Source organism: Myodes glareolus, chromosome 8 (assembly GCF_982192425.1).
Source record: "Myodes glareolus chromosome 8, mMyoGla1.1, whole genome shotgun sequence".
Classification (NCBI taxonomy): Eukaryota; Metazoa; Chordata; class Mammalia; order Rodentia; family Cricetidae; genus Myodes; species Myodes glareolus.
This window is the reverse complement of record NC_142033.1, coordinates 24,577,254-24,721,432: the sequence shown is the minus strand read 5'-3', so window position 1 is coordinate 24,721,432 and position 144,179 is coordinate 24,577,254. Positions and strand designations below refer to the sequence as shown.

Here is a 144,179-nt window from a genome sequence, read left to right as displayed (position 1 = left end):
AAAAATTGCCTTGATTTTGGTATCTCTTCACAGCAATAAAATAGTGACTAAAACTCCACTTTTTTGTAGTACTGGCATTTGACCCTCAGACCTCAAGATTCTAGTTCTCACTTTGCCAGAGTGTTATATCCCTATACAAAGTAAAGACTTTTTAACTATATATATATATATATTGTTCATATATAAATAAAATGTTCATAATATATATTTTATATACATGCACAGACTCACTTTTACTTAGCACATTTTATTCTGTATTAATCGTGTCCATAGTATAGTTTGTCAAACAAATCTGAGGGCCTCCCTTTTTTTTTTTAATCATACTGAAGGAATGACAAATAGAATAAAGCAAACTAGAGCTCCCATAGCCTTCAGATTTGGTTAGCATTTGCATCTTGTGAACTTCACCTCTCTTATGTAATGGAATCTCTGATTTATTTGAATACTATTAGATGGAAACAAATAGCTAAGGCATTCCCAGAACATTTGTAATTCAATCCACTGGCAGACTTAAAACTTCTCTTTCATTTAGGATTGGCATTCTATAGCTGTCCTTGTCTGTTAAAGTCACAGTAAACACCACTAACAACCAGCTGTTCCTTCCAATACTAACTCCAAAATGCTTCAAGTACTTCATGACTTGGCTTAAAACCTACCCGTTAATGTGGGTTTTGAATAATATGATACAGTTCTGTAAAAGGACAATCACATTTACGAAAATCTACTTTTAATAATACCAGAGTGCAAATATTATTGTGCATTTATTTTTCTAAGTTTCAATTTGAGCAGTGACAGGATAGGAGAATCATTTCTCTCCTCATGTGAGTTGACAGCAGGAGAAATTGTGAAGCATTATCTGCCTCAGTAGTTGCATGTCCGATACACTAAGCATAGAAGTGACAGATAAAAGTGAATGGAAGATGTCTCAGAAGGTGACGTTTTAACCTGGCTTTTAATTCGGGCTTTTAAAAATCTAAGGTTCTATTCAGTTCAGTATTCCATTTTTTAATTGGGTTAATTAGAGTTTAGTGTCTAGTTTCTTGAGTTCTTTGTATATTTTGGATATCAGACCTTTGTCTGATGAGGGGTTGGTGAAGATCTTCTCCCATTCAGAAGACAGGTTTTTTGTCTTACTGACAGTGTCCTTTGCTTTACAGAAGCTTCTCAGTAGGTCCCATTTATTCATTGTTTCTCTTATTGTCTGTGCTACTGGGGTCCTACTTAGGAAGTGGCCTCCGGTGCCTATATCTTGTAGACTACTTCCCACTTTCTCTTCTATCAGGTTCAAAGTGGACAGATTAATGTTGATGTCTTTAATCCATCTGGACTTGAGTTTTGTGCATGGTGATAGATATGGATCTACTTTCATTCTTCTACAGGTTGACATCCAGTTATGCCAGCACCATTTGTTAAAGATGCTTTCCTTCTTCAATTGCATACCTTTAGCCCCCTTGTCGAAAATCAAGTGTTCATTGGTTTGTGGGTTAATATCTGGGTCTTCTATTCGATTCCATAGGTCGACTTCTCTGTTCTTATGCCAATACCAAGCTGTTTTCAATACTGTAGCTGTGTAATAGAGTTTGAAGTCAGGGATGGTAATGCCTCCAGAAGTTCCTTTATTGTATAAGATTGTTTTCACTATCCTGGGTTTTTTGTTTTGCCATATAAAGTTGATTATTGTTCTCTCAAGGTTTGTGAAGAAGTTTGATGGGATTTTGATGGGGATTGCATTGAATCTATAGATTGCTTTTGGTAGAATTGCCATTTTTACTATATTGATTCTCTCAATCCAAGAACAGGGGAGGTCTTTCCATTTTCTGGTATCCTCCTCAATTTCTTTCTTCAAAGACTTAAAGTTCTTGTCAAATAGGTCTTTTGCTTCCTTGGTTAGAGTAACCCCAAGATATTTTATGCTATTTGTGGCTATCGTGAAAGGTGATGTTTCTCTGATTTCCCTGTCTGCTTCTTTATCCTTTGTGTATAGGAGGGCCACTGATTTTTTGGAGTTGATCTTGTATCCTGCCACGTTACTAAAGGTGTTTATCAGCTGTAGGAGGTCTTTGGTAGAGTTTTTGGGGTCACTTATGTATACTATCATATCGTCAGCAAATAACGAAAGTTTAAATTCATCCTTTCCAATTTGAATCCCCTTGATCCCCTTATGTTGTCTTATTGCTATTGCTAGAACTTCAAGCACTATATTGAGGAGGTATGGAGAGAGTGGACAGCCTTGTCGTGTTCCTGATTTTAGTGGAAAGGCTTTGAGTTTCTCTCCATTCAATTTGATGTTAGCTGTCGGCTTGCTGTATATTGCTTTTATTATATTTAGGTATGATCCTTGTATCCCCAGTCTCTCCAACACCTTTATCATAAATGGGTGTTGAATTTTGTCAAATGTTTTTTCAGCATCCAATGAAATGATCATATGGTTTTTTTCTTTCAGTTTATTTATATGATGGATTACATTGATAGATTTGCGTATGTTGAACCAGCCCTGCATCTCTGGGATAAAGCCGACTTGATCATAATGGAAAATTTTTCTAATGTGTTCCTGGATTCGGTTTGCAAGGATTTTATTGTGAATTTTCGCGTCGATGTTCATGAATGAGATTGGCCTGTAATTCTCTTTCTTGGTTGTGTCTTTGTGTGGTTTTGGTATTAGGGTAACTGTAACTTCATAAAAGGAGTTTGGCAATGACTCTTCTGTTTCTATATTGTGGAATACATTAAGGAGTGAACTTCGAATGGCCAGAAGACACTTAAGGTCATGCTCAACCTCCTTAGCGATCAGGGAAATGCAAATCAAAACCACTTTGAGATACCATCTTACACATGTCAGAATAGCTAAAGTCAAAAACACCAATGATAGCTTATGCTGGAGAGGATGTGGAGTGAGGGGAACACTCATCCATTGTTGGTGGGAATGCAAACTTGTGCAGCCACTTGGAATGCAGTGTGGCGGTTTCTCAGGAAACTGGGAGTCAACCTCCCTCAGGACCCAGCAATTCCACTCTTGGGAATATACCCAAGAGATGCCCTATCATACTACAAAAGTATTTGTTCAACTATGTTCATAGCACCACTATTTGTAATAGCCAGAACATGGAAACAACCTAGGTGTCCCTCAATAGAAGAATGGTTAAAGAAGGTGTGAAACATATATACATTAGAGTTTTACTCAGCAGTAAAAAACAATGACATCTTGAATTTTGCATGCAAATGGATGGATGGAAATAGAAAACGCTTTACTGAGTGAGGTAACCCAGACCCAAAAAGAGGAATATGGTATGTACTCACTCATAAGTGGTTTCTAGCCATAGTTAAAGGTCTTTGAGTCTAGAATTTGTGATCCTAGAGAAGCTAAATAAGAAGGTGAACCTGAAGAAAATCATATAGTTATCCTCCTAGATAGTGGAACTAGGCAAGATTGCCAGGCAAACTCGGGTGCATGGGGGGTGGGGGGTGGTAGTAAGGGAAGATGGTCAGGGAGAGGGGAGAGGGGGAGGATTGGGGATGGCTTGGGGAAATGGGAGTGGGGAGGGAGGAAGGATGGTTGTGGGAGCAGGGAGGTTTATATCTCAGCTAAGGGAGCCATTTTAGGGTTTGCAAGAGACTTGAATCTGGAGGGGTTCCCAGTAAAAATTAAATAAAAAAATAAAAAAAAAATAAAAATTAAAAAAAAATAATAAAAAAAAGAAAAGAAAACTCTTTACTGATTCAGGTAAGCCAGACCCAAAAAGAGGATTATGGTATGTATTCACTCATAAGTGGATTCTAGCCATTATTAAAGGTCTTTGAGCCTATTATTCGTGATCCTAGAGAAGCTGGATAGGAGGGTGAACCTGAAGAAAATTCAGGTAGTTTTCCTCCTGTAGATTGGAAATAGATAAGAGTCCCAGGTAACCTCGGGTGCTTGGGGGTGGGGGAGGGTTGCTGGAAGGGGAGAGGGTTAGAGAGAAGGGAGCAGGGGAGGAATGGGGAATGCTCGGGGAACTGGGAGTGGGGGAGGGAGGAAGGATAGATATGGGATCAGGGAAGAATATATCTCAACTAAGGGAGTCAGTTTAGGGTTTACAGGATACTTGATTATAAATGGGATCCCAGGTCCAAGGAGAGATCCCCCAGATTGTTCTCTGGACAGAGGAGAGGGTGCCTGAACTGGCCTTGGCCCATAACCATACTGATGAATATTTTCCTTATCACCATAGATCCTTCATCTGGCGATGGATGGAGTTGGAGACGGAGACCCAAATTGGAACACTGGACTTAACTCCCTAGGTCCAAACGAGAAGCAGAAGGAAAGAAAACATAAGCAAGGAAGGCAAGATCAGAGGGAATCTTCATTCGACGAGGGATGGCGATACAGACGGAGACCCACATTGGAGCACCGGACTGAGTCCCCAAAGGTCCAAATGAGGAGCAGAAGGAGGAAGAACATGAAAAAGGAAATCAGGACTGCGAGGGGTGCGATTACCCACTGATACAAGGGGACTGATCTAATGAGAGTTCACCAAGGCCTGTTGTCTGGGATTGAGCGAGCATGTAATCCAGCCAGATTCTCTGAATGTGGCCGGATTCTGTGAATGTGGCTGGCCCGGAGTCTTCCTGAAAAGCCATTGACAATGACACTGGGACTTGTTTCCTCTGCATATACTGGATTTTTGGGATCCAGTCTGTTTGGATGCTCACCTTCCTGGACCTGGAGGGAGTGGGGAGGAGCTTGAACTACCCTCAGGGCTGGGGACCCTGACTGTTATTGGGGATGGAGAGGGAGGAGGGGAGGGAGTGGGGGGAGTGGGAGGGTGTTGGGAGGAGGGGCGAAAATGGAGACTTTTGTATTTTAATAAACTTTGAAAAAAAAATCTAAGGTTCTTTGTGATGCACTGATACACATTCAATGTCCCTTGAAAGGAAAACCAATTGAGAATCACCAATTGAGAATCTGATTCTGTTTTCTTATGAAGAATATTTACTAAAACATTGAACAGTGATCCTAAATGAACCTTAAGATAGGAGTACTGATGTGACACTTGGTTTAGAATATAACTCAAATTTTCTTACTTAACATAATAAAGAAATAACATGAAAAATTTGAGCATTAGTTAAAATTAAAACACTAGCTTCTAACGTTATTGTTTCTGTATTAAACAATATCTTATGTCTGTAAGAGCTGCATGCTTTCCCTATCCAAAGCAGAAATGCATTGAATTAGATATAAACAAAGATTGGCTTATGTTCTCATGAGCACATGGTTATGATTGTGTGATAACTAGCAATACTTTCAATCATAACTTCCCACCATGTTTCTAATAAAGACATCACAAGCCAGATAGGGTTGTAATAACCTGAAATTATCTCTAAGCATGTGCCAGTCTGCCAGCTGCCATCAGTCCTGTGCCATTGGAACCGCACAAGTGAGCATTTATTGAGTTCAAAATTGACTGCATTGTTCAGGTGGTTTTCTCAGAGCCGGTAGCTTTAAACAACAATTCAAGACTGCAGCAAGTTCAGTTATCAAGCATGTTTAAGATTTTAAAACTATTTAAACTAGAATTGAATATCAATAAAAACATTAAAAATGCAGTTTCAGGACAGTGAATAGAACCTAATTATATCATCCTTATCACTTATAAAATGCCTTCACTTTTTGACATGAAAATGATTTTTCTTGCGAGAAAACTGTGGACTATTAACGATAAAATAACAACATCAAAAAAGTAATACTACACTCATCAGAAAAAAATGAAATAAAGAACATGTAGAAAGTATTAATGAATAGCCACATTATTAACACTGAAAGGAAATTTCAACTATTACCACTTTTTGGATATTTGTATCGTAGCCACCAGTTAAATGCTTTGCGCACAAGCTACAATCAATGATGTTAAACAATGAACTAATTAGATATGACACTTTATTCTAACGGGACACATGGCCAAACTTTTAGATAGCTACTTTGGATTGCTCCTACAACAGTATTGTTAAATAAACTAAAAGAACAGTATGTTTGCTGACATAAAGCAATAAATAAATAAATAAATAAATAAATAAATAAATAAAATGCAATAAATTAGGTCAGAGCCAGAAATGTTTCTGATGGAGAATAGATACTTGAATACCAAGACAGCAGGCTGTGAAGAAACTATGGTATAGCTTTATGCACACTTAATAACCAAATGGATGAAATGTCGTAATGGTTCATGGTGCATTTGCTCACACAATTCATAATGGAAGTGCCTTCCTTATTTTTATTGACGTGTATAAACAATTATACATATTTATAAACAATGGATAGCTACAATTTATGTTAATTCTAAGAATGTCATTATAATATTGCAAGGCATCAAATTATATTTGAAATTAAGAATAAATGATTAATACAAAGAAGTCCTGAGTTAAGCTTCAAAGAAAATAGTAAAAGAAGAATAACTAAAAGTAAAAAGAATGTATAGGATACTCTTATACATATGCAACAACAAGTAACAGATTTGAAAGAAAATAAGAGTATGTGAATGGATTTTAAGGAGATAAAGATAATGAGGCAAAAATGCAATCACAGTAAATATGTATTTTTTATTTTTTTAATGAAGATAGATTGCCTTATACAATGCATCCTGACCTCAGATTTCCTTACTTCAACTTCTCCCAACTCCCCTCCTTCTTCTCCTCTCTTCACCAGATCCCCTCCCTTCTTTTATCTTTAGAAAAAGAGACAGGCCTCCAAGATACAACAACCAAGCAAGAAAAAATACAAGATACACTAAGACAAGGCAAATTCCCTCTTACAGAGACTGGACAAGGAAACCCAGGAGGAGGAAAATAAGTCACAAGTACAGACATAATGTCAGAGACATATATATATATACTGTATGCAGAGACCCTGGAGCACACCCGGGCAGGAACAGTCTCTTTGAGCCCATGTGAGTCATGCTTAGTTGATTCAGTTAGTCGTGTTCTCCTGGTGTTCTCTCTCCTCCCTGACTTTTACAATCATTCCTCCCCTCTTCTGCAGGGTCTGAGTGCCAAGAAAGAGTCTGATAGAGATCTTCAATTTATATTGCATCTCTGCATAATGTCTGGCTGTGGGTCTCTGTATCAGGTCCCATCTGCCATCAGAAGTGGAAGTTTCTCTGATCACTACTGTACATGGCACCAACCTATGATTATAGCAGATTTTTGCCTTTGTCTGTGTCTTGCTACTTGTGTTTGGTTGTACCTTAGGTTTATGAGGTATCCATCCAGTCTCAGGTTCCTGGCTTTCCAGGCAGTGTGGGATATGAGATCCTTCTCCTGGCATGGGGCTCATGTAAATTCATCCCTTCCTTCCCCCACCTGGTCTGTTCCACCCCCTCACCACCCTCTCCAAGTCTGCCACAAAATTTATTCTATTTCCCCTTCCCAGGGAGATCTATGAATCCCCCCTGGAGCCCTCTTCTTTACTTCACCACTTTGGTTCTGTGGATTGTTGCTTGGTTATCATTTACTTAGCAGCTAATATTTACTTATAAGTGAATACATACCATATTAGTCTTTCTGGGTCGGAGTAACCTTAGGATGATTTTTTTCTTACTTGCACCCAGTTGTCTGTAAATTTCATGATGTTATTTTATTAAACAACTGAACAATGCTCCATTGTGTAAGTGTACCACATGTTTAAAACACATTCCTCAGCTGAGGGATATCTATGTTGTTTCCAGTTTCTACTTATTATGAATAAAACTGTAATGAACATAATTGAACAAATTGTTCTTGTGAGGATGGAGAGTCCTTTGGGTATATGCTTAAAAGTGATAGAGTTGGGGCCTGATTGATTGTCCACTTTGATTTCCCTATAAAAGTTTACCTAACATATTCTTTTCTTTTACACTTCTTGTGTGTTTGTTTATAGCTTTTTTTCTAGAATTACAAATATACATTTCATAGTCCTATGTAAATATTCTTTTTTAGAGCAGGTCATAATCATATTGTATTCAATAAGGTTTTTAACTTCTTATATTCTAGATATTATAACCAAGGCATTTCAAAGTTAGAAATCAAGCCTTAGTTTTGTGTGTGTGTGTGTGTGTGTGTGTGTGTGTGTGTGTGTGTGTAATGGATAGCCATGATTGCAGAACACAATATGGATTTCCACTAAGGGCACCATACTTATGAGAACTCACGGTTTCATAAGTTCTTCATTTCAGTTTCTTGTATTAGGAATATAGGATCTAACAAGGGCAGCATGATATCTACTGTCACTATAACAATATATTTCATAGTGATTATTAATATTAACATTTTAAAATAGCTCATTATACAGTTTAGGCTAGCCCTTACTCATCCTTCCTAGAGGTAGGATTACATGGATGGACTATCATACATAACCAGATAAAAGGATATTTTTCTGGCAACTACTGCTTTACAACATTTAAAATAGAATGTTCTTTTAATAGAAACTTGGTTACATGATTCCTTCCATCTGTCTGAATTCCATTCATACAAGAAACGCACTATGAACAAGTACAAAAGGCATTGAGAAAATGCTGAGAGAAGCAAATGGTTTTGTGCCCTGAAGTCTATAAAAATTCATCAGGTCAGAAATGTTAGAATAAGTAGAACTGAGCACCACATTTTTTAATTTATGAATAAGGCCTTACAGTTTCAAATGCTATCAGTACTTTATGCTGTCCATCTGTCTCACATTGGGTTCAGTAACATTTTGGAATGCACATGGAAGAAATGTGATAATACTAAAAGCCAGAGAATGTTTGGAGGGCAAAATTTTTCTTTCTTAGGATCCTAGTCTCACAGGAACTGACTTCAAGAGGTCAATAGTTCCCAACGACTGAATAACTTCACAGTAGCACTTTCATCTTAAGCTGCTATCTCTTCTTAATCCTATCACAATGAGAACCACACTGGCAGAAGGAACAACCAACTCATATCTGCTGTGTTTTCAATGTGAAATGTCCTCCATAGGACCGTGTCTGAACTAGGGTTTCCTACATACTGAGCTGTTTGGAAGTGAGGAGAGGAGGCTTTGTCAGAGGAAGAATGTCACTGGACATGGGCTTTAAAGATTCATTCAGCTCATGGCCCCATCTCTGCTGCTCACCCTCTACTCCTTTTATAGTGATAAAGTGCGATCAGACACCTTCCTGACTTCAGTGGTGTCCCCACTCTCTCATTGTCACCACCTAAATTAACCTTTTGTCTTAAGAGTTGACTTTTGCCCACATTCAAACCACTGAAACAACACTCTAAAATTCAGTTTAAAACAACCCAGAAGGGAAAAAAATATTTCAAGGGAGATCTATTAAAAATGTATTTCAAAGGACATTTATGAGATAAAGAAGAATGCATTAAAAATTATGAAGTTGATATTGCAATTATTTTTTCCATTTATTTTTATTGAAACTTTATATTGATTCTTTGTGAATTTCATATTATGCACCCCACCCCCACTCATCTCCCTGTCCCTCCATATCTGCCCTCTGCCCTTGAAACCTCCCTCCCAAAGAAAACAAGCAAACAAAATATTATAAAACATTTTTAAAAATGCAAATTAAAGAGAAAAATCTAGTGGAAGCTGCGCTGTTCCACTGTGTGTCACTCCGTTTACCCTTTTACTCAAACAGCTTTACTTGCAAACATCCATTGCAATGATTTACTGGTGAGGTGCCAGGCCCCTTGCTCCTGCTACACTATCAATACTAGATCTGCACCTGGACTCCTCTCAGATATACTGTTTTTATCCTATGTCACGGAGACCCTGTAGCTTTGATTCTGCAGGACCAGTGTCTTCATGCTCTTTCTCCGCCATTCTCTAAAAGGGTAGATGTTGGGATATGCCCCTCCCAAGTGCTTCAGTCAGCAGGGGCATGGCCAGCTCTCTCACCTGGGTTGGGATATCATTGCTCCTGCACTTTCCTTGGCCACCACATAGCCCACGATGGGTGGAGCCAGCTCTCTCAAATTCACACCTTCAGAACCAGCTCACCTGCATCCATCCCCACCTCCAGAGCCAGATCTGCTGTGCTGCCCATGGGAGGTGAGAAATCCCCTCCCCCAAGGGCTGCAACCAGGGAATAAGAAGAGGCCCATTTTGCACAGCTCTCTGACGTCAATATGGCTCCAGGTGGACACCCGGATGTTCCATGGCATTTGAAGGTGACAATGATCACAGACATTGACCCGACACCTGATTTACAACGTCATGAACCCAGACATGACCCTTGACATCAGCATGGGCCAGAACCTCTCCATGGCCTGAGCCGGCTAATCAGAATATACCTGTTAGTCTGTTCCTTACCTCCCCCGTATCTATAAGTCCATCTCTTTCATAGTGCACAGATCATTCAGCTTCTCTTTCCCTATTATCCCTCCACCACATGTTTGTTCATCACAGTGACATCCATGCCTCCCACGCTGCATGGCTGCAGGTAGGTGTTGGAGGATGTGTCGCTCGTTTGTTCCTGGTCAACCGGCTCTCTTACACCCGAAATAACCACACAGAAACTGTATTAATTAAAACACTGCTTGGCCCATTAACTCTAACTTCTCATTGGCTAACTCTTACATCTTAATTTAACCCATCTCCATTAATCTGTGTATTGCCATGTGGCAGTGGCTTACCAGCATGACTGACTCTGGTGGCTCCATGGCTTCTCCCTGACTCCGCCTTCCTCCTCCCAGCATTCAGTCCAGTTTTCCCCGCCTACCTAAGTTCTGCCCTGTCAACAGGCCAAGGCAGTTTCTTTATTCATTAACCAATAAAAGCAACACATAGACAGAAAGACCTCCCACACCAGGTAGGGGCCTCTTAGGGAGCCTCTGCACTGACCACTGGCGTGAGGCACAGGCCGTCACTGTCTCAGTGCTTCTGCCAATGTCACTGCAGCTTGAGGCCCACTATAGATAGTCTTTTTATCTTTTACTTAAAAATTTTCATTTATTTTACATACTAACCATTGTTTCCCCTCCCTCCACTGTTCCCTACTCCCATTGCCTGCCTAATTCCTCTCCCACCTGCTTCTCCTAGTTCAGAAAGGGGCAGATCTCCTATGGGAGTCAACAAAGCATCGAACATCAAGTTGAGGCAGGACTGAGTTCCTCTCCCTGCCACATCTGAGTAAGGCATCCCAGCATGAGGAGTAGGTGCCAAAAAGCGATCAGTTATGCACATGGTAGATATTCTTAAACACTGAAAAAGCAGAAGCAAACCAAGTTCTCAACTTACTTAGTTCTTTCTTTTATTATTCATTCACTATAATTTTGAATTTTTCTCATGAAATTTTCTAGTTTACATTTTTAAGTGAGCATTTCATTTCTTAGAGTGCTAATCTAAGTTGTATATTAATTTAAACTTATATATGTAAATTGAGAGGTAACAGAAATTGACTTTTGTATCTTTTAACCTTATCATAATTGTTAATTAATTCTGCTAAAACTACTATCTTAATGGTATCTTCACAATTATAGGCAATCCTTGAATTAAGATTAAACCCTGAGCTACATGTCAAAACATCTATTAAAGCTCAACAATCATGTTTTTCAAATGTAAAGAAAAATATTGAATTTTTCCCTCCCTCTATTTTTGTCAAGGGTTCTCAAACAGTTACAGTGCTTTTCACATATATTTACTCGTTCCTTCTCATTTTGCCCATATTCTGAATTAAACATTTCCCCACTGTATTTAAATCATATTCAATTATAGATTAACTTAGTTTACTCTTTTCATATTCATTATCTTTCATTTTTCCAGAAATCTAAACTACAATGCCTGTAAGCCTTAAGTAAAGTGATCATACAAGAGAAAAATGAAGCCACACCTTCCAGTTTTCCAGCAATTTCATCAAAACTGCATTAACTAACTGAATTTAAGTGAGAAAACAGAAGTACTGCATCATTTTCAACAGCTGAATACTACTCCATATATAGTATTAAATACATACATACATACGACCTGCTCTGTCTGCATAATATTACTTGTATGTATGTTTTCAAGTGGTCCTTTGTCACAAATAAACTCAATTGGAAATGTATTGTTTCAGGTAACTAAATTCCAATCTCTATGTTTAAAGATGTATGTGTTTCATTCATCTGTGATGAAGCATTTATTTATGAAGAGATCTGGAGGATCCATGAGCAGAAAGAAAGTGTTATTCAGAACAAATGTGTGGTGTTGTTGGATAACAGTTATCTCTGAAATTGAAACATCTTACCCTTCAGGCAAGTTCTTTTAATAAAATAGTAAACAACTTAAAAATAGTTTTGGGGAAATTCCTGAAACTGACCAGACTCACTTGACCTTTCTCTGGCCAGAGTAAACAATAAAATCTGAGAGTTCCTCTTAGAGGCATAGAAGCTAAATTTGAAAGAGGATTTTGAGGCCAGACCTACTGCTTGGAGCAAGCAAAAGCAAGCTGAGCTGCCTGGAAGAAGTTTAGACTTAGTGAGGCACTGCAAAGGAGATGCTACTACTTCCTGAGCAGTCAGCCGTCAGTGGGATGTGTTCCAGGTTTCTTCCTGTGTTGTCATCCATGCTGGGGTGGACCTTAGTGATACAGCTGTCTTTTGAGAAATTTCTGCTCTTGTGAGTATCTGCTTACCCACATCCTTGTAAATAATCTCAATAAAACTCATGGATTTTTCAAGTAGTACTTTAGAGGTATCTGTATAATCTGCTGGCCTGGTCTATCACCTGGGTACCCTTTAAGAAACAAGCTCTGTCCACTCCCAACCTCCGCACTTCCTCAGAGGTGAGTGAATCTCCTCTCCAGTCTGCTCTCTCTCTTTCTATCTCTCTTCATCCTCTCTCCCATCCTCACTCTCTGCCCTTCTGGAGAGGCAGCTTCTGACTCCCTCTCTTTTCTCCCTCCCTTTTCTCCCTCCTTCTCCCCTTCCCACTTCTCTGTCTCCCTTTTTCTTCCATAACTCACTAATTTAACTCTATATCCAAACTCTCTCTGCATGGCATATCTGTCTATCTCCCACTGAGGCCTCTGGCCACCCATCAGGGAACCCATCAAGGTCTTGGGTGACCAGCCGCTGATACACACAAATTTAAAACGTAAGTAAACTATGAGACTAGGCAAGGAATACCCCAGTAGAAATGGCGACTTGATTACCTAATCTGCCTTTAATAAGAGGATAGGACTTGGTCACCTGACCTGCCCTTAGACAAAATGGTGGTGGTCACATGTAAAGAGAAACCATGTATTCAGAGCCACGGGGGAATTTTTAACAGATGCAAATAACAAGGGAGACAGAGGCCATATAGAGCATACATTTTAAACAGAATTGTATCCATGTGGCTACACCATTCACACATTCTTTTATACATGAAGTAGACAGGAAAATTACTCAGCACCATGAGTCGCCTTGTCTCTGACCCTCTGTGCCATCAGCTGTGGTGGGGAGCAAGGACTGGAACTGAAAACAGCTGCCTCGCGGATCCCAGTAGTCTCGCCAGTTTCTATGGGACCAGTGGTAGTGGTGGCAGAGATAGAATAGAAATAATTGGAGCAAGAAGAGGAATATGAACAGCAAGAAGAGCAATTACAGGCAGGTGGGAATGGGGCTGCCCAGCAAAAGGAAAAGAGGACAGGCTTGAAATGCCAGTGGTATACCAGCAGTCCTGTTTGCTGATAGAAATTAGAAAGCTCCCATTTCAGGTTGTTATGTAAGGGGTAGGTAGGCCATTTGTTAGTGCAAAGGCAAGTAAGGTTAGAAATCTGTAAGGAAGGGTTTTTAGGGTCTGTAAAAGACATACCGGGGGGATGTCAGATGGATAGTTTTTGAGGGTTTGTTTCCCGTGGCTAACAATGTGAGAAAGACCAAAACCCAAAGGTAACTAATCAGGATGTTTCTGAAACAATGTGAGGGTTGAGGGCTAGACCAAACCAATTTCAAGACCCTTTGGTACAGGATTTGAGGGTTGGAAAGGACCACTTCCGAGTGGTCCAAATAGAGGACAAAAAGCCCAAACAGAGGCAACAGTGGTGCAAATCTCAGTCTTTAGCTGTGGGAAATAATCAGAGATGAATGTGAGCTAAAACCGACTTATAGGAGGGGATGTTACCATCTGCAGAGATTGTGCAGGCACAAAATGTTAGAAAACAGTCCAAGTCCAGGGTCCCCTGTGTCCTTAGCCAGCCTGCCCATGGGCAGGAGGGAACATGGAAAGAGTCTGGCTGAGTCATGCACAAAACTGCCAACCAGTAACCACTGAGCTTTCATCTAAACTTAAGATCTCCAAAGACATAGAATCAGATGGAATCAACTTGCCTAGCTGCTCAGGCCAAGTTAGGCTTGTCTTCCTACAGATTTTCTAAGTCTCTATATCTTCTGGAGCCTGGAAGGCCCTGCTTCTAACAGCAGAAGACAAATATAGTCCTGATGCCCTTGCCCTCAATGACAATGGAAGACCCTGAGGAGAGGCTCTAAGTAGACAAACCGAGTAAGTTCTCTGTTGTTTTTTAATCAATAACTCCTTAAGGAAAATTTTATCCTTCTCAAGATCTCTGATGCATGCAGTTTGACAGCTGAAAAGTTTCATCAGTTTTAAAAGACAGCTTCGCCAAACAAATTTCATAGTTTTAAGATATACAAGTTATTAAAATATATACCTACAAGTTATAAAGGTGTAAGGACAAATACAAATTATCCAATTTCTTTCTCACACTGTCTTTCATAATCTTAAAGATACTTTTCATTGTGCCAAACCATCTGTCACTGTTATTCTGACATAAATATGCTGCTGTTTATACAATGTATATGTCTAAAACTTATGTTTTTGAAAGCTCAAAAGAAAATCTTGTGAGTTCCAGGGAGCCAAAATGAAGGATTCACCTTAAACAGGTCAGATACACCCCTATTAATTCCCTGATCCTAAATTTTTTTTCTTCCTAAACTTAACTTTGTCCTCTGTGCCAACACCTTGCCCAGGTCCAATAGACACCAGACAGTTCCACACCAAGAATCATGGATAGGAGTAAAGTGACCAGTTATCTCAGGATGTGACCAGTCCCCAACTTTCTCAGTAAGAAAAACTTAGATGCCCACAAACAAACAGGAAGCAATCTTAAGAAACTACTGTCCCAATTCTTTCAACCTGCTGCGTCGAACTCCCTGCCCTTTCATTATAAGAAAATGATGGAAATGTGATATGCTGGCCTGGTCTGTCACCTGCGTACCCTGTCCCTTTAAGAAACAGGCTCTGCCCCCTCCCAACTTCCCCCCTTCCACCTAGGCAAGCGAATCTCCCACTTCTTCTACAGACTGTTCTCTCTCTCTCTGTCCCTCTTCTGAAGAGGTAACTACTCACTCCCTCTCTTCCCCGCTCCCTACCCTTCTCCTGGAGAGGCAGCTTCTATCTCTCTCTTCTCCTCCCTTCTCTCTTTCCCTTCCATAACCCACTAAATAAGCTCTTTACCCAAACTCTCACTGCATGGCATATCCGTCTGTCTCCTACTGAGGCTTCAGGCCACTTGCCCAGGGACCCGCCAAGGCCTTGGGTGACCTGCTGCTGCCACGTGTGGAACTGACATCAGGTCACCTGCGTATATTTTTAAATAATAACAATCTGTACTTTGTTCTGCTACAGCTTTCTTGTCTGAGGTGAGTAGATGTGTGTGTAGCATCACTTCAGGAAAAAGTTTTGTCAGATGAGTGTGTGCATTGTAGTTGCCCATACCTGTAGTCTCTGCACTTGGAAAACTGAGACAGGAAGTTCTCCATGGAATCAAATCTAGCCTGTGCTACATATAAAATTTGTATTTTGTATTTATTATAGTTTTCCTAGTTTTATTATTGATTTAATCATGATATTTTATGGTGTTTAATAATAAATAATAATGTTTGGATCTGGGGTGTAGGAGCTGAGAAATGCAGGCCCATTTCTCACCATTGTCTGGCCATCAGAGGCAGAAAAGAGAGAACTCAGGCCAGAAGCTGAAGATCAGCCAGCCTCAGCAAATAGGGGAGGGAGTGGGTGTCGCTTGTCTCTTAAAGAGACAGAACAATCATTACACTCGGGATGGTGCTGAGCTTACTAACCCTCAAAACACAGGAGGTGGTTGCCTGAGCTCTCTCTTTTTCTGCCTTCCTCTCTCCCCACTTCTCCCCTTAGGCTGCTTCTGTCTCTCTCTTCTCTCCTTTGTCCTCTCTCTCTCTTTCTCTCTCACTCTCCCCTTCCCCCTTTCTACCCTTCTCCCTTCCTTTCCATAACCTCTAAATAAATGTCCAACTCCGCTCTGTATGGTGTGCTTATCCATCTCTCTCTTGCCCGCCCCCCACCACCACATGGTCTTGTGAACCATGCCTGACCAGGGACCAGCTACCTTGGAGACCTGCTGTGTGGCCTAGTGTGCAGTTCCTGCCTAGAACTGGCTGCTCTGGATGCCCTGACAGAACTTACGTTGTCCCAGGATCCACCGCAAGCTGCCAGGGACCCTGGACAAACCCATTTACTCCTAGGAGGTCAGATTATGCTAGTATTTCTCTGATCTTTCCTTCCTATCTAACTATGAGGTCACCTGGGGAGGAGGTGGTTTCTACCTACTTGATCAAGTGTTGAGCAAATGTATGGACTTGAGTATTCCCACTAGCTAGGCAACAGGTGGTTGATAATGGGAAGTTCCTGCTGTCCTGTTAATGAAAGCCTTTGTTATCTTCTCCCACAGTTTACACTTCATATAAAAGCTGTGGAAAATAAACACGGGTGATTTTGGGGGTCTAAATAATCCTCGAAAGTCCCTCCCGATACTGTCTAGTGGTTTGTGATCTTATTTTTTCCATGCTTCTACCCTGGCAAGAAGTGTTTTTTGTTGAGGCTGGTCTTCAACACTGGGGTCTTTCAGCAATTCAGATCACTCTGACTCATGTTTAGTTTTAATACAGAAAAATAAGAGGCTTTTCAAAAAAAATATAGCAAGTTCTTGAGGTAAGGCTTTAACTATTGTAAACCCAATTTAAAGGCCAAAAACCACTGAAAAGACTGGAAGGGAGGGACAGACCAGAACCCTGACAGAGACTGACCTCAGTTTCACTTCACTAGAATGACACAGAACTGAGCAGGCAGGTCTCATGAAAACCACAACTTAAGGGTGACCATCAGCAAGCACCCCCATAAGTCCTCCTGCTGGCTCAGTAGGCTCCAGAAGCCCTCCCCCCCTTTTTTTTGGTTTTTCGAGACAGGATTTCTCTGTAGCTTTGGAGCCTGTCCTGGAACTATCTAGCTCTTTAGACCGGGCTGGCCTCAAACAGAGATCTGCCTGCCTCTGTCTCCCGAGTGCTGGGATTAAAGGCATACCCCACCACTGCACAGCTTCCCAAAAATCCTTCTGCTAGCTCAGCAGAAGACCCGCAGACTCCTGAAGGCCAAAGACAATTTTTCATACCCTGCTGATAGAAGCAACCTAACACCTAGGACCTTCCACCAATCAATCCCATACTAACCTTTCAGCAACCAGTCAAGCCTAGATTAATCCCTTCTATCTGGAATTCCCCTAACTCTGCTTAAAAGGAGTTTGTGACTTTTGGGGTTTGCTCTTTTGCCACCCCAATGTTGGAATCAATAAAACACTCTTGTTACTGCATACATGGTTGTTGGTTGTCTCTGGGGTCTCTTTCTCAGACCCTAACAACCATAAAATTATTATTTTGGGGAGCCTAAGTTAATCCATATTCTGGCTAGGTTCTGAGAAACTTTGATTTTGTAACAGATATCAGCAGATGCTTCTTGAGTAACCTAAATGTTTAGACATTAGGCTTCAATCAATACCTGCTTAGGTAATTTGATACTAAATTCAGCATTTCTAGTACATGATTTAAAATCAAACCCTCTAGGATGATTTATAGTGACTGAGAAACCAGCTTGAACTTGTAATGCTTTGTGTAAATAGACAATAATTCCTTTTCTGGAGTTAATTTGGTTTTAGTTTAAATTGCTCTGAACGATATATTAAATACTTGGTTGCTATTCAAGGACTATATGGTGCAGGTCAGACCTAAGGAATGTGTCACAGCATTGTTGGATTCCTATTTGAAATATTGGAGCTAACACAAACTTAAGAGGTACTTGAGAGCATGGAGCTGGAGACGGATGTTATTACCAGCCTTCCACATCCTCCTTGCAAGATGAACTGAGATGGACACTTCTGCTCTGCCCTTGATCTTCTTCATAATGACATTTGATGAAGATTTTTGGCTCAACATGTGATCAAATGGCCATAGCTGTTCTTCAGGTTTTTTGACTATCCCAGAAAATTGACTCATGTAAAAACCAAAATAAGATTCTACAACAACAATAATATGAGATATCATTTTATTTGAATACCAACAATAATAATAATGATTTATTTTGAATCCTTTCTTTTAGGGAATTTTGAAAATGAAGAATTCATATCAATCATATATTTTCCTGATGAAAATTTAAAAGAAATGTTTATATGATTAGCATGACAATGACAATTGTGTGTTGATAATACAATTTAAAAATTATTGCATATTTTCCGTTTTCCACTTTCAAACATTGTTCCTGTATTATTTAAATCCATATTTGTGCCAGTGACATGCTTCAGTGTTAAAGGAATTTACCACAAAATATAAGAATGTGAGATTAGCCCTAGATCCAATATGATTAAAGAAGGAAACCCACTCCCAAATGGTCTGTCAAAAAATGCAGACACACTCACATAGTAAATAAATAAATGCAAATTATATCTTTAAGTCCAACTATACTAAATTATAGAGTAAAATCTAAGTTACATAAATTTTGCTTTTTAACAGTTATTGTTAAAAGCAACAAAATACTATTATATACTTCAGGGTAAATTTTGTACTTGTGTTTGAGTTTTCAAATAGTGATCATATTCAGTATTTTACATTAAGATATAGCAGTACTACAGAATTTTGAAGTATAAAAAGTGGTGATAATATAGTTGCTAAAGTAAATTCCTGTGCCTCTCTTGCAGAAGGCAACATTCACATGCAGAGGTAGACTATATTTTGGGGTACAACCATCAAGTATTTAAGACCGCCCGACATAATCTAGCCTCAGCTATGGGACAAGAAACTTCTCAAACAATTCTAAAAACAAAAACAAAACAAAAAAAAAACCAACAAAAAAAAGAGAAAGACAAAGACATACTACTTTTGTATAAGCTACATGGGAAAACTAAACTATTACTCTCATTTCAGTGTTTTTGTGGATATTATTGAGTAACATTATCTATTTATGCCTTTTAGTCTTATTTTTAAAGAATTTTTTAAATGTTATTTTGTTTCTAAGATACACTCTCAACTGGTATGCATACACATGGATCCATCCATAAGTAACAACAAAATATAATGTTTAGAGTGTATTTGCACCTTTTTTTTATTTTATACTTTTACTGACCTAATGTTGTATAATAAAATTATGGTAGTTAATATCTGTAGAAGTAGGTACGAATTTTGAATTAAAATATTAAGTGAGTATTTGAAGTTCAAAGATACAATCAAATTGTTAATGATTTCTTTTCATAACTTGCAGGAGATAAACTTATAAAAGCATCATACAAAGCAAGCATATAGAAAAACTAAGAATCTTTTATACATTTATTGGTTGCTTCATTTTTGAAAAAAATAGGTGTCTCATTATTCTTGCTGATGTTTCTAATTTTTTTATCTCTCATTCCTTTCCTATGTGATGTAGTCTTTGTTGTTCTATAAACATACAGCAACAGCCCTTTGATAAAGACAGTGACAAGGACAGATAGATTCACAAGGCAAAATTGTTTAACCAGACTCAGATTAAGATACATACAACAAACATACATGAGCTATAATCATAGAGCAGATATTCGGTAGTCAGACCAGAGACACAAGGTGGAAATTAGAGACCAAAAACTTGGGATTGGCCATGGTTAAACTATTTAAATAGAATTTGCTTTGACTTCTTTCCTTAATGCAACACCATTGCATAATGGTGACTAAGTTCACAAGGAACAGATTTATATTTACTCACTCTTTACAATGAGAATAATTTAATAATGCTTCTAAATATGAAGTATCAGAACAAAAGACAATGTAGCATAAACAAAATAAATGCCATTTAAGGAACCAGACTTTTGCTTAGTCTTATTGTATCATATTTTGTCTTTCTTAACTGTTTTCTCTTGGAGGCCTGTTCTGTTCTGAAGAGGAATCAGCTAGGGAGTAAATCTGGGGAAGAGGGGGGATGGGAAAAGCTAGGATGATTGGAAGGAGGGGAAACAGTGGGTAGAGTATATTGTATGAGAGAGGAATCTTTTTTTTTTTTAAGAACCAGTATTGAGTTTCATTGTGGACCTGCACTGTATAGTTTTATTCTTAAAAAAAATCTCTTCCTGTAATCACAGTATCACAAAGTGACTGTGGGCATGTAAGCCATCTCAATCAGCCAAGATTCTGGCGCTGTGAACCTGCTCAACTGTATTGCTCTTTTACAGGCATGGACAAGTATTTGGTACTATAAGCTTTCTCATGGTATCCTTCTCTTCTACTTTATAGGTGCCCATAGTGACCTAAGTGTTACCTATATAAAACTTACTTATGTAAATTATTGGGAAAATAATTCCATATGGAGAAATTATACAAACTAGAAGATTAATTCTAGAACATAATTGAAATTTCAGCATTCGTTGGAGAAACCATACAGCTTTCCAAACTGGTAGAGAGACGTGATGACAGGAAAAAACAGACATAAATCTTGTGATTATTTTGGTTCTTTTTAACATATATAAATCATAATTTATTCTGGCACCACATTTTCTTCATAATTCAGAAAGAGATGTTTCTTATTCTAAAGCAAGTAAGTCAAAGGTGCTTCTGAATTGAGTTTCTAAATCTTCCTTGTAGCATTATTTATCTCACAGCTCGCTCTCAGGCACCCCACCAAACTCTCACTTAAAACTGCAGTTTAAAACGTCCCCTGTTTGCAAGGATTGCTGTCTTTGAAAATATGTTGCACCTTTCTACACTAAAGCTGCTTGAAAGGAAGGCTAATTATATGCCTTGATACACATCTGGGCAAAGAGAGGCTTTATGCAGCCTTTGAAAAGCTTGATTTTTAATTATTATCATTAAGAACAGATGTCATAAATAACTTTAATTGAACTTATAAAGCAACATTTGCTGTAAGCACTTTGAATATCTTGAAACAACCAAAGGACTTTCCTCATTTTTTGCTTTAACAAAATATAAATAGAAGAGATTATTATTATTATTATTCAATGAGTTTTTATTTTAGGTATGAAATGTTATAATTTACACAAATCAATAGCTGACTTTGATCTGTCTTGTGACCAGTTACTTATTTGAGTTGAAATGTCTTGAAAATTTGTTGCATCCTTAAGTAAATGTCAATATACAAACAAATTCAGAAATTTTATCATTTGGCTTATGTTTTTGGACACATCATTTAAATAAAGATACAAGCCTTCACTTAAGTGAACCACTTTCTTGAAGACGCGGGGATACATGCTGATGAAAGACATATGGCAGAGAGATTGTGATAGCCAGAACTGACAGAAAACTTCAAAGAAACAGGGTCTTTGAAACTCATCAGGACTACTAATATCTGAACTCACAAAGATAGTGGCAGCACACACAAGATTATTGAATCCAAGCCAGATGGGGACACAGCACTGACAGGGAGAAGAGAGAAGAAAAAGGCATGGAGCTGTGGTATAGATATGTGGAAAAGAGTGGAGGACAGGCAGGAGTTTGGGAAGGAAAATCATGATCAGAATACATTATATAAAATTATTTATCAATGAAAAAGACAAACCAACAAAAAAACCAAATATATCACAAGTGTAGTAATTTCTGTATTAAATGATATTGGGTGAAGTTGAGAATCACTATGCTGTGACAGTGAGTGTAGGTCTGGCTGTTGATGCTTCAAGACTTTGGTTTCTTATGTTTATAGTGCTAGGTACTTTTTCTAATTATATTTGACACAAGTTGTAGTATGTTAAAACAATTAATTTTTTTGAAATTATTTTGGAATAGTCGTATTCTAAGCAGATATGCACAAAAAACTAATGGTTAGATTAGATAAAGTATACTGTTCCTTCTAAATGTAATTAATTTTAGCATTAAAAATTGTTTCTATTTTATGAAACTAATAATCTTAATTGTCAAAATTTTAGTATTTAATTCACAAAGTATCTTGTCAAAAAAATGGAAAAATGCATTTTCAACAAACTTCAAACAGTACAGGAAAACCTGCTGGTTTTCAAAAGCCATAGCAAGCATTGCTTTAAATCTTATAAACATGGAAACTCAAGCATGTTCAATTATATCTTCCACTCCTATTTAATATATGGCTGATTTTTTTTTCATTTGATTGGACCTTGATAAAATGAAGCAGTACTAGTTTTGCCTTGATAGAGGGGATCAACTGGTCCAGTCTCAAAGAATATTTGTTCTCCATGAAGACAGACTCACTCTTCTTCGAAGAAATGGAATACAAAAACAGAGCAACTAATTAATGGATAATTTATTCTGGGAAAGTGCCATGACATAAAAAAAATACACATCTCCGACTAGTCATGGCATTTTAAATTTTAGAATTTTTAATTCTTCAGCTAAAGATCATTGTTGGAAAATGCCAGAGATGGAGAGGTAATGCATTCTTGAATCCTATACCAGGGAGATGGCTCTAGAGAAGATCCCCTGTAGCAGTCAGATTCAACATACTTTTAAATTTTTGTGTGTTGGATACTATATATTTGTCCCATTATGTTCTTTGTAGCCAATGGAATAAATTCATGATGAATACAGTAAATTTAGATTTATTTTCATTACATGCATTTAATTGGTTTTTATTAGTAACTTTAAATTCTTTGTATTTATAGGACCTATGCTATTTTTTCATTATTAAATCAAGATGTATCTATCAGACCTGTTTATGCATTTTTAAAAAATAAATAAATTTGGATGGAGGAACAGAAATTGTTTATTTTCTTGTAGCCTTGGGTCTACAGTTTCTTTCGGGGAAGTGACAGTGTTTGGGTTGCTGTTTTGACTGTCATACACTAATCACCTAGTTTAAAGATGACATGTCTCAAGTAACAATTATATCTACCTATTAAAATGTTTAATCACATAGCAATATAAAACTGGAAACATTCTAACCAAAAAAAAAATTGCCACAAAATCCCTGGGAATAATGAAGGAGGTTTTTAAGGCTCAAATACAATATGGGAAGATCTCAGCAGAAAAAAAAAGCAAAAATAAAAAAACAAACAAACAAACAAAAAAACTCTTGAGCACTGAGCCAGCTCACCAGACCAGACACCAGGTAATTAAATTAGCTTATGAAATAGTTCATATCCATTCAATAAGACTTTATTTTAAGATCAAACTCTTGCAAATAACTCAGTGCTTTTTTAATATTTATTTTAATAACTTCAGCTTTCAGTTCTCTCCTGTTTCATTGTAAGATGGACTCTCCACCAGAACCTAGCATGAACTCACCCTCATGGTCATGGCAGACATCCTGATTCAAGTTTTAGCGTACTGTTATTTAGCAAGACTCATCATGCCTAACTTAACTCCTACCTTTTATTACCCATAGTTCATACTGTTTTTAGCCAAATTCTATCATCATTGTCTTTCATTAAAAATACTTTTGCTAATTAATTATTGTAATCTAGTAGTTGATTATTTTTTCCTAAGCCTTTATTAGTGAATTTAGATGCTTCCCTTTTTGATCAGATGAATATCACTATATTTTCTTATAATATGAATGGAATTATTGCTGATTTCCTATGCACACATGAGTTGAATTTCTTCTGATATATCTTATGCTTCTTTTGGGCCCACAAAGTCATCTGGATGCTCATTAAAATTGTAAAAATACCAACTGAAAGAAAAAACCAAAACAATCACATCGTTATATTTCTGTAATGGAAACAATGATTTATATTTAAGAACAAAATAGTTTCTAATAAAAATATTTCCCAAATGTGGAATAGTTTCTTATTAGGTTTATTCTATTTGTTGCAAACAATAATACATGCACAAAATTATTTGAAGATAAATAAACAAAAAATCTATAACAACTCCTTATATATTTGCTTCTCAAATTTTTTTCAAAAAGAAGTCATGCAGTCAATAAGGATATATATATATATATATGTGTGTGTGTGTGTGTGTGTGTACTATTTATATACTTTGTATATATGTATATACTAAGTTAATAATAATTCATAACTGATAGATGGATCAATGGCAATGGTATTACATATATTTTTTTAAGTATAGCACTTGAGTGATCCAACGTTCCTCTTTATGTTAAAATATCAAGTTTTCAAAATTTTGCAATCAGTTTTCCCCAGTCCTCTTTTTACAGATGCATATACACAAAAGAGGTAGCTTTCGGTGAAGTCCACAATCAATAATATAGTTCGATTGTATTCCCTGCCTTGAATTAAATTTCAGTTATATCAGGACAAATAGGAGTTAATATTTCAGTATTTGAAGACTAAAAATCACTACCAAAATAAAAATGCACATGCGGTATATTAGTACAAAATCTTCTATGTTAGAGGGAGAGTAACTCATTTGCATAAGTTATTTCTTCCACAGACGCTCTCATGTTGATTAACTGACAATAAATATTAAGATTACCTGGAAGTGTTTGTGTCATCACTGTGAAACTAATCCAGGATCCAATCTGTTAAAATAAAACTTCAAGGTTAACAGACACTGTGACTCATCTAGACATATAGTCACTTGTGATCGTATAAGTAATTTGAAATCTCAAATCATTATAAAAGTTATGGATAAAAAGAAATTATACTAATAGCTTTTACATATGAAAGCCATAAAGAGCCACAAAATATCATGAAATTCACAATAGAAATGAGCATCGTTTTAAAATCTTTGCTATACTCAGAATTCTGATATATCTCATGCTGTTATATAAAACTTGCAAATATATTAAGTGTACATGTATTTATGTAGAATATTAATGTGCCCATCATTATCTTTAGAAAATATCAATTTATAGATTGTATATAATATATTTAAAGCACAAGGTTGTGGGTTTAGTATATATAGAATACTATTCAGTTATTTGCGTATGTAAACAACATACCTCATAGGTGTAGTTAGGACAGGAAACCAGGAAAAACAGCCATGTAAAAGGGTTATAATTTGGACTTGGGAAACAGGCACTGCTCCCTTTTAGAAAAGAGAAAGTAATTCTCAATTCTGACATAAGTTGCAAATGATACAGTGCACTTATTATGTTATACTAAATTCTTGACTCTTGAGTACAATCATATAAGACATGAAATGTCATCTATTCATGGCAATTTATTTCATTAATATCCTAGAAGACCCATAGTTTCAAATGTTATGACATTTTGACTCAGAGGTAATAGCTCTCATTTTTTAAAATATTTCTACATCTATGTTTTGTAAAATTGTGAGAGGCAAAAACAATTAATTAAAGAATTAAAGGATACACAGTACTTACTCTGTATAATACAACACCTGCAGCAATGATCTGTTCCTAAATTATAAAATATGCTATGCTAATTCTGTGATTTTTAACATTCTCTATTAGTGTCAAAGAATAATTGTATGAGATTTAAATACCTCCAAATTCCCTGCTAAATTAGTTAAAATCCAAAGGGAATTTTATAAGGATGTCATTTATATAAAATGAGTTTGAAAGTATCTTGAGAGTTACCCTGAATCAGTACAGTTAACATTCAGAAATACCACACAAATTATTTTGGCTATGCAATCAAAAATGTTATTTACAGCTTTTATTATATTTAGCACACCATCACTTGATTTTCATTAATTTTTTCCAAGTTTTTTTTTTTCAGGGAACATTTTGGAAAAATAAATTTATAATGATTTCAAGTTGAACTTTGAGCTGTGACACTTGTAAAAGAAAATATGAATTACAAAATTACTGTTTTATTCTTGGTGGCAAAATTTAATCAGATAACAAATCAACTAATCTCATTTAGTTACAACTGTAAAGTCATAGTAAAATGTCAGTGTGCTATGTTAAAAAATATAACTGTTGAAATATCAAATTAAAAATATATGAAATAACAGCTCTGATTATTCCTCAGTTTATGACAAAGATGAGCACATGTTGCTGGTCTCTTAGAACAGGTGATGACCCATATGGGAATTGAGTGACTCTATCACAGAGTCTTAACTAAGACTATCGGAAAACGAGATATTTAGATTATGATTTATAACAGTGATAATTACTTTATGAAGAAGCAACGAAAATAATTTTATGGTTGAAGGTCACCACAGCATGAGGAGATGTATTAAAGGGTCACACCATTAGAAAAGTTAAGGTTCTCTGTCTTAGAACCTTTTTGTAAACCCCTTGTTTATGGCCCATAGAATAGTTAAAAGAAAGATTTTTGGAAGCTATTTCAGTCAGAGAGGTAAGAGATATACGTGAGAAAAATATAAAATAAGCCTCTAATAAATGAATGTTTAGCTCCTAGGCATTTCAAATTAATCAAGTGTTCAAAAACCCACATTTGTTTTTACTATTTGAAGACTGCATGATGACTGTGTCTTATAAACAAAACACAAATGAATTGGCAACTGTGTTTAAATGTATATAGTTTCTATTGATTATAATAATATTCAGGTGTGGGAAGTTCTAAATTGATACATTCTCCACAATTGTTTCTCAAACTATACTACACTTACTGAATTTCTATTAAAAGAACATAGGAGTGTGATAGGAATGTGTGTGTGTGTGTGTGTGTGTGTGTGTGTGTGTGTGTGTGTGTGTTTGATTCCAAATTTCTTCTTCTACCACTCTCAATCTTATTTCTTGAGATGACTTTTCTCTCGGAACTTGGAGCTTGCCAATGTGAAAAGAATCTATGGCCAGAAAATACCAGGAATCTCCCTGTTCCTGTCTCTCTTGGACTGAGTTACAGGCACACATCACTACTTCTGCCTTTTAATGTGTGTGCCACTGGGTAAAACTCATTTCTCATGCTTAATCAGGAAACACCTCACTGACTGAGCCTTTATCTAGTCCCTGCATATTAAAATGCTTATAATAAAAAATGATACACAATGCCGATTGGCTTAAGACTGCAAGACTTCACCTAATGTTAAAAGAGTCAGAAGAGTACACTCCCAAAATGGCTACTGAGATTTTCTTGTTTCAAAAGAGAGACCTAGAACAAGGTTCAACCTAGTTTTCATTGGTCTTGACATTTTAATATACTATTTATTTCAGGACAACATTTACTGTTGATCCCAGATTAGAATGCTACACATGGTCATTAGAGACAGGGTGTCTCTGTAGCTTTGGCGCCTGTCCTGAAACTAGATCTTGCTTACCAGGCTCGCCTCAAACTCATAGAGATCTGCCTCCCTCTGCCTCCTGAGTGTAGGGATTAAAGGCCTGTGCCACCACATGGCCAGGAATTTCTATTCCTAATCAATTAGAGATTAGAACGGTCTTTTAGAGTTGATGAACTTTCTGAAGATCTTACAGTAGACAGTGTATTGTACTTAGATGACACAGAATAGATTGTTCCTGGTATAAGGAAGTGGTATAATTCTGGAACTATTCACTAGTAATATTATTAATATACTGAGAATCAATAATGATGGTCAGGGTGTTTTGGTGTTTTCAAAATAAAAAATAGAATTAGGGTTTTAGTTCCCACCAGCCTGCAGCAAGGTAAGAGTCATATCTCAAGGCTGCATCCAAACCCTTGTCGCCCACTGGAAATTGTCCCACCCTAACCTACTCTGCCACCCAAACCCAAGTATCTAAACATCCTCCTCCCTGGCCAGTCCTTTCTTGCAGCCCTACTGGAATATGGTCAACAAGTGAAGGAGCAAATGTGGCACCACCAGATCAAGTGATCCTACAATAGCAAAATCTGAACATTCCAATGCAGCTGGAACAGAAGAAAATGACTTAAAATTACTTTATGAAGATGACAGAAACTCTTAAAGAGGAAATAAAAAAAGTTCCTAAAAGAAGTCGAGGAAAAGAAAAAAATGGAAGAAATTAATAAATCCTATAAAGAAAACAAAAAAAGCCAAGAAAAAACAAACAGGTGATGGAAATGGTTAAAGACTTGAAAACTGGAATAGAAACAATAAAGAAAATACAAACCAATGAAATTCTGGAAATGGAAAATTTGGGTGAGCAAACAGGAACAACAGACACAAGCATCAACAACAGAAAAAAAAGAGATGGAAGAAGAATCTTAGGCTTTGAAGATACAACAGAGAAAATAGACTTATGAGTCAAATAAAATGTTAAATCCAATAAATTTCTAACACAAAACATCTAGGAAATCTGGGCACCATGAAAAGATAAAAGATAAAAAGATAAAAGAAGGAGAACTCCAGCTAAAAGGCAGAGAAAAAATATTAAATAAAATCGTACATTCCCAACTGAAAGAAAATTATGTCCATAAAGGTACAAGAAGCTTCAAGACAGCAAATAGGCTGGACCAAAAAAAAAGAGTCCCCTCTCCATATAATAATCAAAACAGTAGACATACAGAGTAAAAAAGGAATATTAAGATTCTATTGCATGGACTGGCTTTGTGGGAGCCTGATTTGTTTGGATGCTCACCTTCCTAGACCTGGATGGAGGGGAAAGGACCTTGGACTTTCCACGGGGCAGGGAACACTGACTGTTCTTAGGACTGGAGAGGGAGGGGGAGGAGTGGGGGGAGTGGGAGGGAAATAGGAGGTCGGGAGAAGGTGGAAATTTTTAATAAATTAAAAAAAGAATATTAACAGCAGCAAAGGAAACAGGCTAAGTAACATAGTAATATATAAACACAGACCTATCAGAATTATACCTGACTTCTCAATGGAGACTCAGTAAACCTGAGGTCCTGGGCAGACATTTTACATTCATTAAGGGATTTTGCATGCCATCCCAGACTACTATACCTAGCAAAATTTTCCATCAACACAGATGTAGAAAACAAGATATATCATGAGAAAAACAGATTTAAACTATACCGATCCATAAATATGGCACTACAGAAAGTACTAGAAAAAAAAAAACACCAACTTAAGGGATTCAGTTATATGCACAAAAACACAGGAAAAAGCCGATCTCACACCAGCAAAACCCAAAGAAAAGAAACTCACATCCTACCACCACCACCACTAAAACAAACAAACAAACAAAATAACAGGAATTGACAATTACTGGTCCATAATGTCATTGGACTCAATTCACCAATAAAAAGACACATACTAACAGAATGGATATGAAAACAGGATCCATCCTTCTACTGCATATAAGCAACACACCTCAACTTCAAACACAGACATTAAATCAGAGTAAAGGGTTGGGAAAAGATTTTCCAATCAAATGGTCCTAAGAAGCAAGCCAGTGCAGGTATCCAAACATCTAACAAAATGACTTCAAACTAAATTAACCAAATGAGATAGAGGATATTTCATATTCATCAAAGAAAAAAATCCATCAAGATGAAACCTCAATCACGAACAACTATACCACAAATACAAGGTACCCATATTTATAAAATAAATGCTACTGAATCTGAAACCATATATCAAGTCCCACACATTAATAGTGGGAGACTTCAACACCCCACTCTTACCAATAAACAGATCTGAAGACAGAAACTTAACAGAGAAACAAGAGAACTAATAGATGTTGTGACTCAAATGACCATAGTATATCTACAAGCTAAGCGGTGGAGGCGCATGCCTTTCATGCCAGCACCTGGGAGGCAGAGGCAGGCGGATCTCTGTTTGAGGCTGGCCTGGTCTAAAAGAGCTAGTTCCAGGACAGGATCAAAGCTACAGAATATTTCATCAAAACACAAAAAGTATAGCTACTTATTAACACCTCATGGAAGTGTAACCTACTCTAAAATTGATCATATACTCTGTAACAGAGCAAATATCAAGAGATACCAAAAAACAAAAACATGGAATAACCCCTTTTATCTTAGGAGACCACCACGGGCTATAGTTAGAGTTCAACAATAACACAAACTACAGAAACCCTAAAAACTCATGGAAACAACTCTGAACTGAACCACCACTGTGTCAAGGAAGAAATAAAGAAATATAAGAAAGACTTCCTAAAATTTAATGAAAATGACTCTATAGTAGAATCTACAATATATCCAAACTAATGAGATGCAATGAAAGCAGTCCTAAGAATAAAGTTGGATAAATCTCATACAGGTGACTTAGCAGCACACCTAAAAGCTCTAGAACAAAAGAAGCAAATTCACCCAGAAGAAGTAGACTGCAGGAAACAATCAAATTGTGGGCTGAAATCATTAAAATTGAAACAAACAGAATAATACAAAGAATAACTGAAACAAAGAGTTGATTCTTTGAGAAAATCAGCCATACAGACAAGCCCTTATCTGAACTAATCAAAAGAAGGAGAGAGAATCCACAAATTTAAAATATTAGAAAAAATGCGCGGGACATAGCAGTAGACATTGAGAATATCTCAAAGAATCATTAGGTCATACTTCAAAAACCTGTACTCCACAAAATTGGAAAATCTAAAATAAATGGGCAACTTTCTTAATAGGTACCATGTACCAAAATTAGGACCAGATAAACAATTTAAACAGATCACTAACGCTGAGGGAAAAACAGTCATTAACCCTACCCCTCAAAACCAGGTGAGATCGTTTCAATGCAGAATTCTATCAGAATTTCAACGAAGAGCTAATATTATTACTCCTGAAGTTGTTTTACACAAAAGAAACAGAAGAAATATTGTTATCCTGGTACCTAATCCATGCAAAGATGCAACAATGAAAGAAAATTACAGACCAATCTTCCTCATGAATAGTCATGCAAAAATACTCAACAAAAGTATTTTGTTGACAATACAAAATATACAATTGTATGTTGACAATACAACAATATACAAGGCTGACAATTGACAGCCTGAATCCAAAAATACATTTAAAAATCCACCATGTTCAAGTAGACTTATTCCCAGAGATACAGGGATGGTTCAGACATGGTAAAATCCATCAATATCATCCACCATACAAATAAACTGAAAGTAAAAACATGATCATCTCATTAGATTCTGAAAAAGCCAAATAACAAGATATAATACCCGTTCATGATAAAGGGCTTGGAGGGGCCAGAAATTTAAGGAACATATGTAAACATAGTAAAAGCAAGCTGACAGCCAACATCAAATTAAATGGAGAGAAATTCAAAGCGATGGCACTAAAATCATAGATAAGACAAGGGTGCCCGCTCTCTCCATATCTAATCAATATAGTACTCGAGGTTCTAGTTAGAACAATAAGGCAACAGAAGAAGATCAAGGAAGAGAGAAATTGGAAAGGAAGAAGTAAAAATGTCCCTATTTACCGATATGATAGTATACATAACTGACCCCAAAGATTCTATTATGTGTAGGAAGTCTTATACATAATAAGCACCTTCAGTAATGTGGATAGATACAAGACTAAAATAAAATTTAGTAGTCCTCCTATACACAAAGATTAATGACCTGAGAAAGAAATTAGAGAAACATCAACCATTCCAAGAGCTACAAATAACACAAATTATCTTTTGGTAATTCTAGCCAAATAAGTGAAGGACCTACATGACCAGAACTTTAAGTCTTTGAAAAAAGAAATTGGGGATGATATCAGAAAATGAAAATATCTCCCCCCCTCTTAGGTAGGATTAACATATTAAAAATGGTAACCTTCCCAAAAGCAATCTATAGATTCAATGCAATCTCTATTAAAATCCCAATATAGTTTTTCACAGACCTCAGAAGAACAATACTCAACTTCATATAGAAAACTCAAAAAACCTGGGATAGCAAAACAATCCTTTACAACAAAGGATTAGAGGTATCATCATTCCAAACTTCAAACTCTACTATAGCGATATAATAATAAAAACAGTTTAGTATTGGCATAAAAACAGACATGTGGTACAATGGAATCATGTCAATGGTCCTGAGATAAAGCCACATATCTACTTGGTAGCAGAGCACACCTTTAATCCCAGTACACAGTAGGCAGAGGCAGGTGGATCTCTGTGAGTTTGAAGTCAGCCTGGTCTACAGAGCCAGTATCAGGACAGACTCCATACTACATACAGAAACCCTGTCTCAAAAATCTAAAAAAAAAATGCAAACACCTATGAATTTATGAACACCTATTTTTTGACAAAGAAGTCAAAAGTATACAACAAAAAAAGAATACATCTTCAATAAACATTGCTGCCATAACTGGATGGCAGCATGTAGAAGAATGCAAATAGATCCATATCTACTGTCTGGTGTGTGAAGTCATTTTGTATAAGTGTTGCTTTTATATGTTAATGAATATACTGCTTTGTATAAGTGAAGAATAGATATAGGTGGGAAAACTAAACTGAATGCTGAGAGAGTGTAGGTGAAGTCAGTGAGAAGCCATGTAGCCACCATTGGAGACAGACTCTAGATACAAGATGCAATCTTGCTGATCGGCCACAACTACATGGAGATACACAGATCAATAGAAATGGGTTAATTTAAGATATAAGAGTTAGCTTTAGAAAGACACTTAACCTATTAGACAAACAGTATCGCAAATAAAGTAGTTTCTGTGCGATTATTTTGGGTCTGGGCAACCAGAAATGTATAAGCAGCCTCCACCTATAACTATCCTGTACAAAACTCAAGTCCTAGTAGATCAAAAACATAAACATAAATCCAGTTACACTGGCATTAATAAAAGAGAAAGTGGGAAATAGCCTTGCATGTTTTGACACAGGAGACTACTTTCTGAATGTATCACCAGTAGCAAAGACACTGATATTAAGAATTAATAAATGGGACCTCCTGTAATTGCAAAGCTTCTGTAAGGCAAAGACCACTGTGAATAAGACAAAATGGCAGCCTACAGAATGGTAAAAGATCTTTACTGACTTCACATCTGACAGAGGGTTGGTCTCCAAAATACATAAAAAACTAAAAAAACTAGACATAGAAAAATCAAATAATCTCATTAAAAATGGAGTACAGATCTAAACAGAGTTATCTATAGTGTAATTTAGTGAATATACTTAACATAATTAAAACTGCATTGATAAATGCAAATTAAAAGTAAAATATGAACGCTACTAAGGTCTCCTTGATAGCATGCATAGTGTAGCTTTTTCCTCTGAACTGAAATTGTCCTTGTTAGAGGCAAAGGGATGTTTATAGGACTCAAGAAGTATTCAATCTCCTGCCACCCATCCATAAAATATCAGAAGCAGTGAAGAATTTCTAGAGGGAGTAGATTTTTCAGGTTGTTCAGGGATATGCAGGATTGCAGGTTTTGTGAGTTCATATGCTGGATTGGGATTTTCATTGATACATCTGTTTGAGTAGTACATAATCCTACATGAAACTCTTACTCATGCGCCTGCTTGTTACTCCAATAAAGTCATTGTTTTCTCAAAACAGACTTGGGTGAAATGATTTCTTTGGTCCATCATGATGCCCAATTTGTGATGAATAAATTTCCTTTATGTCTTTTAGGAGATGTCACATGAGAACATATAAAGTGTGCTGATCATGTGCTGAAGCCCAAACTTGGACCAGCATGACATAGGAAGAACAGTAAAGATCTAAGACGACACAGCACCATTGAAAGCAGGGATAGCCAAGTCAAGACAGTGTCTAAAGATTTTGCAATATATAAATTTTCTTGAAATCATTGAGACTGCAGAAGTAGGTAAATCATTCTTGTTAAACTTTGGCATTCTTTTTCTGTACGGTAATCCACAGGCCACTACACTAGAAGATATAAACAGAAAAAAATGTAAAAGGAGAACATGAAGTTGAAAGGGAAATGTGATCTGAGGTCCTGGAAGTAATTAGTCAGAAGGTGGGAATGGAGGATGGTGTGAAAAAGTTACATAGTCTACAAGTATAAAAATTTCAAAAGATAAATTTAAGTTTTGAAAGATCACCCTCATTTTTCTTCCTAACCTTCATAGCTATCAAGGGTTGCATCAGTTTGCAGCCTATCTGACAAGTCTCTAGGTCTTCAGTGTGGGGAAATTATTAAATATAAAAAAAAATTGAAAGAGTTGAATGAATATAGAAGAACTAACCTGTGTGGTTTGGATGAGCCAACACTGTATTGATAAAATGATTTCCAGCTTCACAAATCTGCAAAATATATTACAGCTTTTCAATTAACAAGAGGGAATTTTACAACAACATTGGAAGCTTGTATAGACACCAATAATTTGTTACAGCAAGATAGAAGTTCTTAAGATAGTCTTTACTATGTTGATAACCAGGTACAAATGTCTGTATTAATTTGCCAATGCTATTTGCTTTCTTCATGTTTTCTGGACAGTTTTCTTTAACATGAAGTTATTGTACATGTTATTAAAGATAGACGTTCAAATAGTATGCACTCTCAGTCCATTAACACAAGAGCAGTGCTTGTAGTGCAAAGATCATGGTTCCATAATCAGTTGGTTTCAGCTTAGTTTGTGAGTTAATTGCAATACAGCACAGCATCCAGGCTATGGCATGGTAATTCCTCATTTTCATTAGTTGAGTTTACAGTGATTTAAAGCATAGCAAATGAAGCATAACCAAGTTAATGATGAGCAATTTGGCTAGGTAAGTAGCAGATAAAAAATTGTAAAAGCAAACACAATGGATTTAATTGGTACAAAGTAGCATCATCAAAGGCTAACCAGTTCATTCCACATTATCATAGTGGTGACAGTGCTTTGATGGTTGTCGTTAGGTGTGATTTAACACTTTTAGTATTTAAATTTTCTCGTATAAATAAAAGTTAAAGTCTAAAAATGAAGTCAGTGTGACTATTATGTATAGTAAGTGGAAATTTTAATGGAATTTACATTTGAATTGATTTCAAAGTAGTATTAATAGTTATTATTCTGTGAGTTGATAACATCCACATTAGGAAATTTAGCCATTTGTAACTTAATGATAGGTTCATATTCAACTTAATAATAATAGAAAAGTGTTTAATAATCTATTTTATTCAGCTACTATATGGGTAAATATGAAATAAGAAAGACATGTTATACAGAATTGCTGGAGTGGAGGTGCTTATTGTTAGCTGATTAGAATTATGTCTTTGCCACTAAAATACTGGTGTTGTCAAAGAAGAGACTTAGGAGGATAAAACTAAAAGAAATGCCAGTCAAGAAAACCAGAACAAATGAAAATGAAAATGTCTAGCAAAAACTCATTTTTACATTATATAATGAATGATTTTTCTAAAAACAAAACATGTTAGGTATTTCTCATCCCTCCCCTGCTCCCCTTCTCTTCCCCTTTCACCATCCTTCCTTACCCCACCCTATGTTCCCAATTTTGTCAGGTGTTCTTGTCTATTTTAACTTTCCAGGTAGATCTACACATGTTTTCTTAGGGTTTACCTTGTTACTTAGTTTCTCTAGGATCATGAACTATAGGCTCAATATCTTTTGTTTATAGCTAGTATCCACTAATGAGTGAGTTCATACCATATTCATCTTTTTGGGTCTGGGTTTCCTCACTCAGGATGGTGTTTTCTAGTTTCATCCATTTGCATGCAAAATTCAAGATGTCACTTTTTTTTTCCACTGAGTAGTTCTCTAATGTGTGAATATGCCATATTTTCTTTATCTATTATTCAGTTGAGGGGCATTTAGGTTGTTTCCAGGTTCTGACTATTACAAATGATGCTGTTATGAACATAGTTGAACAAATGCCTTTTTAGTATGACTGAGTATTTTTGGGGAACATGCCCAAGAGAGGTATTGCAGGGTCCTGAGGTAGATTGATTTCCAATTTTCTGAGAAACCTCTCTAACAAGGGGTTGGGGGTGGGGCACGGGGTAACTAAAGGGAATGGGAGAACGGGAGGGAGTAGGAACATGGATTGGTATGTATAATAAAAAAGATAGTTGTTTACAATATATGTATAGGATGGGAAAACTATGTCTATATATGTTCCTTTAAAATAAGTCATTATTATACTATTTCAATATCCACAACTGATATTTATGACAATTTAGATTGATATATTCTTAAATTTTTATAGTTGGGATAAATTCTGATCCACTGACAGTGGTCCCCTAGACTACCCCAATCATGTAACTGTCGCTGGCATTTAGAGAGTCTAGTTTGGTCCTATTCTGGTTCCCCTGCTGTCAATCCGGAGTCAGTGAGCTCCTAATAGCTCAGGCATGCTGTTTCAGTAGGTATCCCTATCAGTCATATTCTTGATCTCTTTGCTCAATAGCTCTTTCTCTCTCTTACTGGACTTTGGGAGCTCAATCCAGTGCTTAGCTGTTGATCTCTGCATCTGATTCCATCAGTTGTTGGATGATTCTCTTTGGAGGAAAGTCTGACTCAGCCTAGGTATAACCTTGGACTTAGCACATCACTTTTTGACTCCTCAGAGAAAGACTTACCCTCTCTAAGGAGTGGATGGGGGTTAGGTAGGGGAAGGTGGAAGAAGCAGGAGGAGGGGAGAGAACTGGGACTGGTATGTATAATGAGAAAAGATGCGTTTTTAAAATAAATTAATTAAAAACTATATGTTTACAATTATTCATTTGTATACTTTTATTTTTCAAACCTGTTAGGATATATTTTAATTTTTAGAAAATCTGTTCATCTGTATTGTTTCAATAATATTTGTTTAAAAGTGATTTGTTGTTCATAAATAAATGACCAATGAATGTTTACTTTTGAAAAATAAATACTTCAACATGATTTTATATAAATTTCATAGACTATTTCAGTTGCATGATTTAAACTAAATCTTCTTAAGTTGTTTGTATGAATTTGTTTTATCTGCTTTGACTATTGGAGATAAACCTTTGGTCAATAAATTATAAGACATTAATATATTTTTGAACTTATTGAATGACTTAGAGTTATTAGTTTGCCTCTATAATCTATTTCCTTACTACAGTTTTTATAATACATCAACCTTAAATCCACAGAGTTTTTACAAATTATTTTGTGACCACTTAATATCAGACATTGAGTTTTGAAAAGGCAGATGGTAAATAAGATGAACTGATTGTAGACTAAGTAATGACCCAAAACTTACTTGTGAGACTTTTTTTCTTCATTGGTTTTGTTAATATGTAGCTTAAAAAATACGAGCTTTATGTTCACATAGTAGTTACCGATTTTAGTTTAAACCAGATTAACCATCCTGGGTCTTAATCCCTTTTGGTGTCTCATATCAACATCTTGACTACCAGATATATGCATAATAATTCATGACACTAGCAAAATTACAGTGGTAAATTAGCAGTGAAGTAGTTTTCTGATAACATGAGGAACAATATTAAAGGACTGCAGTCTTAAGAAAGGTGATAATGACTGATTTAAATTATGACTATTTCTATTAGTGAGTTTTAGTAAAATTGTAATTTCATTAAGTTAAAAGATATAAAATATAATCTATATATTTATTTTATTTTGTAAGTTTTCAACTACTGTTTATTTAAAATTATTTTTTCTTTACAAAGAAAAAATTAATTCCAATTGAAATCATTGTTTTCTATGGACTATATGCATAGAGCCATACGCAATCTAGTTATTACATATATAACTTATTTCAGGGAATTTAAGAAGTCATTAAAAAACAAATGACAGATCCTTAAATTTTAACTTAGTCTTAAGCAAGGAAAAGGGTAAAATAAATGCATTTATTAAAATCATAACTAAACTGAAGATAAAGCAAGGCACAGGCTCTTTTTAGTGTTTGCTATATCAGTATATATCAAATGTCCAAAAGCCCATTTCTGGTCTTTCTGACTCACTACAGCAAGCACCAGTTCTCCACTTTTATTAAAAATTGTGATATACAAATCTACATTTCCTCTTGTCTAATCAAGTCTTACCTCAAGGCTCTTCTGTGGTTTCTCTTGAAAAACATAATACCAGACACAAATAGCTTTCTATTTCAAGGTTATTTGCATTTTTTCATGACAAGGAGAGAAAATTCAGATAACAAATGTTGATACTTCTAGTATCAAAACTAGTAGCAAAACTAGAATAAAGAGCTGTTTGAAAGCTTAGCAAACCTCCTTGAAGTTTTGTTTTCTTTCCATTTTGTTAATCCCTGAAGAAACAAAGAATTTAAGGGAACAGTCTCTGTCAAGGAAATGTTAACTGTTCATAGTCTGGGAAGCCTTTACTGAGCGAAAGCAAAGGGGAGTTGAAATCCAATTTAAAAATGTATTGTTATTATTTATGCAAAGCAGTTTGCTTTAGAATTTTGATTATTTGCTTTTCTTTGTAGCTTTTAAATCAGTTTAGTTTTAGGGGATGAACATAGTTGTTAAATAAGAAAACATTAATACTCAGTGCATTCAAAAATTTAGAACAAGTAAAAATGCATGTGGACTTCAGAATATATTTTGTAGGAAGAGCAATTCTAACATATATAATTTATATTTTTTCTGAGTCATATTCTTTTTTTCTTGATTTGAGTGTGATTCTTGCACACATTTACTAAATCAAAATTATTTAAAGTTTTAAAAAGCAGGTAATAAGATATTTCATAGACTATAACGTCCATATAGTGAAATCTAAATAAGCATTTCATCAGAAGTCGTTCACTTGACCTTTAAATATATTTTCTGATCATTCTGTGTAGTTTATGATATTTTTCTTGAAGGACTACGTAACGAAAATTCAGCAGAAAGAAGTTATAGGGAGCAAAAGGATAGATTATAGTTGATAACAAAGCAATGAGTGATTAAACAACTGTAATAGCATTCAAATGGTTTGATTATTGTGTTAACAGGTAATGGTCTGTTCTACTAAGCAACAGAAACAAACACTACCTTTAATAAAGTAATAGGGAATATAAAGGCTTTCAAATAAAATTTTATGAGAAAAACTTATTACCTGCAATTGACGAATATATTTATGATTTAATGCTTATAATTATTTCTGCATTGATTGTTATCCATAATAACCAACTGCATTATCTTCTGCTAGTTTAATGAAAGATAACTTACAATGATCTGCCTTTAAAAGGAGTTGTAGTTTCTTCAAAAATAAAGTATACATACAGCGTTCATACTAAAATGAAATAATCACACAAAATTTAATTCATTTTTATGAATAAATATCTTCTATTTATCCAGTCATGCTATAATATATTTAGATCTTCTGGATGTAGATGACATATTCAAGATTGATCAAATCTGTAAGCATTATATCTTGTATATTTTCTGTTACCCAAAATGTATCTGAGTAACAAATGTTTGCAAAATTTAAATCCATTTGGTAAGCGTCCATCATAAATAAGAATTCTCTGGACCATTAAGTATTTTTTCTCTTTCCCATAATTATTGCTTGCAAGAAGTTCAATGATGATATGTCTCATTTGCAAACTATCATTTGCTGCTAAGTAAAATTACATTAATTGCTTTCAATTTTAAGAAGGATTATAAAATGTCTCCAATATTATCTCTGCTTACAAACAAAGGCATTCTTTTCTGTTTGAAATCCATCTTATGATGTGGGATTCCCCTCTGTATGCTGTTAATACCAATGGTTAATAAAGAAACTGTCTTAGGCCTGCGATAAGTAAGAGCTAAGTGCGGAAAACTAAACTGAATGTTGAAAGACGGAAGGCTGAGTTTAGAGAATCCTTGGAGTCACCCTGAGACAGACGCAGAACCTTGCCTGTAAACCACAACTGTAACATGAAGAGGTCGGGCCTGCTTGTTTGTGGGTTTTTCTGTCCTCCCACCAGGTCCCCACAATTATTTAGTCCCAGAGAAAATCACCCACACAGGACTCCGTAAGTTATAATGCTGATTGGCTCATTAGGTCAGTCTTCCCACTGGCTAACTCTCATATCTTGATTAATCAATTTTTCTGATCTATTTTAGCCATGTGGCTCAGTACCTTTTTCAGTGGGGCAGCTCACATCCTGCTGCTTCGGTGATCTGGGCAGGAGTGGGAGGAATCAACTTCCTCCTCCCCAGAATTCTCCTGCTCTCCTTGAATCATTTCCACTTCCTGTCTGGCTTTCCCGCCTACACCTCCTGCCTGGCCAATCAGCGTTTATTTAAAACATGATTGACAGAATACAGACAATTCTCCCGCACCACACAACCACCTGGTGATACACAGATTAGAGGAAATGGATTAAATTAAGATGTTAAAGCTAGCCAATAAGAAGTTAGAGCTAAAAGCCAAGCAGTGATTTAATTAATACAATTTCTGTGTGGTTATTTCGGGAGTCTGAGCAGCTGGGAAACGAACAAGCAACGTCCTACAACAATCTTAACACTCGTCTTTAAATCTAGAGATCTCAGTTTTCAAAAAAAATTATTGAATCTTCACAAAATCAAAACAGAAAATAACTGTCACATTCTCAGAAATGTGAAATTATATTCAGCACACTTCTCTCTACCACATTTCTACTGGATTTTATTACTGCTACAAGCACTGCTTGGGTACACATTAGCTTCCTGGATTTTGCTAAATTTTTCCAAGACTGTACTTCAAATAGCATAGATAAATGTATAAGAAAACATTAATACTTGGCATATAAATGAATAGAAAAACAAATTAGTTTCACACTTTTAGAATTTTGCTTATGTCATATTATATATTAATCATAATATGGTTTTGATAAAAAATTTGAAAAGGCTCTAACTTTGAATTTTTATGTGTGTATGTGCCTTTCTCGTTTGATGAAAAGGGGAAATTAGTTCATAGTTACAGTACATTAGAGAAAATTAATTACTCAACAACAGAACAATAAAGTAGTGCTGCAAATCAAACCAAAATGAGATTGTAAACGTGGTGCAGACAGCAGAGGAGTGCAGTGTGAGCAACAACCAGAGAACAAGAAAAAAACCCACAAGAGCCCAAAGTTAAGTAAGAGTTAAAATATTTGTTTTTGCTTATTTGTTTGTTTTTTGTGAACCAACTATTCACTCTGTCAAAATTTTCTGAGTGAAAATTTTGAACATGAAACATTACAAAAAAAATGAAGCTGCAGAGTTATTCTGCCTGGACCATGCAAAACTATGAAAATTAAATGTTTTAATGTATTTCGTCAATATTAAATATTTCTAAAAGTAAACAATATGCAATATTATAAACAAAGGTATCCTATTATGTGCAATCATAGTCACCTATAGGATAATACCTAACATTATTTGTCACAAGTGTAAAGCTAATATAAACATATAAGTACTCTGTTTACTGTACTGATTTATTAGAAAATGAAAGACCCTTATGTGCTCATATAAACTTGTATATAATTCAATAAATAAGGATGTTTTCTTCATGAAATGATGGGAAAGGAAAGAATGGTGAGAACAATTTAGAAAGAGTCAATCCCTGGATTAATACTTGTTTCCACTAATTAAATCAAACAGATGCAAACTTTTTCTTCATACTGAATCAATGTCAATAACTTGATGAATTTTTTGATATTTATCTATTATACTTATGAAAATGTTTGAATTTAGAAGTGTGTAAATTCATAATCCTATATATGATAAGAATCATGGATCCTAATATTACATTGCAGAATTTTGATAGGAATATTTAACAACTAATCGGTAAATTGTATAAAGTTTATGTCTTACTCCAATTTGTATATATTTATGTTAAATATATGTACTATGAAATAGATATTTTCTACATAGTTAAACACATTCTATATATACATATTATCAATATCATGCATTTTCATATTCTTTTTTCCAATCAAAATTTAAAATATCAATAAACAACACTTTATAATACATACCAGAAAATTGATAGCAGATACTATTATTTGCCTGTTTCCAAATGCTGTAAAGAAGAAAAAGCAGATGGGATACGAGTAAGCTTTCCTATCAAATCATTACTGAGGACACTGTACAGACATTTTTATTTTCAGGATCCATCAGTCCTCTATTAATTTTAATATTGTACATTTGAAATCTAAAATATTTAAATTATTATTGTTTATTCATATGTTTGCTTTTCTTTGCATTCTAATAATATTTTAAATGAATGAAATGTGAAATCAATATGTTTTACTAAGAACTTTTAAAGTAGAACACATCTTGCTACGTTCTCATATGGAAAAGGAGAACTTAGCAATACACACACACATATATATATGCATATATATCATTGTTCAGGAAATAGTACACCTTGCAGTATCATTTTTGCTGACTAACAAAATGATCATATTTCTTTTATCATGTACCTCTCATATTTGTAGCTTAATTATATAAATTTTGATTGTGCTTTGTGTCTGTACTGTTGTAAATGCTATATTTTTCATAAGAACAATTGAAGGAGACATAGCTTTTAATTCTTTTATTATTTTAAATATACTTATTTGTTGAAGGGTATATACTAACTCATGTGCATGTGGAAGTCATATACATATCTTTATTTACATGACATACACACACCAAATATAATGTTATATATGTGGTGGTTTGAAAAAAATGAGCTCCCAAAGGATGTGTCACTAGTGGCACTATTAGGAGGTGTGGAATTGTTGGAGGAAGTGTGTCTCCGTGAAGGTGGACTTCGAGGCCACACCCAGTATCTCAGACTACCTCTGGTTGCCTGTGTAATATGTATAACTGTCAGTACTTTCCCAGCACCGTGTCTGCCTGCCTGCTTCCATGTGCTACCAAGATGACAAAGGACTGAAACCCTGAACTGTAGGCCATACAATTACATGTTGTCCTTTATATGAGTTTTCATGGTGATGGTGTCTTTCCACAGCAATAAAAGCCCTGAATAAGACGGAAGTTGGTATGAGGGTCGTTAGTATTGCTGTCATAGGCCTGACCCTAATTCCATATGGAGGAATGTGTACTTTGCTACTTTGATTTAGGAGAGCAGTATAATTCTTTAAACACTGCTGAATAGGCCATACTAGTATGGTTATGGAAGGCAATGGTACTGACAAAGGTTTGGGTGTAAGGAGCTGGCACAAGAGGTTTCCAAAGGAGAAGAATTTAAAATGTTGCCTAGAGATCATTCCTGTGACATTTTTGTGGAGAAAGCATCTCCCTTTTGCCATTGTCTTAAGAGTTTGCCTGAGGCTAGAGTGAAGTGTTTGGATTAATTAATTTGGCAGTGGAAATCTCAAAACAGCCTAGTATAGACACTGTAGAGTTGTTAACAGTGGTAACTTTAATGAAGATTTATAATGAAAAGGAGCAAGCAGAGCAAGGCAAATTGCAAAATGTAAAATTTGAAGAGAATAGGAACACCAGGGAGTACAATGGAGCTAAGTGCTGTGTTCAAGGAGATAAACAGATTAAGAAATGGAATAAAAAGACCTCAAGGCAAGATCCCACCAGGTTGAACTTCCCACTTCCAAAAAGAAATCGAAGAAGCACTTAGAGGCAGGTGTGGTGGTGTAGGCCTTTAATGCCAGCACTCCAAAGACAGAGGCTTGCATATCTTAGAGTTTGAGGCCAGTCTGGTCTACAGAGCAAGTTTCAGGACTGCCAAGCTTAGTTAGTAAAGGTAAGTATGGAGAAGAGAAAGCTGGTGAAAATGTAAATAAACAAGGAACGTATGTTCCAGTCCCAGCAAATAACGGAACTTGTCAATGTGGGCCACATGGTGCTGGCTCTACAGATAAAAAAGAAAATAGGGGCTATAGAATATCTCTCTGTAACTAAGGAAACCAGTTTAGGCCAGGGGTGTCCCTGAATAGAGGCCCCAAAAGGCCACTGTATGGAGAAACCTGGATTTCCAGAGTCAAGGAATGCCTGCCAAGAAAGATGTTAGCAAGGAGTGGAACCAGCCCAAGAGAAAGAATTATGTTGCACTCAGCAAAGCTGAAAATAGTAGGGGTCAGAGGCACGCTTTGACAGCAGACACAAAGTGCAGAGTTTGGAATTTTCACACCTGGCTTTTGATATTGCTCTGATCAGTGTTTCCACCAAATGCTCCCTTCTCTACATTTTGGGATGTAATGCACATTCTGTGCCATTAAATGCTGAAAATATGTGATGATTTTTTTTTAATTTATAGGTGATCACATATAAAAGATTGCATGAATTTCAGAACAAATTTTGGACTATGAACTTGTAAAGATTTTTGAAACTCTGATAGACTATGGGGACTTTTGACATTTGGCTAATTCCACTTTTGCATTATGATATGGCTCCAAGTCTTTGGTGGCCAGGGAGTGGAATGCAGCTGTTTGAAGAAAAATGGTCTTCCAAGGGAATGGCATTATTAGGAGGCGTGGCTTTGTTGAAGTGGGCATGGTCTTGTTGGAGAAAGTATGTCACTGTCAAAGTGCACTTTTGGGTCTTATATATGTTTAAGCCATACCCAGTGTCTCAGATCACTTCATGTTGCCTATGCAAGGTGTAGAGCTGTCAGCTACCACTCCAGCACCCTGCCTGCCTCAATTTGTCATGTCACAGCATAATGATAATGGGTGGAATCTCTAAACTGTAGGCCTCCAAACTAAATATTGTCCTTTAAAAGGGTTGATTTGGTCATGGACTCTTTTAACAGCAATAGAAACCCTGACTAAGACAATATCAATACACATACATATACCATAAAAATATATATTATATATTTTAACCCTATATAGCAATATATGCTACACAATATGTATGTGCGTGTAGTTATAATCTTTACATACACACATAGCCTAGAGTTATTTAGTGGTGCTTGTATACCCAGGTGTTTAAGGCTGACCACTTGTAGACTATCAGGAGATTCGTTCCTTGGGAAAACTCATTCTTCCTTTCCTAGTAGCCTTAATAAATCAATGGTTATACATTCCTTTAAACTTTTGTTTTTATCAGTTCACTACATATGTTTTTGAAGCAATAAAGAGTTCCTGGAGAGAGAGAAAATATCTATGTCAGTCAAATTTTGTCTTTCAAGCCTACATGAAATTTTAGTAAATTGTGATATGGAAGAAATTGAACGTTGATATTTTTATTAATTTTTCAGTTAAGTATAAGACATTCAGTTTTATGGAATCAATAACAAAGCATGGATGTTGATAGTTTAGCATGGGTTGAGTTAAAAAGAAATTATACATACATGGTGGTGTATATCTTGGGTGATTAATATAATAAGCAATCCAAGAAGTAAATCCCCAATAAAATGCACATCCCTAGAAACAAAACAAAAAATAAAAGTTATATAAGATGCATTACACAATACATTATTTTAATGTACCCTACATTTACTCGTTCACTTTGGCACTTGAAAGTGTCTTTCATTGGTTTAGTTCTTTGAAACTTTCTTACCTATATAAAGTGCCACTGCTTACGTTAACTCCTCACCCTCTTAATCTCTTACCCACAGATACTATGTCATCTAAATCCCCTTCTCTTCCCTGTCTACGTCTTTTTTATTTTTGTTTGTTTATTTATTTCTTTTTGAAAAGTCACTAAGATTAAGCAGGATCATCCGTGTCATAATGATGGTGGGAATGGAAATGGAGAAAATGCCTTTCCCCAGAATCAGTCTACAGTCAGGAATTCATGCCTGATACTGTACACCTGGTCAAAGGCTGGTACCTGAGGAAGTCTTAAGCCCTCTAGGGGAATTTAATATAGTTTTTAACTAAGTTGTCATGGTGCAGGGCTGATTTCTAAACATTTATGTTTCTACCCTCAGACAAATGCTGTGCCCTTACTCGGAAAAGCTTCTCTTTGAGTTGAATGAGAGGGATTACAAAGACTTGGTTGGCTTGTCTCTGAACAAGACATTTATAGCATGTCTCAGAAACTTACACTGAATTTTAAATAATGAGAATGTAAGAACTGAAGGTAACAAACTATAAAAATGATCCCTGAAAATATAATCTTATAATACATGTAGGCCACACTGGCCTCAAACTTGTGATCTTCCTGTCTTTGCAACCTTTAGCAAATCCTACCTATGTGCCATCCATATGTAGGAGACAGTGATGAAGCTTAGACTATCTGTGAGGCACCTTGCAGTAGGCCTAGGATCTATCTCTGGTGCATGAGATAGCCTAATGGAGACCATTCCCTATGATGTAAATCCATGCTCAGCCTTAATGCAGCGGCAGAGGCTTGGTCTTGTCCCAACTTAATGTGCCAGACTTTGTTGACTCCCGATGGGAGTCAGTCCCTTGGGAGGAGTGGATAAATGGCATGCTGGGGGGAGGAAATGAGGGGGAACTAGAGGATGGGTGAGAGGGAGAACTGTGTTTGGAATGTAAATGAATTTTTTAAAAATAAATTATTTAATTTTAAAAAAGGAACTGGAAGGTAGGAAGTCTGTGTGATGCTGCTTTCTTCTCATAATACAGGCAATGCAAGAACGTCCTTATAGATTATGGACTGCCTACAATGAACCATAAACAGTGTTGAGCCTATCATCAGTACCACGGGACTTTATTTCTCCAACAGAACTACTAGTTATTGCAGCATATTTTTATAAAGCACTTGAACTGGATACATGGAATGCTTCTTCCCACCATAAGGCAGAGTTTAAAGCTACATTTTAGTACCTTTATGAGAGTAAACATATAACTTAATGCCATGATTTTGTTTTTAATATTAATGAGTATTTGAGACAAAGTTCAAATACAGATTGACAATTTATTTATCGAGAATGATTCATTTTCATGAGGATATTAATGAACAAAGAGAAATGACCTATAGCAAAGTATTAACGCTAGATAAAACAATGGTGCTCATAGTTAACACAAGCATATGCTGACTGATTTTAAAAGAAAGTGTCAGATGTGGTCAAAGAGGCTCAAGCATACCTTCTGCACTGTTACAAATTGATAGGTCAAAAACAAGGCTGTCTAATCATTCTAAAATTCATTTTTGTTTAAAACAATGAAACAATAAAAATGTTTTCATAGATATTTTCATGAAAGGAGTATTTGTGGTAAGAGTTTCATACCATTTTAATAATAAAATTCCAGTGGAAACATAAGTGGCATTTGAACTTGAACTGAAAACTTGAATTGTAGTATTTCCTAATCTCTGTTTTCAATAAAATATTTGAAGACTTTCCCATTTCCTTGATAGATTCTTGACATTGAACACATGTTTTGTTTTGTTTTGTTTTTTTCCTTTTTCATATGGCGGATACTAGCATCACTCTGGCAGCTATATCTACACATTACATTGTGGGTTTTTTCTTGTCAAATGGTTTTAAGGAATCTGAGTCAACGCTCACAATGAAGACCTTTCCATGCATGATGTACTTAAAACTATGCTTTTAAAAGGCCTTTCCCTGTTGGTTAACTAACATTAAGGCTCAAATAAAACCCAAGGAAAATGTCTGATATATGTTAACTCAACTAAGGAAGAGAAAAACCTAATTTTAAGAAAAAGGTGATAATCATATAGAAGATGATCCTGTTTTGTTTTTGATTGCTTGTTTTCAGCTTGACAAAAGCTAGAGTTATCTACATAGAAAGAATGGACATTGATAAAGTGTCTCTATAAGATTTGAATGTAGGCGAGCCTGAATGGGCAAACCCATGCCATTATGATTCATGGCTTTCCTGGACACAGAACAAAGCAGGCTGCACAAACAAGGAATATCAAAATATTCAGCATCACTCCTTGACTTCCGCTACTCCAGTTCCTGCCTCCAGGCTGCCCCTCAGTGATAGATTAATAAATAGAAGGTGAAATAAACTCTTTGCTCCCCAAGTTGCTTTGAGCCATACTGGGTCCCCTCCCCAGAGGAAAGAAAACCCTAACTAGTACAATGATGCAATGTATTACTATTTGTTTATCTCATAGTCAAAATAATAAACCATAACATGTCTCAGTTCTTACCTTTATCAAGTTTTTTGTAGGACTGTGTCCTGAAGAAACTTTATGGACAAATAACGTCTCCAGAAGGTGTCGAATGTAGTGGATGCAATGGCAGAAGCAAGCCAAGCTATAAAAGGAAGAAATTAATAAGCAACTAAATTGCTCTCCAGAAAGCTTTTTGCTATCTCATAGGTAACCATGGAGTTGGCCTGACCTAGCTGCCTTGAGAGGCATGCGTCCTATCCTTTTCAGATTACAGTCCATGGCTCCTGAGACACAACGTCCCTTCTAGGTCCTAAGAGACCAATGCATTCTCTCAGGTAGTGCAATATTCAGGCCACTTAATGTTTCTCGGTATGTTCTCTTAGGAGTCAAGAAAGTATAGAAGCTTGAGAGGACAATTAGTCTTAGATATTAATTTTGTGAACACCATAAGACTTTCAAACTTCACTATTTCCTGGAAACTACAACGGTACTGATCCTGGCAATTGCCATTATATTTTGTTTCAGATAAATGTATGAGATGTCTGATTGCTCTCATTAAAATTGCCACAGCCTCAGTTGTGTTGTGGTTCCTCAAAGGGCTCTGATTTAAATCCTTGTGGCTGTATCAGGTGACTTTGGGCCCATAAGAAAGCACAGGTGCTTACACGATATTATGAGACTTTTTTAAGTTCAGTTATTTTTTAAGGTTTCTGACAAGTATGTATTATATGCTTAGCACAAGGCTTGCCACACCTACTCCCCTCTTCCTTCTTGTCCTTCTCCAGACAGTAAATACTTGTGCCTGCAATATTATTTCTGCTTCCTGTCATATGCAGATAGATATGTATCTATAATTATATATGCATAGATTATAGCACATATTTTAATTTTAAAGTATTTCACAATGTCTCATTTAACAAGAAATTTTATTTAGTGCTAATTAACCATATTTGTTTACTTATTTTTCTAAACAACTTCAAATTTTATTTATTGACTAAACTAAAACAAATATATCAAAATTAACTTCTTATGATACAAGAAACATTCCATATCAGTCATAAAGGTTTTTTTACCCATATATCCTAAGAGGAGGAACAAAAATAATAACTAACAATGCTTTCATAATAAACTGACTGGAGATGGAAGCAGAGAATGAACAAGTTTAAAAAGTATGCAATGCCTGAATTGTGTGCAGTTGACATTTTGAAATATTCAAAACTACTTTTTAATTGTTTGGTTGTCCTTTAGCAATTGCTATAAGATTGAGAAGGTTTGACTTTCATTTGCTATGTTATCGTAAAGCATCCTTTATTTGACTTGTCTACCTGACAGGTTTCCATATTTGTGTCGTCTGATGCTTGTTTCCCTTGCAATTTAAGTCTCCCCCTCTTGCCATTTTTACATAGCTAGCATTTTGAAAGTAATTATCAAATGTCTTTTAGTGTGGCCAATTTCCCTGGATATAATTAAAAGGATTTATTTTCTGCTAACATATTTAACTATTTTATTGGAAGTAAAAAGTAAAATGTTTATAGAAATTGATTGTTCTTTAAAAATCTTAAAATAAACATCATTTGAAGATAATATACTTTAAGCAATTGAGTGGATTAAACATTTAAAGATATCATTTATTCTTTTTAATATAAGACTTTTAGTTTAGTGATCAGAGTAAGCGCTGTTTTGAAAAAAAATACTGTGTGTGGTAGTGACAGGAATGAAAATAAAGCACGAAAAAATAACCACATATAACTAAGCAAAATGTTTATGATACCAGGTAAAATTCCCTCCAACTTGCTAGGCCTTCAGTCCAATTAGAGGGCTATCAGTAATACCCAAGATAGAAGTGCCACTAATACATCCTTGAGTATATTTTGCCAAGCCAGCCATTGAAGTGTCTTGTAAAGTTGCAGCAGTATATGACTATTGATTGTTCTGCTCTCTGGCCATCTTACATACTTCGTTGCGTTACTATGACAACTGTGTCTCAGGCAGTAGTCTTCCAGGTCTATTCCAACTGGATTCCTCCAACTTGAATGTCCAAGATCTGTGGTGTATTCATCAAGAAGGCCTGGAAATTAAGTTGTTTGATGCTTCCAATGACAGTCATAACAGTCTAGGTTAATTTTGTAACTTCTTTGCTACCTCTGATTAGCACTTCATCGTAAACATATTCTTACTCTCAAGTGGTGTTGTTTTGAGATCACCTGCTTTTGAGTCAGGTAAAATGTTTCATAAATCTCTGATAAATTGTTCAGACCTGTGCAACTAAATGAAATTATTTGTAGAAGCTTTACCTTTTTGTGCTTTGGAAAATATGTGGTATATGTTACCAAAATTTTAATAGACATGTATGTGTTTAACAGTAGTAATCACTGTCAGTTCACTTGAGACTGATCATCCTCCACGTAGTGCTGTATATTTTAGAATTCAGTGTTAAAATACAAGTGTCATTACCTTCTTCTTCCAAGGTCTTCAGCTCACTCTCTAAATAAATTATAAATTCTATTCTAAATGAAGCGATTAATATTTCAAAGCTTTCTTGACAAGCTATTATTAGCAAGAATCAATTTCTTGTTTTTCCTCTGTGAACAGCTACATTAGTCAGCCTTCTGTTTTTACAGTGCACTAAACTACTTTGTATCACAAATCACTTTCAAAAAAGAACAGTTGTCAGATTCACTAGTTGAAATCTGACCCATTAGTTAAAGAGGTGAAATAAACATGTACATAATGGATTCATAATTCAGGTCATTCAAATTATTCCAATGAGCCATAAATAATCAATGAGCCTTATAAGCCACACCATGTCAACAATTTACTGCATCTATTGTTGAAGTTAAATTCAAATGAGGAAAAATTATCAGAATGATCACAGTAAGAGTTTAAAGCAGTAAATTGTTTAAAAGCAAGTCAAACTAGCAAGACTTATGGAAGTCACTGGAATGATTAAGTGAAAATGTTTTGACATCATGTTTGGAAGATAGATAATTAAGAAGAAAGAGAGACTGGGAATTGGAAATGACATGGCAGAACAAGTTTTGTGAAGAAGTTCAGTGGAAAATCAGGACAATGATTCGTGAGCAAGGATGCAGCTCAACATCTGTGATAAGATGAATTAGTAAGGGTCAAATTTGTTATTTTGACTACTGTGTTAATTCAGTTGGAATATTTCTAAGTCATGGAATTTGACTTTTGGTTAATTTTTTCCTTGTAACATTTCTTAATATTCATTCTTATGAGAGGCTAGGAGATAGACCTGGAGAGGGAATAAGGGATGCATTTTTTCCACATAAGACTAACTACCACAGTTACAAAGCATGTTTAGATAACTTTCTACTACCAACAACAACAACAACAAAAATCATTCAAGTACTACTTAGTTTGGGGATTGCACTTACTAAAATTATCCATCAAAACTTTTTTCCACAAATAGGTCCTTTTTACGCCCCTATGCAACATTGCAAATTGTTTAAGTCATGCTCAACTTTATAATTTCAAATGTATTTTCCTGTTTTTGAATTGCATGACATGTAGTGTTTGTTGTTTGCTACTGCTTACTACCACTAACTGAGCAACACTGAACCATTTGTGCCTTAAAAAATTGTTTTGTCTTTTATCAAACTAAAACTCATTGTTCTACACTTAAATCTTCTTCAATGGAAGTTTCAACTAATGCCTGCTAGGATGGAGGAATGTTCTAAATTTAAGAAAATATGATTTAAGATTATTCAAGCTTATTATGTTTAACAGATTTAGTTCAGTTTATTTATTTATTTCTTTATTTATTGTATAAAAGTTCTATGTGGTAGTCACAGCTGGAACTTAGGCCCTCTGAATTGAGACTCTGGTGTTGATTCTGGCAGTGAAATCCCCATACGATTTGGTGAACTTGGTCTCTTTCCGGAGACCTGTGGTCAAATAGCTGTAGATCTTGAAGATGACATCAAAAGTGACCTTGGCAAAGCTTCCCAGAGTGGCAGTGCAACCTCTCGCTGCTGTGTAGTAGTCATCCTTAATGGCCACCAGCAGCAGCTTCTTAGGAATAGAAGCAGAGAAGATGACAATGCCTCTGTGCAGGGACCAGCACAAAGACACACTGGATTGTTACCCTGCACAGAATAGGGTAAGATTTTCCATTCTTGTTCCTGTAGAATCCACTTTTCACAGCGGTGGTAGAAACCTTTACAAGATACCAAAATAGTGGTCTCTGATATCGGTAGCTACCTTCTTGAAACACTCAGCATCAAGACTAGCATGACCATTATAGTTTCCAATAGTGGCAAAAGTTGTGAACCTGGTCTGCTTGTAATCTGTAATTTGCTCCCTCAACTCTGATTCTGTTTCACCAGAAATCATCAACAGGTATAGGAGGTCCTTCTGTATCTGTGTTGCTTTCATTGGTTGAATAAAGAAACTGCCTTGGCCTTTTGATAGGGCAACACTTAGGTAGGTGAGGAGACAGAATGGAAATCTGGGAGGAAGAAGGGCAGAGATGAGATGCCATGGTTCTCCTACCCAAGATGGATGCTGGTTAGACTCATGCCAGTAAACCACAGTCAAGTGGTGATACAGATTATTAGAAATAGGTTAAATCAAGATATGAGAGTTAGCCAATAGGAGGCTAGAGATTATGGGCCAGACAGTAATTTAATTAATACAATTTCTGTGTGATTATGTCAGGGGTTAAGCTAGTCGGGTGGGATGAAACAAAAGGACCTGCTCTCCCTACATCAACTGTGAAGAACTACACTTCAGTATGTTTTTCACAGACCTGTCTGGACTGTAGCTTTTTCTCTGGGGGGAGGGTGTTGTCACGGTAGCTTTCAATGTTTCTCATTCTCAGTTATGAATATACTGTTATTGATATCACTCCAAAAGAAGCTTCTTTCCCCATAACAGCAGCAACAGCATGGATCATGATCTTCCACACATGGTTCCAGTGGGCAGCATGAACCATAGACATCAGCATGACTTCCTGATGTTTAGACCCTCGTCTTTTAAGGATTTTCCAGGAAAATATCAACAACCTTGGATTGCTTAATGGGTATGGATTACAGGTGGATCTCTTCCAGGGACATTATCTTCACATCCTTGACGATATGGCCCAGCTTGGTGAGAGGAGTGAACTCCTTGTTTTTGTATATATCTCAAAGAGTCTGGTGGTGACCTTGGTCTTCGCTTTTAAAACAGCAGCAGAATCCTCCAAGAATGCACAGAGGCCTCCAAGGGCTGGACTCTTGGTCCTTTGGGTCATCTCATTAATCCATTGTCATCCAAATTTGTTGTTTTCCTAAAGAAAATGGTCTTGTTTTTGAGACAGGATCTTTCCTTGTAGCCCCTGGCTGTGCTGATACTCATTATATAGAAGAGATTGTCTTCAAAACTCACTGAAATCATCCTTTCTCTTCCTCCCCCAGCATGCTGGCATTTAAGCTGTGTTCCACAATGCCAGGTCCTTCAATTTTATTTTATAATAGCTGTATGAATTAGTAAAAATTATACTATGCACCATAGAAATTATATATACAAATATTTCTGCATTATACTTATGTAGTTCAACATATTTTCTTCATGACTTGATGAAAGCTATGACTCAGCCATGCATAGAAATTGTTCTCTTATACTGTGCTGAGTGCTAAAACATGTGGTCCAAAAGTCAGATTAACTTTAACTCTTGGTGTCTTTATCTGACAAAGTAATTATGGAAAAGTAATCACATCATCATTATGGGTCTTTCTGTCACCTTTTGTGTTCCCATGTGTCACTTACTGTACCACAGGGTGTCGAGGCCTTCGAGAACTCTCCTTAACATCATATATGTATGAGCTCCTCAAGTAGAAAAGAATGTATATAAGTAGAGGTCCTGAGTATTCAGCCAAAAAGACCTAAAAATAGAAAGTAGATTTGTATTAAAAAATAGTTTTGTAAATATTTGAAGAGTTACATATATAAGCATTCATCAAATACATGAGATGATGAAATATGTTAATAGATAATAACTTAAAAACAAACTATATACTGCTATAAATTAATCTTGCTTAGAAGAGTTCATTTAGAGCTAAGAAAATGGATAAATGTAGAGAAAATTTTAAAAAAATAATTTTAAACAATTATTTTATTTTAATGTGTTCGCAAATGAAAGCATACGCAGTTATGTTAATGTAGTTACTCACACAAGCATTTTCCACGTACCAAACTTTATGCATCTCAGTGAATATATATATTATTATATATATTATAATATATATATATATTATAATGGTCATTCTGAGGCAGTGAATTTCACATATTCAGTATTCATTATACTTTTAGGTACATATCGACCACAAACACACAAAAAGTGACAGATTTAAAACTAGAAAAACACTTGAGTTATATCCTCTAATTTTGAACTGAGAAACAGACTTTAATAGAAATAATGCAAAATAAATTTTTTTTATTAAGTAATTAATTTTAAATTTACTTTTCATTTTGCCTACCCATTCCATCTTCTATATGAAATGTCCTACTGAAAAAAAAAGTGACAGTATCTACTTTTTCCATTTTTCATTTTCTTTGCCAGATAATTCCTTCATTAACTCAATTAACTTGATCATCATTAAAATTAAAAATCGGAAATGTTATGCCCTATGATACTTAGATTTAGGTGTCAACTAGACATATTTTGCAATTACTTGGGAGCAGAATCTTAATGAGATATTTTCCTTGCTGTATTCTTCTGTGGGCCTAGTTGTTGAAGATTGCCTTATTTAAATTAATTTATCTAGAAAGGCTCAGCTTATTGTGTGCAATACTGAATTTGAGTCAAGATGATCATGAATTTAAAACCACTCTTGGTTACATATAAGACTAAGTACCTACATGCTCATATATTTACATATTTATATAATTATGTATTGTATGTGAGCATATATCTAGGTTTATATAATAGAGTATGTAATGCAATTACATAGTTACATATATATTCTTGTGTTTCTTTAGCTATAATTCTACTAGCAATGTATATACCGTGAGTCAAAAAAGACTAGTGATAATACAAACTGTAAAACATAAGATAATATAAATTTCATAAAAGAATTTATTAAGTTATATTCTATGATATATCTCATTATTGAAATGCAATGATATTGTTGTGCTGAGCATGCTGGAGCAAATGTCTAACCCAACATTTGGGAGAATGCGGCTGTAGAATGCCATGAGGTGGAAGTTAGCTAGACGGGGTGCAATGAGACCCCATCTAAGTAAGAAAGGAAGAACAACAGAGAGAGAGAGAGAGAGAAAGAACAAGCAATAAGAGAGAGATGGTGAGATTATTAACCATTACCAATATTCCAGAAAAATTTGAGTTATTATTTTGTGATATTGAGAAAGCTATATTCTTTATAGGAAAAAATTAAATATTTATTTCAATGTTATCTAATTAAACAAAGTCAAGTTTTAGCAAATTCTGTATGATATATTCAATATGAAAAAATGTTGTGAATAATAGTGAAATTTGATGAAAAGCCACTATAATTTAAACTAATAAAATTTTATCAGATATTATGTATAAAGTTCTTCAGAGTCAGAGGAAATTAAAGTATGTTCTTGTTTCTGTCATCTCTTAAATAAAATTCAGATAGTATGCTCACAGACATGAATTCAATTTAAAAGCCATCACTTTATTACAAACATTGTGCATGCTAAAATATAGCAGTTCAAATGGGAACTAGACGTGAATTATGAATCTTGAATACACTAAAGAATGACACTAACTTCTGGACAATATCTCTTTCAAAACATTCATTTGAGTGCAAATAAAAGGAAAGATGAAAGATACCTTATTAAACTGAAAAGGTTATCAAAAATTGTTCTATGATAAAAAGCAAAGACTGCATAGATATATTAGTGTCATAGCTAGCAAAATGGAATTGCTGTTCCAATGAAAAAATTGAAATAGAGCCCAAACAGATACTTATGCATAGACAAGCAAAGGAAGTGGTAAGGACAGACAAATTCTGGAAACTATTATAATCAGTAAGGCCTTGTTTTTATTTTGAATTCATGAACTGAACTAAAGTTCTAATTTATTTACTTTATATTATGTTAATGTACTTTTCCCTTCAATTTTCTCCACATCACACTTGCATAATGTTTTTCTTGAAATATGCATTACTTTAACTAGACAATGGAGGCTCTTGTGAGCCTTTGAAGTTGTTTATATTTGATATCTGTAGAAAAACAATTCTATGGTCCCATGGTACCAAAACTTGAGTAGCCAAATTCCTTACATAAAATGGCTTAGTATCTGCATAAAATTGCATATCTTCCATACACTGTAAAATAACACCTGGGTTATTTATATCAGGTGATACAATCTAAATGGTGTAGGAATTCTTGTGTCCCATACATTTGTAAAACAAAGAGAATCAGATTTGTTTGCGTTCAAGATTTCGGTGTTCAGCCATGGCAAGTCTTATTATAGAGAAGGCTGGTGATTGATTGAATGCATATGTCAAGTACCAGCAGGTATGCAAGACCACCTGAATTACAATGAAGAAACAAAAATCACGATACAATAATAATAAGAAAAAATGTAGTTATAAATTGAGTAGCTTTTCTACACTTAATTTTTTCTCAATGAACTTATGATTTCTTGGAAATCATCTTAGGCATTATTATGATGATGATGTTGGAAGTTTGCATTCTTATCTATATCTGTGTTTTACACCTGAAACCAATTAAGCAGCATATTTCAGAATTGTTGAAAATTCACAAAAAAACTCACAGTGATTTTAAACAACTGCAAAACAAAGTAGAGCTGTGAATTAAAAACTGTGTATTCTCTTAAAAGTAGTATCAATTTGCACTGGTGAATATCACTGATGATAGTATTATGTTAGAAAAAAATGGAATCATTTGTTTTAGTGTAACTATCATATGAATGACATAAACTATGTAAATCTTTCAGAAATACTAAGTAACTTGAACAAAGCATAATAATGAGTTAAAAGTGGAAAAAAACCCCACTATTTTAAGAAGTTTTCAGAAATCAGAAGCTACTGAGTCATTGCAAACATAATTGTTATTATTATTTGTAAAAATGGATTTTGGAGAAGTGTTTGATGCTGGCTATAAAGTCTTTAAAGAAGAACAACCAAAAATAACAACAGCACATTTTTTCCTACATGTTTTGGAAAGGAAAGTTTAAAACCCATAGATGTTATCTGTCAAGGATGAAGGCAGTTTCTAAATATGTCTCCATGAATAATAAATCTCAACAAAAAATTATTTCACCTTCATTTCTTTGTGTTAGTCTTTCTGTTTCCATATCATTAAATTCAGAAGAATCAATTTTGAGAACTACAATTGTTCTCAAAGATGGAGTGGGGCGAAAGAAACCTAAAGAACTATCCATAAACCCAAAGAAGTCTTACTTTGGGGCTGGAGAGAGGGCTTAGAGGTTAAGAGCATTGCCAGCTCTTCCAAAGGTCCTGGGTTCAATTCCCAGCAACCACATGGTGGCTCACAACCATCTGTATTGGGGTCTGGTGCCTTCTCCTCGCCTGCAGGCATACAAACATCAGGATATTGTATACATAACAAATAAATAAGTATTAAAAAAAGAAGTCTTACTTCTTTATAATTGATATTTTTGTATTAGGGCCACCTTTATATAAACTATTCTATCTACAGTTTCTAATTCCATGGAGAAGAATATCCCTGAAATATCTAGGCTTCTGGAAAAAGAAAATCTGAAGCAATATCACTCAATAGACAAAGCATAAAATAAACAGATAGATTCGTTTTTTAAGTTGAATTCACATAAAAGCCACATTTATTTCCTTTCTTTAACTACAAATGTCTAGTGCTTCAATCAAACCTTTGCCACTGATTTCACTATAGCTGTAGTAGAATTCTTATTCCTGCAAGGAAAGGACCTTAAATATAAACATAAAATTAATAAAACGGCATATATACTAAACTACAATAGACACTTACTGTGGTCCAACTGACTTGTCGACCTAAGTCTGTAAAATAGAGTGTGATAATTGAGGAAGCTGCAACACTTTGAATAGTGACATAGTCCTTCAAAAAAGGGCCTCCTGAAATAAAGCAATGAGAAAGTGCTATTTAAATATAATTTCATGGTACAGTGACAAAGAGTTTCTTAATATGAAACTGGTGATGACTACTTGGGATTTGAATTATGTAATCATTACATAACAAATATGAACATTATAAGACAGAATCATCCCATTTGAATAATCTGTGTGTACTAACTCTCCTCATCCACAAAGTTTTCAAAAATTTTGGTGAAAAATATGGACTGTTTTTAGATTTCATGAAAAGATGGAAGGGAGATGACATGAGAAATTTCCGACAAAACTCAACTCAACAATCACTCAGCTCCAGCTTTAGTGTGTCTTAAGCAGATAATCTAGGGAATAGGGGTGTGTGTGTGTGTGTGTGTGTGTGTGTGTGTGTGTGTTGTATGTGTATGTGAGTGTGAATGGAAGTAGCTCTAAGCATCATTTTTGCTGACTTATTATATAGCTACAGAGAATGAATACGGCATTAGAAACAATCTGCAATCAAAATGTTCAATACTACTATGACATTGACAATAATGCATAAGACCATAGAATATTTGTAAAATAAAAATTAGGATCTTTTTTATCATTGAAAATATGTTGAAAACTTTCTGACAGACCTTTATTGGGTTCTTTAATAGGGAAATCAATTTATGTTCTGCTATTTTCTTTGAAAACTTCAAATAGCAGCACTCTGAATTTTTTTAGTTGTTTAGTGTATTTCAAACAATATGAATTTTTGAAAATAAAAAAACAGATACATCATAAATCATACCAACCTCTGTGTGTGTGTGTGTGTGTGTGTGTGTGTGTGTGTGTATAGGAGAGATGTCTATGTACATCCTCCTTTGCATGTGTGGTTGGAAGACAGAAATTGGCCTCAATATTTCTTTCATTTTTCCATTTCTGTTCTTAATTCCAGCTTGCCTTCAAACTCTCAGGATGGTCCTGACATTACCACACTCAGCCAGTTCCTGGATTATAGCTACATACCCTCAATCTGTCTGTTACTCCAGTGCTGAGAATACAAATTTGAATAACAAACTCTTTATTCATTGAGCCATTTTTCCATCCTTAATCACTTATTCCATTCTCAAACTAAGGAATAAGGAGACCCATCCATTGTTTTCTCAGAAAATTTCTTTATGTCAAGGAAGAGAAATCCAGAAAAATATAGAGACAGTGAACATGCTTAGACAAAGCACCTGCCATTCCTGTAGATAATGTTTTATCCATTTAAACCCATGCTTTTTCTGTCCAAGTAAGCTCAACACAAGCCAATCTTCAGATAATTCTTCTCAACAATAAGCTAGATTTAGGAACATTTCCTACATGTAGGTGTTTGCCATAGATTTTATATGAAGGGTGTGCACTATACTTTTCTTGGTAGTTATGAAAACAAAAGCCATTTTTGCTCATGTATCATCTTTTCAGTATGTCATTTCAATACCATTTGAAGAAATCCCAGTGCACCAACCAGAACACTCCAAAACACAGTAGCACATATAAGATTTTTTTAAAAAAAAGTTTATTTAACATTTTTATATGCCAAATATTATAATTGTGGTTCAAATTAATGGCCATTCTTATTTCTGTGTCATTTTAAGTATGACTGTAGTGCTCCTCCATGACAATTGGTATCTCCAAGATGACTCTAGGAAGCTAGGGGTTTTTCCTGCTTACTTTAACTAAAAGAATATCTGAAGAGAGCTCTTGAAGCTCTAAACCTGGGCTTCAAAAAATTCTTGAACATGGTGGTGACACACGCTTTTAATCCCAGCATTCAGGAGGCAAAGGCAGGAGGAACTCTGTGAGTTCAAGGCCAGTGTAGTTAGCCTGAGGAGCTAGTTTCTGTACAGTCAAAGCTGTTACACAGAGAAAACTTTTCTCGAGAAATCAAAAAAGGAAAGAAAAATCTTAAATGCCACTCTGCTCAGCACACATACAACCACTCCATCTTTGTTTGTTCTGTTTGTTCTACTAAACAGGAGCAGATTACTTAGCTAATAACGAAGATGTTGCTATCTTGTGCATGTTAGACCAACCATGTGCTAAACGGTAATTGCAGCTGAATGTGTGAGTTTAGCCAAGTTCAGCAAACTACAACTGGCTTGGAAGAATCACTGGTAAAAAAATAATACTGAGTTTTGTTTAAGCATTATATGCTGTATAAGAAAATTAATATTTTAATTTAATAAGGAGATTTGTCAGTGATTAAATTATATGGTCAACTGTATTCTAGTAGCACTTATCTGTAGTGATTGTGGTGCTGGTTGGTACTGGACAGATCTTTGCTCCTCCTATGGGAAGAGTTGTAACTACTGTAGATTCATATATAACATGTTGCAATTTGGTAACTTAATCTAATTTCACACTTCAAAAACTTTGTAGAGTCTATGCTCTGCAAAGGTGGCCCATCTCTTACAAAAGCTCACTTCTTTAACAGAGGGACAAAGTTTGGCTCCCCCACCCATGCTGAGTAAGTCAAAACCATCTGCAATTTCAGCTCCAGGAATTCCTATTCTTTCTTTTGGCTTCTCTGGGATTTCTGAGGACACACCACACATGACACAGACACACATACACAAAGAGATTCATAGATACTGTTGACTTTTGCTCTTGAGTATGCATGACAATAAATGTTCCATAGAGAGATAAGTAGAAAAGTCGGCGTCTCTTTTCACGATACACTGCTTACTTCAATGAATTAACTCACTCTCCAAAACAAACAGACAAACAAGCAAAATCATTAAATGTCTATCCAAGCCTGTAGTAAATAGTTTCAATTTGCTCAAATCACTTTTAGGTCCTAACAACCATGTGAGAAAATAGGAAATGTCTTGGCCACCAGAAAATTTGTGCTAACAAGTGCTTTAGTCCCTTGGAGTATGATGTCAATGGACACTGGTGCCTGTTGCACTTTCCCACAGTCTTTGTGTTAGGGATTTGTTCAAATAATACAGCCATCTATTTTTGCACAACTGTAGACAGTGGAGGTACATAGAAAAAAACCAAACCTTTTGCTTTTTTGAAAGTGAGTAGGAATTTACTTTGAAAATCTGATTATGATACATTTCAGACTAAAATTACTTGAATTCTAAACTGCAGTAGGTTCCTATATTTTCCATATAAGGTCTCCAGAAAAAAGTATAGGAATTTGACTTAAGTTTTAGTGATATTTGAGCGTAGAGATCATGATAATTAGCAAAGGAATAAGAAAATTGACTTATTTTTTAGTTAATGTATTTTAAGAGGTAAATCTTGAATAAGTGCTTTCTATAAATGCAATACCAATTTTTCTAATTTGTACTTGACATACCTTGTAAAAATCCAATTATATGTTTTAGCTGTCAATAAACAGAAATTTTAAATGTGAGGTCCAGTAGACGCAATGTCAATAACACTGGTTCTTAGGTAGGACACATAAATACACTTATCTGTTGAAATTCTGGAAATGTAATGTTTATTAGTGGATGTTGCATTTTCTTTAACTTCATTATTTTTTCCTTTCTTTATCATAGAATTCTATTTATGGATTCAAAATAAGAATTAAAAATAATGTTCAAAGAAGAATGGAGAAGCCCTGGAGTAGTAGACTCAAATGATATGGTATTTACTTACATAGACTATGTCATAAATGTGAGGTCAGAAGACAGATTCTAAACTAAAAAGTTGACTGGTTGAAATTGGTCTTACCATATTCTAATTGCAGGCCAACTCGGGAAGGGTACCACTTTGGACCTGTACAGTGAAAAAGAAAATGTAATCATTAGCCAAAATAGAAATTTAGCTTGACGATATAGAGGTTCTTAGGGAAGTCAAGTTCCCTGCTGGAAAGGGAATAAAGCACTCATTCGGTATCAAACACAGACACAGTGGTTCCCATTGTCAGGGTCCTGACTAGCAGTGGTGAGAGGTGCCTGGATGTAATGGTGATTTGTCAAGGCATACTAGGTTATGAGCATGTACCAAACCTTATGGTCCCAGACAAGGAAATATATTAGATAATGAATTCTTAAATGAAATTTATGTATTTATGTAAAATAATGACTTCTGATTTTATTGAAAATCCCACAAAATTTGACACCTAAAAATATTTTACCCCTTTAGGAGTAGTGTACTATCTCACAATGATTGCCACAGTGTTAGGTTCTCCATCGGAATGGTATCTACAGAAATAGAGTGCTCCATCCAAATGAGATGCATGATTGACTTTTGATGTGGGAGTCCCCTTTATGGGCTGTGATTACTCTTAATGAATAAAGAAACTGCCTTGGCCTGTTGACAGAAAGAAGTTAGGTAGGCAGGGAGGACTGAACTGAATGCTAGGAGAAAGAAGGCAGAGTCAGAGAGATGCTGAAATTTTGCTGGTAGGCCAGGACCTCATGGTGATACACAGATTAATGGAGATGGGTTAAATTAAGATGTAAGTGTTAGCCAACAAGAAGTTTTAGCTAATGGGCCAAGCCGTGTTTTAATTAATACAGTTTCTGTGTGATTATTTCAGGTGTAAGCTAGCCAGGCAGCCAGGAAGAACTAGCAGCCCCCTCCTCCAACAGACTTTCACTGTTGTGAATGCATTAATTACAGAAAGAATGTCAGTTTACATAGTCTTTTTGGAAAATCTACATGGATGGGTAGAATAATATTTTCTTTACAGTAAGTACTGGACATTTTTATAACATATTGCAGTGCTGAAAAAATGATTTAAAAATTTAATGATAATCATATTTAATGAACTTAAATATATTTTGGAGTAAATGCCAAGCAATTGTATCTAATAGAACATTAATAAGTTTATTTTCAAGAAAATTCTATCATTATCATTTTCTGAAATAATACATTTAATTATTTTTATAAGAACTGAAACAACTGTATCTTGGAGTTCTTTTCAGAAAAAAAAAGCCTCAAATAATGACAGGCAAACTTAGTAATTATGAAAGTATGGCCTTTACCTTAGACTTGTTCACAGATAGCTCTTATAACCTGCTTCTATTAATCTACATTTTGTCACATGGATTTTTCTCTCTCTCCCCCTTTGTATCAGCAACTTTTGTACATTCCCATTTTCATTGGAGAAATATTCTAAAAAATAATATTCTAAAAAAATTATGTCATTCAGACATTAAGGTTATGGAGGCTTACTCATAAACAAACCAAGGGATAGAAATTATTAAGATTACACATAAATACTGTAACATTTATTTCTTTTAGATAGTTTTTAGGTAAAGGAATCATTTTATTTCAGCTTGTATATTAACTATCAAAATTATTACATCTACAATGATTTATAGTTTTTAATTGTATGCCAGTTTTGTTTATTAAAAATACTTTTAAAAGATAAACAATAGTTTTCCTACCATGTAACCTACATACAAATAAAATAGGATGAAAGCAAATGATACAGAAGACTGAAAAGATTTAATTGAGCCTGTGATGACACTTGATATTGAACCAAATACAAGCCTTTGAGGATCCGCTTACATGTGACAGACAGATAATGACCCCCATAGTAGATGTATATAAGCAGTCAGGTTCTATTATTTCAAGAATAGCCATTGAAAATGTCAGTTTCAATAGCAACCTATAATGCCACCGTGTGTAGAAATGCAAAATCAAAAATAAATGTTGTAACTATTATTCTAAACATTTAGCCTATTTAGCTTTTCCTTATGAATTAGATGCTATATATTAGCTTGGAAAATGAAAAATATACATATATATTAATAACAATTATATTCAGTTATTATTTATTTAGTATAATTTTTACTTATTAACATCATCAATATCTGTTAAATTATAAAGAACTTTAAATGCATAAGGGTTCTTAGCCTGTTTTAACAACTTGAAGGTTAACAATTCAGAAGATAGATCATGGTGTGCAGTAAAATTGTTCCTATAGCAGTCATAATGAAGGTGATAACATCTTATCAGTTTCAACATTAAACTCACCTTACACAGTAGCTATTGTACTCGGACCACAACTTAGAGTTCTTTTCTTACACTACTAAATCACACTGTAAATAAATGAAACGTTGCCAACAGCAACATAAATTTAACTAAATTCCTTATCATCAATGATTAACTTGAATTGTGAAGATATAATGTTATCAATGTACCTATAATATTATAACATTTTTAAAGAGGTAATACATGTGGGAAATCAAAATAGATAGACAAATAGTAATACAAAGTATCCAATTTATAATAATATAGCCTAGTACAGTATGTATCTAATAACACAGAATAATTCAGAATTCACTCTCAGAAAATGAATAAAGGCAGGAGAGCTATGAAGTACTAAATGAAGTTTGATTAGAAACAGTTGAACAAAACAGTGGGTCATAATAAAATGTGTCTTTTATAGTTCAGCAAGAATTAAAATGAATATAAATACTAAAAATAAATAAGGATAGGATGTTATTAAAACCAAATTAAAATATTTATTACAAATCTTTTCATCTATAAAATAAACTTGACTTAATGTACAGTAACTTTCTAGATTAAATAAAAATAATTGGAAATGTGCTTGAAAACCCATCATGAGCTTAACGGTTTCCAGGTGTATTTCAAATGACATTCTATTCAATATAATTTTCCTAAGACAACTAAGAAAACTGAGAGCATGAAGCAAGCATGTGAGCCGAACATCAACAGACTAAAGAAAGAAATTTCCTAAAAACATGTTATAATAGAGGTAGTGCGCTTTTATTAAATGAAATGTGCATACACTCTGCACCTGCTTTTAGAATTTAGAAAGATAAAAATGAGGCCATTCATAGAAGATGTAAAACATGATAATTAGAGATGGTTTCACAAGCTGTTTCTGAAATGAAGCATGTGTTCATCTGAAAGAAAAAATGTTTAGAAATGAAAATCATGCCTATCTAACCCCTCAAAACTTTAAATAGACCTGGCATAATTTAACAGCATAGCTGGTAGGTTAATTGGAAGAAAGAAGTTTTATTTTTTAACATGGAAAGTATGTTTTATTTTTCTTTACTTTTCACATTTTATTAGATTTTTTTTTAAAAAAATTACAAATCCTAATTCCCACTCCCTCCGCTTCTCCCATTCCCTTCACACACCCTCCCACCCCAGCCCCTAAGAGAGGGTAAGGAACTTTGCTTTGTGGAAGGTCCAAGGCCCTCCCTACTACATCGAGGCTTAATAAGGTATACATTCAAAGAGAATAGGATCCCAACAAGCCAGTACATGCAGTAGAGATAAATCCCAGTGCCACTGCCAGTGGCCCCTCAGTCTGCCCCAGCCATACATCTGTCAAACACATTCAAGGGTTTGGTCCTATGCTTGTCTCTTCCCAGTCAACTGGACTTGGTGATCTCCCATTAGCTCAGGTAAACTGTTTCAGTAGACGAACCCTTCATGGTCTTGACTTCCTTGCACATATTCTCATTCCTTCTACTATTCAACCAGACTTTGGGAGCTCCGTACAGTGCTCTGATGTGGATCTCTGCCTCTGTTTCCATCTGTTGTTGGACAAAGGTTCTATGGTGATATTTAATATAATCATCAGTCTGACTACAGGCAAGGCCAGTTCAGGTACCCTCTTCTCTATTACTTAGGGTTTTAGCTGGGTTCATCCTTGAGGATTCCAGAAATTTTTCCAGAGTCAGGTTTCTTGCTAACTCCATAATGGCTCCCTCAGTCAAGATATCTCTTTCTGTGCTCTCATATCTGTCATTCCTCCATCTTGACTATCCCATTCCCTCAAGTTCTCGTCAACCCTCCCCATCTCCCTTCCTCTTCCCCTCCTCCACATCCTTTTACCCCTCACCCCACGCTCCCAATTTTGTCAGGCATTCTTCTCTGTTTCCAATATCCAGGTAGATATGTATATGTTTTTCTTTGGGTTCACCTAATTATTTAGCTTCTCTATGATCATGAACTATAGGGTCAATGTCCTTTGTTTATTACTAGAATCGACTTATGAGTGAGTACATATTATATTCATGTTTTTGGATCTGGGCTACCTCTCTCAGGATAGTGTTTTCAAGTTCTATCCATTTGCATGCAAAATTAAGATGTCATTGTTTTTTACTGCTGAGTAGTACTCTAATGTGTATATTGCCACACTTTCTTTATCCATTCTTCAGTTGAGGGGCATCTTGGTTGTTTCCAGGTTCTAGCTCTTAAAATTATGCTGCTATGAACATGGTTAAACACAGGAAAGCATGTTTTAAAGTGAAAGTAATAGCAATTAGGTGTTTATGTGTGTGTGTGTGTGTATACACAAACTGATGTGTGTGTATATATATATATGTATATATATATATATGTTGTAATGAACAGCTACTTTCTAGATTTGATCAAAATAATGAGAAAAATGATTGAAAACTCATTATGAGTTTGACAGTTTCCAGATATTTTTCAAATACAATCTTATTCAAGATAATCTAAGACAACTAAGTAAACTGAGAACATAAAGCAAGTAATCAGAGTCACAGTAGGATAAAAGAAAGAAGATTTTCTTGATACACATAATAGATATATTGTATTCATATTAAATGAAAGCACATATACATATATGCATCATGTATATATATGATAACTATTCTTGGCTGTCAGCTACATCTACAATTAACTAAAATCCAACTGGCTGGGTACATCTGTGAGAAATTTTTCTTAATTAAAAATTTAAAATGAGAAGACCAAACTTTATATCTTTTGAGGTGGATAACTCACCTTTAATATTGAAGAGATGAAGTGTGTACTAATAAAGGAGGAAGATAACACAGACTGTGTTGTTATAGACAATGGTCAGGAAAACAGCTAAATAAAGGAGATAAGATTCAGGGTCTTCTTTTGAAAAGAAAAAAGGGGGAACTGCTGTGGGATAATGCTTTTGTACACTGTCAGGACTTGTCACTCATATTGATTTAATAAAACACCAGGTATCAAGTACAGGCAAGACAATCAGGCTAAAAGAATTCTGGGAATAGGAAAGGCAGAGACGCAGTCCCAAGCCAGATGCAGAGGAAGCAAGATGAGAATGACTTACTGAGAAAATGTACCAAGCCATGTGACTAAGCATAGGTAATAATTATGGTTTAATTTAGTTGGAATAACTAATTAATAATAAATCTGAACTATTAGGCCAGACAGTTAATACTTAATATAAGCTTTTGTGTGTTTCTTTGGACTGAACAGCTGCAGGACGAGACAGGACAGTCAACACCAAGTTGTTCTCAGGGTTTGGTTGTCTGAATGTAATTGGGCAAGAAGTGGAATATTGAGATAGAATGGACCTTGTGCTTGTTTCGAGGAATTTGGACTTTTTCACTTTGGTTGTAGAAGCAGTGGAATGCTTTAAGCACTGGTTATAGGATCACGCTAGGTGCATGAAAGACAGAGATGCTAAGAGTTATTTGAACTATAGGAGGCTCACTTAAGTGGTTTCAGAGGAGAAGAATTTAGTATGTTTCCTACAGATCACTCTTGTAATATTTTGGCGAAGAAATTTGTTACCCTTTGACCTTGTCAGAAGAGTCTGCCTGAGGCTAAAGAGCAGAAGTATAGAATAAACCCACTGACAGAAAAAAAAAATCTGAAAATGGTCCATTATAGACTCTGTCCTGTGGATACTATTGAATGAAGAATTAATAAGATTAATAAGGAAAAGGAGTAAGCTGAGCAAGGTAAATTACAAAATGAATATTTTGAGGATAAAAAGAGCAACAGGAAGTGGAATGGAGCAAAGTCCTGTGTTCAACGAGATCAACAAATAAAGAAATGAGATTGGGGGAGTGGTGACCTCAGAGCAAGATCCTACCCAGCTAGTTTCACAAGTTTTCAAATTGTGAAAATGAGCAAAAGAAAGATGTTGAAACAGGTGTTGTGGGCATACTTTTCACCTCAGTACTAGGAAGGTAGAGGCTGGTGGATCTCTGAGTTTGCGACCAGTCTGGTCTACAGAGCAAGTTTCAGGATATCTAAACTTAGGCAGTATGAAGGGCAGAAAGCTGATGAAGATGTAATTGAATGTGGGGGTTATGTCCCAGCCCCAGTAAGAAGCAATATTTGGCAGCTTTGGCCAATTGATTCTGGTTTTAGAATTTTAAGATAGAAGAAGCGGGTTATGGAATTTGCTTCCATGTCTGAAGTAAGCCACTGAGGCCTGGCATGTGTCAGGGGTGCCTATGGTTGGAAGCCCAGTAGAAAGACTATTGGCTGAAGCTGTGAAGTTAAAGCGAGGATTGCCTTGGAGAACCTAAGATGTTAGCGATGCCAGACTTGTGGGATACCTGCCAAGGAGAGCTGCTAACAGGGCATAGATCCAGTCCAAAAGAAAGAAGTTTGTTTTAGTCAACAAAGCTGAACATATTTGAATATCTAACGAGCATTTAGACATCACACATGAAGATGCAGAGTTGGAGTTTGCCAGCTGGTTTTCAGTGCTGCTTTGGAACAGTATTTCTTCACTATTCCCTCTTCCCTACATTTGGGAATGGTAATACATTTCCTGTGCTATTATGTATACTGGAAATATGTTTTTCTTTAATATTTATTTTACAGAGGATTACAGTTAAGAGATTGCAAGAATCTCAGAAGAATCTTTGAACTTTGAAACATTATTGAGACTGTAATACACTGTGGGAACTTTTGAAGTTGATTTTGCATTATGTATTTTGCATTATGATATTACAACTTTGTGATGGCCAGGGAGTGGAATGCGGTAATTTGAATGTGATTGGCCCACATAGTCTCACAAGAAGTGACACTATTACTTGGTGTGGCTTTGTGGGAGTGGGTATGGTCTTTGTTGGAGGAAGCATGTCACTGCAGTGGTGGTCTTTGAAACTTCCTCTGCTCAGGATACTGCCCATTGTGTCAATCAACATCCTGTTGACTGTAAGACATAGGACTCGCTGCTAAGCATCACATCTTCCTGTGTGCCACCAGGTTCCTTGTCATGATAATAATGTACTGAACTTCTGAACTGTAAGTGGGCTATCTTATCAAATGTTTTCTTTATAAGAGTTGTCGTGATCAGGTGTCTCTTCCCAGCAACAGAAACACTAATTAAGACAGAGGGTAAGAGTATTTGCTTTAATTAAAGAAACCACAGTTTAGTTACCAGCATCCATGTTAAGTGTCTCACAAATACCTGTAACATCACGTTCAATAATCTAACACTCTCTTCTCCTATGCTCACTTCTGTCAACACACAGTCACATACATGCAAATACACACATACACACACACACACACACACACACATCAAGTGTTATCTGAGTTTTCTGTCTTGCCTGTTTCCCACAGTCATTAAGTCTCAAAGAAATCACACAGAGGTCTACATTAATCATAAACTGATTGGCCCATTAGTTCAGGCTTCTTATTAACTCTTAGAATTTACATTAGCCCATTATTTTTATCTGTGTTAGCCACATGGCTCAGTACCTTTTTCAGCGGGGCAGGTCACATCTTGTTTCTTAGGTATCTTCCCGGACTGCAGAGGGAGCTTCCCTCTTCCCAGAATTCTCCTGTTCTCATTGATCCACCTCTACTTACTGTCTGGTTGTCCTGCCTATTCCTCCTGCCTGGCTGTTGGCCAATCAGCATTTATTTAAAACACAATTGATTAAATATAGACAGTTGTCCTGCCAACTTTCCACTTCCCCCTCTTTATTTGTTAAGCAAGAACATCCATAGTCCATTTTGGGGAATGTGGGCGTTGTTTTCCAGGCTACTTCCTGCTGATTGTGGGCACTGATAATCTTATATGGATCTAAAGAAAATTTATAATTATGATTAAGTCCTTACTGGAGTATCCTATTAATCTAGATCATCTCAGGCAGCAGTCTTAAATCTGTTCTGGATGGAGAACTCAGACATCCAAGCCATCTGTTCCTAACAGAGATTTCTCAGGTGGTATTCCTTAATCAAACTTGATTTTTCTTAACTCAGAATGAATCCACAGCCTCTCATTTCCTGTGGAAACAAAAACAAAATCTTTTCTTCAAAAAAACATATCTTTTGACTTTAATTTTGAAGTCAAGGTATTTTCAAAATTCCTATCTTGGATTACTTCAGCAGCATTTAAAAGCAAATATTTTTAGCAGCTGTTATTCCTTCTTCAGCCTTCAAATAATTCAAAGAGAGCATAATAACATACACTATTAAGATTCTCTGCGTATTTTTCATCTTTACATGGCTTTATTTTAACCTCTATTTCTTTTATTTTTAATTTTTTGCCTTTTTGAGACAGGGTTTCTCTGTGTATGTTTGGCTGTCCTGGAACTCCCTTTGTAGGCCTGGCTGTCCTTGAACTCAGAGAAATCTCCCTGCCTCTGTCTCCCAAGTGCTGGGATTAAAGTTGTGTGCCAAAACACCTTGAATTCACAGAGGTCTGTCTGCCTCTGCCTCCCAAGCTTTGGGATTAAAGGTGTATGCCACCATACCCAATTACTCTTTTCCTTTCGTTTTTATTTTAAGGACTTTAACCTTTTTCTCCCAAGCCTGCATATATTTTTAACACACTGTAAAACATTTAGAGATTTTCTTCCTCTTTGAATCTCTCTTTATTGTATCTCTCTCTCTTTTTCTGACCATGTGAGTCTTTAATTTGGTAAGAAATATGGAGAGCATTAAAGCTGTGGCTTTGACTGCTGGATCCAGCCCATTCCTTAGCTTTCTGAGATTCCAGTCTCATGGCAGAGGTACAGGCTGGAGCCATGTTTATTGCCACAACTCTATGGCATTTCAAGGTTCCTGCCACCAACAGAAAGCATGTGGTCAGCTTTTCATCAACACCAATTAAATGTTTTGTGTCAGGACCTCCTTAAAAAGCTGCAAGGTTTTGCAGCTAAACTTAGTCAAGAAGCCTCTCTTAAATGAGAGCACTTGCCTCTAGCAAGCAGAGCCCACATGAGAAAATGCTGCTATCAATAAGCCATGCTTAACTCTATTCTTTCCTGTCTAAAATGACTTCCCAGGCTATCAGACTTTATGTTGATGCAGTCGTCCACACGTTGGGCACCATTTGCTGTCTGAGTTTTCTGTCCTGCCTGGTTCCCAAAGTTGTTAGGTCTCAAAGAAATCACACAGAGGACAACATTAATCATAAACGGATTGGCCCATTAGCTCAGACTTCTTTTAACTCTTATAACTTACATTAGTCCATTATTCTTATCTGTGTTAGCACATGGCTCAGTACCTTTTTCAGTGGGGCAGGTCACATCTTGCTTCTTAGGTGTCTTCCAGGACTGCAGAGGGAGCTTCCCTCTTCCCAGAATTCTCCTGTTCTCATTAATCCACCTCTACTTACTGTCTGGTTGTCCAGCCTATACTTTCTGCTTGGCTACTGGCCAGCCATCATTTATTTAAAATATATTTGACAGAATACAGACAATTGTCCGACACCCTTCCCCCTATTTTTTTAATAAGAAACTATAAAAGAATGCAAATATGAAAAAACAGACAAAAACATGTAGGATGATGTATGCAATATTTGGCATTCAGACATACATAAATATATTCCTTACTCCAAAGAAAATCTACGTGTCCCAGTATGTACCTTCTCTTCTAAGAATAGTTAAAAAGTATAAAGTGATCGATACATCAGAAATTCCCAGAGAGAGATTAAGCAAAGGATAAATGGCAAAGATAAGGTTTATGTTAAGAACACAAAGAAGCTTAGCCTAATAGGAGGAAAAGACTTATTTTGCTCTCTTTGCATTTGGGTGAGATTGTTCAAAGCCTGCAAGCTACACAGCAATTTGCTTGAAGCACATGAATAAAAAACTTTTTTACTAGTCAGGCTGAAGACCTGAAGAGAGCCCTGTATTTTAGCCAGTTGTTGAAAACACTGTGAATTTAGAGAACAGTTGTTACAAGAAAGGAAAACTCTCAATCCTTCTAAATCTTGTTTGATGAAAGTGAACTATGTACTTAAAGTCTAGCTTCCTTACTGGAAGACACAAACATAGAACTTAGGATAAAAGCAGAACTTTATCCATAGTGTCAGATGCCAATAAAATATGAATGATATTCAATAAATGTAGAAGCTATGAAAAAATTGTATTTTCACTGCAATTACCTATTGGTTTTAGTTGATACTCTGTCTTTTATGATTTTTAATTTTAAATTATTGTCTTTATACTTTTTATATAATTATATACACACACAATGTGTGTATGTGTGTGTGTGTGCGCGCGCAGGCGCACAATGATAAAATACCCATCTTGGCTGCCAGAATTGACAGTAAACGACCCTCTGCCATGTTGGAAAACCAAGCAGGGTGGAACCAACAGTCAAAGCGATTTTCTGGTACAAGACTCACTCACTTAATAGTTTACAACAGTGATCAAGAAAGGATTACAGACACACAGTAGGACAAATTCAGACATAAAAGTTCTTTAAATGAGTCACAGTGTTCTTAAGAAACATATGTAGGTTTAAGACAAAAATAGAAAATGGGTATAAGCAATTAAAGAAAGAACATATAGGCATAGTTTAAAGAAGTAAAGATAATAAAATAAATATTAAAAAGTAATAGTAGTTGGCCCGTGGTGGTGCACGTCTTTAATCCCAGCACTCGGGAGGCAGAGGCAGGCGGACCTTAGTGAGTTCAAGGTCAGCCTGGCCTACAAGAGTTAGTTACAGGACAGGCTCAAAGTTACAGAGAAAAGCTGCCTCAAAAAACCAAAAAAATAAGAAATAGTAAAGATAAAAATAAGCCACGTAAAGATGAAAAATACACAAGTGTCTAGATTATGCATATTATTATTATTTTTTAATTTTGGACTGCAGAGAGACGTTTGATTCTAGGGGCTGCTAAGCTTAAACCAATATATATGTATGTATGTATGTATGTATGTATGCATGTATAAATATATCCTGATCTCAAAATTGAGTCTAAGAAAATGTTAGTTTGAAAAAGAGTTTCTGCTTTTGTTTCCACAGAAGAACTTGTTGATTCCTTCCAAGCTAATATGATTTGATACAACAATACCTCCTTGAAAGGTCTCCATGAACCCTAAAAACAATTTACCTACCAAACAGTAAGAAGCATTTTGAAGAAAACTGCACTCAAATTCATTTAAAAAATCATTTATAAATGTTTGTTTTCATTTAAATGGGGGTATATGATACAGAAATTAATATTTTACATTGGTATGCACTTTGGGTTATTGACAGAAATTGTCAGTTGACTCTGGAATGCAGTTATTTTTATCCTCACCATACATTATTTTTCTCTCCCTACCTCTGCCTCTTAAGTGCTGGGATTATTGGCGTGTACCACCTTCTATGAAAATGCTTGTTGTCCTTTTCTCTCTACCACTGTAATACATCCAACTTCTGTGAGAACAAGTTCTATAATTAGATCCTGACTATATATATGTATGTGGTTACAAGTTCACATACACGCACACGTGAACAAACACATACACACACACACATACACACAAGCAATTCAATTAAACTTTCAGCAATTCAAATATTTAACAACAAAGATATTTTATTTTTTTAGATGTTGCTAATATATTTCCTTGTCATAAATTACTCAATAATTATGCTTCTAGCTCTAACAATATACTTTTTTTACAGAATTTCCTTTGATGATTGTTGCTAAAGAAGGTTGTCAAGAGATTATAGTTAACTGTAATTATTATAGATGTTCAGAAAAGAAAGTAAGTTAACAAAATGTCATGTTGTAAGAAAATGTTTTATAGTTCCATTCTCAAGTGTTTTGGAGATTTGTTTCTCAAATTTGCAGATAAAAAAATTTTATAAAAAGGTTTCCATTTCAGATAGAAAATCTCACACTTTTGAGAGAGGAAAGACCCATCTCTACACATAGTGTGCTAAAAATATGCATTTGGCTTTTGTATGAATAAGTGAAATGCAAATCAACTAGGTGATCCAAGTTGTTGATAGCTATGACTATCAACTTTTGCCATTGAGAAGAATGCAATAGTCAAAATATAAAAAAGCATTTGTAGAAAAACATATTAGAGTCAAAAACCTACCTATGCACTGTACTATGCATCTATACATAATTTATATTTATATGTCAGAGGCTTACTTTATATTTTCATCTTAATATATATATATATATAAAACAGTATAATTTTACAGATGATTTGTACTAATTTTGATGTAAGAATTTGAAATTTGAAATTACTTTTTCAACGTGAAAAAATCTTTATTCAAAATAATTCAGTGTATAATATTTTGTATCAGCTAGAGTTCCCATCATACACAAAATTCAGTCATGGTGAGATAGTCAAAAGACTCAGGAGTTCAAAGTCACCTTTAATTATTTAGATAGATGAAGTTCAACCTGGTATAAGGAAAACTCATAAAAGTAATCCCCTCACAAACACATTTACGCGCACACACACACACACACACACACACACACACAACCACAGAAAGAGCCTTCTGATTGGGTAAAAGCCTGAGGTAAAAGACTGCATTCTTCCTTACCCGTCAAATAAAGTGAAAAAGGTGCTGACAGTTTCAAGTTTTTTTTTTAATCACATCTTTTACTTTAAACCTATTGACTTTGAGGCTTGAATACAGATATAAAACACTAATATAAACAGCTCTGAGCAAAGAGCAATTATTCTGAGAAATCAAAGGAAAGGAACATTGAAACTGCAAAACGCCCACAAAGGAATTCAACTTAATTCTTTTCATTGTCTTGAAAATTAGCTGTTGATATTTCCTACATGAAATCAGTGTGCAACAAGCAATTTTTAATTGGGTGAGAGGAAGGTTGGCTGAACTGAGCAAACATTAAGTGACACTAATAAAGCCTACAGTGATTCTCCAAGCAACCAGTAAATCCCGGAAGAGCTCTTTGCAAGTTGACAAAGGAAACTAGCTCCCAGGCCTGTTTAGGCTGGCAAAATTCACACTGCAGAAAGCCTAGATAGAACATTAGGGCAGAGTAGAGAAAAACTCTGTGCTCTAACCTGCACAGCAGTCTTGGTTCTCGAGCTATACACTCGTTCTTGAACATTGACGGATGCATGTCAGCACATACACAGACACTGGGAGTGATGTTTCTACTACTTCCGCTTTAGTCTTTCCAATCTAATGTCTGTAGATTTAAGGTTACAGATGCTGAAAATTTTCAAATTGCATTATCACCTGAACAAATCCCTTTAGACCAATCTCTTCCTTTGTCAATCTGGCTCTCTTGATCTTTCTTAACAGTGGTACATATATCGCTATCTCCATGTATCACCAGTTACATGGAAGAGTAAGAATAAGAGTCCATGCATTATGTGACTCTCTAAGTTGACTGGCGCTAGTAGCCAGAAAATCCATGCAAGTCATGGAAATATTGTTAAAGCTTCTTAACAGTTCTGATGAACCTAATATTAATTGGGAATATTGCAATGTCAGATAAACTTTACCTTCCATCCATTTTCTTCTTCTCAAATACAATATCGTTCTTTAATATGAGCCATCTCACAGACTCAGAAGACAGTGCCAACCCACAGATCTTTGCCCCATATAAAGTGACCAGTGCTCTAGGTAGTTAGAGAAGAATTACAATTGCCTGCCAATGTTGCCTGCACTCACAAGGTTTCAGTGTGGACACCTTGGGTAGGCACCGCTTATCATTTGCTGCTGATCTTCTATTTTAACTGCCTTGACAATGACAATGTTTTTTTTTTTTTCTGATGAAGGATCTCCACACATGGTTGCTTCTCAAAAGTATTTCATATACTAAGTGTCAGTGCTTGCTTCTATTAACCATTCAGTCTCCAGGCAGAATAGCAGCCTATTAACCACAATATTCATAATTTATTCCCCCACCATGTTCCTTTTGAGAACTCTCTCTCCTGAACAGATTTCTTTTGCTTGGGAAAATTAATTGAGCTTGAATCTTCTTCTGTCCACTCATTCCTGCTCAGTTTCTGCCTGGAGTATATTCCTTGATAATCAATCAGGTGTAAAATAATTTTAAAGTTCAACACAATAAAATGCATAAGTTTTGACAGTCATGGTTTGGGAAAGTCTTACAAAAGCATCTTTTTTCAGAAAGATGTTACATCCATTCTTCCTCTCATTCCAACAGAGAGGCTACAGCATCAATCTCGTATCCTGAGAAAGAACAAGAATCTGTGATACATAGCAAGTAGTTCACACTTCTGCAAATAGTTCTTGACCCTATCCTCAAAGGCCACTCGGTCTTGCCTAGAGGCTATAAGCTTCAGAGTATGAACAGATACTTATATAACATCTGTATTCAGGAACATTGCATAACAATGTCCACTGGGCCCATAAAATTCATATTCTTGTATTTTCCTTACTTCTGTCCTTTTGTTATATAGAAAAATAAAGTTAGGATGGATTTTTTATTGTTTACAACATTGTTTGTTTCATTTCATAATTGCAAAAGGAGGTTTTTGGTCACATTGCTGTGCCATGAATTGGGTCATATATTGTCTCTTTAGTATTACTCCTCTGGCTAAATATACATTGTGCTATCATTATGTCTATCCAAGCAGGTTTACAGTGTCTTCCTACTTCAAAATGACTCTGCATTACTCATCTATGAGAACACTTATGTTTATTTGTAAACAATATCCAGGAATAAAACTCACCAAGAAGGTAAAATTTCTTACAATGAAAATTTTGTAAATCTTTAAAAGAAACTGAAGAAGATATTTAAGATACTATATGATTGATATATAATCCTGAATGGTGAGAGTCAAGGTTGTAAAAACATTATACTACTAAAGTAAAACTCTAGAATCAATGTAATCCAATGAAATCATTCTCAGAATTACCAGAAAACAAGTCCTATATATACACACACACACACACAGAAAGAGAGAGAGAGACAGAGACAGAGACAGAGACAGAGAGAGACAGAGGGTGCATGTGAAAGAGAGAAAACAATTCTGAGAAGAATGCAATAGACAGAGACATCAAATTACTTAAACTACACTAGATAACCATAGTGATCAGGATACCACGATGCTGGCACAAAACAGTTTGACAAACCAATGAAATAGAAGAAAGCACAGACAGAGATGAATACTTTCAACTCCAGAAACCTAAGGTTTGATAAGTTGTCGAAGTATGCATTTGAGATCATAGATTATTTTCAGCTAATGATGCTGGCAATGAAGAATGTATATATTCAAAAGGTTAAAAGTAGACCCATTTCTCTCATTGTGCACAAAATATCAGTTCAATGGATCAGAGAACTTAATTTACAACAAGAAGCAGCACAACTTCTAAACAATACATAGAGGAGAGAGACATTTTGAGACCAAGTTGCAGTCAAAGACAAATAAGAATAGAATCACAATAGTATAGGATATGGTCCCAAAAGTTGTTGAAGTATAATATACGAAATAAAAACTTCATTATGGAAAAGAAACCATCAACAGCATAAATAGACAGCCTATAAAATGGTCAAAAATCATTGCCTTCAAGCAAAGGGGAAATATCTATATCATTTGAAAAGCTGAAAACATTAATCATCAAAGAAAGCTGCCAACCAACAAATGAACCCATGAGAAAATAGACAGCTGGCAGAAAGAACTACAAGTGATAATTTACAAAAAGAAATGTAATAACACAGTCAGGAGTGGTTTTCATACAGTACTCAGGGGGTAGAGACAGGGAGATCTAGAGCCCAGTGTGCTCTTTATAGTGATTCAGGACAACCAGGGTACGCGGTTAGAACGTGGCTAAAAATAAAACTAAAATAAAGTGTTGTACAAAACTGGAAAGCAGAGAAATGCAAATTATGCTAAATTAAAATTACTTTGAGATTTCATTTCATTCCAGTGGTAGCAGTCACTATCAAGAAAACAGTAGTGAAAAAACCTGAATAAAAAATACGAGTAAAGACAAATCTTCATAGAGAAGGAGGGAGATTAAATTCCAGTTTCTAGGAAAATTAGCTAAAAGTCTTCTAAAAACAATAAAAGAGAATTATTATCCACTTATTATCCACTTATACCATTATTAGGCATATAGTAAATAATGCAACATTCTACTACAGAGATAAGTACATGCCCATATTTATTACATATTTATCACACTGTTCAATTCACAATAGTATAGAAATAAACTCAGCCTAGATGCCAATCAACAGATAATGAATAATAAAAATGTGATTCATACATTCAATGGGATATTTTGAGCTGTAAAATCATAATCCTGCAATTTGCTGGAAAAAAATAGATGCAACTGTGCAACATGATTTTAAGCAAATTAAATGTTTCAGTTACTTCTTCATTGCTCTTATAAACAGAATGACCAAAATTAAAATATGGAAGAAAGAGTTGTTTTTTTAACTTCTGTTTCCAGAGGAAAAAAAGAGTCCTTCATGGTGAGAGACATGGTAGCAAGTAGGAGACATGGGGACAGGAGTGGGAAGTTGAGAGACCACACCCTTAACCTTAATCTTGAACCAGAGAAGTTAATTAGAAGCAAAATGAGTTAAGAAATTTGAAAGTCAACTTCCTCTAATATGCTTTCTCTAGTAAGGCCAATGTTCTAAAGCTCACCAAACAATACAGCCAACTCAAGATCAAGTGTCTAAATCCAGTTGTGAAAAAAAGAAAAAAACCAACCCATGTGTGTGTGTGACAGGTCTGTGGGACACTTGAGGTGAAGAAATCAGAAGGAATATGGAATGGAGAATACTGGGTAAGAAAGGATCCCTGTGGACAAGAGCTGGAAATGCTGTGTATAACAAAACACTGAGTTCCCATGAACCATATGTACAAGCCTGACATATAGAGATGTGTAATTAGTAACAAAAACCATTACAAAACTGTAGGTTTTGACTTAGAATTTATAACAATCAAAGCAGTAGTAAGAGATATTTATTCTATAGTTTAAAATTAAATGTATAGTGAGCTGTAGACAATTCAAAGGATAAATAATGACTCTCTATCATGCTATTTTGAATAAAAAATAACATAAATATCAAGAGATATATTAGTGGAGTTAATTGAATATTCGACCATTTTATCATATTGAGGAAACAAAATAATAGAGATTCTGGTATCTATTTCCTAATCATATATTATGTATATATAGCACAGTACAGAATAAAAGTGACTTAAAATTTTAATGAAAACATGTTACTGAATAATGTATTCACATGAAGCTTTAACCAGTGAGTATCAGCAGATTTATTTGTTTTAATCTATAGAAAAGAATGGATGTCATCATGGTTTGTGGCTGAGGAAGGCCAAACAACAGAGACAGTTGCTAAGCATGGATCCCAAGTCATAGAGCAGGGCTGAGGATGACTATCCCCTATCGTCCCCAGAAACACACACACACACACACACATACACACTCACTCAGACACACCAGCTTTATTTCAACTTACTTTTTGAGTTATGGACAAGGAAGCAAGGAAAGGTTTCTAAGACATAAGATAGAAGGAATTTAGAAGCTATATTATGTTGTGTATGGAAATGATATAAGACATAGATCCTTAAGCTTACAAGGTATATAATTGATGGAGGAGGATCATCTGTCTATGTGTTACTTTCATTGGTTAATAAAGAAACTGCCTTGGCCCTTTGATAGGACAGAAAATTAGATAGGCAGAATAAGCAGAACAGAATGATGGGAGGAAGAAGGCAGTGAGGCAGATGCCATGGCTCTCCTCTCCGAGATGGACGTGGGTTAAAATCTTCCCGGTAAGCCACGACCTCATGGTGATATACAATTTATTAGAAATAGGTTAGATCAATGTGTAAGAGTTAGCCAATAAGAGGCTACAGATAATGGGCCAGGCAGTGTTTGAATAAATACAGTTTTCGTGTAATTATTTTGGGTAAAGCTAGGTGGGCGGGCAGTGGAAAGCAGCCCGCCGTTCATTTTACGTATAATGAAAAAAATCTAAAAATATTTTCATTTATATAAAAATACAATTCAAAATATAGCCATTATAAAAGTAAGAATTCTTTTTTCCTACTATTATCTCTTTACTGAAGCATTCTTCTTTCCCAGCAATATCAACACCATCAGGCTGTCTCTCTGCCACAGACAGTTCATCTGACCATACACACTGTAACCACCAATTGTCAGATCTCTCCACATTTATAACCATATCCTCTTTCCAGTCATCCAAATCTCTTCCATCTAATACTTAGATAGCAATTAACACCTAGAAAAAATAAATCAATTAAAATTCCACAAGCTAAGAATTTTTATAGGAAAAATACGTAAAAGATGCTATGTGGAAAGTATTTTATCAACATTATACATATTTACATTTTAAAGACTGGTTCTATTTTAAAGAAAACTATTTTGACTTTTTAAATATTGGAAGCATATGCCTTCACATATTTTGTTCACTTATTACCTATAAAAATTATACATACTTTATATGTATAATATACATATGTATTATACATATATATATAGTATAACCAATTATATATACTTTCAGTTAGTGACAAATACCCAGAGGTATTTCTTCTGTAAAAATAGCTTGCATTTTATCAATTTTTAAAGTTCTTCTGCCTATACCTTTAATGAAATTCCAGAAAAGAAAATTTTATATAGAAAAATATGTTAAAATGTCAATTCTTTATAGAGATAAGTGTTTATAACCAGTTTTTTAATACTTTATAGGCTTTTCAATTTAGAAGAGTATTACTGTTTTCAAATTATTTCTTGAAATGCAATCTACAGTCAATGAATTAATAGTGATTGCTTTCCCTGTGTTTTGACTTATGCATTGTTTTTGAGACTGTATGCTGAATTACAGAAACAAAATGTAAATAAAACAGGAATTTGTTAGAAAAATCACTTCTGAGTAGAGTCCAACTTTAAGCTACTACTATTACTACTACTATTGTTAATACGGTGTTACATTAACTCTCTTCCTCTTTGTTGTGTACATCAGGATCTTAACGGTAACTGCTCCAGGTCATGTTTTAAAATCTGATTTTTTTTTCCTTTTTTCCCTTAGTAACTTAGAAACAGTAATAGATTAAGAATATTTGATGGGTTTTTTAATGTTCTTTTCAGTTAAAAAAAATAGTGCTGAAAGATAATCAACCATTTGAATTGAATTTGGTGCTGGCTAGAGATCTTAAATATTTACCCCAATTTACCCCAACAAAGGGATAATGATAATGATGTTTACAGGGAGTGTCGCACCCCTGAGGAGTGCTTTTCTCCCAGAAACATCCGAAGACATGGATGCTGTCACTTATCCTGATGAGACCTAGAGAAGAGATGAGAGACCTTCGGGACAGTCCCCTGTGGATGGGCTTATAGATTTTTACCCTGCTTCCTTCTCCTTCTTGAACCCTTCCTTTTCCTTATTCACCTGTTGGGCCTGGTTTGTTCAATAAGATCACACAATTTATTTACCAAATATTGGAGGCAGTTGAATTGCATCATATCAAGGGATACTATCATAGGCCGGCCACTGAGGAGTATGGGTCCCGCGTATGAGTGTGGGACTAGTAATCCTCATATAAAAGCCCCTTCTCCACCTTCCAATTGAGCAGTGATGGGTAAGATCTCACTCAGGTTGGGACAACATAAGGCAGGTCATGGAGGGGGTTCTTCATAAATGAGGTACATAACACTCAATGACTTCTTCATAAGTGAGATACATGGTACTCAGTTGGGGTAAGATCTCCATGTGGGAGATGACCTAAGACAGTCTTCCACTGTCATGACAAAAACAAAAGGGGGAGATGTTGGGCATCGTGAGGCCCGGGAATGAGGCCAGTTTAATTTCCTGAGCCTACCTTGAATTGGCATGAGGCCTAGTGTAACTTCCTGAGCCTAGACAGAGTTTGGAGACCTGTCTCTGGCAACCCGACCTAGACTGCTAGCGTGGCAGAATATTATTGGCCCTTGTTCCTTACTCTGCCTCAACGCATCCTAAGCTTCTCAACCCCCATCACAGTTTTTGCTTGATGTCATCAAAAAAGATTCTGCTTTGACGGACTCCTGACTCAGTGGTTGTGTTTCTCCCAGGTGGCCAAGGGGGCGGGGAGGGCAGGGAGGGCACCATCCTGCTCAGCCCCAGGGAAAGGTCAGCAGGTCTGGCTTTGCCATATGCTCTTTTTGCCAGAGAACCCGGCAGATTAAATTTAAATTAAATTTAATTAAAATTAAATTTTGTACTCAAGGAAAAAAATAGTGAAACATCCTTATTCTTAATCTAGTAAAATATTCTAATTTTTTTACTTTCAAATCACATGTATTTATTTCCGAATCAGAGGTAATCAAAATTGTTCTCATATGTAAATAAGAATCAATAACCCTCAAACGAAAAACTAAGTTATTCAACATTTTATAATTCTGCAGTAAAACTCAACCCCTTATGTAGAAGAGTGTGCAATTTTTGAAAAGATTAGATATGATTGTATGACACATCTTTCAGTAACGAGAATGAAGGCTCAGCAGGTAAATGCACTTGCAGTCATAGCTAAACCTGATGACAACCTGAGTTCAATCCCCAGGACTCATCTATTGTATAAAGAAAGCTGACTCAAAACTTGTCCTATGACCTCCACTGTCATACCACGGTAAACGTGTGCAAATGTATATATTACTACACATACAAAATAAACAGACACATAAATGTAATTTAAAATTTAAGCCCAGTTGGGCAGTGGTGGCACATGTCTTAAATCCTGGCACTCGGGAGGCAGAGGCAGGAGGATCTCTGTGAGTTCGAGGCCAGCCTGGTCTACAAGAGCTAGTTCCAGGACAGGCTCCAAAGCTACAGAGAAACCCTGTCTCGAGAAAACACAAAAAAATAAATAAATAAAGTAAAAAAATAAAATAAAATTTAAGCCCAGTGGAGGTGGTGCATGCCTTTAATCCTGGCACTTGGGAGGCAGAGGCAGGCAGATCTCTGTGACTTCTAGGCAAGCATGGTCAACAAGATGTGGTTCGTAAACAGGCTCCAAAGCTACGGAGAAACCTATCTTGAAAACAAAATAAATAAATAAATAAAAGCTTATTTTATGCAATTACATACACTGTAGATGAGCATTATACACTGTATAAAGAAGACTACATGGTGATGGTGCTATCACCCTACTAACAGTCCTATGGAGGCAGAGGCAGGTGAATCTCTGAGTTCAAGGCTAGCCTATTCTACAGAGAAAGTTCCAGAACAGCCGGGGCTACAAAGAGAAACCCTATCTTGTAGAAACTAAAAACACAACAAACAAATAAACAAAAATAGGCAAAAAGAGGTGTAATTAAGAATTTAGAGAAAGATTAGGAAATTTTATTCTTAACCATTCAGTACATTAGATAGATCACATTTTCTTTTTGGAAATGGAATGATTCTCTGAAAGTACATTTTGCCTATAATTACAGTTTGCAAGCAAAAACAAAGAAGAGGAAAAACGGAAAATTTCCTAGTGCTGTTTGTAGCTCTCTGTCCATTAGTAAAGCATAAAGTACTTAAAAAGTTATTTACTGGAGCTTGCTTATTAGCTGGCTCCAGAAAAACCTGATTATTATTATACCGCGATGGAATGCCATAAACAGCTGACAAACATAATGTCTGCATCTCCCTCTAATTTAGGAAAGCAAATGTGTAGCTAATTTGATAAAGAGGAATACAAAACAAATGTTCCAGTGTTGGCTTTTTAATTTTAGACTTCTCCACACCACACATGTATAATGTTACTATTTTTATCTTTGAACGTTCGAAAGGCATGTGGAGACTTTAAGAAAGAAAATCTGAAAGCAATTGACGTTATCTAAAAAGCAATTATGAATTACATTGACATAAAGTGTATTTTATTATGTTAGGTGAACTCATGCGTGTCCATTCTCTCACAAGCACAAACCCCATTCTCTCATAGCAAGCCCGCCTATGTTTTTATACAGAAACTTTAGTATCAGGCAAAAAGCAATTTCTATTTTCCATGTTGCTTTTTGTCAAGGACAAATGACAGCATGATCACCAGGAATAGTATAATTTGTTTCAGAAATTTGTTTGTAAAGAACAAGTCTTTATATATTGAACTTGTGTCTTTGAATAACCAAGCCTAAGCATGTGAAAATAAGGGTGAATAATGCATGAATTTTTTTTCAGAATCTGAAATATGTATGTGAGGAATGTGGATAAATGAAGACATCACAAAAAAATAATGTGAGAAGCATTTGGAGAGCAGTATTTGCTACAATGCAGCCATAACAGCAAAGGAGTGTTAACAGGGTATGAGAACAGCATTGGGCATTAGTAACACACACACACATAAACACACGAAAATAAAATCCACGAAGACGGTGTTGGAAAGAAAAGGGAATAAACAGTATGTAATAATAGGCATGGAAGTGAGAAAATACACCTGTCCATTATAATAAAGGTGGAAATTTCGCTTGTCAGAAGTGAAGCAGTGAGAAGAATTTTTTTCCTGCCACCGCTGAAAACCGAAATGCTTTACTCTAGTCTTTCCCAAGCTTTCTGTGGATGCAGTTATCCACGTGGACATCATCGGTTTATGTGTATGTAAGTTTTACTTCCCAAAATAAATACCCCTTTAAAACCTAACTCGTGTGGGATTGATTCACCATTATAGATAGATAGATAGATAGATAGATAGATAGATAGATAGATAGATAGATAGATAGATGCATACATACATACATACATGGAAAGAGAGAGAGCAGCAGTCATAACTACCACATACAGCATTTATGCATGCTTACTCCAAAGGGTAAAGAGTGTCCTGCACATTCACATTTATTGTAACTTTATTCCCAATAACCAAGTAGTAGAATTACTCTAGATTCTCATTGACCATTGCACCAATGAAGAAAATGTGGTACATACACACTGAAATTTACTTGGCAAAACATAATATGAAATTTGCAGAAAACGAATGGAATTAAGGATCAATATATTTGTGAAATAAGTCAATCCCAGAAGCATAAAAGTCATGTGTGCTGTTTAATATATGTGTGTGAGAGAAAGAGAGAGGGGCAGGGGAGAAGGAAGAAGGGTATGGTTGTGTAGGAGGGAGAGAGGGAAGGAGGAAGGGAGGGAGGGAGGGAAGGAAGGAGGGAGGGAGGGAAGGAAGCAAAGGGAAGAAACTAAAAGAGAGACTGTAGTAGGACTGTGGAACCACCAACTCCATGATAGTGATACCAAGATTTGTTATTAACTATGAAAACTTGGCCTTAGCATAAGTTTGTGCCCATCTAGTTCTTATAACTCAAATTAACCTGCTTCTATTAATCTACATTTTGTCATGTGGTTCTTTAACTGTCTTTTATTCTATATGTCCAACTCTCTCTGTATCTTCCTGGTGTTTTTCAAGCACATAGATTCTTTCTTTAAAGATTTATTTATGTATTACAAATACAGTGTTCTACCTGCACAAATGTCTTTCTGCTAGGACCTCTGGAAGAACAGCCTGTGCGTTTAAGCTCTGGACCATCTGCCCAATCCTGGCACTTGGATTATGTCTGAATTCTTCTCTCTGCCTGGAAGTTCCCCCCATAACCTCTCCTACATAGTATTGGCCATTCAGCTTTTAATTAAACCAATGACAGTGACACATCTTCACATAGTCTAAACAGGTGTCCCACAACAAGAGACACTTAGGGAAAAGTAGGAGTGAAATAAATACTAATAGAGAAGTATTATTTTAAAAATATACTATATGAGTGTATAGAGATATTATAATGAAAATCTGTTGCACAGTAAGCATTCTAATGAGTTAAGATTAAAAAAAGATTTTTTTCCGTTTAGAAACATCGTTTTCTATGAGGAATAGTTTATTTATTCATTTACTTATTTATGACATTAGAAATTTGAATTTTAAACTCCAAGGCATGAAGGCATGATAAGAAGTTAATTTAGTATCAGAATATAAAGTTTGTAAGCTGTGAAGTTAGTGGATTTGCATGCATAAAATTATTTTTTATTATATATTTAAGGAAGCATGTGTAATATCTATTTTAAATTTTGAGTTTAAAGTCATAAACCAATAAATAATAATTTTTGAAAACATATTAACTTAACATAGAGTTGAAATGGTTCCTTAATATTTTTCTTATATAATAGAACAATTTATAAAAACTGAAAACAGTCAAAATTTTATAATATAGTACAAATAAAAAAAATCTAGAAAATAGTCTTTAATATTTACATAAAAAGCACTGTATGAATAAGGTTATTTTATTGTTTAGTATAATATATTGTAATATAGCCTCCTAAATATTAGAACTATGAGTGTGAAAAATTAATTAACAGCTGTTCATAAAACTGAAATCTTATTAAATGTGATCACACTTTTGCCAGTTGGGTATTTCTCAAATACTGTACAAATTCTTCTTATTTTTAAGTCACTTTCAAAAGTCTTCTTCTTTAATTACTATTCTTCCTTGTCTGAACTTCTGACATTTTGAAGTTTAGTATTCCAATTACTGGCTTAATGTGATATGTGCTTTCTCCTAAGATTATACTAGCTCTAAATAAATGGACATAGAGTAGAAATAACCCAGAAATATTATGTGAATAACCAGAGTAATTATCTGCATAGATTATATAATTAGATAAAAATTAATTTTTCTCTACTTTCTTACAATGTAGCTCACTGTGGCTTAAACTTTAGAGTCACAAGTTCATTAACCTTATAGGCAGGGTTTAAAGGCATGTACTATCACATCTGATGGTTGAAAAAAATTTCATGGTTTAAAACATAAATGCTTAAGAAATTTTGTATTTTACAAAAACATTGGCCCACAGTGACAGAGACTTTCACTCTCAAGTTAGTGCTAGAACAATGAATCCAGGAAAGCTACGGGAACATCCCTTACTTTGTTTGTTCTTGGATCTTGGTGGAATGCCCGATTCATTCCTTTCAACATATTCAAACCTAATGTCTATAAGGCAAAACATCAGAACTTGCCTTCCCAAAACAACTTAGATAGTAAATAGTTTTCCAATAATTATGGTCCTCATTGTATATGCTTCTCATCAACACATTATAAAGAAATTCCCCAAACATGTTTGCATATTTTGATTGTATTAACTAATTGTTCCTTGTTACATATTTTGTTCTTTAAAATGCATACTGAATATTCTATATGAGTCTTTTCTACATATGATATTACTGCTTAAGTTGCCACTTTGCTACTCCTTACATTGTTACATAACCATATCATAGAATGATTATGTACGAACCTGTATATCAATAAATATTTCCTAAAATAATTTATTGATTTTTTTGTTTTTACCCTCAAATTTTACTTAATACCTCAACATAATAAATTATGAATTAAAATATTTTTCCAACTCACATAGTTCTCTTGAATAAAAAATGACAGAAAATGCATCTTAAAAATGAATACAAGGACAGAAGTCTAATGAAATATATTAAACCACAAGGCATTATATTAAACCTCAAGCTGTATTTTTCTCAGAATACAGTTTAGTGGCTAAGCAGATGACTCTTGAACATATGGAATGGAGCTCCTTCCCCAGTACTGACAAAAAACTGCTGAATATTAAAACATCAATTAAAGTATGAAGTGAGAGAATTATTTTATTCACGAATTACTAAGTACAGAATTATTAATGATATCTGTTTCAAAACATAGCTTCCATATATTTGTTCTATAGACAAACTTTTCTATTAAAGAAAAATTTTAGCCAATTTGAAAATAAATCAACATAAATTTTCATATATAAAAGTACTTACATGCTTTGTGAAATTTTTGTTTGACATCATGAATAGTTGATGTTTGAGGTACCTAAAAGAAGGAAATACAATTATAAAAAAACATAATTTCTGCTATACAAATATTTAAGACAAAATGTTAACGGTAGTAAAATATCTGCAAATTTATATTTCTGAATAATTTTTAAATTCTACACTAACAATTATTATAACAGTGATATAATATTTAATAAACATTTGTATAAAGCAATAGTAGTCTAATTCCAATCAATGTATTCCTCTAAAATATATTTTAAAAACTTTATTTATTAAAAACATTTGGTTTCAATCTTCGGCCATCGAGAGAATATTGAGTAAAAATATGACTATTCTCAAATGTAAAAGGAATTATTGAGAGACAGGTGCTGGAGGATGTGAATTGAGGCATAGAGGAGTTTGAATAGAAAAATTTTAGTACATAGGACTATCATGAGATAAGTCATTTGCATGATCTCATTACTGATTGTATGCTAAATATTTTATTCAAACTCTCACTGAATATACTAAAAGTGCACAAAACATATAGAAGGTGAATTATATAATGGGTTGACAATCTTTTAGCCATAATTACTGAAAATATCTCACTTTAAATATGAATTCAATTGGGCTGGAGAGATGGCTCAGTGGTTAAGAGCTTTGCCTGCAGGGAACCCTGACTGCTCTTAGGACTAGAGAGGGAGGGGGAGGGGGGATGGGGAGGGAACAGGGAGGCAGGGAGGAGGTGGAAATTTTTAATAAATAAATAAATAAATTTAAAAAAAAGAATAAAGAAAACTCTGTAATTTTCAATACAAAAAATTGAAAATTTTCTTTCAATTGTCAAGGTTAGAAAAATAAAAGCCATGTGGTGACCAAGGCAATACTGACTTGTGGTATTTATGCACTGTTCTTTTGACTGGAGCTGCTCAAACCTTCAGAGAATAGAGGTCTACAAACAATTTGAAATAAACCTTGCCTTCTCTGTCTGGATAAATCATTTTTCCATGTGAAGTTATTTTTAATGTTAAAAAGATATCTGGAAATATTGTTGCTGTCTTTCAATAAACAAAAGATCCCTAAAAAAAAAAGTTTCTGAGTTCAATTCCCAGCAACCACATGGTGGCTCACAACCATCTGTAATGAGGTCTGCTGCTCTCTTCTGGCCTGCAGGCATATACACAGAATATTGTATACATAATAAACAAATATATTTAGAAAAAATAATTCAATTTAGTTTTATTTATTTATTGAAAAATTATTGAAGCAAACAGTCGCATCTTAATACATCAAGCCATCATAGTATTTCTGAATTTTCTATTTATACCAAAGATCTGAGCTCAAAATCCCTTTTACCATTCATTTATTATGCTTATAAACAAGCCTTCAAAACACATCTTAATGAGCACTTATTACAGTGTTACAGCTTCTTCTGAGTTTTGTATCTAGACCAGCTTGAAGGCTAATGGCTGAGATGATCCAGCCTCACAGGACAATCCATAATCAGGATTTTACCATAATCTTAAATTTTCTTTGGGTCTCACAAGATTATCACCGCCCCTGATAAGCAAGAAGTAGCCTAGAAAACTACATCTATATCCCCCCCACAAAAAAAAAAAAGATTGCAGATGTTTGTCTTTGATTAGTGTGTTGGTTACAAGTTTTTGTAGACAATGGTCAAGAAAAAAAACCTAAAGAAAGAAGATTACATTCAGAATTCTTGTGTCTAAAAGAAAAAAAAAGAAATGATGTGGGAGAATGCTCTTGTACACTTTAAAAATTTTTCACTCCTATTTGTTTAATAAAACACTGATTGGTCGGTAATCAGGCAGGAAGTGTAAGTGGGTTAACCAGACAAGGAGAATTATGGGAAGAGGAAAGAAAGAGTTCAGTCACCAAACAGAAGCAGAGGAATGAAGATGAAAATGCCTCATTGAGAAAAGGTACCAAGCTACATAGTTAAACATTGACAGGAATGTTGGGTTAATTTACATTGTATGATCAAGTTAATAATAAGCTTAAGCTAATAGGCTTATAGTTTATAATCAATATAAGCCTCTTTGTGTTTCTTTGGGACTGAACAGCTATGGGACCAAGAGGGATAGAAACTTTCATCTACATTGCAGCTTGCTTTGTTCAGCAGTGTGCACAGGAGATTGTTGGAATGTATGATGTTTAAATGTAGGCATGTTTATTTTATTTGATTAATTTCTAAATATGGATATTTGAAATAGTTAAATAAAATATGCATAAGAAATCATGCACAAAATAATCCTCCATGTGGTTTGTGTTGTATTATATTTTAGCCACAAATAAACAATGAATATGTCTAGTCTATTTTACCTAATTCATAAATAAAATTCATAGCTTAATGAAACTATGATCAATATTTTGGTATTGTTAAGAGTTTTACATTAGCGACAGCTGCCACCCTTAGTGAGGACCCAGGGAGACTGCCTGTGCTCTCTTTCCACTACTTCATTTTTATCTCATTAATTATTCTTATACACTCCACTGCCAGTTCCTCAATTCATCCTCCTAATCTACACACTTCTCCATCGTACTCAGCTGCCACTCCTGCTACGGGCACAGAGATCTTCATCTGCTATATTCCTTAGCCATTCTACCCATTCCTTTGTAACTATTCCTCTAGTCAGACCTTTTCCCTAGAGTCCCATCAGCAGAGTTGCTTCCTCCATTTTAGTCCTCCTAGGGTACAATAATCCTTTCTTAGCTGCCCACTTCAGCCTCTCTCCAAGACCATCCTATTTCCTTGATTCACTGTCATCTGTAGTAGGCCTTGTTCTGACCTTATGACATAGAACTGGATCCCAACCACTACTTAAAAAACCCCAATATTCAATCCCTATGAATATCTGACAGCCACTACCACACAATTAACTGATCTGGGAATGCTTGAAATATGAACCTAGAATTGCAACCAGTACTTTAGAGCTGTGACCAGTTGGAATCTAAACATTAAAACTCAAGAGTTACTCCAAGACTGAAAACTAAACACCATTCTACTAATATGCAACCCTTCAGGCTGAATAATAGCTATCAAGGAACTGAACACCAATATAACACCAAGAAATAGCATAAATGTTTTAACTCCAAATACAAAGATACAAGTACAAAAACAAACAAATAAGAAAACATGCCTTCTTCGAAACCAGGGCCACTATTTTAAATTTCTCTGGAAAACTAATTTAGCTGAAGCATTAGACAAGGATTTTAAAATAGAAACTATGAACAGTGTGTCAGGAACTTCAAAAAGGTTGTGCATAAGAACTTCAATGAAGACTTTGTAAAAAACAGAGTTGAATGAAATAAGGAAAACAATTCAATAAATGAACATATCACTGGATAAAGAAATGAAAAATTAAAGAAAGGAAAAATTGAAATAAATTTGAAATAAAAAAACTCAGGAAGTAAGATTGAAAAAAAAGCTAAGTGAAAACTTCTCCAAGAGTTGAAGGAAGTGGGAGAGATCATTTCAGGTCTTGATGAGAAGGCAGAAGAAACAGACAAAACAAAGCAAAAAAATTCAAAGCAGTGAAAGCTTTTGAATGTTAAATAAATTCCCAGTAGATTCTCGAGGGTTTACTGAAAATTTTTAACTTCCAGATAATTTTTCAGAATCTTCTAAACATCACAGAAACCAAGTCATTGTTATAAGTCATTCAAATATACAACGAAAGAAATAAAGACCCCCCCACACATTGGAAACTCTAAAAGTCTCTTCATTAATGTTTCCTATAATAAAGCAATCACACTAATATGCAAGCAAGATAGAGTATTCTAATGGAACTAAAAATGTGCATCTTAAAATTTTGCAGATTGTAGTTGAGGCTTTGAACATCGTTGGTTTGCCAACATTCAAGTTAGTGAAAACAAGGTTTTCATATGCAAGAAATCAAAATTGTGACTGCATTCACCATCTGTGGTCTGTTTCTAGAAAACTATTCATACTATCATTGCTTGAAAAACTATATTTTTGTCATTTTTTGAGAACTCTTAAAATTGAATGAATATCCATGAAGTACTGCCAATAATACCTTCCTTAAAATAAGAATTAAATGGTTAACATCAGCCATTTCAAACCATTTGTTAGAAAATTTCAATATTGAACTAGAAATCATCAGCAAACATTTGAATAATTATGCTCCTAAGTACAGAAGAAGACAGAAGAAAGACAGTTGAACATACATGATTAAATAGTGAGGTGTAAAAGCACTCCCATGCACATAGAAACCCACATACTCAAACACTCAGTGCAAGGGTTCTTGACGGGTGAGAACTGTGTCTTGCACAGTCCAAAAGTTGCTGCAGAAGTACCTTCCACTACTTCAGCCAATAGTCGCTGAAACACGAGCCCACAGTGTTACAGGAGCGCCTTCCGCTCCAGCCAATAGCCGCTAAAATACCAGCCCACTAGGGCGTGGTATATTTCTCTTTAAAAGAAGAGCAGCAAGCTCGGCTCGGCCTCTTGGTTCAGGCGCTTGGTTCCGGCTCCTGCTCCCAGCTCCTGTTCCAGCGAATAGGCTCCCTTCCTGATGGTTTATGGTATATGTAAGTTTTACCCCCCAAAATAAATACCCCTTTAAAACATAACTGGTGTAGGATTGATTCGCCATTAAAAAGTAGCAAACCCAGGACCCAGGAAAATGGAACAGCAGCAGCTGTAAATATCTATTACAAATGTGATAATACGTTGAAAATTTTATAATTTAAAAGAATTTCTTTAGCAAGCAAGTAATATTTTACTACTGAGCAGAATTTAGCTAGTTAAAAAACAGATAACAAATACATATAAACTAAGTTTCATAACTTCTAGGACTTCCTCAACATTTTATAGAGCAGCAGGGATTTTTAGTTTGAATGCAATTGACACCAAATTATGGATATATAAAAACTTCAGGATATATAATATTTGATTTTAAATTAATTAAATTTTAATTATTAATTAAGAAATAGTGGAACAGATCAAATAAATCCAATCATCTACAGTCTTACTTTGGTAAAGAATATCTATTTCTATGTTGCTAGGGATGTAGATGAGGACACAGGCTTGCTTAGGAGGCATGGAAGCCTCTGTTTGATCCCCAGCACCCCATAAACTAGGTATAATTGGTACTCCTATATTCCTTGCACTAAAGAGGTAAAGGTAAAGTGATCAAACATTCAAGGTCCACTTCAGAAACATTGCTAGTTTTGTACAACCCTGAGTTACATGATATCATTTCAAGGGGAGGGTGAAATTACAGGTTGTGAGGGCAGATCACAAGGCATACAACAGAACCCAGTTTTAGAGTTTATTAGCACAGCACTAGGGAAGCAGAGGCAGATGGATCTCTGGATCTCTGTGTGTTCAGGGCCAGTGTGGACTACAAAAGTTTGTTTCAGGACAGGCTCCAAAGTTATATAGGGAAACCCTGTCTGGAAAAAAGAACAGGAAAAAAAAAGGAAGGAAGGGAGGGAGGGGGAGGAAGGAGGGAGGGAGGGAGAGAGGGAGGAAAGGAGGAAGGAAGGAAGGAAAAGAATTTATAGTTTATTAATAGAGAAGAGAGTGATAAGAGGGTGGGTGCTCAGGTCTCTCTGAAACATGGTGGAGGAAGAGAGCAAGGTGAAGGGCATGTCTAGCTTTTAAGAGCCATCTAGCTCATGCACACAAGGGCTTACATTGTTGTGCCAATGTATACATCATTTGATCAAGCCACATGTATATCATGTACAGTTTGAGGACCTGGGTGGCTTTATAAGTTTTTTTTTAATATTTGATGGTTCATGTGTGGCCATGAAACTTGGAAGTGCCAGTGCATGGGTTGGCTAAGCATTCTGCCAGAGCACTGGCAACTTTGGGTGGTGGAAATGATAACAGAGGGTGCATAATATTTGTAGTTCATTAAATGTACTTTTTTATAAACTCAGTATATGTAAAAATGAGCTGTTCACATATATACATATTTATGTGTGTGTGTATGTACTTATTTAAGCATATGTTCTCCCATCCTAAAACATTTATATATTATAGTAATCCTTCAACTGATACCAAATATGCCATTTCGTTAAAAAGTTGAGGATTAATATGTATGTCAATTTCTTTAAAATATGAATCCTAAAAGTTTCAAACTACATTCATCTGAATAAATATTATTATAAACAGTACCATAGGAGTACCAATAGATTATGTGAAAATTTCACTAGAAGTATAGCTTAAAACCAAAAAAAGAATAAAAGCCAGAATAGAACAATGTAACAGAAATTAAATTATTTTTGAAGTTCTCCCATCTTCAGAGTAGAATTAGCATCACATTTGTATTGACTTGGTTTTAAACTCTAATTAAATTAAGTTCAGATTATAACTAGCTTACATTTGGTGACATATAAATGAGAAGGAGGTAATAAATTCATGCTCAGCAATACATAGACCTATACAGACAAATAAGGAAATCATTAAGACAGCAATTTATCAAATACTTTGCTAGAAGAAATTACTAATTATGCTAGAGTATGAGTTTTAAAATCACATAATCGATGATTGTAGCGTTATAAGCCTTGAAACAGAAGTTTTAAGTTTTATTTTAGAAGTTATAAAAGCACACATTATGAAAAATTAAATGGCCACAAGACAGAAGGTCAGTTAATAATTTCTGTTTTATTAAAGTGAAAAGAAACAGAAGTACAGCATTCCTTTGCTGAGAAGAAATAATACCAGATGCCCAGAACATTGCAAATAAATCCCTTGAAAAGAGAGCATGTGATATTCATAGATATCCTGCCACAAAAGACGGGTGGGTTCAGGTTACTTCCTTAAATCCTAGAAGATCAACAGGGATTATTTAATGACCTTCAGTTTGAAAATCCACCAATAAAACCTGATACCTTAGTGCTTGGAGCCTGAGAAGTTTGCAAGTGGGAAACTGAAGTAGGTAACAACACCTAGCTGTCTTTCCTGTCTATGTCCTCTACGGTGGTTCTACAGCAATACAGCTTCTTTCAAAGTCTGTAAGAACAACAAGGTAGTGCACTTAGAGGAGATAACTGTTGATTTGAGAAACTGCCATTACTGTCAGAGATACCAGCGTGATAATCCTTCCTTTGGACACAATGAGTGGAAGAGATTTCTATAGCTATTCTAAATTTCCTCTGTTAAAAAAAATGATAGAGGACTTGCCTAACAAGCAAAAGGTCCTGGGCTTTATCCTCAGCTCCACCCAGTCCAAAATAAATAAATAAATAAATAAATAAATTTCTAAAAAAAAAAAAAAGCCTTGTGTAAAACTATTTGTACAGGATGATCATTTATAAAAATAAAAATATTTGAAGAGTATGAAACATCTTTGGTATGCAGTGTATACAGTCTTCCCTAAACTTGGTTTCTGGCATTTCCTCACATATTATTATGCATTGATGTCCAGGTTTTATATCAAATGGATATAATGTTCACAACGATCTGAGGCACTTCCTGTCATTTCCTTTGATCTAGCACTCAGTTGCTTTAAATACCTAATGCATGGCAAATGATAAGTAAACATTTAACATGCTTTAGCTTTTAGAGAATAATGAGAAGAATAAAGATTCTGCAGATATACAATAAATGTACTATACAGAATCTCTTATTTTAATTTCTTAATCCATGGGTGACAAAATACATGATGCAGAACCCATTAAAATAGAGGGACAAACACATGTTGAAGAAAGTGTATATAAGAAGGTAAGAAAGGAAGAAAAAGGAAGTTAGGGAATGGAAAAACAAAAAGGAAATAGCAGCCTTTAGGATTATGGAACTGCAAAGAATTCTGAGGGTACTTGACAATAGACAATTCAACAAACTTAATGAGTATACCTTCACATAATAGTCTAACTAGAAAATGTTTAATTCCATAACTCAGAAAATGGAGAGAAGTGTGGAGACTCAAAAATGTTAGCCTATTTCTGCCTTGTCTGAAGGTTAGAGAGTTTGAGGTTGCTCAAAATTGTTGACAAGAACCAGGAGTACACATCCTGACCCAAGATGTGGTTACTGGCTTACTTGCTTGTTTTGACATTAAGATGGCTCATACAGATAGATACACTCCACCCTAAAAAATGGTCAGGAGGTGCAAACAGACTGCTTCTTCTTTTGAAAGGAGACATTTGACCTTGGGAGTGGTTGCCTTCAGGATATTTGGTCTAGGGTGAGTTCACTGCCTAAACAACAAAATGCTAATAACTTAATATCTCAAAGTATTGAAGCAATTAACAACTTGAGTTGTGCTTTGTATCATGTTAAAGAAGAAGTATTTTGTTGCCTTCTTCCCCCTTTTGTATTGGGGTAAAAAGTGCACAGAAAATTAAGTGGAGGGATTTCAGTATTCACTGGAATTCTCACCTGGTTTCACTATTTTTCTGGTAAGTGGTATTTTTGCCAAATCTGGTCTCTGACAGAAATAGAATTTACAATAAAACAGAAAGGAATAAGCTTGGAAGAAACAGGTAGAATGTTGGGGATGCTGATAAAAGGTGGATGAAAAGAAACAGTAGTTTTTTAGTGGCATAAATGTGAAATTTCAAAGAGAAAGAAGAGGCAAAATCAGTGTTAGGAAATTGTTATAGCCATGTTAGAGCAGAATAACTTAAGAAGCAAGCATGCTGTATAATTTACACAAAGTATTTAAAGTGCTACTATCCACAGCTATGAATTTTCAGAATTTCTGGATATTATTTAAAGGCACAGTTTTTTTTTTTCTGTTGTTGTTGGGTTGTTTCATTGTTGTTGTTGCTGTTATTGTTGTTGTTTTGAGACAGGGTTTCTCTGTGTAGCCCTTGATGTCCTAGAACTAGATCTTGTAGCCCAGGTTGACCTTGAACTCACAGAGATCCTGTGTCTGCCTCCCAAGGGCTGATTAAAGGCATGCACCACCACTGACTGACTAAATAAAGGTGATTTAATTCTACTATTGTGTCCACTGTTGAACAGTAACTCATTTGTGGAACATGGTGGTGATGTGTCTGTGGTGTGTTAGCACTTAATTTCTATAAAATTTTTAGAAAGATTCTGTTGGGGAAAAAGAGTAAACAAAAGAAAAAAATAAAGGGACCTCATGCTCCTTTGATCAAGGATCAAATAAAAGAGAATGGGAGGATACGGGAAGACTGATCACTTTCACAGTGCTATATCTTGGCTCTGCTCTTGAATTTGTGACTTAACAGCAGATAAGCTTGTGATATTTTTAAATACAGGAGACAATGACAGGAGCTAAATGTTAATAATTCACTATTTTCTCCAAATATATTTTCATGAAGACATTAGATTTTGATGTCCCAGTAATTTCTTAGAAATGATACTTAATGTATTTGAAATTTCATCTTTTTATCATTATTAATTACTTCTATTATTTTAGTCATTCATGAAAATATGTTAGTTAAATAAAAGTACTTAGCTGATTCATTAAACTCAAGATAGACTTTGTTATCAGAATAAAATAGTCTACTGGCTAATTACACATTAATTTAAAGGTAAATTATATTCAACCATCTTTGAGAAAATAAGGAGGCATACTTCATTTAATGGAATGATTTGAAGCAATGTCTTTGTCTGGGAATAAATTTACATTTACTTTACTTACAGCGTGATTTAAAAAATAGGAAATGATTATTTTTTCGTTATAAAACTTTAATTTCAAATTATCACATCAGAATAAGACAGCACTATCCAGTCTCTAATTTTGAATAGGTATCATTTACTAAATTCCTATCGATTGATTAAAACTGTGCCAAGCATTGTTCTAAATGCAAAAGATGTTGAAGTGAAATAAACAATAAAACCTCTGGTGTTGGGAATCCAAGATACTACAGTCAGACCAAATAAAACAAGAAAAGAAAAAAAAACGTTATACAGCAACATTTGTAGAAAATGAAAAAAATAAATAAAAAGCATGTTGGCAAAGATTGAAGATTCAACAATCAGAAAGAGCCTGTGGGAAAATGTGACAGATAAAAACTGAAAGGAAAGGAAGTCATGGCCCAGTTGCCAGGTGGAGTGTATTATCTGACACGATTTAACAGCTAGCTCTGGTTTCCATGTAGGGAATCCACTGCAGGTGATAATGACATGCAGGGTGAAGATGTAGGCATGCTGGCAGTAGAAGTGGCAGGAATTTGTCAGCGCAGGGGTATACTTTGAAGGTATTGTCAAGAAGATTGATTGTGTGTGGAGCATGAGATTAGGAGATGAGTCACAACTCCCAGGAGTGTCGGTGGGGGATGGAGTGTGGAGATTTATTTGGAGGGCAGTTTCTATTTACAAACTTGGAGATCTCTATGGAAGCTAATTAACAGAAGATCAACATAGAGTCCACTTGTGGTATTTAAAAATGCTAATTGAAAACTAAAGATATCAAAAGTAGTATCAAACCATTAATGTTAATAAAATTAAATTTGCTAGCCTTTTTTCTTAGAGTTTATCTTCACAAACATTTTCTCTCCAAATCATGAGTACAATTAAAATAATTTGGTTCATATTAGATTTAAGGCACTAGTCTAAGACGTCCCATATACTATCTGCTTCAGATATACTAAATTAAGTATGACTATAAAAGATACAGTTAGACAGAAAATAATAAAGGCGGTGATGATAGATGGCTGATAGTTTTGAAAACAAATACCTAATGTGTCAGATGATGAATTAGCAAAGATAAAAGGTAGTCAAGGAAATATTCTAAAATAAAATAATTTTGTAATTCAACACAAATGTCTTGAGATGATTTCTAATTGATTAATAACAGAACATGCTGCAAATCTACTGTGACAATATGATAGTGAGGACTGGGACTCAGCAGTCTTTGTCACTGTGCTCTGGCGAATCAGTGAGTTCCAGTTCTTAGAAGTGAGGAAGAAAAAGAACCAGTGCAATAATTAGGATCAAATAAGAGTGGAGGAGCACTGACAATATGAACACTTGAAGAAAGTAATAGAAGAAACAAAACACATCATACCCCAGAATTTTCATGAGAAAGACAATAAAGCATAAAACTAACAAAAAAATTACTCTTTATTATGAAAAAATTAATAAAAATAATAAAAATGCAAATTCATTCATATCTCTTTTCTATCATGCACCTTCATCAATATGGGGCATTCACCAAATTATTAAATAAAAATAACAAAAGAAGACAAAAGAACAAAAAGGAAATCCTCAATGTAAAAACAGAAATTAATATGTCAAAATGTTATAGCTTGAAAAGATGTGTCAGTTGGTAGGAGGTGGCTGACATAACACATTCTCTGATCTGGGTTGAATCTCCCATAAGAAAGAAAAAAGAATAAAAGAACAATGCTACAATGGATTAAGTATAGCTATTTCTATAATATTTTACTACTACAGAGGCAAATCCAAGGATTATTAGAGTTCAAGTGTGAAATTCTTAAGATAGCAACTTTCAGATTTTTTTATTTCTTTCCAATTTAACTTTATGCAAGTGAAATTTATTGTCATTTCCTCACAGAAAATATTAAGTATGAAAGCAATAATTAGAAAGTGTTTAATTTCTTACGATTTAAGGTATAAATTCTTAACTTTTTTCCTTCCATTTTGTTCTTTTCTTTATTCTGTCTTCTGTACTTTTAATACATTCAGACATTTGGATAGTAAAATATTGCAAACGTCAGCTGTCTTTGGCAAGGTTTAAAGTTTTAACAGTTTTCTCATTCCTGAAAACACTGTTTCACAAAGCAACCAAAACACACTTATATTAAACAGAAACTTATTATATGAAATCTATGTATCAAATTTTCCTTTACATAAAACACAGAAATAACTTACAGAAATATGGATGTATATGATTTGTAATTATATGGAAATAGATTATTGGAGACTCCTAAGTGTTACCTGTGATCTGAATTAAAATGCAACAACTTAACGTTTATTTTTCACCTAAAAGTAAATAAAGTTGTTCAACTAGTAAGTTGCCTATAATATAATAGCTACTAAGTTTGAAAATATATACTGTTTTGAACAGTTCTGAAGAGCACTGAACAATGTTTATCCGGCAGCCCACCTGGAACATGGTTAAATGGAGCAACTTATTGGATACTTTGTTTAGACAAACAACAAATATTTATATTTCTATAAAAAAGAAACAATTTTTATGGACAACATCACTCTTGTAATAAATTAAAGTTATTGTCTCTTCATGTTAAGAGAAACATATTGGTATGTGATTAATGTACTAGTGTCTCCAGGGTTCATGCTACAATTTTCTAATCTAAGATATTCAGAATTCATCATTCCTTGTGAAACATCTGTGTATGCAGATGTGGAATGATGGCACATTAACTAAGCTATACTCTTCCAGAATTTGAAGACTGTTTTAAAAAGGTGGAACTTTTAGAAAAGCAAACAACTCAAAACAATGTGCTAAAATGCCTACATTTTAGATACATGATAAATACTTTTTACCTTTTGTGCTCTTTATTTCCTGGTTTTTACGAACACTGTTAAATGGCGTACATTTTATTGCTATAAAGCATGAATAAAAAATCAATGCAATTTGTGTTTTTCTAAATATTTACTCCTAGATTATGGACAGCAGAGCAGGAAAGGAAGTCAAATATTAATTAAATGATAATTTTAAAGCACATGTGAAAATGTAGAAAATGTTTCTTGCTGTAATGGTAAATAAGGCATCTTTTTGTTCACTCATAAAACTATGTTAAGAATTAGAAATACATTTATTAAAGTTCTGTTGGCAAAATGAGCAGTCAATAATTTGTGCCTAAGAAGAAACATTTAAAAAGATAAATAAAGCTTACCTTATCCACAACACATATCTGTTTTCTTGTATGAGCATCCAGTATTTCAATCTCAAAGTGAGTGGTTTTAGAAAGTTTGAGTGTTCGGGTTGCCTTTAGCGGGCCTGCTGAGAGTACAAGTTGTGACAGAGAGTGAAAATTTCTTGTATTATTCTTCATTGTGGACTGTGGAAGTCCCTGGAATAAAAATTCCCTCTTGCGTTCCAGGGACTTGTGCCTTTTGAACATTGTGTGAACTAGCAGGGGAATCTGGCATGTAAAGAGGAGCCACTTGCGGGAGGGCTCCCTGTTCACCCGTTAAATACTGCTGCGGGAGTCCCGAGAGGTCAAGTGGCATGCCATTCCAGCAGTCTAGTTTTATTTAGCAGGCTTGAAAACAATGACTGATCTGATTTCTATATTTAACACTATTGAGGACTGCTGCAGAGAAGAGCATTGCCTTCTGCATTTGAATTATTTCTTGCTTTCTCCTTTTATCTCTGCTTCTTATGAGTACTCTTATCTGAAATTCCGAAGCAAAAAAAAGAACAGAGTGTTTTCATTATCTCCCGATTCTGGGTACAGTAATCTCCAAAACCTATTACATACTGGCTCATATTCATATATATTATACTTCGGCATAGTGACACCTTATGAGATGAATTACAAAACTGCGAAGTATTACATAACACATTTTAATTCTGCCTACAGTTAAGGTCATTGCATATGGTATGAATATACTTGTAGGATGAGTTTCACTTCGTGACAGACTTAGTGACTGTAGCCAAGAATGGGAAACAGCATGTGTTTTAACCATGTGACTACATCAGAGACAAACTGGGATCCATTTGAATAGTAGTCTGCAAAAGTGCAAAAAATTCTACATCTATACACATATATAATTCATGTATATATGTGAAGAATTATATACCTATCTATGTATATATATATGTGTGTATATGTATGTGTGTTTGTGTGTGTTAGTACAAGATGTGATAACTTGAGAGACTGATACATGTGACAGACATTAAGAGAAAATTCTGTGTTTACCCTGAATTGTTTGAACCAAAACAAACACACAAAATTGTAGTTGTAAAATGAAGAACTAGACACTATATTATGATTAGACACTATTATTAATACAAATTATCAGTGGCAATTGTTTGTTTGTAAAGGAAGTAAAGTTAAAGAAACTGCAGAAACAGTAAGTGTAAAAAGACTCATTTTATACTTGGGCCAGCCAGATGATTCTGCAAAAAGAAAGTACAGCTAAGCCTGACAACCGAAGTAAGAGCCCCAGAACCCACGTGATAAGAGGAGGAAACTAAGATTGCAAATTGCCCTCTGTCTTCCATATTCATTCCAACACCTAACACACACACACACTATAATTTAAAGATTAGAAGAACCAAAGTATGCTCTTCTCAAAGTCTGTGCAAAATTGATTTCAAAATGTAAAATATAATATCATAACCTACCCAGCGATATAATATCAGTAATAGCAGAAAAGAAAACAGAGGAAAAACGATCTGGAAAGTCATAACTTTAATTATGAAAATTGTAAAATCATATGTATTAATTTGTGATAATTTCTTAAGTTTATCATATGAGAAAATGAAAAACAAATAAATTTTGCAGCTAACCTTTTTATTTTATATAAATGAAGTAATTCTGAATGCAATGTGCCTCATTTTTTCTTAGTTGATTTATAATATTGATAATTCAATTAACCATGACTCATTACATACCTAACACCAGCAAATTAATAAAATTTATAATTATTCTGAAAACTGATAATAAAGTCAATGATTAACTAGAATCTTCACTCTAATGAGACACAGTTATAATAAGGTGTAAGTGAATTTTCAAAAGAAACATAATTTTTCTAGCATTGTCTTTCTTGTCTACGTATAGAACTACAATAAAAATCAGTTCTCTTCCTATTTACAGAAAATTTATTTGTGCTCATGTTTTTATTAATCTAATTTTATTTTTGTGTGTATATGTGTATGCCTGTTTGACTGTATGTACTCCAGTGCAGGTGCCCACTGGTTTCAGAAGAAGGTTTGGGTCTTCTGCACCCACAGTCAGAGGCAAGAGTAAGTAACTTGTTGTGCATGCTTAGAATCAAATGGAGGTCCTATGCAAGAGCAGGGAGTGCCCTTACCAGCTGGTCCATCTCTCCAGTGTTGGTAGAGGGCCTGCTTGTTTGTTCCAGTCTCCCAGCAAACTTAGCCCCGAAATAACCACACAGAAACTGTATTAGTTAAATCACTGTTTGGCCTGTTAGCTCTAATTTCTTATTGGCTAAATCTTACATATGAATTTCATCCATCTTTGTTAATATGTGTATCACCTACACACGCAAAGTTCTAGCATGTCTATCTCTGGCGGTGGATCCATGGCATCCCTTAACTCCAGCACTTCACTAATTCACTTCCTTAAGTTATTGAACTGTGTAGATCAATAATAATATATAGAAGTATTTTTGAGTTATTTGTGTGAGAATGAGTTTGTGCATATGAGCAGAATACCCAGAGACCAGAACAACAGACACCACAGAAGTCAGACATAAAGGAGTTGTGAACATGGAAAAGAAGTCTAGTCCTTGTAACAACAATATTTACTTGTAGCTGCTAAGTCATCTCTTCTGACCTGTAAAAGTTCGTATATGATTCTTTGCCCTACTACAACACACTCTTAGTATATTGAAATTGAAGAAGGAATTTTAATAGAATATGATTAAAATATTTATGGTTTATTTTCAAGATCAGGTTCTATATTTCAAAATCTGAGATTGGAAAAATCAATATTATCTTGTGCACATTAGAATAGTCATATATAGAACGTAACTTTAACCAAACAAGGGAAAGACCTGTATGAAAAGAACTTTAAATCTTTGAAGAAAAAAAAAATTGAAGAAGACACCAGAAAATGGAAACGTCTCCCATGCTCTTGTGTAGGTAGAGTTAACATAATAAAAATGGCAATCTTTCCAAAAGCAGTCTACAGTTTCAATGCAATGCCCATCAAAATTCCAGAAAAATTCTTCAGAGACCTCAAAAGAACAATACTCAAGTTCATATGAAAAAAAAAAAAACAAAACAAAACCAGGAAAGCCAAAATAATCCTTTACAATAAAGGAACTTCTAGCGGTTTTTTCTGGAGGTTCCACCTTCCCTGTCTTCAAACTCTACTGTAGTGCTTCAGTACTGAAAACAACTTGGTATTGGCATAAAAAAGACGGAAGGACCAATGGAATTGAACCGAAGATCTGGATATCAATCTGCACACCTATAAACACATGATTTTTAGTAAAGAAGCTAAAAATCTTAAATGATAAAAATAAAGCATATTTAATAAGTGATGCTGGCATAACTGGGATCAACAAGTAGAAGAATGCAAATAAATTCATATCTATTTCCATGCACAAAACTCAAGTCAAAGTGGATCAAAGATCTCAACATAAAGCCAACTGCACAGGAGAAGAGAAAGGGGGAATTACACTTAGATGCAATGGCACAGGCACAAAAGAACACTTCCCAAATGAACATAACCTTTAATTAATTTGAGTAAATACCTAAGAATGTGATTCCTGATTTGCTTGGTAGGTTTTCATTCAGTTTTTTACAGGAGAATAAATAAATGACAGAAAAAATATTTTAGAGATTTGGAAACCTTCTGTAATGCATTCCAATTCCACCTACAATAATCTTTTCTTATAATAATTTGTCTTTTATCTTCTTTCTACAGAAGGGACCAGGTTTGGAAGAGGTTCAATTTCACTGTTCTCTGTACATCTTTATCTCTAGGAACATAGCTAACTGTTTCAGGCATTCTCTCTTTAATTGTTCCTCTGGTATTTTTCCTTTACTCCTCTCTTTCCTTCCTACATCCCCCACATCACTAAGTGTTTTCACCACATTCAGCCTCATTTTCTAACTAGAAGACGTGTCAACACTACTTACCGTCTTTCTCATTTCTGCCAAACTCATCTAAATATAATTTATTTTCACTTCTTATAGCTGTTTGTAGCATCATAATGTCAAGTTCTCCCCAGAACCCACTCACCCCAAAGATATAATAGTCTGTCCTTTGAATATTACTTTAATTCCCTGCCTCCTACCCTCTCTTGCTCCTCCTGCTTATCCTTCTCTCCATATTGCCCCATTTCATTTCTTTCTTCTCTCCCTTCTTCCACGTCTCTTCTTTCATTTTTATCTGTCCTTATCTTTTCCCTGTTTGCCTGCTTCATTATTCTGGTATAATTATATTTATAGAAATACTGTCTTTCCTTTTTCACCAAAGTTGGCTTTCATGTTACAGGGCCTTTAGGAAGACTTAGAGCTGAGCAGAATGCAATCATTTCCGAGTACTGTAACCTCCTAAGTAATGTCTACTCATCAATAATTTGATTTTGGTGGGGACAGTAGCTTTTTTATCTTTCTGATATACTTTTCTAACTTTAATTTGTTTAAATAGATAATATAGAGCAAACTATTCTAACCATCTCAATTTACCAGTACATCTCTATAAATTTGTACCCTGTTTTCCTTATATCTTATGAGAGATTACTATGTGAAATCATAAGTATGACCAGTTTGTAATGTCTGTGGGACCCTCACCCCTTATTCTCAAAGCGGCAAGAAGAAATTTCATAGCAGAATGTTTTCCCAGGAAGATAGTGGCCTTCCCCTCTCCCACCCAGTATGTTCTGAGCACAAGGTCACTTAGCTCAACCCAGCCAGTCACCTGGTACAGGCTGATAAAGATGGCCTAACTAAAAAAGAGTGGCCTTGCTCTAAAAACAAGGAAAAAGCTGACTTAACAGAATGTGAGGGATCAAAAGTCCTTGTACTCATGCCAAAGCATCTTCAAAGATTCTCTTTGTAGTTATGCCTTTAAAAGCTTACCCCACAGAGGAGATACAACTCCTCTCTACCTTGTTGTAACAGGGATGGAGATGAGTACCAAACATGTTTGTATTATGCTGATTAAACCTTGCTTATTACTGTCTGGGCCTCTCTATTGTTCTCTCTCTGGGGGTGATGATCTGGGAACAACAATGTCTTCATCTCCAGTTCCTTAGACTACAACCCTGTGGGCATGAAATTTGTCATCTGTGGGGAATGGAGGAAATTCTGGGTTAGTGTGGATCTTTGTGTGTTAATGTGTATTTTGATATCTGTGTGGACTGTCCACAATTCTGAGAACAATGACCTGTTGTAAATTGGCCATTCAAAAACAATAGCCAAGGAATAGGATTCCCTTGGGAATTCTAGTATTAGTGCTGATAGTTGATTGATCAGTGTGTGCACAAACTAAAACCTGCAGGTCCTGCCCACTGGATGTCTATAGTCTGAGACTGCTAAGTTCCAGAGACGACTTCGTACTAAGACATGCCATGTGCTTTACCTAATAAATGGCTCTGAGATTCTGGGTTGTGGTGGTTAGAGAACTCTACAGGAACCAGCTAATTTTGGATATCTCTATGTGTCTGCTATTTATTATTTGTTCATTGTTTCTAGCCAGGGTCCTGGAACATAAACCAGGTGAGATATGACAGCCTATTACATGAATTATTATTACCTCTTTGTTTTCAAAGTTTATTAAATTATGAAAGTTTCCATTTCCGCCCCTCCTCCCAACACCCTCCCACTCCCCCACTCCCCCTCCTCCTCCCTCTCTATCCCTTAGAGCAGTCAGGGCTTCCAGCCCTGTGGGAAGTTCAAGTTCCTCCCCCCTCCCTCCAGGTCCAGGAAGGTGAGTATCCAAACAGACTGGATCCCAAAAATCCAGTATATGCAGAGGAAACAAGTCCCAGTGTCATTGTCAATGGCTTTTCAGAAAGGCTCCAGGCCAGCCACATTCAGAGAATCCGGCCACATTCAGAAAATCTGGTTGGATCACATGCTCATTCAGTCCCAGTCCAACTGGCCTTGGTGAACTCTCATTAGATCAGTCCCATTGTATCAGTGGGTGATCGCACCCCTCGCGGTCCTGAGTTTTTTTTCATGTTCTTCCTCCTTCTGCTCCTCATTTGGACCATGGGGGGCTCAATCCGGTGCTCCAATGTGGGTATCGGTCTGTATCGCCATTCATCGTCGGATGAAGGATCTATGGTGATAGGCAAAATCATCATCAGTATGGTTATAGGCCAAGGCCGGTTCAGGCACCCTCTCCTCTGTCCAGAGAACAATCTGGGGATCTCTCCTTGGACCTGGGATCCCATTTATAGTCAAGTCTCTTGTAAACCCTAAAATGACTCCCTTAGTTGAGATATATTCTTCCCTGATCCCATATCCATCCTTCCTCCCTCCCCCCATCTCAGTCCCCCGAGTTTTCCCCATTCCTCCCCTACTCCCTTCTCTCTAACCCTCTCCCCTTCCAACAACCCTCCCACCCCCCCCCCCATGCACCCGAGGTTACCTAGGACTCTTGACTATTTCCCACCTCCTGGCGGATAGCTAAATAATCTTCATCAGGTTCGTCTTCTTATTTAGCTTCTCTAGGATCACGAATAATAGGCTCAAAGACCTTTAATTATGGTTAGAATCCACTTATGAGTGAATACATACCGTGTTCCTCTTTTTGGGTCTGGCTTACCTCACTCAGTAAAGCGTTTTCTATGTCCATCCATTTGCATGCAAAATTCAAGATGTCATTATTTTTTACCGCTGAGTAAAACTCTAGTGTATATATGTTCCACACCTTCTTTAACTATTCTTCTATTGAGGGGCACTTAGGTTGTTTCCAGGTTCTGGCTATTACAAATAGTGCTGCTATGAACATAGTTGAACAAACGCTTTTGTAGTATGTTTGGGCATCTCTAGGGTATATTCCCAAGAGAGGAATTGCTGGGTCCTGAGGGAGGTTGACTCCCAGTTTCCTGAGAAACCTCCACACTGATTTCCAAAGTGGCTGCACAAGTTTGCATTCCCACCAACAATGGATGAGTGTTCCCCTCATTCCACATCCCCTCCAGCATAGGCTATCATTGGTGTTTTTGACTTTAGCTAATCTGGCCCGTGTAAAATGGTATCTCATAGTTGTTTTGATTTGCATTTCCCTGATGGCTAAGGATGTTGAGCATGACCTTAGGTGTCTTTTGGCCATTCAGAGTTCTTCTGTTGAGAATTCTCTGTTCAGATCAGCACCCCATTTTTTAATTGGGTTGATTAGAGTTTTATTGTCTAGTTTCTTGAGTTCTTTGTATATTTTGGAGATCAAATCTTTGTCTGATGAGGGGTTTGTGAAGATCTTGTATTTTATTGGTTATGCTTGATTCTGTAGTCTCCGTTCGTTTACCTAGGTTTTCCATATCCAGCCGGTTCTCGGTTTGTGTTTTCTTCATTGCCTCCATTTCAGTTTTTAATTCTTGGACTGTTTCCTTTACCTGTTTGATTGTTTGTTCTTGGTTTCTCAGGGTATCATTCACGGATTTACTTATTTCTTCAAACTTTTTGTTATATTTCTCATCTATTTCTATACTCATTTCTTCAAACTTTTTGTTATATTTCTCATCCAATTCTTTAAGGGAGTTATTAATATCCTGTTTAAGGGACTCTATTGCTTTCATAATGGCACTTTTTTCCAGTTCTTCTGGGTTAAGATGTTCAAGTCCTTCTGTTGTAGGGTCCTTGGGATCTGGTGTTTTCATGTTGTTTTTCAGATTGTTGGATGAGGTCTTGCCTTGGCGTCTGCCCATCTTTCTTCAAATGCTCTCTATTGGAACTTCTGGTACCGGGTCAGGTTTCCTTCTTGGGCAGGGACTTCACTGACAGAATGCCCACCTTTCCTCAGGCAGGCTATTGAAGCACAGGCACTCCCTATTTCCGGTATGCGCTTACAATTTTATGGCCCCAGGGGGAAGGGAGAAATATAGGAATTCGTACCTGGATGGGAGCTGGGATGGCAGGCAGGAGGGGGGAGCCAGCAGTGCAGGGTGACCTGGGAGTCTATGGGGTCGGGAAAGCCCACTCTCCTCCTCACCTGGACCCTGCCACGGGCCCGAAGCAAAGGCACCTTATTATTACCTCTTAATACTTAGAACAAACACTGTATTAACTGAGAAATCTTTGCTAAGGTATGTTGATGAAGAAAAGAATACAGAACAGCTGTTTTTCTTGTCTTTCTCAAAATTATTATAGATAAGTATGGTGGTTCTCACTATATTCCTAGCACTGTTTTTGAGGCACAAATATTGATCTGCTGTTCTGAGTTCCAGGGCAGCTTGTGTTATATTAACAGGAGACTGTGTCTCAAAAACAGAGAAGCGAGGTAAATTAATAGCTAATGCAATCAGCAGCTATTGAAATTTTAAAGAAAAATATTATATTTCCAAATTTTTATAAAAGCTTTCAGCAATTACATTTATTTTAACCAAATTATGCACATTTTATCTAATGTACTCCCTTTCATAGGTTCTCTTACTTTTCACTAATCTAAATCCTAATTACACAGCAGCACTTTCCATAAACTTCTAAGTACTGGTTCGCCTACCTAATTAAATGAACCTCAGTCAAATTTAAGTATTTTATGTCAGTCGCATTGTTGCTGATTAAATGGACAAAGCTACATGATTTATTCTCCCGATTGTTCTCATAAAAAATACTGAATAGAGCATAAACACGGAAATAAAATGTATATAGAGGGAAAAATAAACACAGTGCATGATCTAATGTGTAAAATTTGGTGGACAATATCTCCCTTAATGTTAAAAATGATTACTTACTTTTTAATATGTAAATGACACTGTATTTTAAAAATAAAATAGCAATAATGGTGACCACTTCCAAAGAATGATACTTTGAGTCTCCTCTGTTAAGTTACTTTTCTTACTAAGGTTTATAATTATATTTTACTTCAGAAGATCTATATTTTCAAATATGCTTTCTACTTTAGTAAGACAATTGCTTGCAATTCATGTTACTTTTCGTTATATCATACTTTCGGTGTGTGAAGAGAATTCAGGAACGACTTGGACCATCACAGAAATTTGTTCTTCTGATTTGAAACTTTTGACTAAGAATCAGAAACGAATAAGTTTGTGTTCAGATAAAATTGCTCAAAAATGTATTCATTGGGGTTCTCTAATAAAGCATAACAAAGAGAATACATATTTTTATGAAAGAGATTATATATATATATATATATATATATATATATATATATATATATATATATATATATTTGAATAAGCATTTGTAGGACTGGCATTCACAATAGGGCCTACAAGGTCTAACAAAGGTTATCTACATGCTGCAGAGGCTTAAAATCAGGCATCCACTGAATCAATGAACCTGTACATTTCAGCTATTTCAATCTGGAACCAAAAAACTTAAGGATTCCTAGGTGTTGCTGATCTTCAGAATACAATGGGAAACTGATCAACTTTGTGTCTAATATCAGCAGAGGGAGGCAGGAAGAGCAACAATCAGTGATGCACTCGAAGCCAAGTAAGGAGTTATGATGATTTTTTTCTTGGAACTTTTAATATTTTTCTTAAGTTCCTTCACTTATTAACTCATCTACCAACCATTATTTTAGTATGTGAAATGTTCACATGCTGAAAGAATATAATAGATCCATAAACTAGATTGACTGATAATAATGAAATGAATGAAAAATTATACCCAAGTCGTGGAAGACATAACCAAGTAGCAAAGAATATTGTGTAAACAACTATTCATGTACAAAAAGGTCTGTAATGTGTACATTTTACAATCTTTGTCATTGAGTGTAGGATAATAGTGTTCTTACCCCGTGTGGCGTAATGGAAATAAGAGGTCTCAGCCGAAGAAACATCCAAATTTTGTATACACACCCACCCAATTGGTTTTTCACTGAAACCAGCAACATCAGGGCAACAACAACCAGATTCAACAGGAAATATATGTGTGTGTGTGTGTGTGTGTGTGTGTAAGAAAAATCAAAAAGAGATCATGAATTTGGGAAAGGTAGTTATAGGAGGAGTTGGAAGGAGAGATAGAGTGTTAGATATGATGAAAATTACAAAAAAAATTACTCCTTTTATATGGACCTTTATATGGAAGGTGCCATCCATTCTGAGAGAGTCTTCTTTATTCTGCCAGCCATTCATGGAAGAGCATTACAGATTGACCCAGAAGTCAATCTCTCAGATGAGTGTACATCCTCTCAAAGAGGCAGAAAAGTGTAAACATCACAATCACTCTATTTAGTTGTATATTCTATTTTTCGTTGCTTGTTTTGAAAAAAATATTATTTCTAACTTTTTAATAATTGTGTACTTTTTTAGAAAGGAAGAGTATGAAAAGTAAAGAAACACATTGAAGTTTTAATAAATTCTACTTCACAATTTACCTTTAGCTATAATCTTAAACTGTCTGCTACACATTGAAATCTATGCTGTTCGAAATCTTTTGTTCTCATTAATACCATTCATCATGCTTGTCTGGGTTGTGTGGTAATGGCCTATTTGCTGAGTCAGGTCGGGATCCTAACCCTACAGCTAATTGTGCTGAATATGGTTGTGTGTCTATAGCATCCCAGGAGTGAGAATATAGGAGATTACCAACCTCTAGGGGGCTATGAATTTAGACAATCTTTTCCTTCTCATGGTGGCTTTCAGACATAACCATCTTCACTATGGTGGCTGTCATTGGCAGTAAGATAGTATGACTTTCTTTTCTAAATCAAAGTCAATGTTTAGACTCCAACTGAGTCCTGCAGGTATGGAGATAGCCTGTGGAAACACAAAAGTTTCAAGCATCTAGGATTGTTCTGCTCTAGACTGATAAAACTTTATGTAACTTTCCTGGAAATTGGTTTGTGTTTGAAGGAGATCCAGAGTCACACTTGCTGGTGGGCTTAGACAAAAATTAAACAAATTAATATAAAAGAAACATTTAGTAAAAACAAATATATAAATAGGCTAATGTAAAAAAAAGTTTTTCTCTTTCTCCTGTGCCATATTAAATCTCCAAATTTTCCTTGGTTTCAATTTGTCTTAGTGAGTTCTCACATTCTCCCACAGTCACTAAAGTTCAAAATGCAATGTTAAACCAAAATTGCTATTATTATTATTCAGAGTCTTTATAAGTAATCAGTAATGCTACAGAGCTCACAAACTTTAGTTGTATTCTCATGACATTTTAAAAGTTGACCTAAACTTTCTTCAATTTCTGCACAAATAGTCTACTAGGACTAAACATATATGGTACTGTAGTATTGCAATGATCACATCCTGCCTTTCTTTAGAAAAGAATTTCTTTTAGTATGCCATCACTATACAAATATTTGAAGATAATAGCACTTGGTTGCTGCTGCTTTTATATTGTTAGTAAGACAGTATCAACAGTCCAGTCTATTTCCCTCAAAATAGATTAATTTATCCACCTTTTCCTTCCATTTTTCTCCATACTATACCTATTTTCCAAGTCCTCTTATTTAATCCTGCTTTCAATGACTTTGTATGAGGAAAGAGAATTTCACATCTAAACTTTATTTTAAGGCTATACTGTTACTCTTTGAGTTAACAGAATATGAAAGTTATTTTCATTCAATTACTGATGTTAGCCATTTTTGCCTTCATAAACTCACCTATATGAATAACATTATTTAAAAGTAAAAAGTATTTCATATGCCATTATAACATACGTACATTTTAGAGCATTTTGGTATATTAATTTAAGTAGTTGAGCTTGCAAGTTTAAAAAGGATCATTGCTATTATTTCATTACAATTTTTTAGGGTATATTTGGGAGACAGCACATGTAAATTTATATAAAAATAGACTAATTTTAAATCAAATGACTATTTTCTGTAAAATAGCTTAGCAGCTAGATTTTGTTATCAATTTAATAAAAGGCTTTTTAAATAATACTTTTTACAAATTTTACGCTTTAAAAATTGAGCATTAAAAATAATCATAGCTTAAAGAAGTAATGTCCTTGTCCTTATAGTGCTTGAACATACTTAGAGATCATTAGCATTGCGTGTTGAGTTCATCTATAATTCAACAAACGCTTAAGAAAAAGAAACTTAAAATGATCAAAGTATGAAACAATCATTAAGAATTGTTTCACAAAACACTGACTTTAGTGTACAGCAAAGGCTTCCTGAGAGGATGTTTTTATAAACACGCATCATAAACAAATTTTATGACTATATAGAAGGAAGCAGAGGAGGAAAGATAGCAAAAAAAATTAATTAAAAAAAAACAAAGGAGGAAGGCAACAAAATATGGAGAGACATGCAATACAGTCCTGAAGGGGGCATAGGATCTCCAGGCTACAGAAAAGACCACAGCATGCTGTGAAGACTCAGAACAACAAGCCAGCTTCTAGTAGAAAAGAAATATGAGTTCACCTGAGTATTGTATGGGGATGAGCATCATTGTCTGTTTCAGTTATACCATTTTGGGTGCTGGGTTGTAAACAGTCTGGAGTGTCAATACAGGGAGAGCAAGGCCAATTAGAGGCTACCTCTTCTACGTAAAAAACAATGTACCTCACTTGGAGGTGATGAAGTGAGGTGAAGGTCTCTACAGACAGAAATTGGAATCACTGGGAGCTGGGTACAAAGAACTAAGAGTGAAGACAGAGAGAGTATGCAACTCCAAAAAATCATGAGGCCAAAATGTCATGTAAATATTGTGTCACTATTGCCTCAATAAAGTCCCTTAATAGAAACATTGCATCAAAGATATGTATGTTTAAATTTTTTGATCTGCAACTACAAGTGTGTATTTTTCTAATGCATGCAATCCTAAACAGTATTTATAATATCACATTCCAATACAATGGTATTCTTGTCTTAATTGCTGTAAGAATTATGCATAAAAGTATGTCTCAACACTGATTTGGGATTCTTTTTAATTAAAATAAATTTATATAGTTAAATTAAAAGTTAAAAATACTTGGAAAACTATCACACAATTTGTCTTCTGACTGTTCTTTAATATGACTCATTCTTACTTTTTATTTGTGTAATAAATTATTGCATGCCTATTTCCCATTTCTTGCTCATAGGATATTGAATCCCATGGCCTTGAACTTTTCTTGTATATGGAATTCACATGGAAATCTGATAGGAAATACCCTTTCTAACATAGATGTTTAGTATATAGTATTTAACAGCACATGCATTTCAAAACAGAATTTCTTAAGAACTTAAGAGGGTGACTTATGAAAGTACACTTTTAAATTTTAAGCTGTCAAAAAATAATTATCATTACATTGTTATCCTTAATAATTTGCAGTCTCTAATACCATAAGAGTTGAGTTTGCTGTATATCTCAAGCATTATCTCTGAGGCATTAGTCACAAGTAAAACTTTATAATTTGCTGACTATTTTTAAATCAGTCCATTTTAAAATGTTTAATAATAATATGAATCTATCATGGGTAAATTTTTCTATTAAATTTTATAATATAGAAAATAATTAGTTTCACTAAAATGCAACCATCTATGCATGATATGATTTTAATTTTACTGAATTTCAAGAGGTTAGAGTTTATTCAGGCCCAGCTGCTTATGTGTCTGCTTGAGAAAATTTGATCTCACACAAAGTTTAACTTTTCTTTAATTCACCTCCTAAAATATAACTTATACTCACAACATCTTTGGACCTGTAATAAGTATTCATCATTCTATTAAAGGAAAATGTGCCTAGTAAAGATGCTGGGTCAGAAACAGATCAGTGAGATGTGTACCTAAATAAATGATGGCATCAGAGGACATATACAGAAAAAATACATTTTAAGGTAATTAAAAATGAGTTGTTTGGGTTCAGGTTGTCACTCAGTGGTAGAAGATGCATGTGTCACTTGATCCAAAATACATTATTACACAAATAAACAAACAAATAAGGTATGCTCATAATATATTGCCTCAAATTAAATTAACTTATCCTTTCAGTGATTTAATAATATTTGCATATCTCTTATGCATATATGACCCAAATATGTGTTTAGCATTAGTTATAACCTACATACATAATGCTTTACCTAAATATATAATGTGTGCTATAAGATACTACAAATAAATATTCTTGGCATAAACATTAAACTGCCAAAATGTTTCTCAAATCTTAATATATAATGAACAGATTTCTTATTTTGAACTCCTATTTATGACACTAAGACCTTTTTTTCTTAATAATTCTGTACCATAGCAATGAAACTTCAAATACCTCAAAAGTAAATAGACATTACACTAAAACTTCATTTATAAACAATTTTTCTTCAAATTGTAACCTAATATACTATTATTTTATGTGTCTTTTCATATAAATATCATGATTGAACTAATAAAAATTCAATTCCTTATCTTCCCAATGTTCTTCAACATGCAAAGTATCTTGAGGGGAAGTGCACCATATCTGGGAAAGAAATTAATCATATGTAAAACACTACCTATATATGTATTACATGTAACAGTATTTTTATAATAAGTAATTATATATCTGTCCTAGTATAAACAAAATCAGAAAACAAAAAAGCATGATTCAATGAAAATAGATAATTATACATCTATTTTAAAAGTCACTACTCTTTTTACAGAGGATTCATAATAGGAGAAACATTTTTTTCCCTCAGAAAGAGAAATCCTGCTGCATGTTCTAATGGAAATTCATTCTGTGTGTTTGATTACCAGTTACAAATATCTGTGTGAATTTTCTCATACTTCAATCTCTGCTTAATTATCTGAACTTGAGTGACCAGCAATGCCATTTGTTTGAGATGATACAAGAGGAAATCAATATACACTACCGGCATCCTTAAATTGGATATGTGAAGATATTTTTTTTTTTACATCTATCTGAAATTTTCTCTGAAGATGTTAGGAAGTATCTACTAATTAAAGGCTTTAGATTATAAGTGAACAACACTAAAGTATAAAAGAGCATACTTAAAATAAAAATAATATTTCAAACTACAAAGAATCATTAGTAATACTTTCCAGTGTCTAGTAGAATCAGAACCTTGTTTATGTTTAGAATTAAACATAAAGTCAATTGTGCTATAATTTTACAATTCTATAATTGTAAATTATAATTTACAATTTACAGAAGAGAATGGAAGCATCAAAAGAAAAAGCTTCATTATTTAAAAGTTCCATAAAAAACAAAACAAAGTCAAAACAGATAGTCACGTGTTCTCACTTCATTCCTGTTTATATAGTCAAACACTGCAATCAAGAAGAGTCAAGGAAGAAAGAGATTACAATTTGAAGTTCCTCTCCATCATTTTGGAGAAGTCAAGGCAGGAACTCAATCAGTTGGTAACTTCACATCTACAGACATGAGCAGATAGAATAAATGTTCCCTTGTCACTTTCCTATTCATAAAGCCAGGTAGCTTTCTTCACTCGTATAATTTATGGTCCATCCCAATAAATGGTGCTGCCCACATTCAAGGTGACACTTTCTGTGATACTTAAGCATGAAAATTGCTGCAGAAACACCAACAAGTTAGTTTGATCAATCAATTCAGCAGAATTCTCTTTCTGTGTGATCTTCGTTCTGTCAAGTTAAAACGAATCAATACAATCCATCCTTTGCCGACTTGTCATTGTTGCAATAGTTTCCTTTGAGATTAAAATATTCCAAACTGCAAGGGAGCTCCTTAATCAGAAAGGTAAACATTCAAAATATTCTAGGAAACTGACCAGATTTTCTAGCCCCTCCCTGTCAGAGTAAATAGTGAAAGATGACAGTCTTTCTCAGATGATGTGAAACCAAGATGCATGTATGTCTCTTTCATCAGATCAGCTGTTTGGAAGAAGGTTAGACCAATTTAGGCACCTGCAAAAGGCATTCTCCAACCTGTTGATCTTCTGTGCAAATCATTGAAAGCTAAACTGTAAAGATAAACAATAATTATGCTTGTCATGAGATAATTTAATGTTAATGTTTTGATGTTTCCAGTCCAGTTTATCATATTTTGTTAGTAAGGAATAAGTATACAGTCAGGCAGTGCTGGCACGTGCCTTTAATCACAGCACTCCAGAGGGAGAGGTAGGTGGACTCTGTGAGTTCAAGACCAGCCTTGTCTACAGAGAAAGTTGTACAGAGAAACCCTGTCTGGAAAAACAAAAACAAAATAAAACAAACAAGCAAAAAAACAAAACAAAAAAAGAAGAAATAAGTATATCGGTTTCAGAGGTTTGCACAGAGGTTTGCATAAGTTAATTAAAATAATGTCTGTAGGAATGTTCCACGAACCAAATGATGGAATGTATTTGTCAAAGAGAAAAGTAATACAGCACTAGTTGCCAGTTAGTTATTCATACTAAATCTTGGAAAACATATATTTTTTGTGCCAAACCTTGAAAGTACAATGATTCAGCTATACTTGACACTATCTCCACCTGAAAACCTTCTCTGAGAAGTCATCAGTCAGTATTATCTACGCAAGCACTTCTCATCCATAGCAGTCCATGAAATTCTCAGTTGAATTCCCTCAACAATATCCAAAACCACTTCATTTTCTCCGGCCTTCTTTGCTAATTCTCTTACGCTTATATTTGAAACTCATTTCTTTTCTGTATGATGACTTCTAACACAATATTACAATTATCTCTCTTTACAAGTGCATACTAATGCAAATGTTCGCTGATGTTTTTATTTATTTATTAAAACTTTCCACCTCTTCCCCACTTCCCTTTCCCCTTCCCCTCCCCATCTCCCCCTTTCCACCTTCCCCTCCCCACCTCCCCCTCCCTCTCTAGTCCTAAGAGCAGTCAGGGTTCCCTGTCCCTTAGGAAGTTCAAGGTCCTCCCCCCTCCATCCAGGTCTATAAAGGTGAACATCCAAACAAACCAGGCTCCCACAAAGTCAGACCATGCAGTAGAATTAAATCCCAATGCCATTGTTCTTGGCTTCTCAGTCAGCCTTCATTGCCTGCCCACGTTCAGAGTGTCCATTTTGATCACATGCTCCATCACTCCCAGTCCAGCTGGCCTTGGTGAGCTCCCGTTAGATCAGTCCCACCATCTCAGTGGGTGGACGCACCCCTTGTGATCCTGACTTCCTTGCTCACATTCTCCCTCCTTCTGCTCCTCATTTGGACCTAGGGAGCTAAGTCCAATGCTCCAATGTGGGTCTCTCTCTCTATCTCCATCCATCGCCAGATGAAGGTTCTATGGTGATATGCAAAATATTCATCAGTGTGGTTATGGGACGAGGCCAGTTCATGCACCCTCTCTTCTGCTTTCCAGGGAACAATCTGGGGATCTCTCCTTGTACCTGGGACCCCCTCTAGAATCAAGTCTCTTACAAACCCTAAAATGGCTCCCTTAGTTGAGATACTTACTTCCCTGCTCTCATATCTATCCTTCCTCCATCCCACCCATCCCATTCCCCCAAACCATCCCGAATCTTCCCCTTCTCCCTTCTCTCTACTCAACTCCCCTTACATCCACCCCTCAACCCCTTAACCCCCCCACCCCCACTCCCTGTGCCCCCAAGTTTGCCTGGCAATCTTGTCTACTTCCAGTATCCAGGAGGATAACTATATGATTTTGTAGAGAGCTGCGTGGAGCTGCACCTAAAAGATGTCGCCGCCTGCTTCCACCTTCCATGATCCCTAAAGCCAGTGCTCTCAGTAGTAAACAACACCTTATTTGGCTAAGGCCAGGATCATATGATGATAGTAAGCTGCTTGTGTATAAGTGGACCTATGGGCAGTGCCCAAGTGGCGATCCAGGATTGGCTGCTCAGGGCTATTTAAGGGCTGGGAGTGGCTTGCCCGGGGAGAGAAGTTATTGTAACAAGGTCCTGAGTAAACTGCTCGCAAGAAGAGCTCCAGTGTTGCGTCTTCCTTGCTGGTCGAGGCGGTCCTGACAAGTGGTGGCCCGTATGGGGAACTCTCCTCTCCTCTCCCTGGAGCCCAGAACTTGCAGCAGTCAGGGGGTGCACCGGTAAATCCTCAAGGTAAGATTGGGGATCCGCGACCAAAGCGGGTTATTTGCTCTCTCCTGTAAACAAAGGGAGAGAGAGGAAGTAGAGCTGAGACTAGAGCGGACAAATCGAAAGTGAAAGTAGAGCCTTCTACAGCGGATGGGCTACAAGTCTGTAGAGCACATTTGGTTCTCTAGCCCAATGAACTGAAAGTAAAATTGCCGGATGCTGTTGATGGATTACTACCTGCTTTTAGCAGCTTGGGTACTCTTGAATACAGTGTTCTGATTCATCATTTTTACTTATTTTTGTAGGGAGTGTATTGAGGATTCTCAGTGAACAGACATGGGGAATTCTCCTTCTCACCCAATTTTTCTGGCTTTGAGCGAGCTGCTTCATTCAAAAATTCTAAAACTTAATAAAAGTACCTTAGGGAGGTTCCTGAAGGAATGTAATACCACTGCACCTTGGTTTGCAGTTTCCAGGAAGCTTACGACTCCATCATGGGAAAAGCTAGGTAGAGACCTTGAGTTTGCTGCAGAACAGGAAACGCTTAAGGCTGGAGTAAAACCTATCTGGAAATTAGTGAAAAACTGCCTCGAGGATCTAAAGTGCAGTGAAACAGAAGAAAATGGCCAAGCAGCCTTAAAGATATTACAGGAGGAACGTTCAGAGAGGGCAGCTTCAGAAATGGCAGCCTCTAAAAAGGCAAAGTCTGATGTGGCATCTGATACAGATTCAGGTAGAGGGAAGAAGAAAAGGGCCCAGGAAAAGCAAAAGGGTCGATTATATCCTAGTCTGTCAGAATTGGAGGAATCAGACTCTTCTGTCTCCTCGAGCTCAGAGACAGGGCCAGACCCAGAGACAGCAGACACAGAGACAGAAACGGATGAAGAAGATAGAGAAACCCTTAGGAAAACATTAAAAAGAATGAAAATCTCCAAGAAAAGGGGAAATGGAGAGGAAAATAAGACATCTAAAGGCATGAGCAGGACTGTAACCCCTTCAGCTCCACCCCCGTATTTGGAGGTTATAGGAGCAGAGGGAGGGATTTCTTTCAATCCTAAGGTATGGAGAGAAGTCAGGGCAGAAATGATGATGACCTCAGCATTTCCTGTATTTCAGGATCCGCAAGGCAATCGATTCCATGAGCCTTTGGATTTTAAGGTCATCAAGACATTGGCAGAATCTGTCCGGACTTATGGCACTACAGTCGCCTTTACGGTGGCCCAAGTTGAAGTTCTACGTAGATACGCCATGACTCCAGCTGACTGGATGAACCTAGCATGAGCACGTTTGTCCCCTGGCCAGTATCTAGATTGGAAAGCTCTTTTAATTGAATTTGGCCAATGCAAAGGCTGCAATGAATCTAGCAGCTGGAGGGGCACAAGCAGTCTGGGACACAGACATGTTGCTTGGAAAAGGCAAGTTTGCCCTCCAGCAAAATGGATATCCTCCTCAAGTGTATGATCAGATTAATAACATTGCCACAAGAGCATGGAAGGCCTTACCTAATAAAGGGGAGGTAATTGGTAATTTGACTAAGATCCTTCAGGGGCCTATGGAGCCTTTTTCTGATTGTGTGGCTAGGATGGTATAAGCGGCAAGAAAGATCTTTGGTGACCCGGACACTGCTATGCCATTTGTCAAGCTGCTAGTGTATGAACAATGTACCCAGGAGTGCAGAGCGGCTATCACCCCATATAAAAATAGAGGATTAGAAGTCTGGATGAGAGCATGTAGAGAATTAGGAGGTCCATTAGCCAATGCCGGCCTGGCAGCTGCAGTACTTAAATTAAGCAAAAATGGGGGCAATGCAGGAACTTGCTTTCAATGTGGTAAGCCAGGCCACATTAAGCGCAACTGCCCTCAAGGAGGAAATGCTCAGCAGGGGAATACCCAGGAACCAGGAATTAGCCAGAATCCAAATCCAGGGATATGCCCCAAATGCAAGAAAGGAAAGCATTGGGCCAATGAGTGCAGATCCGTCAAGGATATCAGCGGACAACCCCGTGAACCTTATGCTAGGTCAAAAAACGAACAGTGGGGCCCTTGGCCTCAGGGCCCTAAAATATATGGGGCAATGGAGGAACAGGTACAGGAAGGGAAATTGGAGCAATGGCCGACATTCAGACACCCACAGAACCGTGGAGAGTCACTGCGGGCTCAGCAGGATTGGACCTCCGTGCCACCACCAGGCTCATATTAACCCCTAGAATGGGAATTCAAATGATAGACTCTGACTTTCATGGCCCTCTCCAACCAGGGACAGTAGGGTTATTGATAGGCAGGTCATCTACTACTTTGAGAGGCCTACAGGTTTATCCCGGGATAATTAATCCAGACTATACAGGCATTGTTAAAATTATGGTGGAGTCACCCAAGGGTATTAGTGCCACATCTCCAGGTGATCGGATTGCACAGCTTGTTATCCTGCCCAGCTTGCATGATAGATTTACAGCACGGAACAGAGAGAGAGGTAGTCAAGGATTTGCCTCCTCAGGAACGGATCTTACCTTCCTATCTGAGTTTAGATCAGAGGCCTACCTTACAATTGACTATTAATGGCACCAAGATTACAGGGCTCCTGGACACTGGAGTGGACAAAAGGATTGGCCGTGCGAGTGGCCCGTCCAGCCTCTACACAAACCTTACAAGGACTGGGGTACGCAAAAGCCCCTGATGTTTGTGCAAGCTTGTTAACTTGGCAAGATGAAGAAGGACACTCTGGACAAATACAGCCATATGTCCTAGAGATCCCAGTATCATTATGGGGAAGAGATATTATGAAATCTATGGGGTTTAAGTTAAGTAATGAATTCTGATAAGGCTCAAGCTATTACGAAAAGCATGGGCTGCCATCCTTAGTTTGGCCTGGGAAAATTCTTGTAGGGACCAAAGGATTCTATAGAGGCAAAACCAAGAAAACCCAGACAAGGGTTGGGTTTTTCTTAGGGGACCACTGAGGAAGGAATTCCCATTTCCTGGAAAACGGAAGAGCCAGTATGGGTTCCTCAGTGGCCACTATCTTCTGAAAAGCTACAAGCAGCCCACCAGTTAGTACAAGAATAGCTAGAGGAAGGGCATATAGAACCCTTCTTCTCCCCTTGGAATACTCCTATTTTTGTTATAAAAAAGATGTCTGGAAAATGGAGATTATTACATGATCTTCACGCTATAAATGCACAGATGAAAATTATGGGGCCTGTTCAACGTGGCTTCCCCTTGCTATCTGCATTACCAGAGAGTTGGCCCATGATAGTAGTAGACATAAAGGATTGTTTCTTTTCCATCCCTTTGAATAGCTAGGACAGTGAAAGATTTGCCTTTACCTTACCATCAGTCAACCATGAGGAACCTGATAGAAGATATCAATGGATTGTCCTACCTCAGGGTATGGCCAATAGTCCTAGTATGTGTCAGTTATTTGTAGCTGCTGCTTTGGAGCTCTTATGGGTTTGTTTTCCAACTGTGAAATGTCTCCATTATATGGACGATATTCTCCTGGCAGCGAAGGAAGAGCAAACTTTGCATGAAGCATACAGTGTTTTGGTGGGGTTATTACAAAGAAAAGGCCTATGTATAGCTCCAGAAAAGGTTCAACAAGACGAGGTAATAAATTATTTAGGATCTAAAATAACATATAGTCAAATTATGCCACAAAAGGTAGAATTAATAAAAGATCATTTGCATACATTAAATGATTTTTCAAAAATTATTGGGAGATATAAATTGAATCAGGGGCAGTTTGGTCATGTCAAATTATGAGTTAAAACTGTGGCATCATATTTTAGTCGGCGATGTAGCTCTAGATCCTCCCAGACAATTAACCAGTGAAGCTCGACAAGAACTCTCTCTTGTAGAGGAAAAATTATCTAAAACCTTTTTAAGATGGGTGCAGGCTGAAAAGGATATTGCTTTATGCATTTTACCCACTAATCTACAACCCACAGGTATTCTGTGGCAGGAAGGACCTTTACTTGGGATTCATTCCAAGATTTCCCCTGCGAAATCTATAGAATATTATTCTATTGCTGTTGCTTTGCTTGCTCAGGAAGGCATTCAAAATTGCCTGCAACATTTTGGAGTTGCACCATGTGTAATAGTCACCCCATATGATACTAATCAAGTTAATATTTTATGTGCAACTATTGATGATTGGGCTGTTTTATGGTGCTCCTATTCTGGGCGCATCGATTGTCATTTTCCTAAGTATCCACTGTTAACCTTTTTTAAAGAACATCCGGTAGTCTTTCCAAAAATCACTGCCTTACAGCCCATTCCAGGAGCCAGTGTTATATTTACAGATGGATCTAAGACTGGCTGTGGTGCTTACATGATGGATTCTGCAGAATCTGTTAAATATCAGTTTTCTCCTGGAGCTCCTCAGTAAGTGGAGCTAGCAATCTTGGTTGAAGTGTTTAAATCCTGTCCATTTCCCAGCTTCCATCCAGAGGGCCATCGGAGGGGTGAGTTTTTTTTGAGCCTATAGCAGGGGCCCTGTGAGGAGGAGCTCGGACTTTCCCCGAACCCATAGACTCCCAGGTCACCCTGCTCTGCTGGCTCCACCCTGCAAGCTCCCCCGCCAGCCATCCCAGCTTCCAGCCAGAGGGCCATTGGATGGGTGAGTTTGCTTCAGGCCCATGGCAGGGGCCCGGCGAGGAGGAGCTCAGACTTTCCCCGACCCCATAGACTCCCAGGTCACCCTGCACTGCTGGCTCCACCCTGCCTACACTCCCCTGCCAGCCATCCCAGCTTCCATCCAGAGGGCCATCGGAGAGGTGAGTTTGCTTCAGATCCGCAGCAGGGGCCCAGCGAGGAGGAGCTCGGACTTTCCCCGACCCAATAGACTCCCAGGTCACCCTGCACTGCTGGCTCCACCCTGCTAAGCTCCCCCCGCCAGCCATCCCAGCTTCCATCCAGAGGGCCATCGGAGGGGTGAATTTGCTTTGGGTCCTCGGCAGGGGCCCTGCGAGGAGGAGCTCGGACTTTCCCCGACCCCATAGACTCCCAGGTCACCCTGCACTGCTGGCTCCACCCTGCTAAGCTCTCCTGCCTGCCATCCCAGCTTCTATCCAGGTAAAAATTTCTATATTTCTCCCTTCCCACTGGAGCCATAAAATTTCCCCAGCTCAGCTGCCTTGCATGCTGGGCCTGCTCGGTTGGCGCATCCAGGAAAGAAGGAGTGCCTGTGCTTCAATAGCCTGCCTGAGGAAAGGTAGGCGTTCTATCAGTGAATTCCCTGCCCAACAAGGGAACCTGACCCGCTACCAGAAGTTCCAATAGAGAGCATTTGAACGAAGAGATGGGCAGATGCCAAGGTAAGGCTTCCTCCAACAATCTGAAAAACAACATGAAAACACCAGATCCCAACGACCCTACAACAGAAGAACTTGAACACTCTAACCCAGAAGAACTGGAAAAAAGTGCCATTATGAAAGCAATAGAGTCCCTTAAACAGGATATGAATAACTACCTTAAAGAATTGGATGAGAAGTATAACAAAAAGTTTGAAGAAATGAGTATAGAAATGGGATGAGAAATATAACAAAAAGTTTGAAGAAATAAGTAAATCCGTGAATGATACCCTGAGAAACCAAGAAAAAACAATCAAACAGGTAAAGGAAACAGTCCAAGAATTGAAAACTGAAATGGAGGCAATGAAAAAAACACAAACCGAGAACCGGCTGGATATGGAAAACCTAGGTAAACGATCGGAGACTACAGAATCAAGCATAACCAATAGAATACAAGAGATAAAAGAACGAATCTCAGATTCTGAAGATACCATAGAGAAAATAAATGCTCTGGCCAAAGAAAATGGCAAATCCAACAAATTCTCTTCACAAAACATTCAAGATATCTGGGACACAATGAAAACACCAAATCTAAGAATAATAGGGATTGAAGAAGGAGAAGAACTGCAGATCAAAGGCCCAGAAAATATATTTAACAAAATTATAGAAGAAAACTTTCCCAATCTAAAGAACGATATTCCTATGAAGGTTCAAGAAGCATACAGAATGCCGAATAGACAGGATCAAAAAAAAAAAAAAAAAAACGTCCCCTCGCCATATAATAATCAAAACACAAAACATTCAGATTAAAGAAAGAATATTAAGAGCTGCAGAGGAAAAAGGTCAAGTGACTTATAAAGGTAAACCTATCAGGCTTACACCGGACTTCTCTATGGAAACCATGAAAGCCAGAAGGTCCTGGATAGAGGTACTGCAGAAACTAAGAGACCATGGATGCAAACCCAGACTACTATACCCAGCCAAGCTATCATTCACTATCAACGGAGAAAACAAAATATTCCAGGATAAAAATAAATTTAAACAATTCGTAGCCACAAATCCAGCCTTACAGAAAGTAATAGAAGGAAAATCTGAACCCAAGGAATCCAACATTGCCATCACTGCCTACAATAACCCAGACATTTAGCGACCCTTCACAACCAAAACTCAAAGAAGAGAAACACACAAACTCTATTACACACACATACAAAAAAAAATAATAACCAGAATCAACAACCACTGGTCATTAATATCACTTAATATTAATGGACTCAACTCACCTATAAAAAGGCACAGACTTAGAGACTGGATAAGAAAACAGGATCCAACATTCTGCTGTTTACAAGAAACACACCTCAACCACAAAGATAGACATCTACTCAGAGTAAAGAGTTGGGAAAAGGTTTTCCAAGCAAACGGACCTAAGAAAAAAGCTGGTATGCCCATTCTAATATCTAACAAAATTGACTTCAAACTAAAATCCATCAGAAGAGATGGAGATGGACATTTCATACTCATAACAGGAACAATTAATCATGAGGAAGTCTCAATCCTGAATATCTACACCCCTAATAAAAAAGCACCCACTTATGTAAAAGAAAAGCTTTTAGAACTCAAAGCAGTCATCAAACCACAAACACTAATAGTAGGAGACTTCAACACACCTCTCTCACCAATGGACAGGTCAATCAAACAGAAACTCAACAGAGAAATAAGAGAATTTCTAGAGGTAATGAATCAAATGGACTTAACAGATATCTATAGCACATTCTACCCAAAAAGGAAAGAATATACCTTCTTCTCTGCAGCTCATGGAACCTTCTCGAAAATTGAGCACATACTCGGTAACAAAGCAAACTTACACAGATAGAAAAAAATATTAGTAATCACCTGTGTCTTGTTGGATCACCACGGAATAAAGTTAGAATTCAATAACAATTCGAATACCAGAAAGTCTACAAACATGTGGAAGTTGAACAGTCAACTACTGAATCATCCCTGGGTCAAGGAAGAAATAAAGAAAGAAATTAAAGTCTTCCTTGAATTTAATGAAAATAAAGACACAACATACTCAAATCTATGGGACACAATGAAAGCAATGCTAAGAGGAAAGTTCATAGCACTAAGTGCCCAATTAAAGAAAACGGAGAAAGCATATATTGGAGACTTAACAGCACACCTAAAAGCTCTGAAACAAAAAGTAGCAGACTTTCCCAGGAGGAGTATAAGATTGGAAATAATCAAACTGAGGGCTGAAATCAACAAAATAGAAACACAGAAAACAATCCAAAAAAATCAATGAAACAAAAAATTGGTTCTTGGAGAAAATCAACAAGATTGACAAACCTCTAGCCAAACTAATCAAACGGCAGAGAGAGAACACTCAAATTAATAAGATCAGAAATGAAAAGGGGGACATAACAACAGACACAGTGGAAATTCACCGAATCATTAGATCTTACTACGAGAGTTTATATGCCACAAAGTTGGAAAATGTACAAGAAATGGATTGGTTTTTGGATAAATACCATTTACCAAAGTTAAATCAAGACCAGGTGAACAATCTAAATAGACCTGTTAGTCGCAAAGAATTAGAAGCTGTTATCAAAAACCTCCCGACCAAAAAAAGCCCAAGATCAGATGGTTTCAATGCAGAATTCTACCAGAACTTCCAGGAAGAGCTAATACCTATACTCCTTAATGTATTTCACAATATAGAAACAGAAGAGTCATTGCCAAACTCCTTTTATGAAGCTACAGTTACCCTGATACCAAAACCACACAAAGACACAACCAAGAAAGAGAATTACAGGCCAATCTCACTCATGAACATTGATGCTAAAATAATCAATAAAATACTGGCAAACCGAATCCAAGAATACATTAGAAAAATTATCCATTATGATCAAGTGGGCTTCATCCCAGAGATGCAGGGCTGGTTCAACATACGCAAATCTATCAATGTAATCCATCATATAAATAAACTGAAAGAAAAAAACCATATGATCATTTCATTGGTGCTGAAAAAGCATTTGACAAAATTCAACACCCCTTTATGATAAAGGTGTTGGAGAGATTGGGTATATGAGGATCATACCTAAATATAATAAAAGCAATATATAGTAAGCCAACAGCTAATATCAAATTGAACAGAGAGAAACTCAAAGTCATTCGACTAAAATCAGGAACACGACAAGGCTGTCCACTCTCACCATACCTCTTCAATATAGTGCTTGAAGTTCTAGCAATAGCAATAAGACAACATAAGGGGATCAAGGGGATTCGAATTGGAAAGGGTGAAATTAAACTTTCCTTACTTGCAGATGATATGGTAGTGTACATAAGCGACCCCAAAAACTCTACCAAAGAACTTCTACAATTGAAAAATACCTTTATTAATGTGACAGGATACAAGATTAACTCAAAAAAATCGGTTGCCCTCCTATACACAAAGGATAAAGAAGCAGAGAGGGAAATCAGAGAAACATCACCTTTCATGATAGCCACAAATAGCATAAAATATCTTGGGGTAACTCTAACCAAGGAAGTGAAAGACGTATTTGACAAGAACTGTAAGTCCTTGAAGGAAGAAAGTGAGGAAGATACCACAAAATGGAAAGACCTCCCCTGCTCTTGGATTGGGAGAATCAACATAGTAAAAATGGCAATTCTACCAAAAGCAATCTATATATTCAATGCAATTCCCATCAAAATTTCATCAAACTTCTTCACAGACCTTGAGAGAACAGTAATCAAGTTTATATGGAAAAACAAAAAACCTAGGATAGCCAAAACAATCTTACACAATAAAGGAACTTCTGGAGGCATTACCATCCCTGACTTCAAACTCTATTACAGAGCAACAGTATTGAAAACAGCTTGGTATTGGCATAACAATAGAGAAGTAGACCTATGGAATCGAATAGAAGACCCGGGTATTAACCCACAAACGTATGAACACCTGATATTTGACAAGGGAGCTAAACGTATACAATGGAAGAAGGAAAGCATCTTTAACAAATGGTGCTGGCATAACTGGATGTCAACCTGTAGAAGAATGAAAGTAGATTCATATCTATCACCATGCACAAAACTCAGGTCCAAATGGATTAAAGACATCAACATTAATCCGACCACTTTGAACCTGATAGAAGAGAAGGTGGGAAGTAGTCTACAAGACATAGGCACAGGAGACCACTTCCTAGGTAGAAGCCCAGTAGCACAGACAATAAGAGAAACAATGAATAAATGCGACCTACTGAAACTGAGAAGCTTCTGTAAAGCAAAGGACACTGTCAGTAAGACCAAAAGGCTACCTTCCGACTGGGAGAAGATCTTCACCAACCCCTCATCAGACAAAGGTCTGATCTCCAAAATATACAAAGAACTCAAGAAACTAGACACTAAAACTCTAATTAACCCAATTAAAAAATGGGGTACTGAACTGAACAGAGAATTCACAGCAGATGAACTCCGAATGGCCAAAAGGCACTTAAGGTCATGCTCAACCTCCTTAGTGATCAGGGAAATGCAAATCAAAACAACTATGAGATATCATCTTACACCTGTCAGAATAGCCAAACTCAAAAACACCAATGATAGCCTATGCTGGAGAGGATGTGGAATGAGGGGAACACTCATCCATTGTTGGTTTGAATGCAGCTTTCCTTTAATAGAATACACTATCTCTCTGTAGACATTTTGAGCTCTGGCTCTAGAATCATTCCTCTCTTTATTTTCAGCATTTCCTAAACCTTAGATGATGGAGTCTCCTCTACGATCCATAAAATTACTAGGATGTATATTTGGTTAGGTTCTCAGTTCCAGGCTGGAATTCCTTCTTGTCCAGTAGTGTTAGAGTCCACTGAAAAAGCTGGTATTTCCACCAAGGCATACCTGGTGATTCAGGAATTAAAGGATATAAACTGAGCATTAAATTGGTTTTAACCTGCATATTAAATTTATGTATAACATATCTGGTATTTTATAATCTAACCCCAATGTGAAAAGCTAGTTTCCTGAGTAGTTAGAAATTGAGTAAAACATATATGTGTGTGGTTGTGTGTATATTAAATCTCTAAGTTCTTGTGTGGAATAAGAAATAAAATACACATCAAATACTAATGCAATGTATCTAATCAAATTAAATAAAAATGCAAAAAAGAGCATGCAGAAAATCAGAAGACTATTGCCTAGCAATATGTGTTGAACATATTTCTCAAAAAAATGAAAATAGTTTTACCTAAAAAAAACCCAAAACAAAAGCCATTATGACTGTAACCTTATATAAATTTCTTTATCAGATGTACAAACACAATTAGGCATTTTCATGGTATTTTAAGCTATTTTTCTTGTGAGGTAATCATGTTCCCCATCATTTATTCATAAGACTTTGTCAATTATACAAAACAAAGATGTTATAATCTATTAAAAACACATTTCAGCATACCAGTTAATTCTTCAAGGATAATAACCTTATCTCCTTGAAAACTGAAAAAGATTTTATTCACAGTTGTTATATTAAAAAATGAGTATGAGCTAGAGAAATTTAGGGACTGACTGACTAAATAAGTTTCATCATCTTCAAATCAATACAAAAATCCCGACCTTTATCTGTCAAAAATTAAAATTGTGTACAGGACTCAGAAGTGTTATGATTCATTTCATTTTTATTGATTAATAAATTTCCCACTTTCTTTTGGCCAGATGATTGCTGTAGAATTGCCATCTATGTGGATAATTAATTTGATCGTCTTGTTATTTTTCTATCTTGTAGGAATGAATACATGACACCTAAGTTTAGGTAGGACAAATAGGATTCTGTTATTATATGTTAACATTTTCCCCCTATTTTTTTTAAATTACCATGCAAATGAAAGAAGCCTTACTAATGCTGTCAACAGATTTTATTTCAAAAGCAAAATGTAGTTAACAACTTTCTGGAGTATATGACAAACCCTGAAGGTTTTATAACTTACAGAAAATAAAGTTAATATAGTATAATCCATAGTGTAATACAAGGACTTAGCAGAAAGTCCATATATATATAGCATAACTTTTTAGGTAGGGCGTAGACCAATCCTCAAATAATAGATTTAATCGTAAATACAATGAACAATGAATCAAGTTTAATTTTATGTGTGTGTGTGTGTGTGTGTGCATATACTTGTGAATATACATAGGCACAAACACATACAAAGATTCTCTTATAAGGAGATGCTAACATATATGTTCTAATAGAAGGTTTCTGTTTCCTGGAGCATGAAATACATAACTTTTTAGGTAGAGCGTAGACCAATCCTCAAATAATATATTTAATCGTAAATACAATGAACAATGAATCAAGTTTAATTTTATTATAATATAATGTTGAAGTGCACATTGGTGGTAGGATGTTTTATTAATATATTTATCTATTTATTATGTGAGCCAGTATTCATTGTTTAATATGAAGATTCAAAAATCCAAAGGTTTCAAAATGAAAATAACCTATATAAATCTTAAACAAACATATATTATACTTGAGGTTCATTTTAAAATGCTATGAATATACAAATACACAAATCTACATTTGTATTTTACAATAGAAAGGATTTACTACATAATGTTCTCTAAAAAGGTATTTATTACTTCAAATTTTTTGGGTAGTGTTTCCTAGACATCTGAAGTTACAAATATATATATATGTGTGTGTGTGTGTGTGTGTGTCTATGTGTCTGTGTGTGTGTAAAATGTATACTTGATTCTCCAATTTAAAACGCTGTACCATTTCTATAAAATAAATTGATCAATCCCGTGTGTATTTACATATGGTTTATTTCTTGGTTAAACAATAGTTAGGTCACTATTATTAAAAAAGAATGAAAAGGAAAAGCAACACTTTTTAGCTATAAATACATCTAGTTTTCCCATTTTGGTTAGACATAGTTAGGAATATAGGAGGAAGAAGAGGAAGAAGGATAGATTGGAGTGGGGATAGGATAGTTGTAGAATTTATATTTCTTGCATGGCAAATACACATTTAAAATGATTGTGTTCTGTTTCAGAAGCAAGAATTGAAGTGTCTGGCCATATTCTCATTCATTCCTGAAGGCTTTTATTTGATATTAAATATTACGATATTTACTAGCCTGAGCAGTCTAAGATTTCAGTCAATAGTACTAGCAACAAGAGTTGTTTCCTGCTAACTTCGAGAAATGATATAGTTCAGTATGTAGCTGCTCTCTATCAGAAATAATTTGCTTTTATTGCATTTATACAAAATGTTATAAGCAATAGTAATACATTGATTGAGGAAGAAAGTGATTATTTTTTTGTTATTAGCAAATGGTTCTGAATAAAGTACACTTTATAATAAAAAAGTATCCAATGAAAACTATGACTTTATAGACTAAAATTAATCTAAAGAATTATCTCAATCCCTAGTGCCTTGGTTTTTGTTTATAACATTTGTGCTTATTTAAATGAGAAGATGTACAATGCTTCTAAGATAACAATGTTTAATTCTTTATTTTATTCATTAATATTTAAGAGTATTCTTTCTGTTATCTCTATACACAGTCCTAATACTACCTAAATGAAGGAAAGATGATATAACATTTTCTCATTATTTCTATAACTTTTCATACTAAAACATGGAACTTAATTAAATATTTATACAAAATATGATGCATGTATCAATCTCAAAACCTTTGAAAATTAAGAGTGTTCTGCTGTTATTTAATTATAAATAGTATAAATTGTTATAATTTTTAAAGATTTATTTATTGTGCATACAGTCTTCTGCCTGCATGTATTCCTGTAGGCCAGAAGAGGGTACAAGATCTCATTGCAGGTAGTTGTGAGACTATGTGTTTGCTGAGAACCATAGGACCTTTGGAAGATCAGCTACTGCTTTTAAATACTGAGCCACTTCTCCAACCCCAAATTGCTACAAATTTTAAGACTTGTCAATAAAATCTATTTTCAACAATTATAAATTCAACTATTACACATTCCATTTGAGCTCATTAAAATTGAAAAACAGTAACTATAGGATACCATTATTTTAGAATTATTATACATCATCAAGCATGGAAATAGGTCTGCATGCTCTTTCCCATTCATTTCCACATGCTTCCAAAATACATTTTTCTATTTCTTATAAAATATAATGTTAACTTTGCTATGGTCATTGAATATGCCTTGTTATATCTGTACCCATAATTGGTTCTAACTTTGATGTAAAAATCTGGGTTAGATTCCTAGCATGTTTATAGTGGCTTCCAACTGTCTGTAACTTCAGTCCCAGTGGATTTGGTGTCCTCTTCAAGCCTCTGAAAGTGGACAGATACATAATGAACAAGCACCCATACACTTAAATGAATAAATATTGAATAAATAAAGAAAATTGTAGATATTGAATATAAATTTCTGAATCATCAATAAATTTTTGATGGAAGTATTTTGATTAAAAATGTTCTATATAAGAACATACCTTTGTTTCAGTATGTTATTATGACCATGCTGCTATGTTTATGTTCTGTTTCTGAAACGCCAACTATTTGCTGCATAATCACCCACTTGGAAACTCCCTATTCCTGAGCTAGAAAAATCCTATTCTCCATGTCCAATGTTGATTTCTTGAACCCCACATATAGGGATAAACAGTCCATGAACACAAATTAAAAACAAGCTTGTTATAATTTACTTGATGATTATTATTTTTGTCATTTCTTCTCACATCTGTGGTATTAACAATATATCACTTTAAATAATGATACATATGATATTGTGAGAGGAAAACAAATAGTAAGAGCATGGACAGATTTTATATCATTTTTCAAAACTTCAGATCCTTTTTTATCAATTTTTTTATGTTTGAAATCTAGTTACATTTAATTATTTTAAACATGAATTGATTATAAAAAGAGTATTAACATTATTGTTACTTTCTTTTTATTTATTTATTTTTACTTTTTTTATTGAGCTCTACATTTTTCTCAGCTCCCCTCCCTGCCTCTCTCATTCCCCCTTCAAACATCCCCCATGGTCCCTATGCTCCCAATTTACTCAGGAGATCTTGTCTTTCTCTACTTCCCATGTAGATTAGATCTACATAAGTCTCTTTCTTTTGTTCTTTTCCCTCTTTTTCAACTACCAGGTCACAGGCTTCCTTGTGTCATTTGATAAGGTTATTTGACCCCCCAAACCTTACTAGTCTGCCTCGTTCTTCTTCTTATATGCTTGCTCCACATTTTATGTGTCCAATTACCATACCTCATCCAAACCTGTAAGCCTCCTTCAGTATCATCACATGACCTTTTCCTGCTTTTCTGGCCTTCGTTCACATTTGCTCCCAGTTAGACACATATACCTACTAGCTATAAGAGTCAGTACCCAGGTCAGAAAGAGAACATAGTATTCAGTTTTCTGAGCTTGGATTATTTCAAGTTATAAAATATTTTCTCAGCTGAAGAATGGATAAAGAAAATTTGGTTACTTTCCACTTTCTCTTCTATGAGGTTCATGGTGGCTGGATTTATATTGAGGACTTTAATCTGTTTGGACTTAAGTTTTGTGCATAGGAATAGGAATGGATCATTTTGCATTATTTTCCATGCTGAAATCCAGTTATACCAGGATCATTTGCTTAAATTGCTTCTTTTTATTTTTCATTGTATAATCTGTAAAACGTCTGGTTTTCATAGGTGTGTGGATTAATATCCAGGTCTTCGATTCAATTCCATTGGTCCACCTGTCTATTTTTATGCCAATACCAAGATGTTTCCACTATTGTAGCTCTATAATAGAGCTTGATGTCAGGTATGGTGATGTCTCCAGAAGTTTATTTATTGTACAGGATTGTTTTGAATATCCTGTGTATTTTTTTTTGTTTTTCCATATCAAGAATTGTGTTAGGATTTTGATGGGGATTGCACTGAATATGTAAATTACTTTTGGCAGAATTGTCATTTTTATTGGATAATTAAGAACTAGAGACTAGGGAGCCCAGAGACATGGGTACAATAGAGAAGAGATTTAGAGGCCCACAGACTAACCTTATCAGGAAATAGAGTCAAAATTGGAGATCTCCATCAAATATCTCTCCTCAGTGTTGAGGGAATACTAAAAAGGGGAAAGTAGAAAAAAATTAAAAGCCAGAAGATATGGGGAATCCTAGGAGAACAAGGCCATATTAGTCAAATAAGCAAGGCACGTATAAATGCAGAGAGACTGAAACTGCTCCTTGCTTAACGCCTACACAGGTCTGTAACAGGTTCCCAGTGTGTATATTATAGTCGTTAGCTTAGCATTTTCAATGAATGGGACACCTAACTATGAGAACAAGTGGCTATTTGACTATTGTGCTTACTCTTGGGATTCTTTTTATCCTATTGGGTTGCCATGACCAACATGGATATGGTAGTTTTTATTTCATCTTATTACATCTTATTTTGTATTGCTTGAGTGTTACCTCTTAGAGTCTGTTAATTTCAAATGAGAAACAGAAAGAAAGTGGATCTAGAGGAGAGGTAAGGAAGGTGAGGAGGAACTAGGGGAAGTAGAAAGAAAGGAAACTATAATCAGAATATATTGTAGGAGAAAAATATATTTTCAATAAAAAAGCACATAAAAGCATAATTACTTTGTAAAAGTTTGTTGAATTTTTATTTTTTCCTTGTTTTTATAAATTTCATACATGTGATCAATGAAAAAATATCTATTTCCATTTTTTTCCTCAAAATGTCCTCATTCTCTATCATGCCTTTTCAGAACACATCTTTTTTTTTTAAAAAAAAAAACCTTATAAGTCTACTTAGTGTTATTCATATTGCCATGTGCATATGGGTTACAGACTTCTACTGAATCATTAGAAACCTACTATGAAGCAGTTTTTTCCCAGAAACTAGCCACTGCTAATCTCTTCTTGGTGTGTAGTGGGTCCTGGAGATCATCTGCTCCACTTCCTCTGTGCTATGATTTACTCTGTCTTCATCTCTTCTAGGTCTTTTCAGGCAAGCAAAGCTGTTGTGAACCCATGGTGGTGATAACTATCTCATGTTTGGAAGCAACATTGCGCAGCTCTTCTCTCTGGTGTGGGAGATCCTTCTGTATATGTGCTACTTCTATTGGCTAATGAATAAATAAACTGCTTTGGCCTGTGAGAGGGCAGAATAGAACTAGGCAGGAGATGGGGATGCAGGGAACTAAACTGAATGATGGAAGAAAGAAGGTGGGGTCAAAGAGACACCATGTAGCTGCCACCAGGGACAGATGTGCCAGACCTTTGAATTAAGTCACAGTCACATGGAAATACACAGATTAATAGAAATGGGTTAATTTTAGATATAAGAGCAAGCCACAAATACACTTAAGCTATTAATTAAGCTGTATTGCAAATAATATAGTTTCTGTGTGATTGTTTCATGGTCTGGGCAGCTGGAATTGAACAAGCAGCCTCATCCAACACCTCTCCACTTTCAGTGCCTCACACATTTTTCTGTCTCCTATTCCACGATCTTGATTGATAATTGGCCACCGTGGAGCTGATAATGATGTCATCTTAAGGACTCAGGCCTCCATCTCTAGTCTGTTGCAATTTGAGCAGTTCCATATCTCTCTGTTGACCAACATCGACTGTAAAGAAACTTCCAAAGATTTAGAGCTCTGCATGTCTACGGGCATAAATGTAAATATTTAGAAATGAATTTGACAGTATGACCATCAGGTTAGCAGAGAGGTGAAAATGCACAGTAGAGAAACAGTAGTCCTCTACTGTTGTGACAAAACAGAATGATCAATAAATACAGCTTGTGGGACAAACTAATTAGGCTTACAGATTCAAATAATTAGATTCCATGATGACTGAATGAAGACAAGGTGGCAGGAAGGGCTAAGAGTTCATATTTCAAGTTGCAGGGATTCTGTCACTGCTCTGTGGCCAATTGTGAGGGATAGTTTGGCCCAAGGGGCAGAGTTGCAAAGAGGTGTAGTCACCTGAATGAAGGGTGCAGGTCTTGGATTATGTGCTTTCTTGGGAGGTGAACAAACTAGGAGCAAGCCACTCACAACTTGGTTGATGTTCCACATCCCCCTTTGGAAAAGCAGAGAGTGGCAACTAGTGTAGCAACTGAACCAGCAGCGATGTAGCAGCTTTCTTCAGTCTTGTGAATCTACTCCACTGATTTGTCCTTTAATAAATTATAACATTACCCCATTGGATTCATTGGTTTCAAAACCCAAGCATGATGCAGAAAGCACATTGGGAAGAACAGGAATCTTGTGACTCTTCAATTCCCACCCTCAGTGACCCACTTCCTCCATTAAGATCACTACTCCTAGTCCTTCCTAAATAGGTTTAGGGGGGCTATAAAAACTATTCACATGCAAGCTAACACAAAGTCTTTCAGAGATTCTGGAAACCAATAATAAAACAATTTCTGCTGAACTTACAGTTCTCAAAAATGTGCATAGAGCACGGTATTTGTGTATAGAGTACAATATTTTATTAAATTATCAATGTCATGTTAAGGATTGTGGTTACTCTACACATGTTAAGTATTGTATTACACTGTGGAAATATATTTGTTTGTATATTCTGATTTTTCTTTTATCTAAAAATGTGTAACATATGCTCAATTTATGAAGTGATACATTTCATTCAAGAATATGCTGTACTTTGGCTATTTCAGCAACCTATTACTCTGTCCTCTTGCTGCTCCCTTTAACTCTTTCTCCTCACAAATAGTATAGCGATGTTTCTTCTTACATGTCTCACATTCTGTCTCTTTCTCTACCTCTCTCCTTCTCTGTCTGTCTGCCCCTCTCCCTCTTTTGACTTTCTTTCTGTTTCTTTCTCTCTCTCTCTCTCTCTCTCTCTCTCTCTCTCTCTCACACACACACACACACACACACACACACGGAATGAGAGAGAGAGGGAGGGAGGGAGAGAGAGACAGAGTGTGTGTGTGTGTTCTTATCTATGAAGAAATAGAATCCTGAATCAGAAAGAAAAAAAATGTGGCATTTGTCTTTTTCACCTTGGCTTATTTTATTTAATATGATAGTCTTCAGTTTTGTCCATTTTCCTACAAACAATATCCTTCATTCTTCCATATGGCTGACTAGAATCCCTTTGAGTACTTGTAGCATGTATTATTTGTGCATTCAGCTGCCATTTGGTCTCTGGGACTAGATCACGCTATTCATCTCAGACCTGTCTGGACCTGTCAGCTCTCCAGCTTGGGTGCCTGAAATTGTGAGATTACAAGTTTATTCTTCTACTCCTTGATAGTAATAAGACATTTTTAAGAGTAATTAATGAAACTCTGCCTTCGAGGCACATGACTGAAATTCCAGTACACGGAAGGGGAAGACAGCAGGACAATGAGCTCAAGGCCGACCTGAACTACAGAGCTTGTGCCAGAATAACCGGGAAAAGGAGACATTATCTCAAGTAACAAATGAATTTCTAGGGAGCTGGGAGCTGGATTTAAAATACAAAATTTCTTGCATAATAAATAATCATTAAAAGTTACTATTACATACACAGTTTTTAACCCAGCTTTAATTTTTCTTCAGAATTAAAGAATAATCTAGTGAAACTGACTTCTCATAAATGCCTAAATTTGGCATTTATTTTTGAATAATTTGGCAACAGTTCCAGTGGGTAAAAATACTTCTCCAACATATATAAGACATAGTTATAGTATGATAATCCCAGCACCTCCACCGTGGAGTTGCGCACATCAGGCTTAACTTGAGAATAAATATCTGATGCAGCGTGTGCTGTAAAATGTCCCTTTAATAGTCAATAAACCTGGCAGGAGCTATCGCTCACCACCTGATAGCTACTAGGTTTTCAAATTATAGAATTCATTTGTCACACACCACTTAGCATATCTATAACTTTCCCCCAAAGAAATGCCATCTCCAAGTAGTTATTTTAATGGGTGAAGGATTAAATGCTAAAATAAGAGGCAATCGAAGGGAAAGTGAAAGACAATTATGTGCTGCCTCTTAAGACAGAAATGAATTTCACCTGAAGGTGAAATCTGTGCTCTCTAATGAGTTTAAGAAATACATAGAAACAGAGAAAATAAATTGCATTCAACATAATGTAGACTTGGTTTCATATGAATCTGCAGGTAAGGTCTTTCTAGGGGTTCGGAATATTTGTTACGCCTAGCCTATATCAATTTGCAGGACCCAAGACAAGATTGTTGGAATTCACTGAAATGGATGATCTGTATGGAAATACAGATCGCACCGGCTGCATATCACTTTGAAAACAAATCAGCTAAATCTCTTCACTCACCTGACATGCTACTGACATTCACTTGTTCGGCCAGTAATATTTCACACTGTACTTTAGTAATCCTTGAAATTATGTGCATTGATTCAGAGTGGTGTTGTCGCTGATCACACTCGGTGTGACACAGAAATAAGTTGTACTGCAGAACTAAAAAGCTACTGAAGAAAAGTAAGAGAAAACTGTTAAGCCTGAATAGCGAGGTTCTGCTCCGAGTACCAGATGGAGATATTTTGACATTATCTACTGGGACAAAATTGTCAGGAACTGATGAAAGTTATTCTAAATATAAAGATTTGGGTACCAGTGAAGACACTGGCATGATATTAAGGGGGAGAGAAGTAAACTAACGTGAAGGGCCCGTGTTTAACTTTCAGTGTAGTGTTTAGTCTGAAACTGAACCACTGCATAGAATCTTTCATTGAATATCATGGAGAAAACGTCATCTATTCTGTAAAATATTCTTTTTTAAAAATCACATGACTTTTTATTGATTTTTATTTTAAAAACAAACTTTCACTGATATTCTGGCCACTAATTTAGCAAATGCTCTTACTTTTAGTGTTAATGCTAAGATCTTTAGGATTATATTGGAACCTTTCAGTGTGAAGTTTATTCTCCTATAAATAAGCAGATGTTGCAGATTGGCAATCTGACTTCCTAATTAGTAGTTTACTTTCCCTTGCTGCCCTAGGAAAAAGCACTATAAATCTTAGGACCAGGAGGATGACACATAAACCATCACTACCATTTTGAACTCGCTGGACACTTGGAGACCACAACACAAAGATTTTGGCTGATTGTTCTGGTTCCTAAAGACAGAGTCTTAACCAGTTTGCTACTGATTTTTGCCTGCTAAGTCTTAGCCCTGCAATCATTCTTATGTGGCCAGAGAGTAGCATTTCTCTTGATGGTAGAGTCGTGGGGGAGGGGTCTGCTGTGATCTGTGCTACAAAGCTAAGCAGTGTGGTCATGAGAAAGCACAGATAAAATAGAAGTAGCTACAGAGCGAGATGTGGAAGACATGAGTTTGGCCCCTGGAAACCTCAGTGGAAGAGGAGAACTGGCGTCGAAAAGTTGTCTGGTCTTCTAACCTCCATATTCTGGTCACATTCAAGTGAGCATGTGAATATTGGGAAACAAACAGGAGCCTCTGTAAAAACAGCAAGTGCTCTTACCCTTGAAGCCAACCCTCTAGGCCCCAACTAAAAAAGAAAGTCTGTGATGTGATGAGATGCCATTATTAAGAATCCTTAATGAAAGGAGAAGTGAGTCAGTTGCTTTACACCCTCCTTGCTATGTCCTGTGGAAGTGGAACAACAAGCTCAATAAAAGGCTTTGCTGAAGAGGAAATGGGTCAGTATAGAATATAAAGAACCAAAACAGAAACAGAAAAGCAACAGAGACCACAAAGAGGGAGCAACAGCAGGAAGAGCAGCTGCACTGACAACTGAGTAGTTAATGAATGTCGTGGTTTAGAGGAAAATGTCCTCCATGGCACTATTAGGAGGTGTGGCTTCGTTGGAGTGAGTGTGAACTTGTTGGAGAAAGTGTATCTCCATGGAGATGGACTTTAAGGTCTCATCTCTGCTCAAGCCACACCCAGTGTCTTAGATCACTTCCTGTTCCCTGAGCAAGACACGTCACTCTCAGTTACCTCTTCAGTCCCATGTCTCCCTGCATAGTCATGTCTTGCCACGACTATAATGGACTGAACCTCTGAACGGTAAGCAAACCACCCAATTAAATGTTTTCCTTAATAGGAGTTGCTATGGTTGTGATGTCTCTTCACAGCAGTAGAAACATAACATAACTTATGTCTTCACAGCATAAGATGATAAAAAAAAAAACTACAGAAGTAGCTAGAAAGCTAACGTGGGTCAGAATCAGCAGTCCTGGCAGGAAATGCGGTAGGAATCCTGGTGATAGTCCTGGTATATGTACTGTAACTAAGTGAATGTGCCAGCAGTCATGGTTGGGGGCAGATCTATCATTAGTTCGTGAAATTATACACTTCTAAATGCCCTCATTGGCCCTGAGAGAGGGAAAGAGTCGGCAGTCCCTGAAGACAAGTTGTGTTTAGTGTTTAACAGTTGTACAAACAGATGAACAGACTGATAACAGCCAATACCGAAGGAAATAGAAAAGAAGCAGAGAGCAAGTTAATGAGAACTGTGAAAATGATCAGACTTAGGGAAGAGAGCATGCAATTTCTTGCCACCAGATGTGTTCAGGAGAGTAGTCAGGTCTTCAGGTTGAAGGTAAACAGGCTGTTGCTAAGTGTCAGGCTATGGGAGGCCTGTGTGAGGACTGTAACACTAGTTCATATTTAGACTGCTAACACTTAGGTCTGAACAACATGACACCAGTGGATACCACTTGCTGCTGTTTGCCAAACATGACAGAGAAGCAAAGCTTCTGTAGACCAGTATATATGGTCTTTCCTCTTGCCAACCCCATATCCCTGTCCAAGTAGAGAAGCCCAACACGTTGTGAAATTGCTAATTGTCATGGTGATGGTCCACTGCCCTTAGCAGACACCTTCATTGCGAGAGACTCTTTGACAAGATAAGACACTCTCTACTTATACATATGTGAGGACAAGATTTAATTCCTCCAAATGGCGATTTTTGCATCTTCCTGGAGGCCATAGAACAAGGAAATCTCTTATTTTGCATATTTATTACTCCCAAGGGAAATTTGATCAATGGTACCATGGAGGAATGGGAATGACTGAGAACTCCTTACATTTCTGTACAGGAAATTGGGATTTTTTTAAAAAAAGAATATGAGGGAGGGATGAAGAAAATTGGAAGACAACAACACTGAAGGGAATTAAATTCTTGCCTTCCCCATGTACAAAGAAAGATTGAAGAATGAGACTTCTTTGTGCTTTGAGTTCCGTTGAGTGCTGCTGAACTCTGTTCCTGTTTTTTCTTAATTTGGCAGCATTGTTATATCATTAGTTTATGATTTTCGTGCAAAGCTTGAATAAATGCAAATTATTTTGCTTCTCTTAAAAATTGCCATTATCACAACCTAGCAGGAACATTTTCCTCCCACACACTCTAATTATCATTTAAAGAATAAAGTTTTCACTTAGAGTAAAATGATAAATGGTTATTTTTAGTTTTTGAAACTTGTTTCTATAACTACAGACTTCTTTTTTTCTTGTAATTTGGTTTATTTCTTCAAATACCCAGATTATAAATTTTATTCTATAACATGGTAAAATAAAGATAACTAATTCCTTCAGCTTTGCATATATCTCTTCAAGAATAAACCAAATTATTGGGAATTTAATGTTTGATAGTAAAATGAAAGTATAATTTTATTAAATTATTGATGTATTTTTGTCTTCTTATCAGTTTTACTTAATGCATTGTTTTTTCAAACATTATGAACTTTTACCTTTTCCTCATCACTAATCCGCATGCTCAAAGAAAGCAAACAAACACGAAAAGGTGTTTGTTATTTGAGTTATTAATGTCACTAAGTCTTACAAAATCAAGAAAACAGTTTGTTCTCTCTCTTTTAATTTTTCAGTTCCCTTCCCTAGACCCCTCTCACATCCTTACCCATTCTACTTTATGTTCTTACTATCAGATAAAAGATGAAAAATCAAAAAACATAACAAACAAGTGAACAACAACAACAACAAAACAATATGTTAAAAACAAATGAAATAAAAAGCCCATAAAAATCATATGCTCTGTTTTCAGTTGACCATGGAACCTACTTTAGAGGTGGTTAATATACCACATGATACACCTCTGCAGAAAGCTGATTTTGTCTTTTGAAGCACATATCATTTGCAAATAGCTTCTTGGTTAGGGAAGGGACTAGGTGCCCACCTCCATTTCTCAGTGCTGGGATTACATAAAGTTTTAACTTGTGCAGTCTTGTGTGCTTCCACAGTATTTATGAGTTCATAAGTCCATCTGCATCAATCCTGTTGTGTCTTAAAGACGTTACTTCTCAGGTAAACAATTTTAAAACATACCTCAATATAAATCAAAGTAATTTACACATATACTGAAATGAAGGAAATTTATGCCCTGGCCATGCTGAAGCCTTCATGGGCAGCCCATATATGGTGGTTCTGTTGAACTTGTCCATTTTGGGTTTCATGTTCTAAGTTGTGGAGAATGACTCAAGAAGGCACCAGATCTTGTTATAGATGATTGTGAGCTACCATGTGGTTACTGGGAATTGAACCCAGGACCTTTGGAATAGTAGGCAGTGCTCTTAACCACTGAGCCATCTTCCAGCCAGACATTAAATACTAAGTTGTAAATATGCTGGAAATAGTCCTGCCTGGAATCAAGGAAACCAGAGAAAAAATAATTTTCATACAGTTTTATGTGCCACATTCGACTACAGTGCTATGTATCGTTAATTCATATTTCAGTTTTTATGTATCACCAGGTAAATATATTCCAATATGTTTACTTGGAATAATTGAATTAAATAATTGAATTTTGAATTATTCACAGAAAATAAATATGCATTCACTGAATTTTTAGTATATGTAAATATTTTTTGGAATTCATATTAAATTCTAATTCACCAAGATTCAATCCAGAGAGGCAAAATCTTGCAATGTTTGTCTGGTTATAAGATAAGTTTGTCAGAAAGAAACGTCATACAGTTGTGGGAATGGGTAAAATATATACTGACAGGTTGTTCTGTCTTTATCTGAGACTGGGACCGTTAACCTGTGTTGTAGATAATGTTGAAGGAAGAATGCAATTGATCTGGAAATCAGAGAGCAGCAGGAACCGTTAGGCGCGCACTGATCCCATTTCTGTTTCTGGACTTCTAATGTTGATGGTAGGGCTTTCTTTGAGGTGAACATTGTACTTTATTGCACTATATGCCTGGCTTAGACTCTGGAAAATCTAAGGATGCTGAGTAGGATGAAGAAGTTGTAGGCAGAACAGCTATCACACAAAGGGAGTGAACCATGGAAAAGTAACAAAGGTGAACTTCTGAACATAGCTTGTTTCATTCCAATCCTTCAGAACACCAAGAAGCCCATTTTTTTCAGCCTACTCCAAGGGAAACATCAAGAAATAAGATATCTGGGAAACAAATCACCACCATAACATTGCATTAACAAGTATCCCACAAGAACCATGGTCTACATTTAAATTCTTTAGTCTATACCTTAAGTTATCTGTTTCTTAATTTCAAAACACTTCAAGTTTGTTTTAAATACTAAATTAACATGGGAATACCTTTTAATTTAGTTATTCTCCACTTTGTGTACATGCTACTTAAAAACGATATTCTGTTAAATATAACTACCCTAATATTTATTTGATAAAAAAGTAACTAAGAAATGTTTGGATAAGCATGTAAAATAATTATGGTTATCACTGAATACAAGGAGGAAGAAGAAAAATACCTCTCCCTAGTACAAGTTATAAATTTTAGTAACAGCATCCAAGAAGTTAAACATAATGAAGAAGAAGCTTTATTATTCATACATTAAATGATCTGTAAAATAAACTCTAAATGGTGTTTCTCCTTATAATCATAATGCTCTCATTCATAAGTTCTAAAACTAATCACCTGCTATCTTCTCAAAAATAAAGCATGGTATTATTCATAGTCTTTTTCACTTTGATAGCCTAAAACTGTTATGAAGGTAATATTTATATTAACTTTGGATTCATTGTGTATAAAGCACCTGATAGCTTAGAAAGTCACTAAAGAAATAGAACTTCATGTGGGCCCACTTTTGTCTGAACTTTCCTCATAAAATATGGGTATCAAGCCTATTATCTGAAGTTTCCTATGTTCTTTCTCTCCGCCCTCTCTGTTTAGTTTTTTGTAAATATACTAAATGAAACTACATTCTGATTTTTTGGAGTGACTGGATTAGAATAATGCCTGCTTAATATATTATTGTTGAAAAGGTCTGAAGTCCTCTCCACTACGTGGAGAACTCGAAGAATAGCGGCATCAGACCTTAAGCACAGCAGTAGAGAGCTCCACGGTTGGTTAGCATGGATAAGGCTCCAATGTATAACTAAAAGAGTTCTCAAAGAGGGTGCAATATGAGCTCAGAAATACTTTTGGCTCTTGTTGGTTACTTACTGACCTCAACTGATTCTATTTTTGCCTTTTCACCCCTTCCCTGGCCTCTGCAGAACTGGTTTTGCTGTCATCACTAGCCCTCAACTCATTGCTCAGAGCTCTGGCTCCGTCACGGTAAAGATATCCTCTGCTGACCTCTCCAAAAGACACATTTCCCCCTTTGATGCTAATTTACCAGTACCAATAAAGCCAGTAAATGCATTTGAATCAGTTACAATAATTCCTATAACACATTTCAGGAATTCATGTTATGCAAGGACTCAGAGATCAGGCAATTAGAGTGTAGAAATCGTATCCTAGATTTTGATAAG

The 144,179-nt window shown here is 35.7% G+C and overlaps 1 protein-coding gene across 1 annotated transcript; it reads right to left on the bottom strand.

Annotated features, from left to right (window-relative positions):
- Window positions 1-22,948: 22,948 nt before the first annotated feature.
- On the bottom strand, window positions 22,949-100,717 carry Tecrl (trans-2,3-enoyl-CoA reductase like). Its single transcript, XM_048446316.3, has 12 exons — window positions 100,309-100,717; window positions 87,520-87,571; window positions 61,547-61,591; window positions 57,759-57,862; window positions 53,547-53,662; window positions 47,814-47,919; window positions 45,076-45,148; window positions 41,792-41,835; window positions 34,123-34,180; window positions 25,112-25,197; window positions 24,643-24,688; window positions 22,949-23,875 (listed from the first exon to the last, which is right to left on the bottom strand). Exons 1-12 carry the CDS (start codon window positions 100,534-100,536, stop codon window positions 23,748-23,750), a joined length of 1,086 nt encoding a protein of 361 aa, XP_048302273.3. The 5' UTR covers window positions 100,537-100,717; the 3' UTR covers window positions 22,949-23,747.
- Between the last annotated feature and the right edge of the window lie 43,462 nt (window positions 100,718-144,179).

Bases quoted from the DNA above. Each gene is read 5' to 3' on its own strand.
- Tecrl (XM_048446316.3), bottom strand. From the start codon at position 100,536: ATGTTCAAAAGGCACAAGTCCCTGGAACGCAAGAGGGAATTTTTATTC. The intron at 57,863-61,546 runs GTAAGACCAATT...GCTTTATTTCAG, and splicing joins TGGCCTGCAATTAGAATATG to GAGGCCCTTTTTTGAAGGAC. The intron at 25,198-34,122 runs GTTAGTTCTTCT...CTTTTCTAAAAG, and splicing joins GGCTCATCCAAACCACACAG to GGAGCAGTGCCTGTTTCCCA.